Source organism: Amphibalanus amphitrite, unplaced genomic scaffold (genome assembly GCF_019059575.1).
Source record: "Amphibalanus amphitrite isolate SeventyFive unplaced genomic scaffold, NRLGWU_Aamphi_draft 001591F_arrow, whole genome shotgun sequence".
Lineage (NCBI taxonomy): Eukaryota > Metazoa > Arthropoda > Thecostraca > Balanomorpha > Balanidae > Amphibalanus > Amphibalanus amphitrite.
In genome coordinates this window covers 1-137,475 of record NW_024883084.1, presented here as the reverse complement: position 1 = coordinate 137,475, position 137,475 = coordinate 1, and the positions used below count along the sequence as shown (strand labels likewise).

The 137,475-nt window shown below is 49.9% G+C and overlaps 1 protein-coding gene across 1 annotated transcript; it reads left to right on the top strand.

Annotated features, from left to right (window-relative positions):
- The first annotated feature begins 31,126 nt into the window (after nucleotides 1-31,126).
- On the top strand, nucleotides 31,127-135,810 carry LOC122374035 (cAMP-specific 3',5'-cyclic phosphodiesterase 4D-like). Its single transcript, XM_043352540.1, has 3 exons — nucleotides 31,127-32,197; nucleotides 121,159-121,332; nucleotides 135,747-135,810. The coding sequence occupies exons 1-3, from the start codon at nucleotides 31,515-31,517 to the stop codon at nucleotides 135,808-135,810; spliced, it is 921 nt and encodes a 306-aa protein (XP_043208475.1). The 5' UTR covers nucleotides 31,127-31,514.
- Nucleotides 135,811-137,475: the final 1,665 nt, after the last annotated feature.

Here is a 137,475-nt window from a genome sequence, read left to right as displayed (position 1 = left end):
ATTTGGGGAGACTTCCGACCAGGCGGCGATTCGGCACGATGTTGCTGGTATCATCAGCCCTCAGAATGGCCCATTGCCCGTCATCGCAACAAAACAACCCTCCGCGGATAGCATGGCTGGTCTTTATAGCCAAGGGCCAGGTGCAACCGGCTAGTAATTAAAACGGCGGCGAGTAGCAACTGGCGGTCAAAGAGTCGCTCTCCGGATCGATATCTACTGCGGTGAGTGGTGATAATGGAGTCCGTATCTGACCTGCCCTTGACCTTGTGCGCTGAGGGGACATCACCTCGCTCGCTCGGGCTCATCTTCTTCCTTCCACACTTCTGGGAATCGATAGATCGTATGAACGATGATATGTCATGGTAGTTAATGCTGCATGTGGGGATGAAGAGGAGATAGATATGAAGCATTATGCAGGTAACGCGTGGTCGGACATAAATGTGAGAAGATTGATTGATGACATGCTAAAACAGATGAGATAAAGAAAAACAAATAAAAGAAATAAAGGAAAACATTGTCGTCAATTGTTTCCTTGCCATTGAATGCTTGCGAATCAAGCAATAATGAGCTTCAGCCCTGCGACAGGCCACATGCAGGCTGCAGCGATGAGCGAGCTCCTCCTCGAGCTGTTCTTTCGACAGCCGTGCGGTCTGTCAGCCAGTGGACCATGACGCCGTCAGTCAATGCGGTGAGGCTGTAAGCTATCAGCATCCGAAGCACTGAGCGCGGCTGACGGCCGGTCATGGTTCGCGGTCTTACGGCTGACTGTCACGGGTCAGTCACCGTGGTGCGGTATGCATGTAGTATGTATGTACCGTCCTACCGCCTCCATCAGCTGATCAGAATTCACCGTCAGGTGGCAGCACTGACCGGCTGAGCAGCGCCTCTGGCGGGAATCGGTATAACCTGTAGTTAGTACTCTGCCTGCTAGGTGTCGGGGTAGTCGGGATGGTGCACCGTCGTTTGCATCAGCCGTGTCGATTTTGCAACGCTGTTCACCAAAGACAAATGTGGGTCAGAATTCCTGCCAGGTGCTGAAGGGGTGCTGCATATGGCACGCATTACAATGTGCAACACATGGCAAAAAGAAAAGGATTTATGTGGCTTATTGAGGGCCGTGGCCAGTACCTATTTCATGGGACATTCATCCTCTCCATCATCGAATCAGCCTGTCCTTCCCGTCCAGCGCTGCTGTCATCTTTGGGCAGCCGGTCACCCTCCATGGAGTAAAGGACAGAGCCGAGAGGAATATACCCCTGCCGGCTCGCCGTCTGAACATATTAGTGGGTCAGTACATCAACCCAGCCAAACAACCCGCTCTCATCTATCGACCCTATCGACCCTATCCTTTTCGTCTCCTGAACTGAAAGGCTGGCATAAGACCGAAAATTCCGAACCCAACATATCAAAACAAACAACACTTCATAGGGTTGCAAGTGCTCAGCATGGTATATTGAATTAGGGTGCTCGGTGGGTGGCATTGCAATGCACCTGCACTATAATTCAAGCCGTGGAAAACGATGAGTTACTTGGTAAGGTCAGGTTTATGTGAATTTTGCTGGCCGTTAGTTTTCATAATGAGCTTCAACACTATTTCTAGGCCGCTGGCTAATCAGGAGCTGCCTGGCTTCATATGAGTCAGTCTTCCATGCCAGAACTGCTGAAATTTAAATTGTTCATTTTGCAGACGACAGTCACAGCGTGAAACTAACATCGCCAAGTCAGAGTTTCAACATCATCACCTCATAAATTGTACAAATGAGAGAAAATGAGCAGGCCTGAGATTCGGAAGTCGCAAGCTTATTTTGCTCTCTGTTTGCTCTCTCCATGTCGAAACATAATACAAAAAAATCTACCGATGCTTCTCCATAGGCCATGTTTATTTGTGAAATAATGTACCTACCTGAGCTTAACAATTTTAGCGAAGCCCGATCTACCTGTGTTACCATGTGGATGCAAATGAAGTTTTTAAATATTGCAGTCATATGCAACAAACCTGAACTACGTAGGGATTCGTACCTATTACGACCAAAGTCCCTTCCTGACTAAGGAAAGAGCCTGTTGTTTCTTTTATTTTCCTCCGCCCCGTCCTCTGCCATGGCCGCCGTCCAGCTCCAGCCCGGTCTTTGGCAGAGGACGGGACCGCGGGAGGGCAGAGTGTGGGAGGAAGCTGGCACCGAACCGTGACACGACACTTCGTCCTCTGCCACACTTCGAGTGCTCTCCCTGGTCCGGACGACTGTGTCACAGGCAATGAAGTAGCATTTCCCAATAAAGGCTGTGGCTGCTGTGAATGCTGACCTGAACCGGGATGTCTGGTTCCGGTCATCGTCATGTCATTGACTTCCAGGCATGTTGAACCCGGTCGCCGATTACTTATGGGGTGTTTATGGTGGCTCAGCTCTATGGCCGTTACATTCTGGTATTAGGCTGTTCAATTATCACCACCCAGTCTTCAGTGAATCTCGTTTATACAGTAGGTGCTGCCATGACAGATACACACCTTATTATTGGTTTATAGCTACAACCTTATGCTACGGTCAGCCTTGTGTATCTGTCGAACATGGGACATCCCTGTGTAGCTCTTTACCGCTCTTGTTGCTAAACGCTGGCATTAAGACTAATAGTTTGACAATTTCGGTCAGCTTCAAAACAAAAGTCGGCTCCATTCATTCACTCCTGTTTTCACAGTTTCCTGTAAAAACAATCACTAACACGATTTTACTCTTAGCTCGTTTGGCCGTATTTCCGTTTATCAGTTTTACTGCGCCCAGTCGAACAGATCAGATCGACTGCAGGGGTCACTGGGTTCTTCGTCATTGTCACGTGATCAACCTAGTCACATGATTGAGCCGGTCACGTGACCAATTCTCTGGCATCGGCTGCAGGTAGGCCTCGGCACTGCAGTCTGCAGTGACCCATTTTATCGTCCGCTGAACGTCTTTCACTGGACTGGAACGTAACATGCCGTAAAGTAATTCCTGAACTGTCATCAGCTGATGTGGAGCATCGCTGATTTCACGTCTGGTAATTCTCCTTCGTCAGTTGTCTGCTGCTTCTACGCTAACTTCAACAATCGCCAGTCTAGGAGCTTTAGATTATCAGCCTGTCAGCCAGCCTGTCTTCACCGGTCTGAAAGCTTTGGATAATCAGGCTGTCAGCGCTGCAGTGAGGCGGCGAAGCCGTGGGTCAAATACCATCACCCTCGCTGGCCGTGAGTCAGACAGAGTGACGTCACTGGGTGTCGGACTGTGACGTCACCGGTGACGGAGGGCCCTCGGGCGGCTGGTGTGAGCCAAGAATGCGGGCTCGGGCGCCCCAGGGTATCACCGCTGTGACTTGGCCCGGCCCGGGAGGGGGGTGGGGAGGGGCACTGTTGACGTTGGCTCGTGAAAGACGGCACTGAGACGACGGAATGTGTCGGTGAGATGTTTTTCTGGTCGGCGACATAGACCAGTAATTGCGTTCGATCATCGAGCGTTCCGGTTATCAGTAATGTTGATACCGGATGATTCAATCAGGCCGACACTTAAACGATAATGAACAGTGTTCATTTTTGAAGATAATGCTGTGCTCTACGAGAGTTGAGGAATAAGCATATCTACACAACTATGTTCACCAGGATAATAGTACAATGTGCCGTATTACGTACTAATGATATGCAGATAAATCCGTTGAATGACTCAAGGCGAGCACGTGTTCCTTTTCCCCATCTTTTCCCGCAATAGTCCACATTTGAATTGATTACGCAATGCCAGCATATCTAATTAAACGGAATCCATTATACAGGCAAACCTGGCGATCTTTGTTCTCACGCATTTTTATTAAAACGAACACTCCATTGAAGAGGGAAATTTAAGCTGTCTTATGAAGGAGTGGCACCAGCTGGATTCACCTAAAATATTTTATGCGCGGCGGCGACTGAAAATCCCTTTGATAAATGACGCCATCATAGCATTGGCGCTTGCTTCAATAATAAGTTAAGTGAATCTGTCAGGAATGAAATATGACTCTTGTTCTGTGGGCATTGGATTGCTGGGAGATCCCAAACTCAATTATCTATAACATATCTTGAAAATGAGTGCTGATAACTTGCACATTATACTATAGACGCATTGATTAATGGAATATTACACACATACATACATCGCGCATTCAGTATCATTGTACCCATTCCACTGAAACTGTCCGCCTTCATCGCATAAGCAGTGCACCCGCCACTCGCTAAAGGCAGCATGAATCCCACCGCTGCGATTCTATTGGATTCCTTTATTAACCCGCGCGGGGCTGGGGCCCCCCTCGCGAATTTTTGCAATATCTCAAAAACGGCGGCGCGTAGCGCCGCCAAACTTTCAGTACCTTTTCTTACATCAATTTGACACGTTCCCAAAAAATGTGAGCGAAATCATTCGGAAAGTTTTTGAAAAAATGACGTTTTAGTGACGTCATGTTCGCCATTTTCGCCTCAAAAACGGCAAAATTTCAAACGCCGCTAGCATCTTCATTTTTAAGGGAAATCAAGACGAAACAAAAAGGTTATACGTGATTCTTCTTTGTCTATCAAACTGCTATCTCGGTTTTTTGAAATTTTTGATTTTGGCCCAATTTTTTTTCTTAAAAAAAAACTGACTTTCTTGGGAAAATAATTATAAAATCCAAAATTTTGCGTGTACCGAAAAACCCGGAATGTATGTCAGAGGAGTGGTCCATGTGTACCTACATACCAATTTTTAGAAGAATCGGTTCAAAAATGTGGGAGTTATTCCAAATTTTATGACGTCACGACAAACAAATTTTTTGAAAAAAAAAATATTTTTTTGGAAGTTTTAGTCCTCATACGGAAACAAAAATAGCACCATTCGATTCGCCGTGGAAAACTGCATCAGATAGATACCTTTTTAGGCCTTAACAACCAACTTCAAAATTTGACCTCACTTGACCTGACCTTGACCTGACCTCGACCTGAAATTCATCCAGATGTGGTCCTCCATATCACCTATTGAGTGTGCCTATTGAATTATATGAATAAAATGACCCATAAAACATGTGTCGCACATGTCCTTTTCTATATTTTGTTTTTGGTGACCTGACCTGACCTGACCTGACCTTGACCTTGACCTTGACCTCTGAATGATATTGTATGCAACGAATATTGTCTTGGTAGTCTAAGAACACGTTTTGGGCAATCAGTCTCAGTCCATGACTCCATTCTTCGGCAACTACGGTGCAAGGCCGATACTGTAGAAACTTGCAATTTGTACCCTTGACCTGACCTTGACCTTGACCTCAAACTTTAAATTAATTACATGTTTTTAGTTGTTCGTGATGAGATCTTTCGATTGGCGCTTGAATTTTCCAAATCGGACCATTAGCTCGGAAGATAACAGGGGGGGTAAAATTTACCCCCCCCCCCCCCAGCCCCGTGCGTTCGGCTGGAGACCCCAGTCCCGCGCGGGTTAACCCGCGCCGTGCTGGTGGCCTGAACTTTCCGCCGAGTGCTGGGGGGGGGGGGGGGCGTTTTCACGCCCCCCCCGTCTAACTCGGCTCCTGGGCCACGTAGCGACACGCGGTAAGCGGCAATCGAAAGAGCGTCAAAAATAAAGACGAAAACACTTAGGTCATTTTTTGGGTCAGGTCAAAGGTCAGGTCACCAGAGGTCACCAAAGGTAAAATGTTGACTATTTCAACATTTTGGAAACTGCCAACGGCTATCTCGGGAACCGATAGAGCTACAGCGCCGCGGAAAAGCGCATTCGATAGCCCTTTTACAGACCTTTCTGATTAATGTTCTCAGATTTGACCTCAGGTCAACGGTTTAGCCTCCAGAGGGCAAAAACTCCAAAAATAGCCGTTTTTACGAAAAACGTTTTTTCGTCAATAACTTTTGACTCATAAGCGCCATGACATTACTTTTGCCAGCATCGTGTTCCTCTCGTCGAGACGCGTCGAATGAACTATTCGTTGACCTTGAAAGGTCATTTTGAAAATTTGACCTCAGGTCAAGGTCATGACCTGACCGAAAAGGGTCATGTTGCATATCAGTCGATCCGTATCGTCGAGCTGAACACATCTGACGTGTTTTCACCGCTCTAGCACGTCTCTATCAAAAGTTATAGCCAAAAAACTGCTGGCGACCGTTCATGACCTGAGATGACCTCAGGGGCACACAGAGGGGTCACAGGTGCATTTTTCCTATTCAGTGTGTCATGTTTACCTATGAACCGATGTTTGAGAGCGTTTTGAACGATATTCGTCCAAAAGAGGCGCATTTCAATTTTCTCCCATTGACTTATAGGTAATGGAGAGGTCGCAAAATTGACCTGACCTTAGGTCACAGATATCAAAAATCCGAGATATACATTTTATACATACTGTTACTCATATCAATCGCTGAAAGTTTCAAAGTGATCGTTCAGTCGGTGTAGCTATAGCGAGCCTTTGAACTTTTTCTGAGGTAAGGTCACTTGACGTGACCTGGTGACCTGACCTTGAACGGCCTAGGTCTGAAATTTTCACAACATGTGCGGAAATGATGTAGGAACACGTGTACCAAAAACGGCGGCGCTGCGCGCCGCCGTTTTTGAGATATTCGCGAAAAACCTGAGGGGGGGGGGCGTAAAAACGCCCCCCCCCCAGCACGGCGCGGGTTAACGGAGTACGGGCACTGTCCCATGCTGAGAGGATGCCGGCCCAGCTGTGGAGCCCTGGTTCCCAATCCTCGCAGATCCGCATTGAATGCATAAGCAATCAGCTTGTCGGGTGGCCTGACGGGCGAATCGCCTCAGGCTAATAGCCAGGCGGTCGGGCCGCGTGCATTTCCGGGAATTCTGAATCCTTGGGATCGTCTTTACTCAGTAACGTGTCTGTGGACCATCCTGTTCCGCAACTGAGCTGCCGGGACTGGATGCTCGAAACTGTTTCAATGAAAACAAAATAGCTCCGTCTGTCGTGTTCGTCAGCTGCGACATATCCGCCCTCTGTGATACATTGACACATGACACCGACTAACGGTGACACATTGACGCATGACACGGACTGGTGGTGACACCTGCTGCAGTGAACAGTTCAACAACAGGTGGGCGAAATGACACGGGGCGACGGTGGAGGATTCAGACAAGTGCCTTTTGTTACAAACGGAGCGGAGAGAGCCGTTTTTGGTACACCTTATCATACATCAATTCTACACATGTTGTGAAAATTTCAGACCAAGGTCATTCAAGGTCAGGTCACCAGGTCACTTGAAGTGACCTCACCTCATAAAAAGTTTCAATGTCTGTCATAGCTACTTCGAGTGACCGATCGCTTTGAAACTTTCAGCGATTGCTAAGAGCAATAGCATGTACAAAATGTATATCTCAGAATTTTGATATCGATGACCTAAGGTCAGGTCAATTTTGCGACCTCCCCATTATAAGTCAATGGGAGAAAATTGAAATGCGCCTCTTTTGGACGAAAGACATTATGAACACTCCCAAACAGCGAATTACAAGTGGTTTAGACACACTGAACATGAAAATGGTGTCCGTGACCCTTGTTTGTGCCCTGAGGTCATCTTAGGTCACGAATGGTATCTAACAGTTTTTCGCAAATAACTTTTGATAGAGGCATGCTAGAGCGATGAAAACGCCTTATATGTGTTCACCTCGACGATACGGATCGACTGATATGCAACATGACCCTTTCCGGTCAGGTCATGACCTTGACCTGAGGTCAAATTTTTAAGTTGACCTTTCAAGGTCAAGTTATAGTTCATTCGATGCGTCTTGACGAGAGGAACACGATGCCGGTAAAAGTAGGCTCGTACAAGGCTTGGGTCAAAAGTTATTGCAGAAAAACTGTTTCCGAAAAAATCGGCTATTTTTGCAGTTTTTGCCCCCTGCAGGCAAAACCGTTGACGTTAGGTCAAATCTGAGAGGATTATTCAGAAGGGGCGTTAATAGGGCTATCGAATGCGCTTTTCCGCGGCGCTGTGGCTCTATTGGTTCCCGAGTTATGCGTTGGCTTCTTGGAAATTTTCGACATTCGACCTGGAAATCGGCGAAATTTTGCCTTCAATGACCTCTGGTGACCTGACCTTCGACCTGACCAAAAAGTTGACCGAAGTGATTTTGTCATTATTTTTTACGCTCTTTCGAACGCCGCCTTCCGCGTATCGCTACGTGGCCCAGGAGCCGAGTTACAAGGGGGGGGGGGTGTTCAAACACCTCCCCCCCCCCAGCAGGGCGTGGAAATCCAGGACCTCCAGCCGGGCGCGGGTTAAAATCGCTGTGTTCATTAGATAAACTCTCCTTCAGGAAATACGGATATAAAATACATGTCCTCATTGGGTGAGTTCAGCCTTCAGCTGCCAGCGGTGGTCCGAGTTCAGACATATGAGCTCCCACTAGACCTGCTGCTGGTTCGGCGAAACCTATTCACCTAAATGCAGGACGGCATTCTAGTTTTACGACCTCGGGATGCTTAATCAAAGGAACTTGAATTCCTCGAATCTCAGGAAGAGTGCGTTTTTAGGATAACGGCCTTCTCTGAAAGAAGATAGGTAGTAGTTTTCGCTGGAACTGAGAATTCCACTCTGGCAACCCGGCAGAATAAGCGCAGAATATTTTGTTCAATTGCTATGCATTTGCTTCTTTACAATACAGTAACTATATACCCTTACATTTATTGGTTATGCTGAATAAAAATGAAGCCAAATCAATTCACATGCAATTTCCTAATAAAAGGTCAAGCCGCAAACACCGCCTTCATTTGTTACTTATCGAATCCAATCGCTTTGTGTCTTCCGGTACCCACTGGCATGCGATATTGCTCCATCAGTTTCAGTGGAATCGATGTCCTCGGGGTATTCAGCTCAGAAGGTACGTTCTGCGGCGGCGGGGCAGAGTCGAACATGCTGCTGTATCGTCTGCTTCCGGGTAAGAACTCTATGAGTCTCTGAAATATTCATTGACGCGGGCGAGGATCTATACGTTGGCCGATGGCAGCGGTAAATTACCGTCGTCAGCTGACCTTATGCATCAAAGTTTTGTGATATTGTCACATCCATGGCATTGTTTTCTTCTTCTTTCACATTGCTCAGCGGGGAAGAACTGTGCCGGTGCCTGGCAGTCCCCGCAGGCACCGTGCTGGGAGTTCTGTCCGTTTCCCTGAGAGCTTTATCATCTGATTTTTGTGCAGATTGAATTTCGACGGGCCAGCTATCTGCAGCTGTTATTCCGACAGCCTCTGGGGATGAAGTGAGGACAACTCTCCGCGATCAATAGCGTCTAGCCCGAGTCGCCGTGTCACCAAAGGATGGCTGGTGCTACCTGCACAGTTTTTTTTCTGACGTGTTCACTCGCGGGCGGAGCAGCTGTGAATTCCCACAGGAAGGGGAAGGCCGAAGGGTAGCTGGTGGTAGCTGCGGCACGCGCTGTGGGGCTCGGAGTTTCTTATGGGTCTGCTCAGCCCATGCCAGTGTCAGGTCCATGAGTTTGTAACGCTACCTCAGTGAGCTTTGGTTCAGTAGTCGGGTGAATATTGCCCATTTTACCCAACAACATTTCAACGGTAAACAACTGACTGGGATGAACCCTGGAACCTCATGCAACTTCTTTTTCTTCCTCTCTACAAGCCCGCCTTGTATCGGAACTTCGGTCGCTCTGTTCCCCCTCCATCTTCAGCGCCCGGCCCATATGCATGCGGAAATGCTCGCCTGTCCCCCGTACCGTTTGGCCTGCCGTCGTGTGCGCCGCTGCTAGCGCCGCCTGGCGGAGCGCTCGGTCGGGGCTCGCTGTCGGCCGCGCCGGCTCAGACAAGCGCCGAGGTTCGCTGCCGTCGCGCGCGCCGCACCCGCTCCCCGTGTACCGCGGGCCGATACGCACGTGCCGCGATAAAAATACGCCTCGAGAAGTGAGTCGTCGGTGCCGACGGACGGCCAGTGAGCGCCGAGTGAGCCGTTTGAGAGCCGAACCGGCGAGAGGTGTCGGGGAGCCCCAGAAGCGCAGAGGACGGGACTTATTGTGACGCAGCGCCGAGGCGGACGGTGCGCCAGTGAACCTGAGTTGTGGACGTGTTGTAGTGAGTGGAGAACAGCGGTTTCTTGTGTGAGTAATCTCCAGCCGCATGGAGTGGCCGCCGAAGCTGCGTTCCACCTCCAGCCCGTCGTTGCTGGATCAGGACAGCAGTCACCCGCTGGCGTCTCCGCGCGCGCGGCACACCATCCAGCGGCTGCGCGAGCACGCGCAGCGCGAGCAGCTGCGGGCGGCACGCATGCAGCAGCTGGCAGGAGCGCCGCCGCCGCTCAGCCGCCACGTGTCAGAGGAGGCCGCCAGCCATCTCGCTGAGCAGCACTTTAGCGGTGTGGTGCAGCACCACAGCGTGTCGAGCACCATGTCCAGCTCGAGCGCCTCCTCTCTGGAGCGCCAGCTGTCCTCGGGCGGCGGCTCGCAGCCCGCGCTGATGCCGCCGCCCGAGAACGGCTCCTCGGGGTCGGGCCGGCCGGCCGAGGGGCGCGGGAAGCTGTCGCTGCCGCTGCAGCGGGGCGTGGAGCTGGAGCAGCTGCAGCTGCAGCACCAGCTGGATCAGCACCACCAGCTGCCGTCGCGGCCGCTGCGCATCGTGTCGCCGCACATCTGGCAGGGTGACCGCGGCCCGGCCTGGCCCGACCGGCCCGCCTGGGACGCCATCCATAACCGGCACATGGTCACTGTACAGACCCGGCGCGGACGACAGATCCGTATGCCCAAGCTGACCATCCCGCTACTCAGCGTGTCGGACGTCTGGTCACCCTTCTCCGCGACATCACCGTAAGTGGGCAGCGCCGCGGGGAGAGCTGGACAGGCGCTGACTGGGGAGGGAGGGTGGCTTGGTGAAGAACTGAGGTGTAGAGGGATTTGACAAGTCCAATAATTCTGCCGTGGATATTTGTGGAGCAAAGGTGGTCATGGAGGAATGGGATGAAAGAAGTCACTTGCTTTTGTCGCGAGACTTGGCAAGGTGGAAGTGCTTTTGTTGCATCCAAAGGAGCTGGCACAGGGACCGTCCCCATTTTTCGATGGCTGTGCAAAGCTAGAGATGGCGAGTGCTGATGCAATCGCCCGTAATGCTGCTCTTGGCTTCCTGAAAGACCGTCCAACCATCCACAATAATTTAATAATTAGCCAGGATCATTTCCTGTAAGCAAGAAGTGTGGATAACGCTGGCGTATCTACCTGGCACGCACAGCACACATGACTCAAATGCACAGGCAGACTGAACTTTGGGAGATAGCAGTCGGTCACGCCAGTCTCTTTAGTCGGTAACCTATGCGGGTGGCATGATTCTGAGATATGGCTGCTCCTCTCCGACCCACAGCTGAGTGTGTTTGCTCTAGGAGAGCTGTGTTTAGAAGCCGATAGTGGTGACGATAAGCTTGTTGGTAGAGAGGGTGCTATAAACCGCTTTTCATCGCCTGGATTAGTGATGTGACAATCCCTCATTGTTTTGCTAGAACACGGAAAAGACGTTTTTATCACTGCCGCTTGTGTTTCAGGCGTTAATTTTTACTTACTGATTGTGTTTGTCATCTAAATCACCGATTTTCAGTCACATGACATGTTAGCCATTTTAAACAGGGTGTACAAACCACTTCTTAGGAAAACTGATTTTTTTGTTAGTCCTAAAACATGAGTGGTTTTGGACTTTATCAGTGTATCAGTGTAGTTTTTTTACGCACAGAATAACATATGATAAGATGACATTGAATGGTAGGACTTCGGATATCGTCGAAAAGTGACATCACAAGACACAAGCCTTAGGTGCCTTTGCACTTTTAGTTCTGGCATTGTGCTTACGCAAAATTATAACTACGTTTGTATAATTAGTGTGCCTATGACTATGAATTTAGCCATTGCATTTGGCTCATTGGAACCCTTGCATGCCGAATCGTCGATCTCCATGGATGAAATCTTTCTCACAGCGGTTGATAAGCATAAGGCGCATATTTACCCGCCATTCTTTTGATGGAGCGAGACATTCCGAACCGTAAAAGGAAAACGTTGATAGCGGCACTAAGACAAAAGTGCTCATCGTATGGACCTCACAGTCATATATCGAGTTTACGAGTCACTCTAGTATTCGTTGAGACCAGCGCGGCTATAAAGATTACCATAATACGTTGCTGAAGTACGCTTTTCAGCTATTTGGGTGAAGGGTTAAATGCAAGAGGCGTGCCAATCTGTCACAAATGAAATATGACGATGAGTCTTTCACGAAGCCTTTCATGCCATGGTACACCTTTCCTTGTCTTCTTCGGATGGTGAACAGATACACATCAGACCGTACCTTTTCTTCTCCCCCCGTCCAGCCTTAACTAAAATCGGACCAAATACATCTAACAAGACGGAAGAGAACGCTGGCGTGTCACCGGACACGCGCTCCTCCGGCAGGTCTGCCATCAGCTGCCGCTGAGGACGGGCATTGACTTTCCGACACACGACACAGTTTCGGATCAGCCTCCGGACCTCCGGTCCGGCACCCAGAACCCAAAACCTCTCACGCAGCCTCCAGAAGGTATGGAGTCTGCCCTCGTGACCCACCTCAGCGTGAGCCTCCCTTATCACTAACCTAGTCACATGATGCCGCCTGGGCAGGATCACCGGGTGCTTGGCACTCACGGAGATACAGTCAGACCGCTCTAGCCTACCGCCCACCAACAACAGACCATCACTCAGTATAGGGCGTAGCTTCGCCAGCGGACTGTTCCGCCTGACGCTGATTGGACCATCGTCACACGCACCACTCGGGTACTCTGGCAGATCTCGCTGGACTCGGCGCAAGATCGCCAGCTCGGCGCCGCGTAGGTCTGACACAGTCAGGGAAGACCGGACGGACACTTCCCGGCGCCGCAGCCCTCGCCGTCTCGCCAAGCACCATCTACGGAACTCACCGCTCCGAAGAACATCGATGAACCGACGGTACCAAGCCACCGCTCGCTTAAGTCTAAAATAGGAAGAAAAATGCTGAATCAGCACGTCACACGGCTGAGCCGAATCAGCTCCGACCGCTGTCAGGGCGACCGGCACAGACTTCACCTCACTCGCCGGCAGGGCGGACGGAACAGCAGGCTCCACCGGCCAGCAGTCGACGTCCCCCGCGAGAAACTCGGGCCCACTCAACCAGGGTCCAAAGTCGGTCGGTGCACAGCCCCGAGAACCCACATCCGCTGGGTTTGCGTCCGTCGGCACGTATGACCACTCGCTTACCTCAAGGGAAAAACACTCACGGTCATCAGACAGGTCACCAAAGTCACGCTCGTACATGGCTCGAAACTGACAGCCCTCCGAGCAGTGATCACGGACACTCTGGGTAACCCCATCATCAGAATCGGTCGCCCTCTCGACCCTCAGGAAGTTGACAGTCAGCCTGCCCCTCGAGACTGCTGTCCCAGGGACACGTCCGAACACATACCACCCCAACACGGTACGGATGGCACACAACCCCGCCTGGCCCTCAGGCGGAGCCCGGACCTCCCTGGCAAGAAGCAGTTCGGCACAGTTCGACCCAATCAGGATCCCCACAGGCGTGTCCACCTCTGTCAGCGCGACATCGGCGAGATGAGCGGCTGCCCTCAGCTCACTCCTCGGACACCTGTCCTCCTGCGTCACCGGCATAGACGGAACGGTCATCAGAGGCGGCAGAGCATGGAAAGCTCCCCCTCTCGCATCGGCCACCTGCACGCCCGACGCGAGGCACGTCTGAATCCGCCTCTTCCCGCTCCCCACCGTCTCGAGCACAACACTCGTCGCCTCGGTCTGGAGTCCCAACAAGGAAACAAGTCCGTCAGTTAGGAAAGATCCCGAGGAGCCCTGGTCCAAAAATCCGTTAGTGACGACCACTTTGCCGTCTGGACCACGGAGGCGCACAGCCACGACCGGCAGCGCCGTCCGATCGACACCTTGGAGTCCAAGGCTCGCACTGATCACGGCTCCGCTGTGGGAACCCGACCCCTCACCGCCGGGAGGTGGCGCCACAAATCCACCACGAGGGGGCGCCACACCATCTCCGCGCGGCGGCACCACCGCTGCCTCGGGCCGCCACTCCCGGCCGCCGGCACCACGCCGCGCCACTGGCGGCTGGGCGGAAACCGGAGGGGCAGCTGGAACACCACGAGCGTCACAGTCGGGGTCCCGGTGCATCACAGACGGGTGACGCCCACCGCAAGAGCGGCAAGTCAGCTGACTCCTGCAAGAGCGGGCACGGTGACCCTCCCTGAGGCACCCGAAACAAAGCCCCGCTCGTAACACCGCCCGACGCCTCTCAGGCCAGGGCCTCTCAAACATTCGCTGGCACCTGTCCAGCTCATGGCGACCGTCACAAAAAGGACACAGCCCTGACCCCGCGCCCGGTCGTGTGACCCGAGCTGCGCTCACCTTAAACCCGGGAGAGGACCTGGACACAGCCTCACGGCGCGCGGGTTCGGCACTACGAGGACCGAACAGAGGATTCCGCTTTACACGGACCTCAGCGGACAGAAACCCGACCAGGTTCGACAGGCGCACGGTCGAGCCCTCCTGAAGGAGTCTATCTGCCTCTCTCATCCACCGATCCTGGAGGTACAAGGGCAGCTTCGACATGACAAGGCGCAAGTTCGTTGGATGGTCAAATTCACTCAGTTCCACACTCTCCATCGCGTTCATGATCTCGGTCAGGAACAGAAGGAGCTGGTCCAGACTCTCAACATCGCCAGCGGCCACCTTAGGCCAGCCTCTCACCTGTTCGACATAGGAGTCGACCAGCCCCACACTGTTGCCGTAGCGAACCTCCAGGAGCCGCTTTGCCTCTGCAAAACCAGCCTCCCCCAGGTGGAGACACCCTCGCACGAGCTGGTTGGGCTTTCCCTTCGTATATTGATCGAGATAAAAAAGAAGCTCATCTGGGTCCTCAGTCTTTGTTTCTATACGGGCCTGGAACGATCTAGTAAATAAACGATAGTCTCTTATTTCGCCGCTGAACGGGCGGAGCTCTGCGGGGGGCAACAGGGACCGCTTGACCTGGGCACTGAGGGCCTCCCCCAGTGACGGCTTACCCACCGGCTGCTCGATCGGAACCTGCACCTGGGCCAACTCAGGCTCCACTAGGTGCCCTGCCTCTACCAACTCGCGTTCAAGTTTAAGTTGCTCCGACCTGGCCTGCAAAAGCGATTCACGTGCCCTCACCGCCATCCGCTCCTGCTCTACGGCCTGTTCCTCCTTGAGGATCTTAAGTTTCGCCAAAATAATCGATACATCTGTTGATGGCCCTCCAGTAGCTTCTCGGGGACTCACCTTATTATCTGCCGGGTTTGACTGGTCCATCTCCGTCTCGAGGGCTGACCACAACCTATCCACTAAATCCTGCTTCTTACCGGTTACCTCTAGCCCACGGGTCTCTAACTCCCGTTGCAGCTCTGTCAGCTTCAACCTTCCCAACTCCTCCTTAGTAGGCGCCATTTCAGGGTGAGGGAATAGGAATCTGCACAGCGGGGACACCACAGACCTTCCACCCTCACTTATCTACTATCTAGACACTTAAAAACACTTCCCAGCACTGAGAGGATACCGCATTCCTCAGCAATCACTTAATCTAAACACCTTAACCTAGACACTTCCCAGCAATATAAAAACACACCACATAACACAATTTAAAACCAGTGCAGGACCACCACAGGATCACCCTTACCAGTCAACTCAGTCCAGCAGAAGCAGCAGGTAGCAGCAAACCTCAGACAGCCAGATCCTCCAGCTCCCAGCTCCGGCCGAACCAGGATGCCGGCACCAGGCAGCGAGGAGAGGCAGTCGCTGCTACTCAAGCAGATGCAGAGCTGAAGGTGCAGCTCCGCGAAAGATGTCTCCGCCAGAGGGGCACTCACCCGCTGGGAGCACCCTCTCAGCCCGTCCAGGAGCAAACACCACTCAGCGCCTCTCGCCGGCGCCCACCACTCAGCGCCTCTCGCCGGCGCCCACCACTCAGCGCCTCTCGCCGGCGCACACCACTCAGCGCCTCTCGCCGGCGCACACCACTCAGCGCCTCTCGCCGGCGCACACCACTCAGCGCCTCTCGCCGGCGCACACCACTCAGCGCCTCTCGCCGGCGCACACCACTCAGCGCCTCTCGCCGGCGCACACCACTCAGCGCCTCTCGCCGGCGCACACCACTCGTGCCAGCCAGCCGCGCACCACTCCGCGCCAGCAAACAGCACACAACTCAGGCAGAATCCTGGAAGGCGCAGCACGCAGCCGGTGCTGCAGCTCCAGAGGCAGATGAAGGCGCGGAGACTAAGCAGCAACTGTAGCTCCAGACGCAGCCGAAGGCGCAGAGAGGGAAGCCGCTACTGGGCTTCACCAGCAGATGAAGGCGCAGAGAAGGAAGCCGTAACTGTAGACGCAGATGGCCCCCGGCCACTGCTCGCGCCACCATCGCCCGCATCTGCTCCCTGCCACCCCTCGGTCACCTGGCCACCTCAGAGACTTGGCCGTGGACAGATCTGTATTGGATCGCTCTGGATCCCGTCTTCGATCATTCGATTGTTACTGCAAACACATTCACACAATACGAGCTCGAGTCAAATACCAGTTGGCACGATGCAACGATGGGTCACAACACAACACGGGGTCCAAGAACTCTGTTTAACATTCTACAAGCAAGTAAAGAAATCAAGCAATACACAGCAGACGTTGAGGTATTGAAATTCAAGGCAAAGATAGACAACGAGCATTGTTAGTGATAACATACCGGCTTATCCCGTCTCTGGCGCGCTGCCAAACGACCACGGCGACCGAACTCACGAGGCCACCAGGGCAGCCTCCACAAAGCAAGCTCCACAGCTTGTCCTCCCCGAATCGGGGGCAACCGAGCCACTGTCCCGGAGAATCGAACATATCAGCTCATATAAATCGGTTTTCACATTAAAGTTATACAACAAACGAATATTCATCACATAAATTCAATTGAGAAGTTACAATATTAGATTCAGCAGTTACAAACCTCTAGAACCTCACTCACCGGTACCAAAATCCGGAGCACCCGCAACACATCCGCCTCCAATCATGGCGGGGAACAAAAAGACCGCCTTCCGCGCAGTCGGACTCGAGATCAGAACCGGTCACGTGACTGCCAGCGCGGCATTCGAAATTCCGGAAAACACAATATCCGCTTACAACCAGCACAATCGGTGCCCTACGAGATAGTACAAATATTCCAATGATATTTAAAAAGCAATTAATTAACAACGCCAGCTAATTAATGAAAACACGCGCACTATATCCCTACGCACAAGCGTTCAGCGGCCCGCCGCTCCAACGCGCACTTCGGCTCCTAGAGCCGCCGGTTTTATCGGGAAACGAGCACGAAGGATATGTGAAACGGGTCGGAAGAAGGACAAGCTGCAGGAAAGGATAGGATAGGACGGGCGCCATCTACAGGTTATAACCTATCTTTATAGAAATTACGACAGCAGAATGCGATAAGTCGTCGCTTGATGTTAATACTTCCCGAAAACATGGTGCGAGAATTTGCTGACTTTGCAACATGCCTACATTTTGAATGTCTTATTGGATCAGCCCTATTGATCTTTGCCATTCAGTCTACTGCTGGAAATTTGATGCCCATGCAGCTTTGAGCTTTGTGACAAAGCATACGTTTGTCACAAACATAGTTATTTGTTTCTACACCGTGCGTACTGCCCACAGACGTTCAGTGCGTCCGCCCTGCATTCAGTGTGTCGAGCTGTCCTGTTCTGTTCTGCACGACTCCTGCCATGGCAGCCCGGTGAGCACACGTCAGCTAATGAAATATCCGGAAGGTCCTTTCCGCCAATCAGCGCTGGGAAGCCGGCAATAACGCCCCTATGGCCGGTGACAATGGGCCTAATTCGACGGAATCAACCTGGCAGAGGACACATCCGCGTCTTTGTACTGTATGCTCGGTCGAAGCTCTGAGCGGCGGCGCTCTGAAAGCTCCGCCGCTCGGTCTGCACCTGATGTCTGGCGGCGGTAATAGAAACTGCTGGAAACGTGATCTACGGTCAACGGAAGTATGGCATGGACTGGTAGTGCTTTTGGTGTTGGTGGATGTGCTTTTGTTGCCAAGGTCTCTGAGTCTAGGTCACTTATTGTGCTTCATGACGATTCCGCTTTATGAACCGCATTAAACTTAATTCCGTTGTCTTGCAGTCATAATATCACCAAATTTTAACCTTGAGAAGAATTGTAATAAAACTGTTGGCCTTAGACCACTGAACACAGCGTAAGCTCACTTTCTGCATACAACTTACTACCGGCGCATTGTCGCCGAAAATTCTAGTGACGTCATGTGGCGTTTTGACGTCAGAGCGGCCTGCGTGACGCGGACAGATTCCACCTGTCATCGGTCCGCTAGCCGGCCGACACGACGACCTTTGGTGGCTCCACCCGCGGGACAGCCCTGTCCTCCGCACGGTGACATGCTGGCGGCCGGCTGCGGCTGGGAGCTGCCAGGCGAGGGTGTGACTGTGACGTCTCCCCTGCGGCGGACCGGCCAGCTCTTCCGACTCTGTCTGGCTGGCCTCCCCGCCTCTCTCTCTCTCTCTCTCTCTCTCTCTCTCTCTCTCTCTCTCTCTCTCTCTCTCTCTCTCTCTCTCTCTCTCTCTCTCTCTCTCTCTCTCTCTCTCTATCTATCTCTCTCTTTCTCTCCTTCCTCATCATATGTCTGCCTCGGAGGCAGGACCGACGATCGGCGGCGGCGGCTTTTGGGGCGAGGGGGAGGTGAAAGAGGCACGTCCTCGCGACCAGCCGTGACCTTCCACCCGACTGGATGGCGCCAGTTTGACCTTGAAGCGTGACCCGAGGCAGACGATCGGTGAGGTATGCGTGTCACCCACCTTTGAGAGGCCCGATGTGGCTTATTGAGAAACGGCGTAGATGTTTCTTCAAACGTCTAATCTTCGTATATATTTTATTCTTTCTAAAAATGAATAAAAATAGACATCACAGCGCATTATATGAGCGAATAACTAAGCTGTGTAAGACAGGATAAATAAATATAAATAGCATAAGCACTGAATACTGAGCAGAGATATTGGACGAGACACGATGAATATCACGTTTCGGGAAAACACTACATCGTGATTGCGGTAGAGCCGCGGCCTTGGTATAGACAGATTGGTTTATGTTTTATCATAAAAAACGGCAACTAAGGGATAAAATCTACACACATTGAGTCACACTCAATTTGACATAGAGATAGCACGCGTCAAAGTGACTTCCAAACGGCATACCACACTACTTTATTTATTTTTTATTTATTTCAAAAGATCGCCGACGGGATAACCCATTGAGTGACGAAGTCAATACTCAATCTACTGATCTTAGACAAAGCACACATGAGGCAACGGAGCCTTATTTCACGCTCAGCCGAGCATGTCATTGCGGTTCTCTTGCACTGCTCATCACCCGCGAGCCAAGCCACCGAGACAGCCACAGAGGCAGCGGTAGACGTAGTTTTCCTAATGGCTGTTCCAGTCGGCACCCGGCCAAGGTTCTTCACCCTCAGTTCAGATAGAGCGCTGGACAAATGTTTTGATGTGGTTTCTACGCCATTGAACGCGACTCCGCTATGGTGTGTGTGTAAGGGGCTGCTTCTGCGGTCAAATCCACGCCCGGACGTGTAATAGTCTGGTGATTGAGGCTAGATGTTTACGTTGTATAAATAAACAGTGATCAGCCAGGAGTGATTCAGTAGTGGCCATGAACGGGTGGTCTGGTATCCGCTACAGTGTAAGGTAGCGGAGTATGGTGCAGCGATGGTGTCTTGTAAATCGGGGGAGGTTTGGTCTCACGCTGTATTATTCGAAGGTCACTGAGATCATTTGTCACTACAGGGTGGGGCAAAAAGATTTACCTCTTGATTTTTGAAAATATTTCGGTCCAGAACGAAGATATTCAAATGATTTTTGGTACACGTATTCAGTAGCATGTACACATCTCAGCAACGGCGCTATGAACCAATTTGACCACCTTTGGTCTTCACCCCTGCCCCGAAACCTTTCCCTGCGGAGAGGCGCGAGCGCCGCACGGTGTCCTCGTCGAAATTCGACCATGCCGTCTCGAGGGCCAGCTTCAGAGCGGCGATGCTGCTGTGTGGTGTTGCACACATCTCCCTCTCCAGGATGGCTCAGGTGGTGAAGTCCATCGGGTTCGGGTCTGGACTTGATGGTGGCCACATGTCCTTGTCCCAGAATTCAGGCATGTGGGTCTTGCACCACTGTTGAGTGAAGGTGGCCGTCTGAGACGACGCAACGTCCTGGACGACGACGTATCCGTCTCGGAACGACTGAGTGATCCAAGGCAGAGCATGTTCCTCCAGCAGATGGACATAAACGTGTGAACTGACTTTCACACCCGCCTCGATGAAGATCAAGGGTCCTTTTGAGCCGTCGGATGCGACGGCAGCTCAAACCATGACACCTGCAGGGTTGTGGCGACCAAAACTGGCCTGGATAGCAGGATCAATGCTGGATGTACCATCTGCCAAGATATGTCACCTTGAGAGCTCATCTGGGGCTCAACCGTGGATTTTTAAAATCAGATCAGAGGAAGACCCTGCTACCGGCGCTTCTGATTTGCTCCAAAATATTTTGGGCCATGTGAAACCGCTTCTCCTTGGATGCCGCCGAAATTAGGTGTCAACGTTGCATCGTGTATGACTCAAGGCCCAAATCGTCGTTTATGATTCTCCTGATCGTTTTGGGCGAAAAATCGAGGTCCTTTGCCAGTTTGCGCATGTTTCGCCAAGGATTTCGAGACACCATCTTGTGCACGATATCAACCAGCTCTTTGGTGCGGACATGTCTTGTTCTGCCTGGGATGGTCTTCGTCGACACTGTACTTGTCCCTTTAAGGCAATTCATTAGATTGTTAACAGTTTTTATGGCAACACCGAGCTGTTTTGGAACGCTTCGGACGCTGTGGCCAGCCTGCATCGGCGCCGCAATTTGGGCTCTTTTTGTAATCTCCGTCATAACTCATCAACAACCATGACGAAATTAAAAACGATCATAACAATTATACACGAGTCAGTTGGGAAGCCGCATGCCAAATTTCACTAAAATCCGTCCAAAACTTTTTGAGTTATGGGCTGAAAACAAACAGGTAAATCTTTCTGCCCCACCCTGTAAATTGACTTCCGCAAAAGATTTCAATAAGATGAAAATGACAGAGAAGATGAGATGCGGTAATTCCAGAATCACATAAAAGTTAAATATTGATCATCCCAGCTTCCGCGAACTCGAAATTCCATCAACTTTCAAGCCCATTTAATTCCTCGGTCATTTCCAGTTCAGAAAAAGTCTGGAAATTGGTTTGGATCCGTGCCAAGCCTCACACACAGACGGTCGGACTACCAATTTAGTGACTATCTGGAGCCCTTGCTGGTCGCAATTTGGGGAGACTTCCGACCAGGCGGCGATTCGGCACGATGTTGCTGGTATCATCAGCCCTCAGAATGGCCCATTGCCCGTCATCGCAACATAAACAACCCTCCGCGGATAGCATGGCTGGTCTTTATAGCCAAGGGCCAGGTGCAACCGGCTAGTAATTAAAACGGCGGCGAGTAGCAACTGGCGGTCAAAGAGTCGCTCTCCGGATCGATATCTACTGCGGTGAGTGGTGATAATGGAGTCCGTATCTGACCTGCCCTTGACCTTGTGCGCTGAGGGGACATCACCTCGCTCGCTCGGGCTCATCTTCTTCCTTCCACACTTCTGGGAATCGATAGATCGTATGAACGATGATATGTCATGGTAGTTAATGCTGCATGTGGGGATGAAGAGGAGATAGATATGAAGCATTATGCAGGTAACGCGTGGTCGGACATAAATGTGAGAAGATTGATTGATGACATGCTAAAACAGATGAGATAAAGAAAAACAAATAAAAGAAATAAAGGAAAACATTGTCGTCAATTGTTTCCTTGCCATTGAATGCTTGCGAATCAAGCAATAATGAGCTTCAGCCCTGCGACAGGCCACATGCAGGCTGCAGCGATGAGCGAGCTCCTCCTCGAGCTGTTCTTTCGACAGCCGTGCGGTCTGTCAGCCAGTGGACCATGACGCCGTCAGTCAATGCGGTGAGGCTGTAAGCTATCAGCATCCGAAGCACTGAGCGCGGCTGACGGCCGGTCATGGTTCGCGGTCTTACGGCTGACTGTCACGGGTCAGTCACCGTGGTGCGGTATGCATGTAGTATGTATGTACCGTCCTACCGCCTCCATCAGCTGATCAGAATTCACCGTCAGGTGGCAGCACTGACCGGCTGAGCAGCGCCTCTGGCGGGAATCGGTATAACCTGTAGTTAGTACTCTGCCTGCTAGGTGTCGGGGTAGTCGGGATGGTGCACCGTCGTTTGCATCAGCCGTGTCGATTTTGCAACGCTGTTCACCAAAGACAAATGTGGGTCAGAATTCCTGCCAGGTGCTGAAGGGGTGCTGCATATGGCACGCATTACAATGTGCAACACATGGCAAAAAGAAAAGGATTTATGTGGCTTATTGAGGGCCGTGGCCAGTACCTATTTCATGGGACATTCATCCTCTCCATCATCGAATCAGCCTGTCCTTCCCGTCCAGCGCTGCTGTCATCTTTGGGCAGCCGGTCACCCTCCATGGAGTAAAGGACAGAGCCGAGAGGAATATACCCCTGCCGGCTCGCCGTCTGAACATATTAGTGGGTCAGTACATCAACCCAGCCAAACAACCCGCTCTCATCTATCGACCCTATCGACCCTATCCTTTTCGTCTCCTGAACTGAAAAGGCTGGCATAAGACCGAAAATTCCGAACCCAACATATCAAAACAAACAACACTTCATAGGGTTGCAAGTGCTCAGCATGGTATATTGAATTAGGGTGCTCGGTGGGTGGCATTGCAATGCACCTGCACTATAATTCAAGCCGTGGAAAACGATGAGTTACTTGGTAAGGTCAGGTTTATGTGAATTTTGCTGGCCGTTAGTTTTCATAATGAGCTTCAACACTATTTCTAGGCCGCTGGCTAATCAGGAGCTGCCTGGCTTCATATGAGTCAGTCTTCCATGCCAGAACTGCTGAAATTTAAATTGTTCATTTTGCAGACGACAGTCACAGCGTGAAACTAACATCGCCAAGTCAGAGTTTCAACATCATCACCTCATAAATTGTACAAATGAGAGAAAATGAGCAGGCCTGAGATTCGGAAGTCGCAAGCTTATTTTGCTCTCTGTTTGCTCTCTCCATGTCGAAACATAATACAAAAAAATCTACCGATGCTTCTCCATAGGCCATGTTTATTTGTGAAATAATGTACCTACCTGAGCTTAACAATTTTAGCGAAGCCCGATCTACCTGTGTTACCATGTGGATGCAAATGAAGTTTTTAAATATTGCAGTCATATGCAACAAACCTGAACTACGTAGGGATTCGTACCTATTACGACCAAAGTCCCTTCCTGACTAAGGAAAGAGCCTGTTGTTTCTTTTATTTTCCTCCGCCCCGTCCTCTGCCATGGCCGCCGTCCAGCTCCAGCCCGGTCTTTGGCAGAGGACGGGACCGCGGGAGGGCAGAGTGTGGGAGGAAGCTGGCACCGAACCGTGACACGACACTTCGTCCTCTGCCACACTTCGAGTGCTCTCCCTGGTCCGGACGACTGTGTCACAGGCAATGAAGTAGCATTTCCCAATAAAGGCTGTGGCTGCTGTGAATGCTGACCTGAACCGGGATGTCTGGTTCCGGTCATCGTCATGTCATTGACTTCCAGGCATGTTGAACCCGGTCGCCGATTACTTATGGGGTGTTTATGGTGGCTCAGCTCTATGGCCGTTACATTCTGGTATTAGGCTGTTCAATTATCACCACCCAGTCTTCAGTGAATCTCGTTTATACAGTAGGTGCTGCCATGACAGATACACACCTTATTATTGGTTTATAGCTACAACCTTATGCTACGGTCAGCCTTGTGTATCTGTCGAACATGGGACATCCCTGTGTAGCTCTTTACCGCTCTTGTTGCTAAACGCTGGCATTAAGACTAATAGTTTGACAATTTCGGTCAGCTTCAAAACAAAAGTCGGCTCCATTCATTCACTCCTGTTTTCACAGTTTCCTGTAAAAACAATCACTAACACGATTTTACTCTTAGCTCGTTTGGCCGTATTTCCGTTTATCAGTTTTACTGCGCCCAGTCGAACAGATCAGATCGACTGCAGGGGTCACTGGGTTCTTCGTCATTGTCACGTGATCAACCTAGTCACATGATTGAGCCGGTCACGTGACCAATTCTCTGGCATCGGCTGCAGGTAGGCCTCGGCACTGCAGTCTGCAGTGACCCATTTTATCGTCCGCTGAACGTCTTTCACTGGACTGGAACGTAACATGCCGTAAAGTAATTCCTGAACTGTCATCAGCTGATGTGGAGCATCGCTGATTTCACGTCTGGTAATTCTCCTTCGTCAGTTGTCTGCTGCTTCTACGCTAACTTCAACAATCGCCAGTCTAGGAGCTTTAGATTATCAGCCTGTCAGCCAGCCTGTCTTCACCGGTCTGAAAGCTTTGGATAATCAGGCTGTCAGCGCTGCAGTGAGGCGGCGAAGCCGTGGGTCAAATACCATCACCCTCGCTGGCCGTGAGTCAGACAGAGTGACGTCACTGGGTGTCGGACTGTGACGTCACCGGTGACGGAGGGCCCTCGGGCGGCTGGTGTGAGCCAAGAATGCGGGCTCGGGCGCCCCAGGGTATCACCGCTGTGACTTGGCCCGGCCCGGGAGGGGGGTGGGGAGGGGCACTGTTGACGTTGGCTCGTGAAAGACGGCACTGAGACGACGGAATGTGTCGGTGAGATGTTTTTCTGGTCGGCGACATAGACCAGTAATTGCGTTCGATCATCGAGCGTTCCGGTTATCAGTAATGTTGATACCGGATGATTCAATCAGGCCGACACTTAAACGATAATGAACAGTGTTCATTTTTGAAGATAATGCTGTGCTCTACGAGAGTTGAGGAATAAGCATATCTACACAACTATGTTCACCAGGATAATAGTACAATGTGCCGTATTACGTACTAATGATATGCAGATAAATCCGTTGAATGACTCAAGGCGAGCACGTGTTCCTTTTCCCCATCTTTTCCCGCAATAGTCCACATTTGAATTGATTACGCAATGCCAGCATATCTAATTAAACGGAATCCATTATACAGGCAAACCTGGCGATCTTTGTTCTCACGCATTTTTATTAAAACGAACACTCCATTGAAGAGGGAAATTTAAGCTGTCTTATGAAGGAGTGGCACCAGCTGGATTCACCTAAAATATTTTATGCGCGGCGGCGACTGAAAATCCCTTTGATAAATGACGCCATCATAGCATTGGCGCTTGCTTCAATAATAAGTTAAGTGAATCTGTCAGGAATGAAATATGACTCTTGTTCTGTGGGCATTGGATTGCTGGGAGATCCCAAACTCAATTATCTATAACATATCTTGAAAATGAGTGCTGATAACTTGCACATTATACTATAGACGCATTGATTAATGGAATATTACACACATACATACATCGCGCATTCAGTATCATTGTACCCATTCCACTGAAACTGTCCGCCTTCATCGCATAAGCAGTGCACCCGCCACTCGCTAAAGGCAGCATGAATCCCACCGCTGCGATTCTATTGGATTCCTTTATTAACCCGCGCGGGGCTGGGGCCCCCCTCGCGAATTTTTGCAATATCTCAAAAACGGCGGCGCGTAGCGCCGCCAAACTTTCAGTACCTTTTCTTACATCAATTTGACACGTTCCCAAAAAATGTGAGCGAAATCATTCGGAAAGTTTTTGAAAAAATGACGTTTTAGTGACGTCATGTTCGCCATTTTCGCCTCAAAAACGGCAAAATTTCAAACGCCGCTAGCATCTTCATTTTTAAGGGAAATCAAGACGAAACAAAAAGGTTATACGTGATTCTTCTTTGTCTATCAAACTGCTATCTCGGTTTTTTGAAATTTTTGATTTTGGCCCAATTTTTTTTCTTAAAAAAAAACTGACTTTCTTGGGAAAATAATTATAAAATCCAAAATTTTGCGTGTACCGAAAAACCCGGAATGTATGTCAGAGGAGTGGTCCATGTGTACCTACATACCAATTTTTAGAAGAATCGGTTCAAAAATGTGGGAGTTATTCCAAATTTTATGACGTCACGACAAACAAATTTTTTGAAAAAAAAATATTTTTTTGGAAGTTTTAGTCCTCATACGGAAACAAAAATAGCACCATTCGATTCGCCGTGGAAAACTGCATCAGATAGATACCTTTTTAGGCCTTAACAACCAACTTCAAAATTTGACCTCACTTGACCTGACCTTGACCTGACCTCGACCTGAAATTCATCCAGATGTGGTCCTCCATATCACCTATTGAGTGTGCCTATTGAATTATATGAATAAAATGACCCATAAAACATGTGTCGCACATGTCCTTTTCTATATTTTGTTTTTGGTGACCTGACCTGACCTGACCTGACCTTGACCTTGACCTTGACCTCTGAATGATATTGTATGCAACGAATATTGTCTTGGTAGTCTAAGAACACGTTTTGGGCAATCAGTCTCAGTCCATGACTCCATTCTTCGGCAACTACGGTGCAAGGCCGATACTGTAGAAACTTGCAATTTGTACCCTTGACCTGACCTTGACCTTGACCTCAAACTTTAAATTAATTACATGTTTTTAGTTGTTCGTGATGAGATCTTTCGATTGGCGCTTGAATTTTCCAAATCGGACCATTAGCTCGGAAGATAACAGGGGGGGTAAAATTTACCCCCCCCCCCCCAGCCCCGTGCGTTCGGCTGGAGACCCCAGTCCCGCGCGGGTTAACCCGCGCCGTGCTGGTGGCCTGAACTTTCCGCCGAGTGCTGGGGGGGGGGGGGGGCGTTTTCACGCCCCCCCCGTCTAACTCGGCTCCTGGGCCACGTAGCGACACGCGGTAAGCGGCAATCGAAAGAGCGTCAAAAATAAAGACGAAAACACTTAGGTCATTTTTTGGGTCAGGTCAAAGGTCAGGTCACCAGAGGTCACCAAAGGTAAAATGTTGACTATTTCAACATTTTGGAAACTGCCAACGGCTATCTCGGGAACCGATAGAGCTACAGCGCCGCGGAAAAGCGCATTCGATAGCCCTTTTACAGACCTTTCTGATTAATGTTCTCAGATTTGACCTCAGGTCAACGGTTTAGCCTCCAGAGGGCAAAAACTCCAAAAATAGCCGTTTTTACGAAAAACGTTTTTTCGTCAATAACTTTTGACTCATAAGCGCCATGACATTACTTTTGCCAGCATCGTGTTCCTCTCGTCGAGACGCGTCGAATGAACTATTCGTTGACCTTGAAAGGTCATTTTGAAAATTTGACCTCAGGTCAAGGTCATGACCTGACCGAAAAGGGTCATGTTGCATATCAGTCGATCCGTATCGTCGAGCTGAACACATCTGACGTGTTTTCACCGCTCTAGCACGTCTCTATCAAAAGTTATAGCCAAAAAACTGCTGGCGACCGTTCATGACCTGAGATGACCTCAGGGGCACACAGAGGGGTCACAGGTGCATTTTTCCTATTCAGTGTGTCATGTTTACCTATGAACCGATGTTTGAGAGCGTTTTGAACGATATTCGTCCAAAAGAGGCGCATTTCAATTTTCTCCCATTGACTTATAGGTAATGGAGAGGTCGCAAAATTGACCTGACCTTAGGTCACAGATATCAAAAATCCGAGATATACATTTTATACATACTGTTACTCATATCAATCGCTGAAAGTTTCAAAGTGATCGTTCAGTCGGTGTAGCTATAGCGAGCCTTTGAACTTTTTCTGAGGTAAGGTCACTTGACGTGACCTGGTGACCTGACCTTGAACGGCCTAGGTCTGAAATTTTCACAACATGTGCGGAAATGATGTAGGAACACGTGTACCAAAAACGGCGGCGCTGCGCGCCGCCGTTTTTGAGATATTTGCGAAAAACCTGAGGGGGGGGGCGTAAAAACGCCCCCCCCCCAGCACGGCGCGGGTTAACGGAGTACGGGCACTGTCCCATGCTGAGAGGATGCCGGCCCAGCTGTGGAGCCCTGGTTCCCAATCCTCGCAGATCCGCATTGAATGCATAAGCAATCAGCTTGTCGGGTGGCCTGACGGGCGAATCGCCTCAGGCTAATAGCCAGGCGGTCGGGCCGCGTGCATTTCCGGGAATTCTGAATCCTTGGGATCGTCTTTACTCAGTAACGTGTCTGTGGACCATCCTGTTCCGCAACTGAGCTGCCGGGACTGGATGCTCGAAACTGTTTCAATGAAAACAAAATAGCTCCGTCTGTCGTGTTCGTCAGCTGCGACATATCCGCCCTCTGTGATACATTGACACATGACACCGACTAACGGTGACACATTGACGCATGACACGGACTGGTGGTGACACCTGCTGCAGTGAACAGTTCAACAACAGGTGGGCGAAATGACACGGGGCGACGGTGGAGGATTCAGACAAGTGCCTTTTGTTACAAACGGAGCGGAGAGAGCCGTTTTTGGTACACCTTATCATACATCAATTCTACACATGTTGTGAAAATTTCAGACCAAGGTCATTCAAGGTCAGGTCACCAGGTCACTTGAAGTGACCTCACCTCATAAAAAGTTTCAATGTCTGTCATAGCTACTTCGAGTGACCGATCGCTTTGAAACTTTCAGCGATTGCTAAGAGCAATAGCATGTACAAAATGTATATCTCAGAATTTTGATATCGATGACCTAAGGTCAGGTCAATTTTGCGACCTCCCCATTATAAGTCAATGGGAGAAAATTGAAATGCGCCTCTTTTGGACGAAAGACATTATGAACACTCCCAAACAGCGAATTACAAGTGGTTTAGACACACTGAACATGAAAATGGTGTCCGTGACCCTTGTTTGTGCCCTGAGGTCATCTTAGGTCACGAATGGTATCTAACAGTTTTTCGCAAATAACTTTTGATAGAGGCATGCTAGAGCGATGAAAACGCCTTATATGTGTTCACCTCGACGATACGGATCGACTGATATGCAACATGACCCTTTCCGGTCAGGTCATGACCTTGACCTGAGGTCAAATTTTTAAGTTGACCTTTCAAGGTCAAGTTATAGTTCATTCGATGCGTCTTGACGAGAGGAACACGATGCCGGTAAAAGTAGGCTCGTACAAGGCTTGGGTCAAAAGTTATTGCAGAAAAACTGTTTCCGAAAAAATCGGCTATTTTTGCAGTTTTTGCCCCCTGCAGGCAAAACCGTTGACGTTAGGTCAAATCTGAGAGGATTATTCAGAAGGGGCGTTAATAGGGCTATCGAATGCGCTTTTCCGCGGCGCTGTAGCTCTATTGGTTCCCGAGTTATGCGTTGGCTTCTTGGAAATTTTCGACATTCGACCTGGAAATCGGCGAAATTTTGCCTTCAATGACCTCTGGTGACCTGACCTTCGACCTGACCAAAAAGTTGACCGAAGTGATTTTGTCATTATTTTTTACGCTCTTTCGAACGCCGCCTTCCGCGTATCGCTACGTGGCCCAGGAGCCGAGTTACAAGGGGGGGGGGTGTTCAAACACCTCCCCCCCCCCAGCAGGGCGTGGAAATCCAGGACCTCCAGCCGGGCGCGGGTTAAAATCGCTGTGTTCATTAGATAAACTCTCCTTCAGGAAATACGGATATAAAATACATGTCCTCATTGGGTGAGTTCAGCCTTCAGCTGCCAGCGGTGGTCCGAGTTCAGACATATGAGCTCCCACTAGACCTGCTGCTGGTTCGGCGAAACCTATTCACCTAAATGCAGGACGGCATTCTAGTTTTACGACCTCGGGATGCTTAATCAAAGGAACTTGAATTCCTCGAATCTCAGGAAGAGTGCGTTTTTAGGATAACGGCCTTCTCTGAAAGAAGATAGGTAGTAGTTTTCGCTGGAACTGAGAATTCCACTCTGGCAACCCGGCAGAATAAGCGCAGAATATTTTGTTCAATTGCTATGCATTTGCTTCTTTACAATACAGTAACTATATACCCTTACATTTATTGGTTATGCTGAATAAAAATGAAGCCAAATCAATTCACATGCAATTTCCTAATAAAAGGTCAAGCCGCAAACACCGCCTTCATTTGTTACTTATCGAATCCAATCGCTTTGTGTCTTCCGGTACCCACTGGCATGCGATATTGCTCCATCAGTTTCAGTGGAATCGATGTCCTCGGGGTATTCAGCTCAGAAGGTACGTTCTGCGGCGGCGGGGCAGAGTCGAACATGCTGCTGTATCGTCTGCTTCCGGGTAAGAACTCTATGAGTCTCTGAAATATTCATTGACGCGGGCGAGGATCTATACGTTGGCCGATGGCAGCGGTAAATTACCGTCGTCAGCTGACCTTATGCATCAAAGTTTTGTGATATTGTCACATCCATGGCATTGTTTTCTTCTTCTTTCACATTGCTCAGCGGGGAAGAACTGTGCCGGTGCCTGGCAGTCCCCGCAGGCACCGTGCTGGGAGTTCTGTCCGTTTCCCTGAGAGCTTTATCATCTGATTTTTGTGCAGATTGAATTTCGACGGGCCAGCTATCTGCAGCTGTTATTCCGACAGCCTCTGGGGATGAAGTGAGGACAACTCTCCGCGATCAATAGCGTCTAGCCCGAGTCGCCGTGTCACCAAAGGATGGCTGGTGCTACCTGCACAGTTTTTTTTCTGACGTGTTCACTCGCGGGCGGAGCAGCTGTGAATTCCCACAGGAAGGGGAAGGCCGAAGGGTAGCTGGTGGTAGCTGCGGCACGCGCTGTGGGGCTCGGAGTTTCTTATGGGTCTGCTCAGCCCATGCCAGTGTCAGGTCCATGAGTTTGTAACGCTACCTCAGTGAGCTTTGGTTCAGTAGTCGGGTGAATATTGCCCATTTTACCCAACAACATTTCAACGGTAAACAACTGACTGGGATGAACCCTGGAACCTCATGCAACTTCTTTTTCTTCCTCTCTACAAGCCCGCCTTGTATCGGAACTTCGGTCGCTCTGTTCCCCCTCCATCTTCAGCGCCCGGCCCATATGCATGCGGAAATGCTCGCCTGTCCCCCGTACCGTTTGGCCTGCCGTCGTGTGCGCCGCTGCTAGCGCCGCCTGGCGGAGCGCTCGGTCGGGGCTCGCTGTCGGCCGCGCCGGCTCAGACAAGCGCCGAGGTTCGCTGCCGTCGCGCGCGCCGCACCCGCTCCCCGTGTACCGCGGGCCGATACGCACGTGCCGCGATAAAAATACGCCTCGAGAAGTGAGTCGTCGGTGCCGACGGACGGCCAGTGAGCGCCGAGTGAGCCGTTTGAGAGCCGAACCGGCGAGAGGTGTCGGGGAGCCCCAGAAGCGCAGAGGACGGGACTTATTGTGACGCAGCGCCGAGGCGGACGGTGCGCCAGTGAACCTGAGTTGTGGACGTGTTGTAGTGAGTGGAGAACAGCGGTTTCTTGTGTGAGTAATCTCCAGCCGCATGGAGTGGCCGCCGAAGCTGCGTTCCACCTCCAGCCCGTCGTTGCTGGATCAGGACAGCAGTCACCCGCTGGCGTCTCCGCGCGCGCGGCACACCATCCAGCGGCTGCGCGAGCACGCGCAGCGCGAGCAGCTGCGGGCGGCACGCATGCAGCAGCTGGCAGGAGCGCCGCCGCCGCTCAGCCGCCACGTGTCAGAGGAGGCCGCCAGCCATCTCGCTGAGCAGCACTTTAGCGGTGTGGTGCAGCACCACAGCGTGTCGAGCACCATGTCCAGCTCGAGCGCCTCCTCTCTGGAGCGCCAGCTGTCCTCGGGCGGCGGCTCGCAGCCCGCGCTGATGCCGCCGCCCGAGAACGGCTCCTCGGGGTCGGGCCGGCCGGCCGAGGGGCGCGGGAAGCTGTCGCTGCCGCTGCAGCGGGGCGTGGAGCTGGAGCAGCTGCAGCTGCAGCACCAGCTGGATCAGCACCACCAGCTGCCGTCGCGGCCGCTGCGCATCGTGTCGCCGCACATCTGGCAGGGTGACCGCGGCCCGGCCTGGCCCGACCGGCCCGCCTGGGACGCCATCCATAACCGGCACATGGTCACTGTACAGACCCGGCGCGGACGACAGATCCGTATGCCCAAGCTGACCATCCCGCTACTCAGCGTGTCGGACGTCTGGTCACCCTTCTCCGCGACATCACCGTAAGTGGGCAGCGCCGCGGGGAGAGCTGGACAGGCGCTGACTGGGGAGGGAGGGTGGCTTGGTGAAGAACTGAGGTGTAGAGGGATTTGACAAGTCCAATAATTCTGCCGTGGATATTTGTGGAGCAAAGGTGGTCATGGAGGAATGGGATGAAAGAAGTCACTTGCTTTTGTCGCGAGACTTGGCAAGGTGGAAGTGCTTTTGTTGCATCCAAAGGAGCTGGCACAGGGACCGTCCCCATTTTTCGATGGCTGTGCAAAGCTAGAGATGGCGAGTGCTGATGCAATCGCCCGTAATGCTGCTCTTGGCTTCCTGAAAGACCGTCCAACCATCCACAATAATTTAATAATTAGCCAGGATCATTTCCTGTAAGCAAGAAGTGTGGATAACGCTGGCGTATCTACCTGGCACGCACAGCACACATGACTCAAATGCACAGGCAGACTGAACTTTGGGAGATAGCAGTCGGTCACGCCAGTCTCTTTAGTCGGTAACCTATGCGGGTGGCATGATTCTGAGATATGGCTGCTCCTCTCCGACCCACAGCTGAGTGTGTTTGCTCTAGGAGAGCTGTGTTTAGAAGCCGATAGTGGTGACGATAAGCTTGTTGGTAGAGAGGGTGCTATAAACCGCTTTTCATCGCCTGGATTAGTGATGTGACAATCCCTCATTGTTTTGCTAGAACACGGAAAAGACGTTTTTATCACTGCCGCTTGTGTTTCAGGCGTTAATTTTTACTTACTGATTGTGTTTGTCATCTAAATCACCGATTTTCAGTCACATGACATGTTAGCCATTTTAAACAGGGTGTACAAACCACTTCTTAGGAAAACTGATTTTTTTGTTAGTCCTAAAACATGAGTGGTTTTGGACTTTATCAGTGTATCAGTGTAGTTTTTTTACGCACAGAATAACATATGATAAGATGACATTGAATGGTAGGACTTCGGATATCGTCGAAAAGTGACATCACAAGACACAAGCCTTAGGTGCCTTTGCACTTTTAGTTCTGGCATTGTGCTTACGCAAAATTATAACTACGTTTGTATAATTAGTGTGCCTATGACTATGAATTTAGCCATTGCATTTGGCTCATTGGAACCCTTGCATGCCGAATCGTCGATCTCCATGGATGAAATCTTTCTCACAGCGGTTGATAAGCATAAGGCGCATATTTACCCGCCATTCTTTTGATGGAGCGAGACATTCCGAACCGTAAAAGGAAAACGTTGATAGCGGCACTAAGACAAAAGTGCTCATCGTATGGACCTCACAGTCATATATCGAGTTTACGAGTCACTCTAGTATTCGTTGAGACCAGCGCGGCTATAAAGATTACCATAATACGTTGCTGAAGTACGCTTTTCAGCTATTTGGGTGAAGGGTTAAATGCAAGAGGCGTGCCAATCTGTCACAAATGAAATATGACGATGAGTCTTTCACGAAGCCTTTCATGCCATGGTACACCTTTCCTTGTCTTCTTCGGATGGTGAATTTTATCCTTCGTTTTGCTTTGACAAGCTACAGGGTATGGCTTCTTTGGAGAAATTTTACGAATGATTACTCATTTCAAGGCACACATGGAAAAAAGCTCTACTTAGAGTTATATCGCCGCTGATCTCTGCAAAACCTGTATATAACTGTCATAGATAAAATTTCTTCAGAAATGATAACTCGCAAAGCCCAAAGGCGTGGTTGTGTCAACAATGCATACTTTCATCTCAAAACTGACGGCTTGGCATTTTATTATAGTGTTAAAAATTACTTTATGTCTATGATACTATGAAATGAGAGTGAAAGTAGACCAAAAATGCTATGCATTTATGATATTCTTGGTCGTATTTCACTCTCATTTCATTGTATCATGAGAATAAGGTCATTTTTATCACGAAAATATTCGTAATAATGCTCAAAATAGCCATAGCTCACCTTCAACGAATCGAACAAGGTTTGGCATTTATCAAATTACACCAATTATTACGTTCTGCAGTTGATTCTGTCGTCAAATTGATACCAGAGCGTGCTTAGGACAAATCACGCTCACAATTTTATCGTTGCTGCACTTCAGCTAGTTTCACCACACCACCCTCGTGGCACTCGACGAATGTCCTCATTATGCCGTATGCAACAACATTTCGAGTGTCGCAGATTGTCCTGATGATTGGCGCTCGAGTATAATGAGGCTTGCGTTGTATGGTAACTTTACCCGCCGGGCTTGCGAGGCCCCAACTTTACCTGCCTCAGGGGAGGACGTAGGTAGTCGGGACGTGGACGGGACGTGCTTTGGGCGTGATAGGGACGTGGTTTGGGGCCTGTTTGGGCCGTGGCAATGTGCTTAGTTCGTGAGGACGTGTCTAGCGGTCGTTCAATACTTCTTCCAAGTTTCATTCAACCGCTTTCACGGAGTGCACTCAAGTCGTGCTGGGCACTTGTTCATTGGTCAAGGGCGTGATCACTGATCAGAACTTGTTCAGAGCGGGGACATCCCATGTCTTTGAACCAGTTGGATCGGTGGTTGGAGCACAGAGCGTCGAACAATTGGGCGACTGACTGGCTAGTTACTACGAACGACGTGAAGTGGTCTGACCTATTGAGGCTGGCCGAATTACGCTGGGTGGTCTCGTCGGGTGGTTTGGTGAATTCGTTTGACCTCTCTGTCTGACATGGTTGGTGTCAGCTGCTGTTTGTATGTGTGGCTGTCTGTCTGGCTGATCAGCCGGCCGCTGAGTGCCTATGCTCGTTTCAATTGGCACTGGAGCGATCTCGCTCATTGGCGCAGTGATAGTCATCTCGTGCCCACGGGAGTCGGACCGTAATGCATTTTCCTGGCCTGATCACACCCGGCTATTCCGGTGGTATAATTTGGCGTGACCTTTGCCCGACGAGATGGTCCGCTGCCTCTCGACTGTGAAATGCGTTCCGCCTACGTCCATCCTCGGCGGTGGAGCGCGTAGACTTACTGTTCACCGCTCAACCGCAGTATGCACTATGCAGGCAGAACCACGAACGCGACACCGATTGTCATCTGCACTCCGGAGGCCGTCCCAGCCCCTGCTGCGCGTCACCCGTGGCGACAGAATACCTCTCAGGAGGACATCTGAGGCGCCCGGTCTGGCCGCCGCCCTCGGCTGGCCCCTCAGCTGCCAGGTGCCTCAGTCCGGGCGGTGACGGAGGGGTCCACAGCTCGGCCCGGCCCGGCTAGGCACCTGTTTGGGTTGGCAGAGAGCTGTCGTTATCCAGCTGGTCGTGTGTCCCTGACCCTCTCAGGAGGGAAGACGTCTCGCCGTCCTCCGCGGGAGGGACACGGAAGGTGAGACCATATTTGGAACGCCGATGATGAGGCATTTCTGGGTTATGCGGAATATGTGCGACGGCCAGTAGATGGAAGATATTCAAATGATTAGCCGATGTCTCGAAATAGCAGGGCTCGGATTCAATGTATAAATAATGTATCTATGCTCTGAATTGCGTAGTAACCGCGGTCCAGCACATGTCCTGCAAGCGTCATGTAAAATTCATGCTGTTCTCGTTCGCAACATCCGCGGACCGGACCGCTATCATCAGAGCCGGAGCCCTTACCCCGAGACCGTCCCGGCCCGGTCGCCGCGCTCAGGTGACTGGTGGGGGCTGTCTTTACAGACGCTCCCAGGTCGTTAGTCGTCCTGTTTACTGCCTGGCTCGGCGCGACTACAGAGCTCCACCCAGTCTGCGTCTCGTCGCTATGCTAAACGCCTTTGTCTGGGGTGCCGGTGACGAGCGAACAGGGACTGACAGCGGTAGAGGGAGCAGGCGAGTCGACTCCCGTTCAGCTACCAGTCATGCTATCGGCATCGACAGCGCATCGCTCTCGACACCATCGACGCCAATGCCATCGCTGGTGTCTTGTCACCGTCGCGATCGCTACCGCCGAACTTGGCACCGATTTTCTGGCTGCGGTCGAGTTGTTCTCTCTGGAACCTTCTTGTCACCTGGCTGAGGCGTGTCGCATTGGACCGCACTGGAGTGGGCGGTGCGTGGGGGCGACTCGGCAAGGTCACCTGTCAGGGGACAGCGAAAGAACTCCCGATGAGCTTACCGAGATGAAGGCAGCCGTCACTCGGGAGCGCCGCCCTTGATCGATGATAGCTTTGCGGTGCATCGGCCGACTGAAGAGGATTTAATTATCTCGAAACTAACACGTGATAAGAACTGTAGCAGTAACAGCTTTGGGTGCTTCTCAGTTTCATGACTGAGATTCGTTGAGTGCATCCAGGATGCTGTGTTTTGATTGCAGTGTTTATAGAGGAAGCTTCTGTTTATTGGTAGGTACTGATCGCGCTTGGTGTCCGGGGCATTTGTGAAGGATTACCCAGGAAGCCAGGGCTTCCGGGCCTCCGGTTGTGGTTTTCCGACCTACAAAGCCGGGTGCCTGCGTCACGTGTAAATCATTTTTGCACGAAGATGGTAGGGAAACCTAATGTCAGCCACGACAAAGATTCTTCGCGCCTTTTCTGAATCATGACGACTCTCATCTATGAATAGGGACAGACGTAATGTGAGCGGATTGTTGTAACACTGTACGCGGCGAATAACACTGCATCAGGCAGTGCGGGTGAGCACATATAGGGGTATCCGTGGAATTGTTATGTAAAATTATTGCGCTATTAAACGGGGAGACTGCAGTTCTATAGTGAATGACGTCATAGGGGTGTTGCGTAGGCCTTTCTACCGTCAGTGAAGAGGGCAATTGTGATATTCTCATTGCTGAGCCTGAATCATTCAGATATCTCTGGAGGTTCACTAGAAGTGCCTCGTGATCCGTATCTCTTACCCTCACAGGTATTTAGCGCTGTAATTTAAAATGCAGATGTAATCCATGCAGAGTACCAGCTCCCTGGTAAGATATCCCATTTGTAGAATCCAGACAGCTCATTGAGGTGTTGAGTGGTGCTGGTGAGTTCAGGCCACTGGCACATTTTTAATGTTGTCATCATGCAGGGGGCAATACTGATCTATTCCCGCCCGAGCTTATTCTTTCGGTATGCGTTGGCGCACGAGCATTGGCGCATGAAGGGCCAGGCCCTTGGTACCGCGTTCTTCATTGACCTCATTGACATAACCCGCGACTGAAACGCCGCTGCGGTGTGGGTGTCAAAGCGAAGGGCGCAGCCTCTTTTCGAGAGGACCCCCGAAGGCGCGGTAACGACCCAACGCGGCTGGTGGTCCTGTTTAGTCGCCCGTGAGGTCGTGACTCCGGAGGGTGCCGAGAGGTGTCCCGTCACCGGTCCATGTTTGGCGTCAGAGTGTGAGATCCGTGGGAGGTGGAGCACAGGACCAGAGGCGGATGGTAAACGTGAGTTACGACACGAGCTCTCTCTGAGATCAGGATGCATGGTGCCGTTGTCTCGCTTTGATTTCAAAGGTCGACTGAAAAGAAGATAGATTGTGAGGCGTTGAGTTCGATGTCGGTATTTGGGCTCAACCCAGCTGTAATGCAAGCTCAGTGGCGTCACACCATGGAGTTGGTGTCCATTGTATGGAACAAATGACAACGAAAGACGCCCAGGTGACTGGTATCTACATAGTTTTGCCGTTACTAATAGGAAATGTTTTGTTTATGGGTATTCAATTGAAATATATTCTATCGAGATACTGAGCACCCTAGATTTACATTTTACATCATGGATGCAGCAGACACACATCGTGTGTTCAGTTGCACAACATAGGATGTCGGTGATGAAGAAGGAAATCTGCAGTAGTCAGAATTAATTAAATGGAACTGCAAAATAGGACTGACCTCTCGTCCACAATTATTGGCATTCACTGTTATGTTGCACTCATTATGGTTCTCAGGGTATTATATAACGTCCGAATGCGGACACGTTCCTATCTTCCTTGTCTACAAACGTGACATACGTCTTTCCATGGACCTCGGTATACTGAGATCTATGGTGTTGCGTTGGCGTTGCTGTTCGAGTGACTGCACACGTCACACAGTCAGTGCCCGGGCCCAAACGTTTCACTGCACTCTACAACAGCTGAGCCGTGGGGCTTTGCACAGGCGAGCGCACGCGAAGAGGGAAAACGCGCCCCACGATATCGTGGTCACTGCCAAATCGGCCTGAAACCGTTGCACGCCGCCTTACCGGACATTCTTGGTGCACATTGTTCAGTCGCCGGCTGATCACTGGGCCAACTGGTCCTCCATGTGACTTCATTGTCTCCTATGTTTCTCCCTTGCGTCTTCTTGTGTCTTCCCTGTGCCTCTCTTGTGTCTATCTTTTTCTTTTATGATATCTTGTAATCTGCAGTTGACAGCGTCTATGTGAGGGTTGGGCCTGGGGAGCTATAGAGCATGGCTGAGATGACTTGGTGCATAAATATGTATAGAACATAGACATGCCTCCCTGGCTAGAGAATCTGTCTGACATGACTATAATGAAGTCAATGCGAGAACATTGGGCGCCTAGCTTCCCTGTGTTTCCTGCTAAATCATAATTACAAAATCATACTTGTTGGCAGGTATGATTTCTATGATTTCAGGTAACTGTCTAATGACTTCCATTGTTTAATAATGAGAGCACACTTTTGGTGTGTGTTGAACTGTCAGTAGCTTCAGGCTTTTAGTAATTAGGTACTAATCAAAGTGTGAGGGCCGATATCCAGTCGGAGTTTCGTAAATTACTCGGGATTGTTCTCTGCTTCTCGTGTTACTAAGCTGGCTAACCACCCGGCACGTATTACACTGCAATTACGCTTACGAGTACAAGACAGCTGGCAAACTTACGCTAAACTCAGGAGGAAATCGGATGATCCATCTTAATTTACTAGCTACCAGGCCACGTAAATCATGTTCGGGCGTCTTACAATGAACCTAGAGATTCGTGATGTTCTTGAAACAGCTGACAATCTGAGATTAGTTTATCTGGAGTGCCTTGGATTATGGTATTATGTACTCGTCCTTGAGAAGAGCCCTTGACTTCCACCGACTTGAGATCTACCGAGTCACTCCATACTACATACAATGGCCGAAGAATCTCGACGACCGATGCGTGTGGTGTGTTGGGAATGTGTGGGTCTGGCTGCATTGATTTCGGAGATTGATCTCATTGGTCCGCTGGCGTATTTCTTCTCTATTGATCTGGTGAGATGGCGATGGTGGGGCTCAGACGACTGGGGACGGTCTGGGAGTGGGCTAGGGGGGTCGGCCTTCAGAGGCATTGGGACCTGTCCATTGCACGTACAGGGTCTTTCATAATGAATGTTACTTTTGAAAGAGCAATTTCTCAGGACATATATGTTCCTCATGTAATGTGTACCATCACATGAAACAGAAACACATTAGCGTTTTTGCACACACAACTTCCATTTTAATGCTCCTCGGGAATTTTCCACTGTATCGCCCTTAATTAAGACACACGTTTCGGCCCTCTGACGAAGGTGTCGTACCACGCGCCTCACAACGTCTGGGTCCAGGCTTCCAGCAAACCTCTCCACTGTGGTTCGCAGTGGATGGCTGCAGGAGGGTTTTGTCTCAGATCTGCCAATGCGACTCCCCAAAACCAGTAGTCCAGCGGGGAGAGGTCAGGACTCCGTGGTGGCCATGGTCGCTCGGTGAGGCGGCTGATAACGCGCTCTTCGAAATTTTTGATCAGCCACTGGCGCAACAGCTGCCGTGGTGTGCACTGTGGCACCATCCTGCTGGAACCACAGGCCGTCTCTTTGAACCTTGTCCCTGACCTAAGGCAGAAGCATTCCTTGAGCAGCCTGAGGTAAGCCACCCCGTTCAGTGTTGACCCAGGGGAGAGCCAATGGAAGAAGACTTGTCCGTCGACCGTAATCCGTAATGCATTTTGTTGGTGTCGACATACCTATACTCTGCTTTTGCGTGAAGGAAAATTGGCGTTGTGACTTTTTTGGGACAAAACCCTAATCAATTTGCAACAATACGCATATAAAATTCACGCGGAATTGATAAATTAAGAGCTCCTAACTAAATGTTCAAAAGTAACATTCATTATGAAAGACCCTGTATGTCTGTGACGTAGCACAGCCTCCTTTTTGCTAAAACGAGGCTTTTGATTGACGTCAGTTTCAAAAATGGATTTCACGCTTATTAAATGCTACTTGTGATAGCGTCTCCAGATGACTAACTGTCCTGTTTGTAATTGTGCAGCAATTTGAGTTTCAGAAAACCCCATCTATTTAAACATCATGGATGACATGGTTCGTGGAATTTCCACCGTGCTTTATAGGTGAGCTGAGCAGTGAGCATTCAGTCTCCCCACTGGCTGTCAACGATGACGTCATTATTCATTAAGTCATTGCATATATCGTCTGCAAAGGTTTCCCTTTAACACCAGCAGCAGATTAGGCGTTGTCCTGACAAATCCATATGCGTGATGTAAACTGTCTGATCAAGATATCACCAAAAAAGAAAACTAAGTATCAACTATCCTGAAACCCTAAGTAAATTCCGTGTAATCTGTTTTGTCGACTGACGATTACCTTGAACCGGTCTTAAATTGGTCTGTACTGCAAGGTGCGGCCTTTTGTGTCCTGGTTCTGGCCCGATTTTTATTTGTTTGTAAAAACGTGGATGTGTTCATGCAGCGTGGGCTTATGTCATGGTATCAGGGAGGTGTCTAAATGTGCAAACCGCACGCCGCTGCAATGCGTTACAATGTTCACAAGTTACACCCTTTGCAACGCTGCCGTAGTTTCTGTCTTGGTCTAGGTTTATGGAAGCGGAAGCGATCTCGGCACGGCACGACCTACTCGCCCGGTGGCTGGGAAACAGCCAGTTTCTACCATTGCAGATGCGAGCGCGCCCCTCTCGGCCAGGCAGCAACCGTTTTCTTCCATTGCAGATGCGAGCGCGCCCCTCTCGGCCAGGCACAATCACTCAGGTGTGCCGGAGCTCTATTCCCTCGGGTGAGATCCGGCCCTGGATCGATACACTCTGCGCCGAGCTAAATGTCGCGGAAGCTGGCGCCGCAGAGCTGTCATGGCCAGCTCGCTGCAGCTGTCGTGATGATGACGAGCGTCATGTCAACTCCTCCAGGAGGACGTGCGCTGGGCGTTTGTCTCGCTGATATCGGCTCGTACTCACGTGTTTGTCAGTATCGTGAACGCTGTGATGAATTTGTAGCAGTGATCGGTAATCCTGTCGTTTCGATTATCTGCCAGCTCGATGAAGCTGACCCTGATCGTCACTTTGCTCACCTATTTGTCACTTTGCTCCGTCCTTTCGCCGCTTCCTTGTTCTTTTCATTTTTCAGTTAATCGTTTACTGCGAATCAAAGAGTCCACTTTTGTGCCAAAAGTAAGGTGCAGTGTTCTGTTCATTTTATTTCCGTGATTTATTTTTAAGTGGGCCAGTCAAAACGGCCTTGCGTTTTTTTTTCCTTACCGTATTCGTTATGCATTTTACCTCACATCCTTGTCACATGTGTTCTCTTTAAGGGAAGGGAATGCTGTGTCATCCACATTCCACAGCCGTCTCGTCGAGGGGAAGTGCCAACCCGCAGCTCTCTATCGAGGTCACTGACATGTTACATCTGGTACACATTGACTACCCGGCAGCTGTGGTGATGATGCATAAGAAAACCCCGGCGCCACCTCACCAAAAACGTACACGTGTCTAGGTGTGAATGGTGAGCTGTAGACGGGAAAAGGAATTAATCGTCATATTGATACTGATCTACATCACTGTAATAAGTTTAGCACCATGTCAAAAACCAGCTCCCTGTACCGGCTTATTCTAAACCATTTAGGGTGAATAAGCCGGTGCAGGGAGCTACTTTTCGACAGTGGTGCTAAACTTAAGCAACCATTTAGCCTGGTACAGGGAGCTGGTTTTTTGACCGGGGTGCTAAACTGTTTTATAGTGATGGTACTTACCACAAAATATCCTAAGAGAGATGGACTGCTGTCATAGGTGAGACAATAGGTGGCATCATATCCTGATCTTCATGTGTGTAGGTATATTGTTCGCTTTCTAAATGCATTGACAATCTTTTCAAGATTTGACATATTTGTTTTATCTTCTAAATATATCTATGATATTGTTCATATAAAATATAAATATCCACAACTTGTTGGAATCCATTGGTGTGCACTATCGTACTCTATTTCAGAAATTGCTGCTATGTGCAGTTTTATCCGCATTTCGTACTTGTCTAATACGACAGCTACATGTAGGGTGCGGCCGACCTTGTGACATAAATTACACATGAAACTCATAAGGAAAGTAACTGCTCTCGCATCGGTTATAACATTTCAGAACAGATGTTTTCCACATTTAGCTTTCCTTGAGATCGTGATTGTATCACTATCTGGCACCATTCTGACAATTCAACTGTGCGTATTTTGAGCAGCGCTTACTATGTAATCCAAGGTAGACGATTGCTTTCGTAGTACACATTCCTGATACAATGCGAAGTTAGACACCCAGCTATTGCTTTCTCCAAAACGCGGGTCACGTATTAATTCGCTAGGAAATCGTTGATAAGAGATGCTGTGGGTTTTATGGATCAGCTTGCGTCATCTCGATGATGTTTGTGTTCCTTGAAGTTTAGAGCAGCCCTCTCAGAATTATAGGCTTTCTGACAGCGCATGTGCTGGCTATTTCTATTGTGTTATGAGGTGATGTAGGAGACGTGAATTCAAATCCATGCTGATGGCGTCCTCACCGCACGTCTTATGCTGCTTCAAATTGACAGCCGTGGCATGCGGAATATTGCATCCAAGCGTAATGTAGCCATTGAATTACGTCACTACATATAAGACAGTCACACACTGTCGTGCTTACAATGGATAATGAATTATATTGTATGTGTTTTACTTCTAATTACTTTCGACATCATATCTGATGTCAGCGGAAAGGTATCATAACTATTAGGATAGTTATGTCTAACATTTGAGTGGATTAACATTTGTCTAACATTAACTGAGATTATGTGGATAGTTAGCAAGCTGATTTTGAATACTCATCTTCGCTTGGCACTCCGGTGACGCTGATGACTCATATGTCCTATCCAAAGCACCTCGTCGAAAGGTGCGCCTCACGACTTTCCACCCCAAACTTCTACATTCAGCCTGTGCGGCGCGACACCACACGACCACATGGGGAAGGTAAAGCAGCGTCAAGTCACACGCCCTCGCTTCCTGCTTTCCCGGCACTGATCTAAGGCTGCTACACGAAAAATGCTGCACCACGGTGTCCAACAGGTAAAATGATCAATGACACCGCTTCTTATCGGCCTCATCCTCACGCCAAAGTGGCGACAGAATACAACGCGGTGCATTGAATTCGGCCAGTATTGATGCCGATTATAGCAGTGTCGGCTATTAAAGTGACTTGTTGCTACATCACTCCATTGTTTTCAGTGGTATTTAACATGGGTAAAACCACAGCACATGCATCCGCATTGAGCGTGAAAATTATTCAATTCAGGAAGCGTCAGTTGACATTGAGCTACAGTGTTTGAATGCGTGTTCCACCATTCCATTTGTGTATTTGCAACTCCTCTAACACTCAATGCGAACTACATCTGGTTAGCGCTGCAGGCCTACTTCAGTTAATGAATTTCATTCGTCCTCCACTCCAGTATTCCCATTGAAGCCAACCAGTGGCAGCCCACAGCCGATCCATTAGAGCCGATGAGCACCGAACTAGCTCGAAATTTAACTGATTTGTGGGATGACATTTGCAAAAAAAGAGAAGAAAAAATGTGCCTTATAGGCTGTTTCCATGCACATAATTAGCTGATTGACTGACCTGATTAACTGACCTAGCGAGACATATCGTTCGTGTGCACAAATGCATATGCCTGCGCCATTTTGTTATGATATTGTCGATCGTAGCTCAATATGATTAAACTGACAAAAATAATATGCGTCAGAATTTTCCCGTAACAATTCCTCACCATGACATCAGTGCGTGCTTTTACACTCGTGAAGCAGCCTCTCTAGACTGAACCATTTATATGCCCTCTTTGGTTGTCATATTGGTCGAGGCCTTGATAAGTGAGCTGTCATAAAATGAAGCGCAGCCAGCCAAGAATAACACAGCGAGTTATATAGACCCTACATGTAGGAGCCGATTTCGGGGTGATCAGTTCGAAGCGTTCAGTTATGAGATTCCGTTCCTGTCACTGGTCAGCTCCGGCGAAAGAATTCCAACCTACAGTATAGGTATGACATATTTTCCTTTGGATAGTTTTCACTTATGCGCATTTGGGCTACCAAGGCTCTATGTGCAATATAATGTAAAGGGATCGCTCACCATCCAATAACATTTCAATCTGACATCAACACATCGACAAGCGTCCTAGGAAATGAATTTGATGACCTTGGGACTGTATATTTTGTCCACAGTTGCGTGATGCCTGAGATGCACATTGCCGCTACTTTACCTCGTTTGACAAGTCGAATTTTACCCATGCTTCACATGCTCAATGTCAGACTCATTGTCTGCCTGCGCTCGGGCAGACATACGACATTGGGTCTATGGCTTGAGCGCTGCTTAACGGTACTACTCGTCAATTCCTGTGAGAGAATCACGTGTTAAAAGCGTACCTACTGATCTATAAAGGTAAACGAGTTAAATATTTCAGCAAGACTTGTTTGCGTTTCCTACCGGAAAATCTCATAAGTCCCCTTTTAATGTGCTGACATGCAAGACTGATACCGATAGCCGCATTCACCCACACCCTCGCAACACTAAGCGATCACTCTGGCTGTAATTTGCATTCAATGGTGTCCCACTGTACTGTCAACAGCTCCGGCCCTGACGCCGTCCACGTCTCGCCGCTCCTCCGAAGGGACCGAGAAAATACTGACCTCCAGAGATCAAACCCAGTGACCGCCTCTTACCAGGGCCGGTCTGGATCTCGTGTTGTACGCGATTCAGAACATGAATCGTCCCAAATTACGACTTCACGCTTCGGTAGGGCAGCCAATTTGTGTGACGGGGAAGGCACGGGTAATCGGGACTCTTTCCGGCTGCTCGTTAGAGCCTGCAATTTAACTCATTCTCAGACCTGATGGCAGGGTCTCCATGTAACACGGCGGTAACTGGTTGAATCGCTCGTCACATTAGTTGGCATCACCGAATGATGAGCCATGGATGACTGACCATAAATGTGGCGTCGATTACAAATTTGTATGGCACATCTAGAACCCTTCATCATGTCATGACTTATTTATTTCTTATGCATTCTTTTTGGGGTCACTACCGCGAAGCAATAAATGATTTTCGCGTACCTCCTCCCTCATCTATCCGCCACAGATCACCGGCAATAAATATGTCATCACCTTCAGCAAAACCTCCCGCCTCACTTCCTCATCCAACGTACCCCACCACCCCTACCCCACCCCTCTCCCTGTCCTAACCCCAGCACCAATCCATCCGCACCCAGCCACCCGTGAACCTCACGGCCCACCCTGTCGGCGAGACCGTACCGAAACGGTGTGAGGTGCAGGCGGGCTCCACTCGCCGCCGGCACACGACTGACGTGTTTACGGTGAGGCGTTAGCTGTCGGGAACACGAAAAGGCTGGGCCGCCGACACGGGCTGCCGAAAGCCGAAACTCGCGGACGGGGGAAGGGAGGAGGTCACAACTTCCCGCGCTCCTCTGTCCGCCCTGACTCGGCCGCATGTGTCGGATTCAGACTCGGCGACATGCCAAACTGGGCGTCTGGTTTGGAAATCAAAATACATGTGTGCGAAGAAAACTTCGCTTAAGTTTGGATTAGGATGGAGAAACGTCTTGTCGGTCTTCAGCGATCGTCTGCCAAGTTTGGCGGCTGTTTTATGCTTCTTTGAGTCCTTGAGTGAGGTAGGAATTGACACGCGTTTTGGTCTCCTGAAGGAAGCGTTGCGGTTATGCAATCAGAGCTGCAGGGGTTTTACGAACATGCAAAAAGTATTAACGAAATGTTGATATCAAGTGGGAGGCATTTGCCTATTCTACTTGCGTTATAAGTTTTTTTTTTTTTTTTGCTAACTTCGAACAATATGATCTTGCAAACAACCCAACCAGCTTTCGGCAAAGATGTAAACAGAAAGGTGTTTAACATCATTCAGTGGCATATTATTCGCTGCCTGCAGATTGTTTTAGGCCGGGGGGATCCAGGGCGTCGCAAGTCCATCTACGACACGTCGCAAGTTACGACACATGTCCCGTCGCAAGTTGTGTCGTAGCGAAAAAGGAGGGATGTTGAGGAAAGAGGGGTTTGTCGGAGGATACGACAGAACGTAGCTGCGACAAGGTTTAAATACCCGCTTTACTCGAGAATTTAAAAGGCTACACGATCAGCTGATCCCGTAGTAAGCGTCAGTAAGGTCGAAACTCTATCAAGCATAAAGAAACATTCGCCCTTCTGGTTTGCGAGCTTATGAGACAGCCAGTTCAAGCATGTTCTCTGATTCTGAAGCTTCGTCTCAACTGGGTGACTTGTGGTTGCTAACGCTCACGTGAGTTGCGATGAATTTTGGGATCGATGACAGGAGATTCGTGGCGCTATAGGGCATCTACACCTTTTTAGGCGCAATTTCAAAAATTTAAAGACCAAATTCAAAAAGTTTACATTCAAAATGCACGTGAACGTTTTGAATTTGGTCTTTAACTTTTTGAAATTGCGCCTAAAATGCTGTAGAAGCGATGCTGTAGAAGAAATGAGTTAAGAGAGTATGAGGTCACAGAGAGTTAGTAGAGTTGGAGATTGAGGTCACAATTGGAAGTTACAGAGGTCATCTGGGACACTTCAGGTCACGGAGGTCAACTTGGGGTCATCACAGAGCTCAATTGGAGACCACGGAAGTAATCTGAGACACGTCAGGTCACAGAAGGCAACTTGGGGGCACGTCAGGTTACAGAGGTCAACTCGGGGTCATCACAGAGCTCAACTGGGGGTCATCTGGGACACGCCAGGTCACAGAGGTCAGCTTGAGGTCATCAAAGAGCTCAATTGGAGGTCACGGAGGTCATCTGGGACACGTCAAGTCACACCCAGCAAACATGCCCACATGGTTCCCATATGGGGCCCACATGGGCCCCCCACCTCTTCCATATGGGTCCCACATGGGAATGGCAGTGGGTGACACGTGGGACCCATATGGGCCAGCCCACGTAGGCCCCATATGGGACCCACGCGGCGCCCACATGGGACCCATATGGGTAGCCCATCTGTAGCCCATGTCCCACGTGGGCCCATCTGGCCCATGTTCACCCCATATGGGACCCACATGGGATGCCCATCTCCAGCCCACATGCGTTTTGGCCCATCTGGCCCATTTTTATCCCATATGGGGCCCATATGGGTAGCCCATCTGTAGCCCATGTCCCACGTGGGCCCATCTGGCCCATGTTCACCCCATATGGGACCCATGTGGGCATGTTTGCTGGGCAGAGGTCAACTTGGGGTCATCACAGAGCTCAATTGAAGGTCATGGCGGTTATCTGGGGCACATCAGGTCAGATAGGTCAGCTTGGAGTCGTCAGAGGGGTCACTTAGAGGTTACAGAGGTCATATGGGACACGTCAGGTCACAGAGGTCAACTTGAGGTCATCACAGAGCTCAATTGGAGGTCATCTGGGACACGTCAGGTTACAGAGGTCAACTTGGGGTCATCACAGAGCTCAATTGGAGGTCATCTGGGACACGTCAGGTCACAGAGGTCAACTTGGGGTCACCACAGAGCTCTATTGGAGATCACGCAGGTCATCTGTGACACGTCAGGCTACAGAGGTCAACTTGGGGTCATCACAGAGCTCAATTGGAGGTCATCTGGGACACATCAGGTCACAGAGGTCAGCTTGGAGTCATCAGAGAGCTCAATTGGAGGTCACGGAGGTCATCTGGGACACTTCAGGTAACAGAGGTCAACTTGGGGTCATCACAGAGCTCTATTGGAGGTCATTGGGGCCATCAAGGGACACGTTAGGTCACAGTGGTCAACTTGGGGTCATCACAGAGCTCTATTGGAGGTCACGGAGGTCATCTGGGACACGTCAGGTTACAGAGGTCAACTTGGGGTCATCACAAAGCTCAATTGGAGGTCATCTGGGACACGTCAGGTCACAGAGGTCAACTTGGGGTCATCACAGAGATCAATTCGAGGTCATGGGGGTCATCTGGGACACATCGTTTTTAGAATTTGGAGAATCTTTTGGGGGATGCCCCTCGCAACGTCCAAGAGCGCCTTTCTGGATTCGCCAGTAGTTGCTGGAATGGTATTAGGCTACTTCATAACCCTGAATACCCCAATAAATGTGAATATAACATATTATGCACCATGTTCAACACTCTCGCTGGCGCGGATTGAGGCCTCATAGACGAACCGTTGGTTCTTGCTTTATAACTCGCGTTAGCGGCAACGGATTGCAACGAAATTTTCAGGATCTCAAGTTTCAACAATTTTCCACGTACCATGCAAATTTCGTGACCATGACCCCAATGACCTGTGACCTGTGACCTCTCCCTCAAGGCCATATCAACTTGCGACACAACTTACGACTGCTATTTCAAATTCGTAAGTTGTGTCGTAAATCAGGCACTTTGCGATAGACTTTACTTCTTAAGTAACGCTACTCATCAATTGATCCCTCCAAAAACGACTTACTACACAACTTGCGACACGTCGCAGCTGCGACGAGGCTTACGACGCTCTGGATCCCCCCAGCCTTACAGTTGGGTAAATGACGTTATACGATTTAAAAGTATGCACTTAATTGCCCTAAGTAAGATACGTAACCCCCTATCCTCACGTTCCGTTCCTCATCTCATTTCCACCGATACTAGGGCCGGGGGGATCCAGGGCGTCGCAAGTCCATCTACGACACGTCGCAAGTTACGACACATGTCCCGTCGCAAGTTGTGTCGTAGCGAAAAAGGAGGGATGTTGAGGAAAGAGGGGTTTGTCGGAGGATACGACAGAACGTAGCTGCGACGAGGCTTAAATACCCGCTTTACTCGAGAATTTAAAAGGCTACACGATCAGCTGATCCCGTAGTAAACGTCAGTAAGGTTGAAAACTCTATCACGCATAAAGGAACATTCGCCTTTCTGGTTTGCGAGCTTATGAGACAGCAAGGTCAAGCATGTTCTCTGATTCTGAAGCTTTGTATTAACTGGGTGACTTGTGGTTGCTAACGCTCACGTGATTTGCCATAAAATTTGGGATCGATCACAGGAGATTCGTGGCTATAGGGCATCTAGAATCGATGCTTTAGAAGAAATGAGTTCCGAGAGTTTGAGGTCACAGAGAGGTAAGAAATTTGTAGATGGAGGTCACAATTGGAGGTTACAGAGGTCATCTGGGACACGTCAGGTCACAGAGGTCAACTTGGGGTCATCACAGAGCTCAATTAGAGACCACGGAGGTAATCTGAGACACGTCAGGTCACAAAGGGCAACTTGGGGGCACGTCAAGTCACAGAGGTCAACCTAGGGTCATCACAGAGCTCAATTGGAGGTCACGGAGGTCATCTGGGACACATCAAGTCACAGAGGTCAACTTGGGGTCATCACAGAGCTCAATTGAAGGTCATTGGGGCCATCTGAGACACGTCAGGTCACAGAGGTCAGCTTGGTGCCATCAGAGAGGTCACTTAGAGGTCACAGAGGTCATATGGGACACGTCAGGTCACAGAGGTCAACTAAAGGTCATCAGAGAGCTCAATTGGAGGTCATATGGGACACGTCAGGTCACAGAGGTCAGCTTGGAGTCACTAGAGAGCTCAATTGGAGGTCACGGAGGTCATCTGGGACACGTCAGGTAACAGAGGTCAACTTGGGGTCATCACAGAGCTCTATTGGAGGTCGTGAGGGTCATCTGGGACACGTCAGGTCACAGAGGTTAGCTTGGGGTCATCATAGAGGTCACTTAGAGGTTACAGAGGTCATATGGGACACGCCAGGTCACAGAGGTCAAGTTGGGGTCATCACAGAGCTCAAATGGAGGTCATCTGGGACACGTCAGGTCACAGAGGTCAGCTTGGAGTCATCAGAGAGCTCAATTGGAGGTCACGGAGGTCATCTGGGACACGTCAGGTCACAAAGGTCATGTTGGGGTCATCACATAGCTCTATTGGAGGTCATGGGGGTCATCTGGGACACGTCAGGTCACAGAGGTCAGCTTGGAGTCATCAGAGAGCTCAATAGGATGTCACGGAGGTCATCTGGGACAGGCCAGGTCAAAAAGGTCAACTTGGGGTCATCACAGAGCTCATTGGAGGTCATCGGGGTCAGCTGGGACACGTCGTTTTTGGAATTGGGAGAATATTTTGGGAGATGCCCCTTGCAACGTCCAAGACCGCCTTTCTGGATTCGCCAGTAGTTGCTGGAATGGTGTTAGGCTACTTCATATCCCCGAATACCCCAATAAATGTGAATATAACATACTATGCACCATTTTCAACACTCTCGCTGGCACCGATTGAGGCCTCATAGACGACCCGTCAGTTCAAGCTCTATAACTCGCGTTAGCGTCAACGGATTGCAACCAAATTTTCAGGATCTAAAGTTTAAACAATTTTACACCTACCATGTAAATTTCGTGACCATGACCCGAATGACCTGTGACCTGTGACCTCTTCCTCAAGGCAAGGTCAACTTGCGACACAACTTACGACTGCTATTTCAAATTCGTAAGTTGTGTCGCAAAGCAGGCTATTTGCGATAGACTTTACTACTTAAGTAACGCTACTCATCAATTGATCCCTTCAAAAACGACTTACTACACAACTTGCGACACGTCGCAGCTACGACGAGGCTTACGACGCTCTGGATCCCCCCAGCCTAGAACTTTCGTGTCAGATGTCACACTCAGCTGACTCAACCCGACACTATGATGACGTCACAGGTCTCACCGGGCGTCGCCCGTATGAGTGGTGACATTACGGGCCAGCTGACACCTGAGTCATAGGTCATGTCAAATTTCCAACTGGGTGTCATCGTGAGTGGTGGGACACTCGGGAGCTGTCACCATTCAGCCAGACGGCAGCTGTGAAAACTGAAATTGACATGAGGGACAGCAAAGAATGTTTTAATGATTTTGTGTGAATTGCTAGACATCATGATGCCCATATTAATTTGTGCTATGCCTTACTTTGTCTAGCTTACTCGCACAGTTTGTCTATTACATAATTTAGGGGGTGAAGGTTCTGCTTTCATCTTAACCCATTTACGCCCTTCGTTGCGTTTTCGCAACGCAAGCAAGCGTCGACGTGATCGAAGCTTGAGAAGTGTGTAAAAGAGACTAACCGATGAGACAAGTTTCAGCGTGTGTAGCATGGTTGTGCGCATGATACTACGCAGTTACAAGTCTGTGCGGCCGGTAAGTTACTGCCTAGAGCTCCCAGAGGGAAGTCGAAGGTTTTGTGAGTGATGATGTCACGAAAACCAAGATAAGTAGGCTAAGTGCTTAATAATATCGTAATGAAAATTGTGTAAACATATTCTGCAGAGTCCCTACAATAGCGTAGATATGCATTTTGTTAAGAAATAATGCTACAAAAAGGGTTTGTGACTATTTTCAAATATGACTACGGTCGCGTTGCGGGAACGCAACGAAGGGCACATCGGAAAGACAGCGGTGTTGCGAAAACGCAACGATGGGCACATTGGCAGGGTAGCGGAAGTATGAATATCAACAGTAGACTTCACTCGTGATACGCTGTGGGTTCTCTCTTTCTCTCCCCCATCTTCCTCCCTCTCCTCCTCGTTCCCCAACTCTCTCCCCCCTCTCTCTTGCTCTCTCTTTCTTTCTCTCTCTCTCTCTCTCTCTCTCTCTCTCTCTCTCTCTCTCTCTCTCTCTCTCTCTCTCTCTCTCTCTCTCTCTCTCTCTCTCTCTCTCTCTCTCTCTCTCTCTCTCTCTCTCTCTCTCTCTCTCATTTTGTAGCCATGAGGCTTTAGCGGCGGAACATCTTCAATTAAGGGGGGGGAGCACTGCTGACTTTTGGTCTCATTCTTTCCATTTCCATTTCCATGCAACGCCTATCGGGATAATGTTAAAATGGCAAAATCAAGGGGGGCACGGTGCCCCGGTGCCCTCTCCCCCCGCTCCGCCGCCTATGCCATGAGGGACGTATATAGGTATGTTTAGTGCAAGGTGCGTTCGCACGTAAAATGTTGCGACACATTTCATATTTGCTGGCTCAAACAGCCATAAACACTCCTTTCTTTTTCTCTCGCAGATTTTCGGCCTCGGGCTGTTCGTTCACTAAGCAATGTGTTCCCATGCATCTGAAAATCGCATGGTAGGAAAAGGACCCATGCATCAAACGGTCGGCGATGCTAACGGAGCTGAGAGATAATTAGGTCCTTTGGAAATTGGATCTTCTATGTACATTGTGCATAAATAATGAATAACGGGGATGTATTCTGGTATCAGGCGACAGATAGGCATCGCCATTCTCTGGATAGAATCTGCTGACTACCAGCATTTACGTTAGAAAAGATAACTGAGGGTCGGCAAATAGTGGGATAGTGGGTAAGTAATGATAGTGGGTAATGAGGGCGGACCCATGGGAAAATAATAATTTTTAGGATTCATAACTCGCATAGATTCATAAGCTGCTTGATGTGGAGTATACGCCTGTTTTCTTACTTTGATAGGCTTTTTATCTAATCAGACCATTTTTAGAGCTAGCAGGATTATTGGAATTAGGGGAGACATTTGTCTGACCGGACACGGTCAATCGTAGACTGGAGACTGAGCCCAGCCAGTGGGCAGCCGCCACCCATGACCCACCCCCTTCCCCCCTCCCAAGCACTCACTGCACCCGGCTACAGGCGCGCTCCTATGTGAGCTGCCCGATTGCGATATACGTTGCCGGTCCAGCCCGGAACAGGGGGATGAGGCGTGGAGGAGGATTCAACTATCCTGAAGATGGAAAGGACGGATTGACGTCGAATCACCATTCTGTCCTGGCATTGTCTCGAGAAAGAGGTTACACGTGAAGGTCGCTGAGAGTGGGGCCATGAACATTTTGGATTAGGTGTAAACATGATAAACTGGGAGTCGATTTGTTGTGATGCGCTACGCCTTACGCGGGTAATTTGTTAGAGCCGGATCAGTCCTTTTTTCTTTTTGCTGAGAGACGAGTGGGTACGACTAACCTGCAATGGAATTTAACTTTACTCCAAGGAGGGTGGTTAAAAAATGATTGCGGATATACGCGCATACGAGAGGCACTGGTTTACTCCCAATCCTCCGTTTAATTGTATTCAGTGTGCACTGTGCAGGGTCTGATAGGTGGAGGTAATGGATCTGTCTAGCTTCCAAAAAGAAAGCATCACCCTGGATACGTGTCGACCACAACTTTAAATGAACAGCAATGGACAACGTAAATGGTTGATAATGACCGTGTTGCCGTCTCCCCGTTCGCGAATCATGAAGTTATGCTTCCTCACTGAGGCTCTTAGGCGGGTTATAGAGCATGAAGGATGTGGGTTCCGCATTTTCAAGCAATAGTTGTCAACAGTTGATTGATGTTTTGTCAAAACATATTAGCATATACGGCAGTTCAGTGTACTTTATGTCCGTCTGATGTGCCCGTCGTTGCGTTTTCGCAACGCTGATGGCGCCCGGTGTGCCCTTCGTTGCGATTTCGCAACGCATGTTTTTTACGTTTTTCTCGAGAAACTTTTGCTGCAGGCAAAAATTATTTTCGATTCCATACAAGGCCCTGGTAGGAGCATAACATATTTTGATTTCGTCGATTTTCATGATGGTCAATATTCCTGGGCATAAATGGGTTAAAGCAAAGGTCTTTAATTTTGTAATACATAGAATTTGCGAACTGATTAAATGCGTCTGAAAAAAATGATCTCATGTTGCCGTTTAGCATTCCAACAAATTCCAAAGGTTTCTAGTTTACTGCAAATGATTTTATTGGAAGCTTTGCATTATAATTACCTATACAGTTTGCACGAAACCGTGCAAAATTTCTCATAATTCTCACCATGAGATCATGCACCTATGATTGCATTACCGGCGTGAATGGAGGACATATCTGCAAGCATTAAGGATTTCCATTTAGTCAGTAAATGATCCATCTCAATGTATGACGCCATTAGCATTATGCATGGTGGCTTGCGGTGAACGATTATGGAAAGTCGTTTTTATTGCTGACGCTATATGTAAATATAATGATTGATATGAAAATGTCGGCCCTCCTTAGGTTTGCCATCTATACCCCACCCATCCTCGTGCATATCATGCCCATCATTTTCAAACGCATCACAGCTGAGGCCTGAGTTGTGCGGCCTGTCACGTCCAGTACCGCATCACCGTGCTCATATCCATCACTGCCACCGTGCTCCTTCACAGTGTGCTCTAACACATCCATCTGCATGCCCAAAACCATTCGCTCACATATGCATGAGTTCTGACAAGCTTCCGTCAGCCTTCGCGTGATTTTCGTTATTATCACCACACTGATCGGCGTTTAGCTGTCAACAACTCCTGTGAATCCTTCCATTCATCATCGTTTAGATGGGACTCTTTGACGGCGTTTGAGTACATTCTGATTGATTGCCACGTCTATCCTTTGTCAGATAACCCGCGCCCCGCTGGGCTATTCAGCCATACGCGCCCTGCTGGGGGGGGGGGGGGCAGATTCTGCCCCCCCTGTCTAACTTCCGAACCGATGGTCGTAGAAAGACGGGGAAAACGGCAATCGAAAGCTCTCAACAAGGCGGATCTTAAGAGCCCAAATTTTTTTGCTTAAGTAGGTCAGAGGTCAGGTCAAGGTCAGGTCAAGGGTACAAAATGCAAGTTTCTACAGTATCGGCCTTGCACCGTAGTTGCCGAAGAATGGACTGAGACTGATTGCCCAAAACGTGTTCTTAGACTACCAAGACAATATTCGTTGCACACAATGTCATTCAAAGGTCAAGGTCAAGGTCAGGTCAGGTCAGGTCAGGTCACCAAAAACAAAATATAGAAAAGGGCATGTGCGACACATGTTTTATGGGTCATTTTACTCATGGAATTCAATAGGCACACTCAATAAGTGATATGGACCACCTCTGGATGAATTTCAGGTCGAGGTCAGGTCAAGGTCAGGTCAAGTGAGGTCAAATTTTGAAGTTGGTTGTTAAGGCCTAAAAAGTTGTCTATCCGATGCAGTTTTTCACGGCGAATCGAATGGTGCTATTTTTGTTTCCGTACGAGGTCTAGAACTTCCAAAAAATCATTTTTCAAAAAATTTGTGCGTCGTGACGTCATAAAATTTTGAATAACTCCCACATTTTTGAACCGATTCTTCTAAAAATTGGTATGTAGGTGCACATAGACCACTTCTTTGACATATATTCCGGTTTTTTTCGATTAACTCAAAATTTTGGATTTTATAAATATTTTCCCAAAAAAGTCAGTTTTTTGGAAAAATTTTGGCCAAAATCCAAAATTTTCAAAAAACCGAGATAGCCATTTGATAGACAAAGAAGAATCACGTATAACCTTTTTGTTACGTCTTGATTCCTTTAAAAATGAAGATGTTAGCGGCGTTTGAAATTTTGCCGTTTTTGAGGCGAAAATGGCGAACATGACGTCACTAAAACGTCAGTTTCTCAAAAATTTTCCGACGGTTTTCGCTCAAATTTTCAGGGAACGTGTCAAATTGATGTATGATAAGGTACTGAAAGTTTGACTTCGCTGGCGTAACGCGTTTAGAAGTTATTGGCGAAAAACGGGAGGGGGGGCAGATTCTGCCCCCCCCCAGCGGGGCGCGGGATAATGGACTGAGATTATTCAGTAGTCATACGGGATAGCAGGCTACCCCTGCCTCTCGAATAGCGAGGGCGGAGCGATGTGCTGGTAGCATCCACCAGACGTGTGTGTCGCCTCTGAGGTGGCCTGAGTGACCTACTATGTACTGACTAACTCCATCATCGTCCGAATTTATAGAAATGCTGCATTGAAGGAACGTTATTGTTTCTTTATGAAGACGGACGGTAGCTCCATAGCCATATCCGCATACTAAGGCGCGTAATTGGTGATAACTCTGCCCTTCAACTTCCAAACACTTAATCAGGTCAGTGTGCTTCTTCAATTCTAATAAAACAGTACCATACAAACATGCCTGATGTCAGGTGTTTCATGTACAAACAGCTTTGGTTTCCAAACAATTACCTTGAAATTTCACATACGACATTATAGGTAAGCCGCTAGGTAAAGGCAGCACCATTTTTTACAGCAACCTCCGGTTTGCCCAGAAGCATTTACGTCAGCTGTACTTTTACGAAGTCACCTTTTATCAGATGAAAGTAGCCACTTCTTTGTGTGGGCATCGGCCACCCACTGTTTATAAGTTTCCGACATGCTGCATGTGACAATATTACGTCACGCCTGGCTTGACGGATCCGCAGTGCGTCCTTGCGGAAAACTACTGCCCCGTGTTCGGAGCACCAAGTCACCAGTGTCCAGTTACGGACTAGAATGTAGCTCCTAATATTGAACTGGGCCGCTTAACATGCATTGCTCATTGCTGAGGCCACTGACCGCGGATATGAAGAGCTAAGTCAAAGCTCCGGCGGGCTCGCAGCTACTTGTTGATTGGGCGCACTGTAGTGAATTATTCATGAATTGTGAATGTTGATTCTTGATTCATACGACCCTGAATGAAAGTAGGAAACCGGCTTTTTGTGTAGGACATGCATATTACCTCGCAGTGTGACGTTTCCCGTATGTGACGTCAGTTCTGACGTCATTAGCCATAGAGCGTGTTCGACGTCATAAGTCTGGTATGCCGAACGCTGTATTGTCTCAATACGGGCATAAGGAGGTCCATCAGGCTCAGGCATGCTATAGAATCTCTCAGATAGCCGGGAATCATTCCAGTTTGTCAGCGCGACTGGCCATCGCCTTACTGGGTCAGCGGCTCGCCAGAGTAGGTTCTCGTAGGCTTTGAGTGAGGCCCTAATGGGTGGCCACTGCACGGGTGTTAACAAATCCAATGCATATATAGTTAACTTGTTATTCCATTCATCAGTGGCGAATCATCGACACGTGTATACGCCAGTGTATGAGCATCCACGGCACAAAATAAGGTCCCGGAAATGCTGTTACCGCATCCAAAGCTGTTATGAACAAGCGAGTAAAACAAAAACAGGTTCTCTAAATAGGCATGATTAATTGATCTACATACCGTTCTCACTAGTATGTACGTCAGATCTGCTAGTAATGCACTTGCAGTCTACACGAATACCTAATGTCAGAAAAGGCCAGTACTTTCCTTTAATTCTTAATTCCTTAAAGGGACTATCCCACCTTTAACATGGGGTTTGAGTTGAGATAGCCAAGTTTGCGGCGAGGTTCAGAAACCACTATCTGTCTAGGTTGCAACCCCCGCGGCCTCTTGGTGTTGAAGAAATTCGTTCCCTTCATTTGAAAATGGGCCTTGTGCAAGGCCCTATCTTCAACATGGAGCGACCGTTAGTGTGACGTCACCTCGTTTAGTCATTCTGATTCAAATGGGTTTGTTCGTTGAAAAATCGCTTAAAACTTGGTCTGAACTTTGTTGTGGTGCCTACAGAGTAAAAAGAATCAGCTTTATGACAGTAATGTGGCCTGGGGAAGGAGGTAATTTTGGGCTGTGACGTCACATATTTGAAAGTTTGTGTTTGGAATATGGGAAGCCTAAGATGTTTAATGAAAAATAAATGCCAGAACCGTGTTCCTGGTCATCCAATCTATAACGTCGGGCACAATTTAACTGGTTTTAACAACATTTTAGAAGGTGGGATAGTTCCTTTAATTCTTTAATTCCTTTAATTACACGTGAAAGCGCATGCAGTACAGCCGGCCATATGAGCCAAACTATTTTGCAGTCTCGTCGATAGCGTTTTGCGAGAACGAAACCGACCCCTTTATCTTATCTTTAGTAGGTATGTACATTGTAGGTATTTAATTATGTGACATCCAATGAAAACATTGCGGATTTGGGAAGATTATCACCGTTTACTGGTTCGGTTTTAGATTTGGGGCAGTTGGCGTCTCCAGTTTTCCTCCTGTAAGATTTACGAACTGCCATTGTAAGTGTAACAGGTCCAAAAGGTCATGTTTTGGGAACTCCGGATCGTTCGCTGCGTACTGGACGTGCTGCGTCAAAAGAGCAGTCGTAGTGAACTCATGGGAATATTATCGTGACGTTACAATGAGAGGAAACTGGCTAGCGAGCAGATGACACATTGCTTCGCGTGCTACATCACAATGAATTATGCACTATTGAAAGTGCAACGGTGCTGGAGAACCGCTCATGGCGACCTGCAGCGCCATCTGTAGGACAAACTGCATTGAAGGTGTCGTAGGTGGCGCTGCGGTTTCTCTCGACTTCTGATCAGGGGGCGCTGAGGTTGTAATCAGTGGACGTTTTGGCACGGCCGCCTGGGCCGACTCCCCGCTGCCGCCATCGCTCTCCATTAGCACGAGCCGATCCTAATCTGTCCTGTGACGTCAGGATGCCCGGCGGAGGAGGGGAGGGGTGCTGGCCGTGACCGCCGCCCCTCCTCCGGTCAGGAGACGCACCTGGCCGCTATCTGGGCGCCACCCCCCGCTGCGTACTGTCCTTAGACCGTGTCCGGAGCGGTTTGAGGTCGACGGCTCAGTTGGCGGCGCTCTCGGAGCGACCTGGGCCGGTGCCATCGCCGCCGCCACCACCGCCACCGCTGGGTTCCGGCTCAGGGCTCGTCAGTTGCCAGTGGTGCCAGATCAGGTGCAGCATGAAGGGCGAGGGACGCTCCGGCTCCGCCGTGCGCGGCATGCCCAAAGTGCACAGCCTGCCCAGTCTGGGCGCTCTCAACAGGCGAGGGAGACACCTGAAGGTCCTTCGGTAGGTGCTGAATGTCTGTGAATGTTTTGTAGATGTCCGGTTTTCATACTACCTCGTTACATAATGATTTCAATCGTTTTATCTCTTCACTTATTCACTGTCATGCTACTCACCTCATTTCCATTTAATTGAACTTGACTAAGTCCTCTGATCTATCTAAAACCGAGCAAACACCCGCTAACAGTGTCCGCAGTCAGTGTGACACAAAGCCCGTATGGACTACTATATCATGTTCCACACATTGTTACACGCTATCTGGGGTCATCACTTCATCAAACTGCGACAGTGTGCGAACGGATCGAGTGGCTTATCGCCCGCACTGTCCACACGCCGCGTGCAAATGACGAGGATGCCGCTATCGCCGACATAATCTTGCCCAATCCTTTCGACCGCTGCCAGATGCCCTTGCTCTGGATTGCCCAACGATCCCCCCGGCGCAGGAAAAGGCTTATCGTCCCAGCACACGCGTGCGGGCTGGGTGGTTTGGCTTGACATTGCAGAACGGGAGTGAACTTGGTGTGTCAGTCTGGTGTCACTTTAGTGTCAGGTCACATCAGTGTCATGGGGTGTCAGGGTGGTGTCGGACCGTCTGTGGGTCACTTTGGGAGCACTGTCGGTACTATACGGGACCACTGTCAGATGTTTGGGTTCAATGGCGCGGTGGGATTGTCTTACGGCTCGGTGTCTGGGTATTCTCCAGCTGCTGTCGGGTCACAGAGTCAGATCTGTGTCGGCATCTTGAGCCTGCCGCCGCCGGCCCGTGTCTCCAGCCCGACGCGGTGTCTCGCCCGTTGACAGACGCCGTCACGGTGCATACTCGGGAGTCTGGCCGTGCTGGGCGCGTCCCTGGCTGCTCCGTCGGTCAGTTGGCAGGAGCGCGGCCCGCCCGCATGTCTCTCTTCTCAACTCTGGGAGGAGCCGAGGGACTCCCACCGACCTGTCGCCACCTGCGGCAGACGCGGCTCCGCTTGCAGCTGGTCCGCACCCAGAGATGAACAGATAGCTCGGGCACGGCAGCCGTGCAGCCGTGTTTGGCGAGGATTACCAGTCGGGGACACGGCCGACGCCGCTCAGATGAGCCCGCAGGAGCTACCGCCGTGCCGGCCCGGCTATATTTTTATTTTGCTTTATTTGTGAGCGGTTCAGAGAGTGCAAGTTAATATGCTGTTCGCCGAGTAGTTATTTTGATGGAGCAGATGTAATCCCCGGTATTCACATTTGTTATTGGACGCTTGACAGTTGACAGGTTTTTAAGAGATGCTTAATGTTTCGTTTAATTGGCAGGCGATGTATCATTGGATTAAGTGGCGTTCCGACTTTTTATTTATTTATTCATTTTTTTGTTATTGATATATTTTTGGATATATTTCATATGCCTACCTTCTTCAGGGCTTGTATTTTTTGTAATAATACCTAGCCTAATCGTTATAATTTAAATGAGCTTACACTCTTAAAGCTACCTTCATTCACGCTTCAATGCCAAACTATTCCATTATTAGCTCTGAAGCGTACACAAGTTTTGCATTACACTTCAATGGCCACCTGTTTCCTCGGTTAGAGCCCGCCGGCTAAAAGCGTCTTCCATCATCCTTACTCGCCGATAATCCTCACCCCAGACTCAGCAGCCGATCGATTGTAAAACACGCCCCTCCCGTCGCCTCTGCACTTCCAATCGGACTCGTGACGTCATCACTGTCGGTCCGATGACGTCACGCGACGTCCGAGCTGTCGGGGGGAGAGAGACGCTGCCCCCCGGCCGGCCGGCCGTCAGCCCGTCCGTTCCATCCGTCCCGGGCCGGTCCCGGTGGTGTTGATTATTCCGCACAGCTCACGGGCCCTCGGCCCCTGTCCGACGTGCGGTTGTACGTAAAGATTACCGATGGCGTCGCGTGCGACGACCGTCGGAGGAAGCAGCGCCCTCCATTCTGCTGCGCTCTGCACTGCCGCAGGCGAATCCCGCCCCTTACCTTCCCCACCGGGGAGGGGGAGGGGAGGGGCCGGAAACGGCGCAACGGAGACGATAGAGGCAAAATGGCCGAATACTGAGCGGTCTGAGTGCGGTAGAGGTTCCCGTGGGCCGTGGCAGCATCGACTTTACGGTTTCTTTGGACTTCTTTCTCATACATTTATTGCTGATATTTCTTGATAACATTGCTCATTTATCAATAATGGTTATGCTTTCCGCATAGTTCTTTTTTCTCACTGGCATGCGCTATACTTAGATTTACATTTCCGTCTGATTCATCTATTCTCATCTCCATTTCTTGTCCGACTATGTCTCGTTTCGTTCGATTGGCGTTCTCAGCTTGTGGATTCTCCGCCCATCTCAATCAGTCTCGTCAGCGTTGTTAGTTGTTTTTTGACGTCAAACCGTCTGGCGTCTCTTAGCGTCTCCTCCTCTCCACCCTCGCTCGAAGTTGCTCGCTTCCTATTCTGTCGGAATCCTAAACGAGCGGTTTCCGTGGTATCGCACACGCATCCGCCTTCTCGTTTGCTTCTCAATGCACTTGTGCAGCGCTGCACAGTGCAAATGCAAAATGTGCAGTCTGATTCCGGTGCACAGCGCGGCCGGGCGTGAGCTACCACGCAGCGGCTCCCTTCTGCGTGACTCTGGGATGAGGTTCGGGGCAGAGAAAGACGTGACACGAGCGAGTTAGGTGTGGTTCATTCCGGCACGACCAGCGGAAGTCGTATATGTCGGGCGCCGCTGGAGCTAATTACGGAGTGTTTGTGGTACGGTCGGTGGAATTTAGGTCTCCCTGGGCATTCGGCCGGGATGATATGTGGACACGGCCGTGAAATATGACCCTTACTGGCCGGATTTACCACTCAGTGTCACCGACAGACATTACGAACCGCTCTTCGCCGGCCTATCTGACAGAGGGACGGTCCTCTGCTGACATACACCATTAGAGCGACCCGCCCCGACAGCGGCCGACGTTGGGACCGAGCTGACAGCGGCGGCCGACGTTAGGCCCGAGCTGACAGTCGAGGCCAGCCGCCATCCCGTCCCGAGTCGTGACATGCCCTGGCACTGTCAGCCCGTTTTAGATCGCCGGTCGCACCCAGACCAGTTGTTTGGACAGATTACAGTGTCCATGTCGGTAAAGAAGCCAAACAACTGAGACTGTCGCTTCGAGAAGAGGGCTGCTGTTCTCAGGGACCGCTGGACTGTGGCCCCGGGGAGCTGAACATGTGCACGACTTCAGAACGGCCTCGTAAAGGCCGAGTGTTTGCGTTAACTCGTCATGCCTTTGCCGTTCCGCCGGACACTGGCGTTCGCTGAGGATGAAAGTCATGCTGAGGTCGTTCTCGCTACGGCCATCTCGCTGATATCACGGCACTAATGACTGTATTTTGTTACTGCGAACCGGTGGCGGCATCTGGCCGCCGCGGCTGCACTCGGGGGCCTGTTCGTGTCCACCGAACACGGCGCTCACAGTGCCGACGATGTTATCCGTGAATCGGTGGCCAGGTTTTCCTGTCCTAGCTGTCCTAGTGGCGATGTTGTGGCCATGGCAGGCCGCCCTGATCCCGATAGCACCGATCTAAAGCCGATAAGCCACTCTTCGCTTAGGCTTGTTATTAGGAAAGTGAACGTTTCCAGTTTCTTCTGCGTTTTAGGTCGCCACTACAAAGACGACAAATCCGCGTTGCACTTTTGTCGTCGCCAAGTGTCAGGGTGAGACTAATTGTTGATTTTTGACACCTCTCTGGCGGGAAGGAGGGTGCGCCACAATCCGCTTCCTTGATGTCTCGTTTTATGAGAAGGCCATGTGAGATGTTTTCCCTATTTTGTTTGAGGTCGGTAGAGCCTTGTGTACTGTCGCTTCTCTTCATCACCGCACGGCAAAGAAATCTGAACTTTTAGTCATGTTAATGAAATACAGGTTGCAAATTTATTGTAATGGTGTAGCCAGATAAGCCAAACGATTCGGGAAGTGATACCTAAGCAGCTGTTTGCCTGTCCAATGTTTCTATTTTAGGTATTGGGCCATGGTCACGATGAATTTTATCGAGTGCACTTCAGATGTCCAACATAATGTCCTTGGTTTCACTGTTTCCTGGCAGATCACGTGGTGGTCTGAAAGATCAGACTGAACTGAACGCACTTGATCTAGGCTCTCCAGGAACTGAGAAAACGTATCGCAAAAAAACACCCCTACTTGTACTGGGAATCCTATGAACTAATAGCTTGTCAGATTAGGTCTCTTTTACCAAATGACTTCTTTCACACGCTCGTGTGTGATCATCTTTTATTTGGCCTCCATCTCCTATTCGACTCTTGGCGACACAAGGACCATGCCCTCCTCGCCTCCTCGAATCTAAAGATTTGGGAAACCCGCGCTTGATATAGCACATGCTTCAGGCATTTTTACTTTCATTACAATCCACAGAAGGCCGATGGTACATGCATTCCTGAAATTGGCGATCGCGTGGCTTCTGAAACCCGCACCTGTTGTATCCAGTGACATTTATCCGAGCACGAACCGAGAAAATCCCAGATGTTGAGTCTGCGTGTTCCCGTTTTCATCTGATGCTCGGAGACGCATTTCTCTGGGAGCTGACACACCTGTGCAGATCTGCAGTACCTCTGCAGACAAGGCCGGATCCGTCAGCACCGGCAGCCGACTCTGCAATCAGCAGCGGGCCATCGCGAGGCACGCCCCAGCATGCTAAGTACCCGCGCCTCGGCACACGTTGTTTTGATGGTGCAGGCGAAACGAAAAATGGCGTTGTTTTGATTTCGCTCCGCCTACGGCTCTGTTCATTGTGCGGACGTGGGAGCGTCCGCCGTGCTCGAATTTTAGCGCTGGAGCTGTCCTTACGTCAGCGTTTTCCTGGAATGCTACGAGGCTTTGGGGACATTTAATTAACTGTCTATAAAAGTGGGGCGATATCGCGCTGGTGACGCCATACTGTTGCAGTCGTTACCCGGTGCGATACTGCGCTGTTTGCGTGCGAGCGGTGCTCAGCACTATGGACGATTCTCGGCTGGCGTGACCGTGTTTTTTGGGTCATCCTGCGAGGGGGGCTGTAGGTAGGGGGATGGGGGTGGGGGTGGGGGCCGACACTGAGGGGTGCGGCGGTTGCGTGCAGTCGGACGGATTCGTCATGCCGCACCAAAGTGTGCCGACCACTGCAGGGCAGCCTCTTTGTCTGGTGCATTGTGATGGGTCGAGGTGAGACCGGACGCTTAGATGAGGTGCGGTCTGATCACGGGAAGGTTACAGAGGGGTTGCATTGGGGTCAAATGGAGGTCAAACCACCCGCCCATCATCACAAAAGTCACGGGTGGGTTAAAATACACTCTCGTTGCATTCCATTACAGATGGTTCAAGCTGCTTGAGAAGCAGCATCAGTTTGGCCCTCCTGCTGTTGGCACTGGCATGCATCTACCGCTGCGCCCGCCTGGGCTTATGTTGAGAACCGTTGGCGGCACCGAACGTTTCTAATGGCCTAAATCGATAGATGACGTAATCACAGGAAGCGATTAGGGCCCTCGTACGTCACAGACACGATCAGTAAACAGATACGGCCTCGCGATCAAAATAAGCCATACCAGAGTGGGAAATTGGTCCGATCTTGCAGGTTACGCATCAGGATGAAAATATTCAGCTGCCTGCTGAATTGGTATTATACTCGTACCTTCCCAGCCAACATGATTCCTTGCAGGTGTGTGTGCAGAGAGGATCAGTAGGCTGTGAAAAAATGGACTAGGTTCGTGTATCTCAGTTGTAATCTGACGGTGTAATCTGATGTATCTTAAACTGGCTGCTGGCGAACACGGTGGCTCCCCGACTTTTCACGTTTGCGCCAGTGAGCTGGGAAGTTTCTGGATGACAGGTTGCGGTGTCTGAACTCCGGTCCCGAGTCCTCAATTAGTGAGGGTAAAGGGTTCGTTCGAAGGCGCCCAGATGCTACGTGGTGTTGTGTCTGTGATCCAAGTAATGTTTTGTTATCTGGCTTGCATACATACAACTGCATGGCTCTTTTGATTCATTTCTTTCTCTTCCCTCTCTCTCTCTCGCTCTCTCTCTCTCTCTCTCTCTCTCGCTCTCTCTCTCTCTCTCTCTCTCTCTCTCTCTCTCTCTCTCTCTCTCTCTCTCTCTCTCTCTCTCTCTCTCTCTCTCTCTCTCTCTCTCTCTCTCTCTCGCTCTGGTTCTCTCCTTCTATCTCCCTTTTAACTTTCCTCTTCCTCTTTCTCTCAGTCTATTGACTCAAAGTGCTGCCTCAACTCCCCTCACACTCTGTATCTCCCGCCTCCATTCTCGTTCTTCTCTCTCCCTCCTCTATTCCCGCTCTTCTCTCACCGACATCACCTATCCTTCCACCCTCTCCATCCCGCCGCGGCCGGCCAACTTTGTCCCTGCTGGATTTCTGGTCGTGCTGTCCAATTTAGGCGCTGCAGGGATACTCGTGTCGACATTTACGACTGCCGTGCTTCACTGCAGGAGAGGCGGCGCCGATACCGGCGCTGGTCGGTCACGGGGAGAGCCGCGGACGAAAGTACTCGTAGCAGGGTTCAAGCCGTGGAAGGGGTATTGGGATGCTGATTTACGTTGTTTAAATTTGTGCAGTGGTACAAACGTTTACAAATAATGTTCAGAATGTTAGGCATGAGTAAGAAAATGGGATATTTCATATAGTGAGGAATTCATTCGGATGATAATATATGGCATCGGATGAGGGTAGATGATTTTAAGGTTGAGTTCCATGCGTCACACTGAAATAGCTGTAGGATGAAGTTGTCCGTTCGCTGTGCCAATGAGTGTGATCGAGTCCAGCATGCCGGCTCGGCGCCGCTCTGCCGATGGGCCAAGTTGGAACGGCCTCTGTCGGCCTCGATGGATCGGCGGCCGGTTCATCTGCGCCGCACGTGGCTGAGGGGGGGGGGCTGCCGGGCGCCCGTCGGCCCGTTTATAGCGAGCCGCTCGGCAGTCAGGCTGCTCTGCATTGCCGTTTTAGTGGGTCGGTCTGGTGCTGACAGGCGCCGCGGTCATCGTGCAGCGATGTCCCCGCTGCCGAGGACGGTCCAATGTCCGCCGCCGAGGGCCACCTCAGGCCGGGACGGTCTGTTCTAAAGAGCCGGGATCGACAGAACGGTTGAACTCGGAAACGTCTGCCGTTTCAGTGGCGCTGGTATTGTGACGAGTGTGTCGATACCTTGGCGTGATTGAATTGGTTCGGAAACGGACCACATTCTTACCTCCTATGAATAGCCCATGAGGAAGTTTTATTTCGTATAATTGGTCGAAACGACATCCGTGTCAGCAATCCGTGCACATGGTTTCAGCGCTGAGAATGCAATTTAACATTCTGCTAAGATGATCATGTCAACAGTAGGTACACAATATGGAACATTTCAAAATATGCCTAATACACTGCTTCACGGACATTTGCACTCATTTAACGAGTATGTTTATGAGTTCAAACAATCAAGACCATCTTCCGTCACCCAGTTGTGACATTCATCTACAAACTGATAGGATAACAATCTCCCAGAAACGACGCCATTTCACACCATGTACCACCCGTGACGAGCCGCTAAAAATTCCTCGGCCCGTTTGAATACTACAGAGCTCGCGCTGTGTTTATATGGCAGCTCCTCGCGACGTCGTGATGACGTCACTGCCCGGGGCCCCCGGGGTCGTGACAAAAGACAGGCTGACAGAGCGGGCGGCGGTACCGGGGCGGGCCGCCGCGCCGGGCGACAATTGGGGCGACCCGTGGGGTGCGAGCCGACTCCGCGACCCGCTGTTTCTTCGCAGTGCCAGCTTCACGGAAATGTTTTTTTGTTACGTAGGAGCTGGTGTCGATGCTTTGTTAGTCATGTTTAGCATTACATTCCAAGTAGCCGGATGTTATCCTTGCAATAATAGACTGGTCTAGATTACCAATGCAAGGAACAACAAATACAACAGAACATTGCTTAGACGTCACCGCGAGACATGCAATTTTTGCTTTCTTGTTCCACGTGTTTTACTCCCACCTTCATCGTTCTTCATATCCACGTTACGCCCTTAGGAAGAAGCCACGTTTGCATAGTTGATCAGTCACCCATTGCTGATATGATCGTGATTGATGGTCGTGTAGCCGGACAAATGTTTATAAACCAACGATTGCACGATGATTCGATGCCAATTCACGATATGGACGTTAAATATTGGCTTTCTGTTACGGTACATTCTATCGCCTGTGGTACGGTACGGATGGGGGAAAACATGGGGTATACGCACGAAACATCTAAACGCTCCTTTCACCTTGTTCACTGTTCCGTTGCGCTATGCTACATGTGTATGAAAACATTCATTATATATATGTTTGTTCAGTGTTCTTAAAACTTGCATCCTATCCTGGGTACGTATGTACACGATAAAAACAACATCCTTTGCACAATACATACGCTTAGACAGTCCTCAATGTGCTTCCAGAAAATCGCATTTCATGCCTCATGTGATCGCATTACAGAGCTTGGTAAGCCGGAACTGCGGACACCGGTCTTTAGCGATCGCTATTTGTCAGTGAACGCATTTAGCTAATAGGGCCGGAGTTGCGTCAGAACGGCTGTTATCCATTCAAATTGCTGTCAGTGATACCGAAATGATCCGGCCAAGAATGGCACATCTCTGAGGCTTATTGCGATGGAATGCGTCACAAGGCGGTGCACAAAATATGGCAAGACGTGAAATTTGAAATGTGAAATGTCATAACCTCCACACGATATGGGATAGCAGTTTCGGCTGTGACCTCTACGGAGGACTTTGGTCCCAACGCTGTTTGAAAATACATATTTCCTTTTGCAGGCTATGGCATATCTAGGCGTCACCCAGCATTACAATCATCTAAGCGGTCTGACCCAGGGCGGAAATTCCTTTTATATCTGCGCTTTCGACGACGCTGCTTAGCGCAATTACGCATGCATTGCCGGTATTTTCTCAGGAATGCGTGATTAGATTTCCTGCCAGCCGGCGGCGGGGGCCGGTGGCGCCGGTGGGGGGGGGGGGGGGGCGGGCAGACGGCAGTGGGTCCCGGCGGAACAGCGGTGATTTTTCTCACGGCCGGCCATCGATCTGCGGTCCGGCACCGGTGTGCTTTATTGATGGCCGACGGGCTGGCCCGCACCGCGGACCGCTGGCCCACTTGGACGGCTCGTGCCCACACCGACCCGCAGCTGCAAGGTCGGGGTCGGTGACGGCTGATGGGTAAATTAGAACAGTCAGAGATGTCTATCATATGCACCTACTTCAATTTAGCATTTGCAATTGCATCCAACCTACCGGAATATCGTTATATTCAGAAAAAAATACTTTGAAATCACCCTAGTGGATCGTCCCATTCATACTTTAAATAAGAATTAACAAACTAATCTCAGATGTAAAACAGTTGTGAATGCTGACTGATGCTGGCTAAGCTAGCAAGTGTTAAAAATAAATTGGTAATGATCTTGGTTGTTGGGGCGATTCAGTGCCATACGAGAATGCCTACGGTACGCTATGCTCCACAATGGCGTTAAATGTTGCTCACATTTGCGCATAGGACTGATGACGGACTCATTTCATTGCGACATCAGAAATTGCATCAGATTGTTTAACCACGCAGTTTTGGCCGGCGTGACGCACATTCAAACATAGCAGCAATCATTTATAATTGAATAGCCCGCTGCGGTGTTATTTTTGTACTTGGCATATTATCTTTTCATTTTGTGGTAGTGAGCATAGCGAAGCCTGCGTTCTTTCATTTCATTCATTTCACTGAGTTCCAATCAAAAAATATCCTGGCGATAAGCTTCTGAAGCGCTTCGATCCGTCCATATTCCGTGGACGCTGCTTCCGACTCAGGGATGATGAGGGACAGTTGCCAACTTTCCACCGCACGTGAGGAGCCGGCCAGCGTACGGCTCTCTGTCGCCGCGAGTTCGGCTAATCCACCGGTGACCTTCCGTTAACCTCAGAGAGGTCCAGCGGCACCGAGCGACACCGAGGGAGGGGCCACCGCAGCAGATCAGTGCCGCACTGCCGCCCCCGCCCCCGCCCCGACCCCACTCTGTTCCTCCCCTACCGTCGCACCGCCCGCGCCCGTCGGCACCGACCCACCATAGTTTGAATTGGCTCCGTCGCGAATGTCCGCAGCATGCCTGCGTCGGTCCCGTCGTCGAGTCCAACAATACAAACGCCGCATTGCGTCGGGTGGGGTGGGGACGGGTCGACTCGGTGACATGTCAGCTGTCTACGGCTGGTGCCTCACCGGTGGCACTGTATCGATAAAACGCTCCTCCCCTGGCAGCACCGGAAGGACAGGGCGAACAGCGATAGATCGGTGCGAGACATGGGGCTGTTAGGATGGTGGCAACATCGGACCTGGCGAAAATTGCAGCATGTTCAATGTTGAAACATCGGGGAGCCTGCTCTTTGGTCACAACATCCGGATTTTGTTTTGACGAAATTGCTCGTTTGATAGCTTTTGGAAATAGCTCTTTTCGCCTCCCTCAAAAGCTTTATTTTTGTAGATAATAGGTTGATTGCATACTTGCAAAATCGTGCTTTTAAATTTAATGTAAAGTTTCTTTTTGTTTACGTTTGAGTTGCTATTTTTAAGTGCTTGCCCATTCTGCTTGTGCGCAATGTTCAGAATTAATTTGCATTTAACTGAAAATTGAAAACAAAATCGGTCGCCATGTTTTTCCACGATCCCAATGTCCCTGCACATTTGGAAAAAAAAACATTATCGCCCATTAATCTCTGAAAAACTATGTTTATCCCTCTGGAGGCCTCGTGCTCCCTGGCTCTGTGTGCTCTCTGAGCAGTACTGTGTTCGGTGTGCTTCTTAACACGATCAGAGGGACTCATCGGATGCAGGCAGGCGCGACAACCTTCCCTGTCATCTTGGTGGTCTCTTTTCGATCCTGTATTCTATCCATCCTTTTCCATCCCGGGCCGCATATACCTCTCTGGAACTCACGTGCAACTTCAATGATCTGGGATGTGCTCCCTGGACGCTCCGCTGTCCGGTGTGCTGCCCTGCACGCGGTCGGTGCTCCCTGCCGTAGTCGGTGTTCCCAGCGCCGTGCTCGGCCCGCCGCCGACCGTCCAGCCGTATGCCGGTCTCGATCGATTCCCAGCCGCGATAACACAGGCGCCGAGTGTGCGCCGTTTAAGCCGCGCGCCGACCGCGCCAGAGACGCACGCGGCGTCGGCCTGCCCGGGCGCGACGCCGTCGACGCCGTCGACGGTGCCGACGCGGCAGCTGGGTCAGGCAGTGGAGGTGCGCGTGCCTCTAAAGGCGGCGTTGTGCGTGAGCCGGGGCTGGGCGGAGCGCAGCCGACGGCTCGGACCATTGAGCGAGGTTTGTGTAAATGTTTACTCGGTGGAAGCTATAAACTACAGGTCTCTCTAGTGATCGGAGCGCTGCCGCGGTGGCTTGTGCGCAGAGGTGAGAGGAGCTCGGTGAGAGGAGGTGAGCAGTGGTGCTGCTGCGCCAGTGGTGAGAAGGTGCAGGAAAGAGGAGGCCAGCAGTAGCACTAACTGGTGCCGAGTGGGGTTGCGGTGTGCGGCTCTCAGTCTGCCTCCCAGTCCGTGGTGTAAAAGTCGCAGCGAGTGGTGAATCTCGAGTGCCTTCAGTGCAGGGAGAATGTGACGACTGCTGTGAGAGGTTTGTGAGAAAACAACACCCCAGTGCTGCTGAGTGTTGGGCGAGCGGAGAGCCGAGTGTCAGGGAAGTGCAAGAGTGCCTTTGGAGTGCCCGCAGGGTGATTCGTGGTTGATATTTGCATCTATTTGCTGTGATAACGTGATAACACAGCTGTTGGTGTGAAAGAAAACCACTGGGCGGTGCGGTGACCATCTGTTGTCCACCCAGCCGGCCCTCGGCGGTGGAGGGTACCCTCTGGGTGGCGCTGCAGCGAGTGGACGACCGTCGCCGGGCCGGGCCGGGGACCGGACGGAGGCAGCCGGCGGGTGGCCGGGGCGGCACGGCGTGCACGACCGGCCGCCAGTCGTAGTCCCGCGGTGAGCCGGAGCGCAGTGACGCGCGAACCCGCCCGCAGGCTTCCCGAGCGCCGTCCGTACCGCCCGCGTGCCGTGATCATCACCCCTCCGGGTACATCAGACTCAACCTGACCAGTCAGGGACTCGAGGAGGTTTGAGGCAGCCAGTCGGCTGATCAGACAATCGGTGACTCTTGACGTGCCCGTGACCTCCCGTGACGCGGCGACACGGCCAGGTCTGTGGTGGAGGGACTCGTGACCGGCGACACGGCCAGCGCCAGCCTCGGCCGACGGGGGGCCTGCGCGAGCCCTCCGGGCGGCGCCATGAGGACCATTGAGGAGCGCGAGGACACTGCCAGCGAGGCCGACACGGCCGAGACACCGTTCCCGGCAGCGCAGCCCATCAACTACGCCCAGCTGCTGCTCGAGAAACGAAAACGGTTTCGGAAGACCCTCAGCCTGCCGCAGATCATCGGCAGACCGTGAGTGGGCGTGGCCTCGAGCAGACAGGGGCGGAGCTTCCAGGAGACAAGTTTGGGGTGGGCCTTGTCATGGAATGTGGGAAAGCCTTTGGGATAGAAATATGTGGATGATGTAGTGTCCATTTCTCCCTAACAACCATGTTTTCTTCCCAATGTCTGACATGAAGTCATAAAATGCCATAAAATGATGTTATGAAATACCGACCAAAGAAAAACTGAAAAACTGCAAATAAGGCAAAGAAAAACTGCTGTAAAAGCCCTTCATTTAAAAATGAAACATGCAGAAAAGGATTTACTCCGCCAAATCCATTAATGCTCACTTATTTTTTCTGTATTTTGAACAGTTCTGGAGACCAAACACAATAGTATAGGTTTTGGAGCCAAAAATGTGTTACGGAATCGTTACCAGTTCAAGGGAAGTCGAAGAGGGAGAAAAATCGATTACGAAATGTAAACTGTTTATTCCGATGTGCTATATTCTGAACGTAAATGACTGAGGAGAATGGAGAATTACTGTAAAGAGCGTGACGACCAAGTGTAGGAGGAAAGAAGATACGGAGAAAAGTAGATTGATGCCCGTGAAAACGTTTTTGTGTCTACGGCTGCATGCGAGAAATAGTCCACGATTTCTACTTAACGGTCGCGAGAAAAGCAGTCGCTTTCCTGTCGGATTGCATGTGGATGATTGAAAAAAAAACAACACAGTCATACAAAAACAGGGGCGAATCTTTACTGAGCTTGCATCCAGCTGTGCCCTGCTCACCGCAATTCGTGCTGAACTGATGCTGTTGTTGGTTTTCCTCCCATTTAACCAAGCCCTTAAAAACTTTGTTATTTTGGATGTTAAGGTACAGCTTGGCCTGCATTCTTTGCGTAGCAGATCAAGCTAAAATAAATCCTTGCACGCTTTTCATGTTATAGCATCGGAGACATTTGCCAAATCATAGCTGAAAACATTTCATTTATTTGTTTTTCTTCCACGAGTCTTGCAATTTGCGGACTATTGCGTCGTATATGTCAGTCCAGTGCCAAAACATTCGAGCTTGTCGGTGTTTACATGCTTCACGTCCGACGAAAATGCACAAGAGCGTGCAATGGCACACAGCCATGTGCTTTGTTGAAGGCTGGGGCGGCCGACGGGGTAGTCGTAAAGCTTCCGTGCAATGAGGAAAACTCGAAAATAATTCCTAGGGGTCTGGCTAGTTTTGGCAGACAACCTTGATGCGTTCCGACTTCAAGGAATGCGCTTACGTGACGGTAGGTTTCCATCACGCGAGAATATAGCTGCACCTGACCTCGAGAATGCACATATCAATGAGACTCCACTACAGTTGAAACATTGGGAAAGTTCTGGTCAGCGGTCCACTTCCTGCGTAATTTCAATAACAACCTCCGTGTCCCTACAAAGGAAACTTTCCTGGCCTTCTCGCTGTTCTTGGTAGAAACATAACACGGCATTGGGACGCCGAGCGCGGCACAGGCTGTTTGCAGCTCCGAGTGGGCCTTCCATAAAGCATGCGGCCCCTGATGAGTGGATCCGATGAACCCATGGGCTTCCTGCACCATGCCGACACAGCTCCAAGGCTGGAACGTGATTGCGCCCCATAGTTCAACAGCAGTTGGTGTACAAATGTTTGGAATTAATTATCAAACGCCTTCTAAATTAGGCCGTACCTGACCACTTCAGTTACGTAAAAGTAAAAGCAAATGAAATTCATACATATTCAGAATGATCAGCTCGAATAGAGCTTATCCTTGATCTTCGGATGTCCTTCCCAATAGTTCCCAATCACATGTCTTGATTGTCTAATCGTCGAACTTAACCGATCAGTTAATTAAGGTGGACACTATTGCGTGACAGATCCCCATTCGCGGCATCCTGTGAGTGTCCCTCCCGATGACGTTGCGCCTGAATCTATGAGGTTTGACAAACTGCACTTAGACCTCAGTGCGGAGCTGATAAACAGCCAGGGAATTCAGGGTGGATCTCAGTTCTAACATCGCCAGCGCGCATTGTCTAATGACCGCGCCGAATTCCTCAGTGGGTAAGCCGACACGCAATCCGTTCCTAAACGCTTGACACTATCCCAGGGCCGCCCAAAAGCTGCATGCATCGAGTTCCTCCGCATATTTGCATCAAATATGGAGAGTGATTTTCGGTGTCGGACGATAATGAGGATCCGCGCACGATCTGTGTGCGTGTAGGCGCACTGTCAATGTGCCCTAACTTCTGTGTGCGTGTAGGCGCACTCTCAATGCGTCCTACTCCTGCTGAAGAATGGAGCACTGGCGGTAGACACACACGCACACGCTCCGAACCATGCCGCCACCGTTTTTAAACAATGGTTGTCTTACGAAATGTTACGCTCTGTGAATGTACGTATACGTAATTATGCCTTGCTTTTTAGTGATCATTTTTGGGTGCGATGAAAGTGATACGTGCATACCTAAGGATGCCGGACCGTCGGGAGTGATATAACGGATAAGTAGAAATATCGCTGTAAAACGACATTTGCCACTTGATTAATAACTGTGATAATTTTTGAAGAATATCTAAAAAGTATACATACATGGCCACCCGATGTTCCTTCGATCACATGCACGACATTGTCATTCTCGTGCATTGACCCGGATATCTAGCCAATGCTGCAAACGTTTGCAGCATGCAACTATCAAAGCAAGTCGATCAGGGGAACGCCCCTTAATTTTTATACCGTTGTGGTGCTGTATAAACTGAGCTGGATCGTTTTCACAGAAGCCGATAGGACGTATTCAATGTTTATTTTTTAACAGGAATGTCCAGCAATTCAGTGTCACAATAATTACATTTGAAGGCGAAGCCACCTACGGCATTTGGTTAGCGTGTCGTATTAGAGCATTGAGTCTGCCATCCTGCGACTTATGCTCGTCAAACTTCAACTACGCAGGACTCATAACGCCGTCATCATTCCCTTGATATGCGCACTGAAAGTAATACCGGCAAATTGTGAGGAACTTTATGACCTTAGGCGATCATCGAGTTTGACGCGCTTGTTCTGATGAACTCGTATAAAGTTCGACGCTGGCTTTAATTGCTGTCAGTTGACCGCAATATTTTCCCATTACAAACAGTGCCGCGCTCAACTCCGCCACTATCACCTGCTGGCGGGTATATCATTACGGCGCCGGGCCTGCAGGGCTCATCAGGTCATGGATCGGGTCAGGGGCTGGCCGGTGATTTCACAGATTTCACTCGGATCGGGGCTGCTGGTACCAGCATACACGGCCACTAACTGGGCTGAACGCGATCCGCTTATCACTGCACTCGGCGAGATTATGGGTCGCTCTAGCCCCACACACACTGTATCGTCGCAGCAGTCGCGGAGTCGCGGACTAAGCCGATTTGCCCTGTGTGATCTGTTTCACTCCACGACCCCACCCTGTGCTAATAGCTTTGACTCTAAACAGCGCACTGACCCCTCTGCCGTGACCCCGCGTGACCCTAGAACGACCGGATTGTAAACCAAATCTGCCAAGGGTACGTTATGCAGCGTGCTGACACGGAGCCACTAACCGACTGCCGCCGGTCTTTGGACCGTGAGAAGTATGAACGATCGATGGTGATGTGGGACCAGGTCCGTGACTCTGCCGCTATCACTTCCTCCGTGTCACGTGACGTGACACGTGACCGCTGGCGACGACTTTGAATGAGCACGTGACCACTTAGATATGGGTATGTTCGGGTTCGTGTTCTATTGACTGTTTTAGCGACGCCGCTCATTAGTTGGGACCGTTGCCAAGCATGACATGGTTTTACGTGCAAAATATTTGTTTTTAAAATGATTGACCATAACGGACTGGCACTCGATCAGCGATAACAAACAAACGTACGAAAATAAGGGCTTAAAATCGCGCGGTATTAGTTTATATAGCCATGCTTTTTTAATCGGTTCTTCTTTTATGGGCCCATTCTAACGGACCTTCCGTTTGTACCTTTGCGTAATCTGAAAAAATGTGATTTCTGTGATAATTCCATCCTCGATCTGACATGTCTAAAGCCCAAAGGAATGGGCCAGCCGGTATCTTCTTCGCGAATACGTCACAGAGAAATCGAACAATCCTTGATGTGTCGCAAGGTGATCGGCAATCTCAAAGAATAATTGAGACCTATAACTTATCCGACATGACCCAATTTAGTGCAGGAGGGCTGTGGAAACGAGCTTCACTCTTGTAATTTAGACATCTCAGGGCATGTCATTTTAAATCCTTTTCTTTTACCGATCCGGTACTGCTCGCAGATTTCTGGTTTCATTCCTCGGGCTACCATAACGTCATATTTAATCTCTTAGCCGGTCTTTTAGAGCGTTTCATTCAACCATATCGTCTCAATTACGTTATGCTTCTTTGTTGCAAACACAAGTACTAACTTATTGTAAGATTGAGTCCAACGCTGTCAAAGGGCTTTATCTTCCTGAACGGTGATAACAACTTTGGCAGGGGATATTTCACCAGGTCTGTGCCCGTGTGCCCTGGCGTTTGTTGGTCGAGGTGTTGAGGGAGGGGAGCAACACATTCCCTCGGCGTGCAAACACCAAACATCACTCGTCAACAGACCGCCGACCCCACACAAACACGGCACAAACAAACACATGACGCGCCCGAGATTTACTTTCTAACAGTGCGCGAGACGAAATTGGGCTCGGTGGTATTTATGCTCCCGTAAGACCGATGCCAAAAACTTCAAGTTAAATAGTGGTTTGGCCGTTAGCCTACCTCTATCGACGCCATCATGGCGTTAACCCTGGTGCCCCGATGCGCTAGATTGCCGCGAGTTCTAGCGCAGTCGGGTCATGGCAGTGCCATTGCTGTGCACCTCAGTCGAACGCAGCGGCAGCGTTTCGTGCGTGATTTATTTTAACTCATTCACAAGGACGTTTCTGAACTCCCCAAGAAGCATCTGTGTCGTTTGTTTGTTCGTCTTGTCGGGGCTCCATCGGGCTGCAAGCAGCCGCTTCTCTTGTTGCCTCCTGTGTTGATCGGCCTTTACACGGAATGGCCACTGATGTGCAGCCCCCAGTCACCGGCTCGGAGAATCTGACCCCGTGAGTACCGACTGACCCACCCGTCCGGGTCCCCCGCGCGCCGCGCCGGCCGCACGTCGTCGGTCGTACCCTCCCGTCGTTACGGTCGTACCCTGCGGTCGTTACTGTCGTGCAGTGTCGTATTCCGCCGCAGTGGACGAGCTGCAGCCGGCCGCGGCTACGGTTTGCCGCTCGTACCGCCTTGTAGAGCTGATAGTGATCGTGGGGGCCGCGCCAGGTCCGGGTAGTGTGGGTTTGTATTTGGTGGTAACTTCCTCCGTATGTCATATCGTAAAGGCCGGCTGTCGTGTTTTAGGCTGGGTGTATTTTAGGCCAATTGATTACCAATGAGTGTGGCTGTCGTTGGACGTGCAGTTGCGTGTATGTATGGATTAAGTAGCGGTGCCATCCATCCATTGCAGCACCGAGTAGGGAAGGTCCGGTCCAGCTTCGCCAAGTGCGTGCTCTTCGTGGTACGTGAGGAGGCCTAATGAACTATTGAACTCCGCTTCCAAGCTGGCTTTGTTCTGCGGAAACTAAAGTTAAAGAGGATTCTAGCTTCCACGGCACGCACTGTGCGCAACTTACACGTCATCAGCATAATGCTCTCGGTCGCGGCATTGTGCAATGTGCATTGTGCAATGGGCTCCTATATAGATACTTGGTTCCTGTTTCCAAAACAGAAGTCCTCTATCGACTCAGTGTTGTAATTTAAAGTTATTTCTTCCCTATGCTTCATAGTTTTTCCTTCTCAGCTGTTCTGAAATAAGCTTGCTATTTATATTTATTCCTGTCCAGGGAGGATAAGTCCGCAGTGCGCTCGCTCTGTGGCGCAGTCTACACTGCGACACTCTCCACATTCCACAGTGTCGCAGTGCCCCTCATTCCGCGTCATTGCCGCGGCCGCCGTCCCTGTGGGACCACAACTCCGACCCAGTGGCGACCAGCCGCATAGATTGCCCCTCATCCGGCGGCTCCTCTCGTCCCACCGGGCGTCTCACCCGTCCCGTCATATCCCACTGGTTGCCCCCCTGTGTGGCGTTTGGTGTCCCATCTGTCGTCCCATTATGTCCCACCACCTCCGACCGCACCCCGTGTCATTCCGGTCGTCCCCCTGCGTCCCTTCTTCCGTCCTACCGTGTCCCACCTACCATCCTGGCCCTGCCGCGCCGTCCTACCGTGTCCCACCCCCGGGCCCACTGTGTTCGTCCCACCTACCGTCCCACCGTGTCCCACCTACCGTCCCACCGTGTCCCACCTACCATCCTGCCGTACCTACCTCACTTATACCGTCCTACCGTGTCCCACACACGGGCCCAATGTGTTCGTCCCACTTACCGTCCCACCGTGTCCTAGCTACCATCCCACTGTGTCCCACCTATCGTCCCACCGTGTCCCAGCTACCATCCCTTCATATTTCATCTGCCCTGTCCCGCCGGTTATTCGACTCTCGGTCGTCCGGCCTTGTCGCGCCGTACCCCTCACCCCGCGGCCACCCATCTCATTATCTAATGAGTACCGGTCCGACGTAGTCCGCTGAGCCCTGGGACGAGACCAAAGGACCTGCAGAGAAGCCCTCTGGCTGGTCAATCAATACACGAACAGCGTCAGACCATGGTGAAACGTGTCCGCTGCGTCGCTCCTGAACAGTTAAAATCCATTGTTCTGCGAACCTGGCCCGAAACACGTGGACCTACAAGTGTGTATTCTGGTGGGTTTGATGGGGTTTGCTGGTCACGGTGATATTTTTAGACGAAGGCAAGTGAGGTGCTGAGTGAAGCAGGAAGCAGTTATCCTTGTACTTAGCTTTGTGCAGCCAGTATATGGTCGAGGAATCAGGCGTGAGTGCATTTGTATGCCGGTGCCTTCACGCTAATACACCCATTCGAGTCGTTGATAATCGTCGCGAGGAATGCATTGTCGCCGGGTGTCATTCGTTTGGCTTTGTGTCCGCTTTCACGCCCCTAGACTTATGATGGATAGGACGGAATGCTGTTTGTTTATACAGAGTTTGTTACATCAGGTTACTCGGGGCTCTTCTGTACCGCGTTTATCATCGAGTGCTTGAGACTTGAAGCACACTAAACAAAGTCTAAAGGACAAAGACTGTTCCATTCGCAACGCTTATTTTCCCAAAATAGTGTAAACAATTTCATCATCCTGAAATGGTTTTGTATTTCACGACGTGGTACAGATGACACATAAACTTAAAGTCAATCTTATACGTTTTTCTCGCAAGTTTATCCTCTGCATTTTATTCTCTTCTGCCGTCTCCTATAATAATGCTAACCTTTTCTGCTGAAAATGGACCGCTCGCCCTCCTGTCAGTGTGCTTTGAGTCACCTCTGGCTGCCTGCGGTCCGCTTCAATAGGTGGCTGAAGGGTTTCCTCTGTATGCTGAGGGATTGGGCTGCCACTCGAATACGACAGCCCTGTGCGGCAGAATGACTGGCGGCCAGTCAGCCTGATTGTCGGCTGCCAATGTGGTCCACCGGGGGCACTAAAATGTGGGCGGCGTTGGCGGAAAACATAACGATACTGCATTCTGTCAATATTCCAATGGGTGTCGTTATCAACAGGAACGAAAATTGAGTTGGCTGCATGATGCATAATCGCGAGTGTGTCATTCAAAACTGGCACATAACACAAATCCAAAGTTTCTCAGTTATCCATGGATTTAATGAAAATTTGTGATGCTTTACTGATGGCAATTATGTTTATCTAAATGTTCAGTCTCGAGATGTTGTCATGCTTATGCAGCTTGGCATGTTACATGTCAAATCCTACCAAGAATTCATACTGAGGCTGGTAAGGGAACTTTCTCATTTCCATCAATTAAAGTCTCTTGTGACGATATTGCATTGTTGTTGCAGCGGCTCTGCTTTCTCGCTATCGTCATATTTCATGGTGCTTTGTTGTTGTTTTTTTTCTTCAGAGGTTTGTTTTGGGGAAGTTCCTATTTTGATTTGAGTCCAGACTCTTCACAATTTCATACGTGTAAATTTATTACCGGCTTTCTTTTGACGAATGACTCCCAGAGGTTGTCAATACGTGAAAGGTGCCTCAGACATGCATGAAGCATGCTTTATTCAAACCTGTATTCTCATCTCACCTCACCAGTAAGTTACTTTTTCGGCAAGTTACCACACGCAATGTATAGCTTAGACAATCGCTGCATGCACTATGTGGCGTCTCATTTAAAATAGATCACCATGCGCGCAGGAGCATATGTATATAACCTAGTGGACCACTGCTGAAATAGCTTATCGTCTCCTGTACACTAACGGGGACGTGCCCGTAGTCTATTTTGGACTGTGCATGTTCACAAAATGGCGATTGTCCAACATATGTCGCTGCGTAAAACATTACTTAACAGGCCATATGTCAACGCGGGTTTGGTGTGATACCAGGACAGCACGTCGCTGTCAAAAATAGCGACGTACGGCTATAATTAGCCTTAATGTGACACGGGATATGCCAGGGCAGGTAATTATTACGACAGACACTGCGTCTTTTCGGCTGATGTCCATTGTCCGGTGGAGTGCATGGACCATTTATTCATTGTTTTGGTGGGCTATATTTAGCATAGGAGTGGCTATTTTTATATCGGGATCTGGCAATCTTTGTTTATGCTCGTTGACAAGTTTACCTATAGTCACACTCACATGCATGTTCAATGCATTGTTAGTGGACCAATTAGCAAGAATTTCAATGGTCCTTATTGGTTGAGCTTCATACAGGAGTGGCTATTTTACTTTTTATGTTTGAATGTCAGATGTGACTTTATATCAAGAAAACTGTTTTCATTTACGTAACCAATTAAACTGTGGGTAAATGTTCATATAATCAAATCCATTCCCCGTTGAGTCACAGAACATGTTTCAAGCCTGATCGCGGTTAATTATTTGGGACAAGCACGGAGGAATAAGCCGCATCGAATTTCACATTTCTGAGTTTACGCTTGTTGAAGAGACCTGGCACCCTTAAATCTGGAAACATCGCCCTGAATCTGGCATTAGAAGTGTATCCTGCATGATTCGTCGTCAATAAACAGGTACACTGAGCGTTTCGAACCATCGATACTGGAATTTTATAGCCGATGTCGCATAGTGAGCCTCTGGCCCCTAGGGGTGGTATAACGAAAATGGTGTTGCTATACGTACGCGTCCAAACGATCTACTATTTTTGGAAGAGATTGAGAACTTCTTTTACATTCGAAATAAAATGCACCCTAAAAATAACATTCACCCAATAAAGCGCACCCTTATTTCGAGCTATCATCAGAGGCCTCTTGCACCAAAATCCTCTTGCACCAAAGCTTGGATTATTTTGCATCGCATACCCAGTCCAAGTCTCAAATGTAACAATTAGCGTGCAAAATTTAGCAAGCACATGTAGGATTATGTATTGGGCTATTGCAAACAAATTTACCACTGTTAGATTAGCTTATTCTGAAACCGGTTTTTCGATTTTACCTAGCTAGGTAGTTTGGTGCAAGAGGCCTCAGGTCTTGTCACTTCTTTTATTTCAAAAAGACGACTTCTTGAATGCAGCTGCAGTTGTGATAAGTGTTCTTTTTACGCCATACATTATACGCATCGATTCACTTTCAATTAATTGGGCACGCCTCATGTTACGCTTAAAGGTTATCCCAAATCAGGAAAATGAGATTACCTGTCGGGGTCTTTTTTTATAAATTTAATCCGAATGGCTGAATGGGTCTGGTAAAATTAAAATAATAATTATTGTTCGTTTAAGAATAGCCCACTGGCCACTGTTACATAACATAAATTGAAATTCAAATCAGCGTGCTAAAAGCGGTGTTGAAAGATGAACTTTAGGAACGTGAGTCCATATCGCCTCATATTTTACCGAACACCGTTACGTCAATAGCTGGTGATGCCGATACATTGCGCATGGATCAATAATGCATACGCGTATGAAGCATCATCCCTCACACTAATAACGCTGACACATTCACACCTCCTTCAAACTCATCCTCTCACACTGTGCTACTCTCCGCAAGCACGTCATATGCCGGATGCCGTCGACCTTCCTGATGACCCTGACTCCTGCTGACCTGAAGCGGCCTCCGACCGACTCCGACTCCGACTCCGACTCTGGCACCTCACTGAGACGCGTCGGCAAACATCGGCGTCGCCGCGCCGTCACTCAGCTTCGAATGGAGCCGACATTACCGGCAAAAGATGACTGGATTACAGTCTGTCGCGACGGCCAAGACGTTGATTTGCGCTGTGGGTTTCAGCGCCGGGCCTAGCACCGAACCTTGCGGGAATCCACGCGGCGGCCGGCGGGCGGGACATAAATTCCGGCTGGGCCCCGCTCGGTGTCACCGCCGCACACTGCACCTGAGACGACCCTCCGCATTCCGGCGCCACGCTCCGACCTCTGACGTCATCACGGTGACGTCATCAGGGGGCCATCTCGGCGCCATTCGGTGGGATGATGGCCAGGGGCTAAACGGTGCGGAGCGGCGAACGGGCAGCGTCGACAGCGGTGGGTCGGCGGTTAGGGCGTCAGCTGTGACAGACGACATGGTGGGGATTGGACGACGGTGCTCTGAGAGGCTCGAGCTGACCCGCCGTGGGCGGAGGTCAGGGGTGTCGGTAGGATTTTCCGCGCCTAAGATGATTAGGATATGAATTTATTGTTAGGAGTGTATGTTGCAGTGCTTAGTTGATCTTTTTCAACGCCTTGGGTATTTAGCATCCTAGTTTGAGGCTGCTTCAGGCTGCACCTCTGAAGTTATTTATTATATGAAAGAGAGAGAGAGAGAGAGAGAGAGAGAGAGAGAGAGAGAGAGAGAGAGAGAGAGAGAGAGAGAGAGAGAGAGAGAGAGGTGTATAAAATAAAAAGCCTCACGGAAAGGCAGGAAAAGAGGTATGAGAGAGATTGAGGACGAGATGGTGGTAGCCACAGTCGTTGCAAATTGCAATGGCCGCGCCCGGGGCGAATCCGTTTGGCGTGCTCCCGAGTGTCGGGGCCATCGTGTGCTGACTGCTGACCCTGTGACCCCAGAGTTACAGCCCCCGCACCGGGCCAAGGGAGGGGCAGTGACATGTCAAGGATCGGTCTCTGGCTCGGTTGGCTTCTGTCCCGTCTGACGGCAACGGTAGAAAAGAATGCAGACGTTTCAGAAATGGCTTAGTGCGACTGAGCTGTGTCAAGCCTGCAGATTATGCGGAGGAATTTATTGGCTCTTGTGAATAGCGGTAAATGGAGTTGGCACGCTCTCTGTGCGCATATTCATTAGTCAGTCGCTGAAAGTACTCTGTGGGTCCGATGTGCGTGCGTGAAGCTGGCACTGTCGTTTCGAAACTTGAAAGAGCTGTGGTTGGGCTTAGCACCGCCATTCGCACGTGGATTATGTAGACGTAATGTATGACTATAGATTGAATGTGCAAACTCAAAGATGCACGGCACATTTGCAAGACTATCGAATGGTCATGTGTGGGTTAACCTCACGCAATATCTCCAAACCAATTCAGATCTTTTTCCTGTATGGTTGCGAGCTTCTGAGGGCGAAACGAATTCTACAAATTTATATCTTGAGACACGACTTTTTTTTGCGATATTGGAAATTCGCCTTTTCCCTTTCGTGTTTCAGCGTTACGGACATATGATGCCGTTTGAGCTCACTCACTAAACCGCCATGGCAGGCTGCAGGGGTGCCGTGCTTCAAAGCCGTATAAAGGCGCACAGGCAGCCACCAGGTCGTCCGCGCTGGCCACTAAAGCCCACCGCCATACTCGAGGTCCGAGGACATCATACCGCGGCGCTAACCGCCTATGTAAATGTCGCTTTGTTCGCGGCACCCGCCACGGACGCCGGCGTAGTCGTAACGTCCGCTTCCAACGTACACCTTCATGCATGATTTTGCACACCTTGTCGATCTCGCAGGTCTATGTTGGTTTAGGCGTTGACCTAGTTTGCGTGCTGGGAACCCTGCGGTTTATTGATGATGTTGCCGTCTTTGGAAGGAAATTTATGAAGTGTGTTGAACATCGGTTCTCGTCTTATTTGATGCATTTAGGTGTACTGGATTTCATTATTACCTGCTTCCTTGCACATCCCTGCCAGATTTACTGTTTGCTGATTGTTAATGTCGCTCATGTCTGATACACAGCGGTACTATACCTGCGGCCTCGATATCTTCTGGACACATCACGACAACCATTGCCAGCGTCGCTATATCGGCGGTAATGCAGTCGTCGCTTGTCCCCTAACACATCTGACGTCAGTCGTCTCGTTATCGCGCTCTGCATTGATCTCGTCGACTATAAAAAGCCGGTGAAACCAGCGCTGGGGCGCATCTCAGCACAGTTCACCGTGCTTGCAAAAAAAAATCTTAACCAACGACTAGCTATCGGTGTGGAAAACTATCCCAGCGCAGAGCGTCGATCAGCGTGGATAACTCATTCATTGATAATTCCGCCCACACAGTGGAGGAGTGGCCACCACAACCTTGGTGTGCGCGCGCGCGTGTCCTGCCACGTGATGTGCCGTCGACAGCTCTGTGTCCGCCTCCTGCCGCTCCCCTCAGCGTAGCGTGCTGTCCTTTTGTCTGGATGAGGGCCCCGGACAGTGTGTGGTCGGTAGACATCGGGACAATGCGTCGCGAACGTCGCACTGGCGTCAGCGATTGTCACCAAGCGAGCGGCGGATGCCGGAGCTTTGACGCAGAGCAGCATGTGACTGCTGTTGACGGCTGCTGGGACGGCTGAGACGGCTTCTGGAAGCTGCTGACAGCTGCTGAGGGCTGCTGGAAACTGCTGGCAGTTGCTGAGAACTGCTCTTGGCTTGTGACGTCCATGGCTGGCTGGTTAGCCAGTTGGCTGGCTGGTTGGATGGCTGGTCGCTGCACTACAGGCTGAGCTGGTGTTTTTGGCTGCCGTTTCTGACTGTTGACATATGTCGTCCAGCATTAGTATCTGACATTGTCAGATGGTTCAGTGACATCACTGATTCTTGGACTCAGCTCGGAATGTTTCTGCATTCGCTGGGACGTCGGTGTGCCTGAATCGTTGGATCAAGTTCGATTTTCGAACGATATATTAGTTCAGCTGGTTGATGAAAGGTCAACACCGAGATCAGGCAAAGAAACGTCCGTATTTGACATGTTTCTGATTGAAGTGTCGAGGTGATCTTTGCTTTTTCCGCCGACCATTTTCATTTGGGCTTCTTTCGACAGAAACATTGCATCACCCACTACTGTCGAAGAGCGTTTAGCCGACGTTTCTCCAACTGGCCTTTGGCTGCCAAGTCAGTGATTCGATTTTATTCGACCGCACTGCGAGCTGCATCTGTGCTCCGGCTAATTTGCCTAGGAAGTAGGAAGCATCCAGAATATATGCATTATTCAGAGTAGCTGCTAGCGATGCCTCCCTCCTCAAGGCGTGCGGTAGTGAACCTTCAAATAGTCCTGCTTACGCTGCCGCGCATGCTGCATGTTAAGCTCCGCGCGCTGCCGTCGTGTTAAGCTGTTAAAAGTCACCATGATGTACAACCTTCTCTTTGTCTGATCACCAGTACCGGGGACTCGCTGGTGAGTTCCTGGATCCACGTATGTGGTGCTCATGTTCGAAACATTCCGAAATGTCAATTGGAAACAGTCGTGACCTCTTTAAATCACTAGCTGTTTCCATTATTCTGTCACGTGAACTGCTGCACTTCTCTCGCGCTCGCCTTGCAAACTGATTTTGGAAGGGCAGCGCAGCACTGGGTGACATCTTGTCACACGGAAGGGAGGCCTTCCTGACAGTGCCTGCCCCCTGTCTGGATTTGGCTACCATTGCCATCGAGACGGTGCGGCATCGCCGCATCGGCTAGGTAATGAGCTGCCCACCCCGGGCGCACCTGGCTCACTTAGTGTATGATCGCTGTGATCGCACCACCACATACAGTCGGCTGTATGAATGTTTCATCACGCGTAGATTGTGCCGGACTGGGGCTGACACAGGGACGTTGCTAATGACCGCGCACCAACCAGCTGCCCTGGGCAGTGGACTGATTAGAACCGAAACCTTTTTGTCCATCGCTGGCCTGTATAAATTGTGCATGTCATGCAGTGTGTGAAGGCGATGGACGTCCGGTATTCAGCCGGCTCACCACCGGGCGAGTTTCAAGTGAATAAGAGTGATAAATATAGGTGATGGTCAACTGAATATGCTCCTAATTTGCATCACCAAGCCGACCCTGGGCGGGGCTGAGTTTGCTCTATGGAGCTGTTGGCGGACAAATGAGTGCCCGGTCCCCGGTGCCGGTGCGTCACCTGTGATGAAGTGGTTCGGAGGCCCTCTGCAGTGTCGGTGTCATGTCCCACCCGGCGCGCCATTAGGTCACAGGCCGCCCAATTGATCGCCGAGAGTTTTGCGGTCGGACCTCCCTGACCGCGGACACACCCAGTTGGACTCCGCTGGATCTGACAGCCCCCGGCCGGGGCGGGCTGGCTGCGGTGTGGGCGGCCCGAATGGGATCGATTCTATAAACGGCGGGCAGGGGGCTCAAACTAACAGCCCGAGAAGTTACAAACCCCTAAGTCCCACACCCCCGAGACCCCTGCGTCCCAGGGATGTTCTGACGCACATGCAGATAACTCCGGTGCGTGAAGACTGGCATAAAAACTTTTGACTTGATTGACCAGCATCTCACGCTGACGATTGGTTCACTGAACCACTGCTCGCCCTTCTGTGGTTGTGCTGGCCGTACTGAGTCTGAGACCACGCTGGGGCTGCGTTAGCCGTGCTGACTATTCTGGGGCCGTGCTCTGACCGTACAGGGCTAGTGCTCTGACCGTGCCACGCTCCGCTGACAAGATCCCCCGGGGGAGGTCGGGTGCCGACCATCTCGTTAGCGCCGGTCACGGCCTACCGACCCATCCATTGTGGCACCGTCCATTCTGACCACCCCGCCCGCCTTTGTGCCTATCATCGTGTGCCCGCTGTTGGATCGCAGCCCGCTCTACCGGTAAAAGCGGCGGAGAATCGTCCCAGTCGAAGGTGGGGAGCTCCCGAGATCAGTCTGCCCTGGATGACTGGGTGGGTATTTCCCATCACCCCTCGCTGTTCGTCCGTCTTCTGTGCCCGATAGCGGTCCGTCAGATAACTGGCAACTCATTTTCGCGCCTGCCCTCTTCTCGCCACAGGGCACAGGCACTGCTCCAGAAGTTTGGCTATATAAAACTGGGCCGACTATCGTGGTCGCTGGCCCGGCCAGAGCTGGTCGTGAGGCACTAATTGGCGACCTTCCCGCCAGGCGGCAGCACTGCAGACACGGCGCAGTTCGCCTGTAAAAGCGGAACTGGGGTCGGCAATGCCACTGCAACGGTGTGACGCTGTTTGTCGCTAACAAGCAATTATTCGTGCCGACGATCGATGCTAATTTGCGTCAGGCTTGATGAAGGTAATGGGTCCTACATGTTAAGGCCGGGTGTCGTTATATGGCGAGCGGGTGTTTGTTATAGGATTATATCTTATGGGTTAAAGGGGCTTTAAGTTCAAAGGTCGTGTATTAAAGCAAACCGCAATTTATTAATCAAACTTATCCTTGAATCAATCAGATTGGGCAGAAGTTTTCCTGAATGATTTTGAATTTGATTTTAGAGTGTCCAGGTGATGTAGGAAATATATTTTACATGACTACGATCGACATCACTTTCGCAGGTCCAGTAAGGTCAAGGTCAGCCTGTAGGTGACCCCGCACTCATATACCTATACGGCCCATATTTGATGGAAAATTGTGAGAACGTGCAGAAGCTGTACGTTGTTCCGTGTACATGCTCATCACTTATTACTCAACCTTATACTGGTCGGAAGTATCTAATAAATAGGTATACACTGCACGTGCCCGTGACGTCATCAACACCCTGCGAAAATTTCAGCCTAATCGACCGCACCGTTTGACCTGCGCACGGCGTCGAAGCACCCCTCTGCACGGTGCACACACACACACACAGAAAGACAGAGTTTCATTTCACAAATAGTATAGTAGATGTCAAGCTGCATTCATTTTATGAATAAATGATGAACGTGCGATCAAGCTAGGTAAATGTCGCGTCCATTAGGTTTTTTATTGGCTTTGGCCATATAATGATTTTCCATTTACCAGCGTCAATAAAGTCTGAGATAAGACCGGTAGGCTAATGCAAAGTATCAGGGTGATTGGTGATTCATTTTCGGTTGAAGACTTTTGCCTTATTCCAACGCTTGGGAGGCTCGACTGCAGAGGGCGTGCCCGGCTGTGAAGCCACAGGTGGATGGTATCACGCTGACCTCTGGTGGGAAGGGACTCAACCAATGACGGATGAAGGTGGCGCTAGTAGCTGCCTGAATGGCCGGACCAAGTCCATTGGGAAACCATCCGTGCTACCGAAGGCCGTGGTCGTGCGCTACCTGACGGAAGACTCACGCCTCTAACACCACAATAACTTGTGCTAATAAGTATGTAGCGACATAAGCCTAGTTCATTTTTTAGCTTAGTTTTATATCGGTTGGTTGATAATAGGTACACTGGCGGATCCAGACTTGCGTTTTGGGGGGGGGGGGCAACTCATGCAGGAGCCAAACCTAGGGTACCCCCAAATCCTGTTTTCTCATCGGATTTAGGCCACTTATTTTTCGTCACAGCCCTGACACTATGATTTTTTTTTTACTAAAAATAAAAATATATAAATGGTAGCCCACCCGACCCATGCCTTTATATTACTTTGTAAACACTTACTATTGCTTTTGTCGACCAGTTAACCCGCTTCGAGTCAGTGCTTGGGTCCCTTTGCGGGCCGGGAGGTGGTAAAACGGGAGGTGGTCTAACTCGGCTCCTGGGCCAGGCACTGATTGAACTGTGCTTCATTATCGCTTGGGGGAGGGGGCAAACGGGCCACTTTAGGCCTCTGGGAAGGGGGCATGGCCCTAAATGCCCCCTCCCTGGATCCGCCAGTGTAAGAGAGCATTGGAGCTGCAGTTGAGTACCTCAGACGTCAGGGTACGTCCTCAGATGTATAGGACTCGCATGGAGACCTCTTATGCTATAGTGGACTGAAAGGACCCAAAGGAGCCTGTCTAGGGCTCCCGGAGATAGACGTGGGCCCTCAGGAGCCCGCCAGAGCCCCCAATGAGGGATAAGTGAGGGATACCAAGTGCCTGCAATTGCATATTGCATAAGCCATAACGCCATTACAAATCAATATAATATGTACCAGTGGCAGATCCAAGGGGGGCCACATGGGTCATGACCCCCCTTGGTGCCCGGGGGCACCACAGGCCTGTCAGGGGCACCACCGGCCTAGCAGGGGCACTACCAGCCCGCCAGGGGCACCACAGGCCTAACAAGGGCACCACGGGCCTGTGAGGGGCCCCACGGCCCACAGGCTAGGCTTGTCAGGGGCACCCCAGGTCTGTCAGGGACACCAGAGACCTGCCAGGGGCGCCGCCGGCCTTGCAGGGGCACCATGGGCCTGTCAGGGGCACCAGAGGCCTAGCAGGTGTACCACAGGCCTTACAGGGGCACCTTGGGCCTGTCAGGGGCACCACAGTCCTGTCAGGGCCCAGGGGCACCAGCGGCCTAGCAGGGGCACCACAGGCCTGCCAGGGGCACCACCGGTCTAGCAGGGGCACCACCGGCCTCGCAGGGGCACCATGGGCCTGTCAGGGGCCCCACCGACCTCGCAGGGGCACCACCGGCCTCGCAGGCATCACGGCATCACGCAGGGGCACCTTGGGCCTGTCGGGGGCATCACGGGCTTGTTGGGGGCACTTTAGGCTTGTCAGGGGCACCACAGTCCTGTCAGGTCCCAGGGGCATCAGCAGCCTAGCAGGGGCACCCTAGGCCCGCCAGAGGCACCACAGGCCTGCCAGGGTCCAGGGGCACCACAGACCTACCAAGGGCACCACGGGTCTGTCAGGGGCACCTCAGGCTCCCGTGCCCCCCCCCCCCCCCGGATCCGCCAGTGATGCCACACCACGCGAAACACCGCCAACTCCCAGCTACCGCGCCATAAACACGTGCCAACAAGTCTTTTTTGAAGGTCGACTCCACTCGCGCAACTTTTGACTGACCCTCACTGCTACCATATTGCTTCCATATTATGCTGTGGAAAGCTTTACTTCACCAAGTGGCTAAAAACCTCCATCAATGTATATTTTCTTAGCAATTTTTCTTACGTTTTGGGGGGGGGGGCCAAACAGGCCACTTTAGGCCTTTGGGGGGGGGCCATGGCCCCCGTGCCCCCCCCCCCCTGGATCCGCCAGTGAATAGGTATACCTAATGTGGTTGCGCTGGAAGGCTGTTAACTTTTGGTGAGCCATAAGCGGGACCGGAAAGGCGATCTCGAACGCCGCAGGGATACACCTTCAAAAAAGTTTCGCCAATTTCCAAAACGCCTCGGCTTCTGATTCCTTACCCACTACTTTGCAGTTTAAAACATTTTTTTATAAAAGCTGCTTCGTTTTCTCTTTATTAGGGAAAAATGCTACAAATGTTCATCTATTTCGCCGCGCTGCGAGGAGTTATTTGCCCCAACTGCCCCCTCGGATTAATCAATGTGTTGACTCACAAAACTCTAGGTACCGAAAGTACTAACAAGCATAACATGATTCTTACGCAAACTTGAACATGACGTAATGCATATAGCTCGTTGTCCATAATTTCATCCTGAAAAGTAGTTGTTACTCATGCTTATGAATCATTCACATGAACTCTATCAGCGTCGGGGAGGATATGCTTTGGAGACGCGCCATTGCTCTGCGAATCTGTGGTCGATTCTATCGGCGGACCCCCGCAGTGAGTGTCGCCAGTTCCGATACCTCTCCGATGGATGGTGACGCAGCCGTGACCTCGCCCTCCCGCAGCGCGTGTTCCCACCGTCCACTTCAGTGGCCCAATCCCCGGCCTCGACGGATGGCCGTCGTCATCCAATCTCGAGCACTCCGGATTACAGCTGATCCCCAAGTGTGACAGGACTTCAGCTTCTGGCACTATCGCACGCCGCACGCCAGAACGCGCCGCCACCACGCGAAGGTGCTCGGAACTCGGAGTAGCCACGCCCCTCTACGTGGCGTTTGTCTCCATCCGGTGCATGGACCCACGCTGATACCTCCCTGTGACGTCACAACTCACAGTAGCCCTCAGTGACGTCACTCGATGACCAGTGGCGAGACAGGCGGTATGTGAAGAGTCAACAGGTCAGAAGTCGGCAGGTGGCTGTTACTCACAGACCGAATAGCTACTCGAGAAGCTGTTTTATTGAGATAGCAGGGAGGAGTAGGTCAAAGGAAATTATTCATTTGGCGAAACTGCTGTTATTTCAGTTTTCCTTTATTGTTTTGTTCATCAAATGCCCAAACCTCGGTGCCAAGTGGCATGGTGACTACTGGCCTACATGTTTACTTTTCTGCGTTTATGAGTCTTGTGGAGCGAAGCCATCTGAATTTAGTTTTAATGACTTCGTTTGTGACTACTCCTCGTAATTGAGTTCGTCCGTCTTTCTGTTCTGCTTTCCGAGGCAGTAATCCTAGTACGAGTAGAGACGATTAAAGACTCGACAGCGCCTCTTAACTTCAGCAAAGTAAGTGCGAGGCCTAGCGGGAGATGAAGCGAGAGTTGATTTTTATACTTGAATGAGTTCGAGTCTGAGTTGAGCTTAAAATGCGTATGGTAAATGAATGCGCCGGAGATTAAATGGAAAAGATGAAAGGAAAGGACTTCAGAGTTAATATTAATAAAAAACGGGAATATTCTCTTAGGAAAGGTTATTTGCTAATGCCAGAGTTCCTAATGGACTTTATAATGGCTTTTGCTTCGTGCTATGTGAATCTGAGAAATGACGAACTTTGAAAAATGTCTTGCACTGAATGTTCCCGGTACGTGTAGGTATTGTAGATTGCGTGCATGTGTACAATGACATTCAGAAAAGGCGAAACATCTTGCACGCATCAGCACAGTCACTCAGCATTCGTAAAACAAAAGGTAGATACATATTCTTCATCTGTGTGGGGTAGGACGCTTCGGGCTATTCCTGTGACCCGGGTTTCTGGGAAGACAAAAGTTCGATGTAAATGTGCTTGAATATCAAATAGTTAGTCACCAGATATGAGAGGTGAGAAAAACACCGTCGTTCTCAAGTATGTAAAAGAACTTGTATAGAGTATAGACCCTCAAATAGGAATTTTATTTTTGTTTGCTATACGACAATGCGAAACATATGCAAGAGGTGTATAAAATGATGTCTCCGCGATTTTATGAACGAGCTATATGCGAAGCGACATTGAAGAAACATGGGAGAGGTTCAATATCTTTGCTGATGAGTCGTCAGCATCGTATTTGCTGGATGCATTTGCATTTCAATTTCTGTTTGAGCATGCGATGCATCCAAGAGTGTTTGAAGACTCATGCCTCGCGAAGGGCCATGAATACGGGAGTACCCCAAGCTGTTAGGTTGTCTGCAGGGAATCCAAAGTAATTTTCTCTGAGATTCCCAGCCACAAGCCACTGAATGCGCTCTCCTATTTCATCCCTATTTCCATACGTCTCTGGTTTTACCGTCACATATCTTAAATCCCAAACCAAACCACTGGAGTAATTGACACTGTTGCACCTTGGCGTCGGCTGAATATCTGACCTATTACTGCTCGGGGCCCGGGAATGGACAGGCTAATAGAGGCTGTCTGCGGTGTCAGTACATCACTGGGTTTATTAGGCCCGCTCCCAGACAGCTGAGTGGTTGAGACGGGTGCCCGCCTCAGCGCTGCCGGCCTCAAACGGAGCGCCAGCTCACCATGAAATGGTTCGTGGTCGTGCGGTTGGAGGTGTGGCGCTGTGGTGGTTGATACAAGTGCCTCTTATATAATCAGCAAAGTACTTGTTTGCGCTGAAAAGAGGATATTCTTATTGCAGGAGTTTAGAGTAGGTCGCGTGGCTATGGTGGCAGCTCATGTCGGATATATTCATGAGATTGTGTCCGCATTACGGGCATTACATAAGGATGTTTCCATCGAAAATTGATTATCATAACTGTCGCCTGTAAAATGGTGCAGCTGTCGGGCATACGCAAGCATCTACGAGTACATGTCTCCATACAATGTTAATTTACTAGTTTATACATACACTCAAAAGCGAAGACTGTGTACTGTAGTACTTACACTGCACTGTAGTCACTACAGGTGGTTAGTCATATAAATCCAACAATAGTACTGGCAACTTTTTGTCATGTACAGTGAAGCAATTCCACTAAGCCCACGCAAACCCAGTAAATCCCATTGCACCGCGGTCTGACAATGTGTGTTCTCTCTTGTTTTCAGGTAAGTATCCTGCGTTCTTCGGTCGCCGCAGTGTCCACGTCTCACTCCGCTGCTTGTCAGGTATCGTGCCGTTTGCGTTGGTCTTCGTGCTCCTGATTGATAGGTATTTTGTATGTGAGTTTATGAGTTTTTGATACGACGTCGTGCAGTACCAGTAGAAATTCTACGCATATTTGAGATTTCACGCACCCTTTTACACTACCAGGCGCATTTCTTCAGCCAAGCTAAACCACACATGAAACATCATATATACTATCAACGTAACTCAACTATCACTTTTAGATAAGTTAATCCAACAGCAGCCAGCATTCGTGTATGTAAAGCATGAACCCGCCAAGCCGAATTGGACTAATATATATTTAATTGCCCGGTCTGAGCACTATACCAGACATTATTCGGTCGCTTTCCCAAGGGTGTTTTAAAATAATGTCCGAACGAAGTGAGGACATCATTTTATCGAAAATAGCGTCCGAACGGAGTGAGGATGCTATTTTCGAAAATTGCACGAATGAAATGAGTGCAATTTTCGCATTGAATGTGCTAGCCTGCGAGCTTATTCAATGAAAACACCCTTGAAGAAAAGCGACCGTATCATGGCTGGTATAGTATTCGGACCGGGTAATTAAATTTATTATAGTACATTTTTGGCACCTAGCACCAACGCATCTCTGAGAAAGGGTTCGCTTTTTGGCTTCGACATCAAGGAGGGGCACGGGAGATGGGGGGGGGGGGGCAGCAAATGGGTAAAGCTTTGGGCGTATAATGAAAATTATTGCCAATGGACTTTAACACACGATGGGCGAATAACGAAATTAATCTATAACTTGGTTTCAGTATACCTATACAAATGGTAAATTGCCTACCATGTCGTATTTTGCTTGAAATTCATCCCTCATTTCTCATATATTTCCTGGTAAACATGCGAGACGCGTCTGTTACCTACTTTTATTAGACATTCATGCTACGAAGCGAGTGAGGAGTAGGCGTTGCGGAGACATGTTTTGTCTTCATTAGTGGGGAAATGTGATGTCGTTGCATTCCCTCCTCTTTCCTATGTTTTGAGTTTTGACATCCTGCGAAGGTATGATAACAAACGTCGATCTTACTACAAACACTGGCTCCTGACAGTGCTGTTCTTCCCGTTTTGTAAGGTTCATCTTCAATTGCTCTTTTCACTGGCTCTTGAGAACTAGGTGTACCTCGAAATCTGCCTTCTAAATTTCTGCGTAACCTGCTAAGCCATCTCTTTGAAATGCATACGAAAAGTCATTACATTAAGGCTGTGTTCTTTTCAAAATTCACCTGTCAACCTGTTTCGCAATTTATTTTATTCCAAGCTGCAAGCTTCTATGACCGGACTTTTATTGAAGTTTCAGTCATCGAATGCATTGTTTAACAGGGAACTTTTGAAGAGAAGAAAACTGCCGTATAATGAAATTAACCGCCGTGTTTTTATGCATGGGTATTGATAGGCATTTCCGAGTTTTGGCGTCGACTGAAATTAACCGTCTCTCGCGCTTCAGCCTTTCAGCAGGCCACCTTTATACAAAAATTTAACTGAACTTTTTTAACATGCGTCGGTGGCAAAAATGTACTATAATTACGGAGCGAGCGAAGCGAGCGGAGTCTCATACTGAACCAGTAAAACGCCTTTTGGGCGACCAACGGAGCGAGCGGGAGGATGGGCCTTGCACGTGCGAAATTGCGAGGGGGTACCTCCAACTAACTTGTGCACTGCACCCTACTAACCGGTCTTTAGCGATGTGCCAAATTTCAGCGCAATCGGCCTAGCCGGTCTCGAGATCTGGAAGCGGCACACTGCACGGCACACTGCCGGCCGGCCGGCCGGCCGCTCATACTCAGGATTTTCCCTTAATTCAGTATGAGACTCCGCTCGCTTCGCTCGCTCCGTAATTAAGGGAAAATCCTGAGTATGAGCGGCCGGCCGCCGTGGGGACGCTCTTCAAAAGCTAATATCTTAGGAACGGGACATCCGATTGACAAGCGGTCTTCTTTACTGAATGTCACTTGGACGTAAAAGTTCTGTGGTGTGATGGCCACCATGCGTTCTTGCCAACCACCGCACGTGGCGCGTGGTAAAGTTGGACATTTTTTAAGAACCCCCAAAATTGCAACCTCAATAACGGCACAACGGTTGGGCCGATTGAATTGAAACTCGGTACACAGTTAGGTCTCCATCAGATAATTCATCTGCATGTGTTAAGGTTGGGGTGCTGCTGCACGTGCGCACGTGCAGGGGTCGTTTCCAGATCTCGAGAACGGCTGGGCCGATTGCGCTCAAATTTGGTACACGGTTGGGGACCAGTTAGTAGGGTGCCGTGCAAAAGTCAGTTTGGACCCCGCTTGCACGTGCGCACGTGCAGTGTGCCGCTTCCAGATCTCGAGACCGGCTAGGCCGATTGCGCTGAAATTTGGCACATCGCTAAAGACCGGTTAGTAGGGTGCAGTACACAAGTTAGTTGGAGGTAACCCCTCGCAATTTCGCACGTGCAAGGCCCATCCTCTCGCTCGCTCCGTTGGTCGCCCAAAAGGCGTTTTACTGGTATTAGGTAATCAAATTATACCGAAGAAAAATGACGATAGCTATCAGTGCAAACGACTTAGCAGTCAACAGCCGACGAAGCATTAGTGTCTCACTTGCTGACTGTCGCGTTTACGAAGGACGACGAATGGTCTAGATGACAGCGGTATGATTTTACGGAAGTTATTTTAGTCAATGCTTCAGCGAAATGGCTCGAGACTTAAGCGCGCTGTAAATTAATAAACAAACTAATATGACTGTCTTCCGTTTAAAGGTGAACATTAACAGAGTATCACTCAACGATACAGAGCACTGTTATGGACGTTTCCGACGTTTTCATTGTAACCAGTCTCATTTACTGAATATACTCATCCTTCTCTTAAAAATATGCAATTTAAAACCTCCAATACCCGGCTGCCCTGCTCCCGCTACGCTCCATCACCAGGCAAAGCTTTTATTTGACAGTAAAGACTGGCCCAGGGCGGTGTCCGGGGGTCCGACGAGTGAGCGACTGTCCGAGTTTTAATTAAACTGAGGTCGGCTGGGTGTGGATGGGGAGACGCCGCCCTAAGAGCTGGGGTGATGACGGGTCAGGTGTCAGCGGAGACGCCGGAGGTGATCGGGTCGGTAGGTAAACGTAGTGTGGATGGGGAGAGTGCCGAGTCTGATCTGAAGATACGAGTGTATCTAGCACCAAGGGAAAGATGGGCAGTGCAGTTGTTTTGATTGATTTGTGTTTTTAGGTGGCACTCATACAGTGCCTCTTGTTTATTTGCCCGTTTTGAAATTGAGTCATCTTTCTCTTTTGCTTTCATCAGCATAATTACCAGCAATATTCAAGTTTATCTACGGCCTTTATTATTCCACTTCATCACCTGACTTACATTTGCGAGCCGATGTCTCGGTCAGTCAGTGCTCTAGTGCATTCCAGAGGGCCATGCACTTTTCTCCGTGTAATTTGCCGTGACATTGGTCTGCACGGGCGTAATTTGTTGTACGGCGGCCCGTGCTCTGTTTAGTGTGCAGTGCACAGTCTGTCTCGGTGATACCATCTGGCCGGACCGCGTCCCGGCGCGGGCAGGGGCCATTAGAGGGCATAAACTGGTCTTGATCCAATCGGCTACTTGACTGACCAGACTGACTGAGCCATGAGCACGGCCGTATATACCATTGTCTCCCAGATACCATCGCTGCTTCAGTTCGGTTCGGTTCATCGAGTACCGCCGGGTCGGTGCCTACTGCCATCGGCGAACGCCGCTGGGTATAGAGCGATGCACATTACACACAGCACAGTGCACCAAAGATGTATTACAAAGAGTATCCTACCTAACGACGACCGTAAAATCACATTAAGGTTCTTTAGTAGCAACAACAAAAGCATAGAATCGTGCCTAGAACTATTTGAATTGTAATGCAAATGAGACAATATGGTCTTGATGGGCGCTGAAGTCGACGGGTTTTCTGTTTTACCCCCAGTTCAATTGTTTGCTTCCTTTCTCCTAAATGTTTGTCAGATCGTGCATTTTAATGTGGTCTGCTTTTCACTGAACTACATAAGAGATGCAGCATGTGGTGAAAGATACATTCAAGGGGGAAACTTCGTTAAAGCAATCGAATAACAATGTCTCTCTCAACTTTGTCACTGTAAGGCAGGGAATGAAATTGAAAAAGTGCCGATTGGTCTCGTGTTTGTTTCGAAATGTCGGTTCCTTCGTGTTTTGCCTTCTTTTCAGCCCCCCCCCCCCTCTCTCTCCCTCTCTCTCTCTCTCCCCTCTCTCTCTCTCCTCTCTCTCCTCCCTCTCTCTCCCCCCCTCTCTCTCTCTCTCTCTCTCTCTCTCTCTCTCTCTCTCTCTCTCTCTCTCTCTCTCTCTCTCTCTCTCTCTCTCTCTCAATTTATCATCTTTTTTTGCATCTGTGTAACATTCTTGTTTTGTTTTGATTAAGGATATTTTTAAGAGAAGAGAAGAAACCGAAGGCGCAGGAACTTTCATTGAAGATTTATTTCATTGTCTCTTTCTCGAGTATTAATGTTAATAAAATACAAACATCAAATTCTCATTAGAACATGCACATTTGCAATTATGCACGGATTTCAGGAAATTGTCAGGACTAAATTATCTCTTTTATGGAGACGCACGGGATTGCTGCAGTTAGTTATCCTCAGCCCACAGCCAATTATCTTGACGTTGCAATTCATCCAGTTATATCTCTCTTTACCATATCATTATTTACTTTATTATCTACACAACTTGCTTCCAGTTTGAATTACTATCTCGCATACAACCCAGCACGATAACGGAGCGCACGAGTTTACGAAGTTTTAAAACTAATCGTGAGCCTAGAACCGCCAGTTTCCAGATTGAAAGCGATCTGGAAACCCATTATGCGACCCTTTGGGTGCGCGACACCGCCGTGCTTTTGATCTGTCTGGTGACGTCACTGGGTTGTGGTGACGTCACCGGCAGCTGGGGCGACGTCACCGGCGACCTTAGCGACCCCGTCTCCCGGGGCGATCAATATCCCAGGGGAGTTTTAGGGTCATCTGGTGCCCGCCTATCTCGCAGTTGCCCGTTCAACGAGACATCCTAACTCACGCAGTTGGTTCTATGGAAGTGCGAACGTCTCATTCTGAGGTTTTGGACCTCGCTGGCCGCCTGGTCGTCTCTGCGCCGTTGAGCTCTGTTCGTCCCTGTTTGGGCCCGCCGATGTGGACGCGGGGCGTGGGCCGACCACGGGCGGACGCGACGACAGGTGATTTGAGCGGTAATAGGACCGCGCGGCCGTGATTAGATTAGAGGCTTGCGCGCGGCGCCGGCGGTAGGTACCCCGGTGTCCCAGCCGCGGGGTGTCAGTGCGCCGCCGAGCCGCGTCACAGCGCCGTCACCTGCGTCAGAGCCGCCGTCGTCGCCGATATTTGGCCATCCAGGCGGTGCGTCGGGCTTCTGGACCGATCGTAATCAGTGGCAAGTTGGCCTACGTCGGCTATCGACCCCGCTGGTCGGGCGGCCGATACCAGTCGACGCACGAGCAGACCGCGCGGCCGCCGCGGCCGCCAGGTGCTCCCGGCCCAGCGTGCTTTAGAACCTCTTCAGACCCGCTGCGAGCCTGATTCAGGCTCTCTCCAGGGCTGATCCAGGCCCTCTCAGCATGGAGGGTCGTCTGGCGCCACTGCGGCACAAGCTCAGCTTCAAGAAGGACCGGGCGCCGTCTGCGGTGGAGCTGAAGCGGTTCCGGCGCTACAACACGGTCGTGTGGTACCGGAGCCCTCCGGTGGCGGAGAACCGCGACGTGAAGCGCGTCCACAGCCACCACCACCTGTGAGTACTCACGGCTGCGCGCCGGCCGCTGGCGCTCTCCGGGGAGGGGCTCCGTGCTGTCAGACAGTGTTCCGCTGTGATGACGAGCGCTGGGAGATCCACGTCAACCAGGAATCGTGTGCTTGTCGCTGGAGGGATAGATAATGAAGGAAATCCTCCCCGTAATGAGGGAAATCCCCTGTCTACCTCCGATAAGAAGAGACGTTGGAGGAAGGGAAGGCGATATTGGCAGAGAAGCGTCACGAGGATAACGCATGATGAGATTCGATCGTCCCTTGACGTTTTCTCTCATTAGCGTGCGTCTTATGCGGACGCTAAGTTATATTGTGCGCAATTTCTTTAGTGATAAAATGGCGAACTTTCTTACGCCATGTCATCGCATTGTGCTCACAACGGGCCAATTTTATAAACAATCGTTAGCTTGGTTTGCAGTGAGGCATAGATTTAAAGCAAAATTTTTCATTCATTCAACATCGAGATGAGGAAATTTCAAATGAAATTACAAATGATTCGAATGGATTTGTGTTTTCATTTAGAACACAACAATCGTGGCATCTTAAAAAATTGCATAGAAAAAAACTGAGTTATCCGAAACCTATTGCAAGTGCAATGGCATTCATAAATAACGTCACTCAATCACATTTCTGAAGTGTGAAAATATTTATGCATGCATTCAAGGGAACGGGCGTCAAGCCCTGCGGCACAGTCTACTATCCAGGCGGCTGCACTGCGGCACAGTCTAATATCCAGGCGGCTGCATTGCGGCACAGTCTAATATCCATGCGTTTGCGCTTCGGCACAGTCTGATGTTCAGGAGTTCTGCAGCTGCCCTGCCGTCATTGCGATGCAATCGTCTTGCCTTCTTACCTTGTTCATTTATTTGTTTACCAATATGTAAATCTGCTGATAACGATGATCACATGTAACGTACTAATACAGTCTCCTGACGATCTGCAAGTAACTAGCGAGCTTTTTATCCGGATGTGACGCTCGCTTGATGTTAGCTTTGGTTGCTCCGAGCAACGGTGCTCTTGTTGCGAGATAACGTTACATTTATATCTTTCAATCATCATCAGTGTGACCTGATCCAGTACTGACAGTGTGGGAGACTGCTGGGTGACTTCATGTATTTGGGCAACTTGGATGTGTAGCTTTTATCATGCAGTGAACGCTGCTTGCGCTGTCTATAGAAAACTGGTGGGAGCCCTCATTGTGCATTATCACAAAAAGCTTCCGAGTGTTTCCGCCCGTTTGAGTGTGCACTTACAAGCCGAGGAGTGTTCTGGGCAATGCAGAGTTTTATATGCCTGCTGTGATATTTTTATCAGATGCGGAGATTCGACGTTGCTGTATTATAGTAGGAGCTCGGTATTCTCTTGAATCTTGATGGGGTTTTATCGATAGCCAGTGACATGATGCGCTTTACAGCGTTATTTATAATATCACTAATGAAAGAAAATTAGAGCTCATTTTAGTAATTTAAAGCAATGTATGCAATTTTACGCCCCCTTCTTTGCTCATTAATATTCACAAAAAGTAATATGTGAATTCCAATGAGCCTTTTTCTAGCTGTAGCGCCAAAGAAACTATTGGTGCTTTGTCGTTCTCGAGCTTGAATAATCCACCTATGGCTAACGCCTTGATATTTCGCGCCTAGAATACATGAAGAAAATATTGACAAGCACTTAACTTGAATCATTCATATTTTAGTTAGTGTCATAACCAGCCATATTTCATGAACATGTGGACGTGCGCATTACATTTTGATGGAAACTCTCCGACGTCAAGTTTACTTTGATGATGAATCTAAAATTGAAAGCCTCTGAGGCAGTGCTGAACTATCGACCGTCGCGCGCCCTGATGACGTCATTGGTCCATTCCCTGATGAATTCATCCTACATTTGACCATCGTTGGTCATCCTCTCCCGGCCGCGCCCGCCGGCTCGTGACGCCCCAGCTGAGACGGAGGTAACCGAGCGACAAACGGCCGCGCTGCCTGCGCCGTGAGGTCGCTCGTGATTGCATTACATCCTGATGGTAGGCGGTAGTCGCCAGACTGACCACCGGGGTCCGTGTCCGTGTCTGTGGGTCCGGGCTCGTGTCCGTGCTCGTGTCCAAGTCTGTGTCCGTGTTCGTGACCGTCCCGTGGCCTCTTGTCCGTTCATTTTATCGGGTAATGCATGTTGCGCCATGACCGAGCTACGTGCAGTGGATTGAACAGCTGTTGGATCGTAACACAGTTAGCCATCCATCTCTGTCAGCTACCGATACGTGACTCGATCGGTGTTGAGATGATTGGCGAGAAAAGTAATGGCTTTAAGCGTTACTCTGAGTAACACTTGTACCCTATTCTTGCTTTTATTGAGCATCGACCTGGAATTGAATCATCAAGTTACTCAGGATATACCCAAACTAATACGTGGTGAGTTAGTCTGCTCTCTAGCTCTGCGCCGTCGGGGAGGCCCCGCCGCCGAGGCCGACTGCCACTGCGCTAACAAGGCACTCGGACGGGGCACTGTCGCTCGAGTGTCACCATTGGTTTTTGTGACGTCACTGGTTCGCGGCACTAATGACGCACACTCGGCGCCGGCCGGCCGGCAGGAGACGCGTCTGACTGGTGGCTCAGGTCGTTACAGGAGAGGCACACAGGGCTGATGGTCTGCGCGTCCGATGGCGTCGGCCAACAGCTGATGACTGTCCTCCGGTGGTTCGGAGGGAGTGGAAGGGGGAGGTCAGGCAGGCAGGGGGCGGGGCTGATGGAGCTCACAGGAGTCAGGACAGACGAGGGGGCTGATGGAGCCACTAAATAGACGAGGGGAGCGACTGCTGGAACTCACAGGACGGAGGAGGTGAAGGGGCTGATAGAGCTCACAGGACAAAGGAGGGGCGGGGCTGATGGAGCTCACAGGATAGACGAGGGGCTAATGAAGCCACCAGGATAGACTAGGAGTCGCAAGGGTTCAGACGTCGAGGCACCTCTCTGAAGGAAGCGGCGTTTGCTGTTTGCCGTCTATCATGCTTGGAGCATTGGACCACACCACTGTTTCACCGATAACCCATCTCCCTCTGGCTCTCCTCTGAACACCTGGTCGGAGTCGGATAAACGTTTCGATCAGCTGCGGCGATTGAACGTCTGGCAGAACGACCTCAGTCGCTTTGTGTCGGCTGCTCCCGCCGTTTGAGGTTGTAACTCGCCGCTGGAGGTAAACTCCCGGAGCCCGATTGGCGCCATAGAGAGCTGCAGACGTTACGTGTGTTGATCCGTCAAATCGCGGCTGGAAGTCCAGCTGTGTCGCCGTGCTGGGAGAGAGTTTAGGAGCGCCTAGTGAGAGTGGCGGAGGAGCGGTGGTGAGAACGCCGCGGGGTGGGATATACGCTGCAGACTGTCCGATAAGCAAACGATCTGTGCCGAAATTCCGGCGAGACTGGCGGGTGGCGCCGGGGTCGCAGAGGTAGCCTCTCAGTGATGGAGAGAGGTCGGAGAGTATTTGAGGCATGCGGCTTGGTAGGGTTTAGCCGAGATGAGTGGAGAAAGGAGGCGTACGGAACGGGATTCAGGGTATGAGATTTTGTCATAACACGCCCAAAGAATGCAAGAGTCCCGATAAATTCAGTTACGAAGATGTTTATTTTAGAATAAATATTTCGATCCCTGCCTGTCTCTAGCAGTTGGTGAGGTTGACAAACTAACACTTACACAGAAAATGTGACGCATATTGTCTTTGTCATGAAATAATCACAAAAACCGAGCGAAATGTGGTGTCGTAAAAAAGTCCGTATATCGGGCCGTGGCCGGGGATGTAAAAGACGGTCATAAATTGTTCCCGCTCTGGTAACTGTAAGTGTCGACAGGGCGACGACGCCGGGCTTTAGCGACCTTCCGTCTCACACGATGAAAAATGAACCTTTTTGACGATGTTTGATGATGGTTTAGATTTTTATTTATGACGGGCGTCAGAAGATGTGATGAAGTGTTTCCATAGTTGTGTTTTGTTTGCACATAATCCATATGAGATCAGAACAGATGGCATTGGGAAACCCTGGTCAGCTAAAATATTGATAAAACTGTCTGCGTTAGAGTCTCATGTAATACGTCATAAAGGAAATAAGCTGCAAGTGTTCGTGTATACAGGAAGTGCCTCTAAAATGTAAAATGAAGTAGTAACCCATTCATTTCCTCACTTGTCGAAAATCACCCTTTGTGTATCAGGACATGGTATCCCATCGGATTAAATCAGCATGGTATGGTTAAATATATCATTGCTGAAAGTTGTAGAATTCGGGATGCCATTACTTAGTACGTTTAACACCCTAGTGTCATTCAGTTATTTGTGTCGCATGAGAAACGTCCAACTTTCGCGCAACTTTCAATAGGAGGGACTTTCCGATGTAAGTAACTTGTGCTTGTAGGAATACTTGCCACTACGCTGCTCAGGGCTGACTTTAATGGTCTACATACAGTTTACACAGACCAGAGTGAAGTTGACATTTGTGTACAAATGCCAACGCTGGTTGAATGATAAAATGTAATCCAAATGGAATTGAAGTCTGCTCACTGATGACCAGTTTTAAGTTCAGTCCCCGTCTCAATGCTTATCTGTAGATCAAGATATGTACGAGTCAGGAATATTTCTATTTTGATCCCCGCGAGGTAGCGTATTACTGATTGAGCAAATTTATTTTCCATTAATGGTGTGATAAAATTTAATATCATCAACATTTTTCAGTAAGTGTAGGTTCAGTTAAAGTCACTAAAATATACCACTAAAGCCAATAATCTTTTCCTATATAGGTTTCGGTAAGCAGCTCATTTGAGTTCCATTAAGATAGACTCGAATGGTGCCAAGTACAACACCATCAGTAGGTGTCATTAAAATGATGTACTGCATCTTTGTGTGGCGTAATTGGTCTCTCTTTGTGATGCTGGAGCTCCCATTCAGACTGCCGGCTCGATCTCAATGGCTCATCATCCTTTCAACCCCTTTGACCCAGCCGGTCATTCGATATGACCTGTTTGGCCCTGCCAACTGAAAACTCTGACCATCATCCGTCTGGCTGCGGGACGATTGGTCGGTCAGACGGTCGGGTGGGCGGTCTATCTGTTCTTCCCGTTGGTTCGTTCGGTTCGTTCGTTCGTTCGTTCGTTCGTTCGTTCGTTCGTTCGTTCGTTCGTTCGTTCGTTCGTTCGTTCGTTCGTTCGTCCGTCCGTTCGTCCGTCCGTCCGTCCGTTCGTTCGTTCGTTCGTTCGTTCGTTCGTTCGTTCATTCGTTCATTCGTTCATTTGTTCGTTTGTTCGTCCGTCCGTCCGTCCGTCCGTCCATCCGTCTGTCCTTCCGTCCGTCCGACCATCCGTTCGACCAGTGTCCGTTCTTTCGATCGTTTGTCCAGCCACTCGTCCTTCCCATCGTCTCGCGGACTCTCGCCCGACTTTTTTTGTCCGTATACCTATCCTTCTAACACCCAGTCTTCCATCTGCCTATCTGCCTACTCGCGCACCCTATTCCGAACGTGCTGACACGGCTCGACCTACGGAGGAGCTCGTTGGGAGCGAGTCACTGCTGCGGGAGGCCCATTCCCCGCAGCACGAAGCCGTTCCGACCAGCCTCTCCGGGCTCTGTTCCGCTTTAAACGCGCTGTTTGGGCGTCCTGTTCGGGTGTTAGGGCGTGGTCAAACGGCTGGTGTCTCCGGCGACGCAGTCGGATGGCTGTCGAGCCGACTTATAGGGGCTTTTTGGGGATTACTCTGAAAAGAATGGAAAACGTAGTGCTGTAGAAGAAATGTCCTGAATTTCGATTGGTTTGCTTTGCAAAATTGTGCAAGACAAGAATGAGAAAGTTTGATTTCAGACGACAATTTGTGTATATCAATATCAGGTTCAGTCAGATAAAAGTCAAATCAGGTCAGGTAAAGATCATATCAAGGTTAAGTCCAGGTGTTGGGCTCACATACGTATCAGCTTCAAATAAGGCCTCTCTTCTCACTCACCCTCATCCCAAACCCTGTGATCCAGCTTCGCGGAGGTCGGGTCAGCCCAGTGCAGCTTCCCGGAGGTCGGGTCGCCTCGGCCGTGTCAGGTCATCGGTGACGTCTAGCTGACATGAGCCGCCGAGCGCGGTGTCGGCGCTGCCGCTATTGATCAGGGGTTCGCTGGCGGCGGCGGCGGCGTCTCGGTGCGCCGACGCTAAGCCGCCAGCAACAAGTCGTCGGCGACGGAGCCGTGCGCGCGGCGTACCGGCGGCGGCCCGCGGCGTCCACCGCCGCCTCGGCCGCGGCGCGGCCAGTCGCCGCCGCCGCCGGCCGCCGCTCGGCCGCCGCTCAGTCGAGTCCGGCCCGGTGCCGAGAGCGGAGTGCGAGTGTGTGAGTGGAGTGACGGCCGAGCGCTTTGCTGAGGAGTGTACCGAGTGGGGGTGACGAGAAGGGAGGAAGGTGTGGCCGCTATCGCGCTGCGTCCCCTCTGAGAGATCCAACGAAGGAGAAGATACTATCAAACCGTTTCCTAAGAATCCTTGATATATCCTGGGGTAAGCCTCTGGATAGTAAGCCGGTCCCAGTGTAATAAGACATGAAGCAGAGCGAGAGCTCCATATAAGATTTCGTTTCGAGAGGATGTGGTTTTTGGTCCACAAACCGAATCGCGTCACCCCTGCCGAGGTCGATCCTCGCTGAGCAGTGTCCCTGTGCGGGGTGGCGCCGGCCGGCCTGTATTCCGTACGCCGCTGCCTACCTGTTGATCGACCTCTGATAACTCCGGAACCTGCTTTCTAAATGCCGCCCGACCGGCGTGCGATGGACGGGTCCATACGATGGCCGCCGGGTCGAGGCCGAGCGCTCCGAGCGCCTCGGGAGGAGGGCTATCTGGAGTCCGAGCTCGTCGCTATCTTGGGAGCAAACTTTTGGAGTGGAGGCCTGTTGGCTGTGATACCCGCTTTTAAAGTGGGAAAACAGATGCTGCCACGATTCTGTTTTACCATAATTGGCTACTCTGAACGTTAGTTTTTCATCTGAAGGGTAACCTATAAAAGCAAGATCTTTGTTTTATACAAAGCTCATCTTTTGCTCGGTACAGGAGTATATGAATTATTCAAAACTAGTAAGCCAATGCTTATGTAGTTACTTATATGCCTAGTATGACTGATGTGCAGCAGTCATACCGCCTCCATCCATCTGAAGATGGCATGCGTCCTAAACTGGATAAAGTCACCATATGAATGGAGCATGAGATTACCACTAGATTCCTGGATCTTCGTGAACCCGATGACCCGCAAGATTAACATTATCCAATGCATATTTAATACCGTTGTCATTGGCAGGATTTGCGAGCGTTTATGCCCTGCAAAATGTATGTCTGACCGTGAAATCAATACGGTCTCGTGCTCTACCAGCGGTATAACGAGCTTTGTGCCGAATTACTGCCAACTACAGAGGCCATGATCAGAGCTTTCCCGGTCTTTATCAAATCTAGCGCTGGTACGGACTGCATCTAAGTAAAGGGTATCGCATAAATTGCGCTTAATTTCATTCCGCGGCCATTAGATGCAAAGTAATGCAGTTTTCTGCACTTGTTTACAAAACACGCATTTCGATATTTCATTTTGCCACCAACGTAAAAACATGATAAGCCTTTCATATGAGAAGGCTTCTTATACGTGCGCCCGGCCGTCAGACTTCATCGCATTATGCCAAATTGGATGTATCATTGGCCCGCTGGCCCCGCCCCGCGGGAGGCTGCTCCACCCTCCATTGTATCAGCCGGCAGCCATCTGATCCGAAAGTAGCCCCGGGCGGGGTCAAACACCTGATGCGTTTCGTCACTGCCGTGCACCTGTCGGTCCGGGGGGCATGTGTCCGGGGCTCTCGGCACGTATGTCGGGTCACGGTGCATATGTCGGCGCAGCGCGCATGCACCTGTCTGGTCGGAACGCGCCTGTCGAACGCCAAGAATTGGGGCATGAGAGCGAGGAGGCGGGTCGCGCCCCCGCACTGTTTACTTGTGTCAGTGGGGCTTCCACGGCGGGTGACGACCGTAAACAGTGGAGCGACTGGCAGGCTTCTGGAGCAGCCCCCCACCCCCCAACCCCTCGTTACCCCTGACTGGAGCAGGCACCCCGTCTGGACCGGTGCCAGGCTCGGTACATACCGCCCGGGTCACCGGATGGTTCCGTGGGGGAGGGCCAGAGGTCAGAGTCAGGGGGCAGGCCCGAAGCTGCAGTGTGGATGGTAATGTGTTGCCATGGATTGCCCTACGCAGAAAGGCGCTATAGGTACGAAATTTTTGTAAATTACTGAGAATGCTTGGGAGATGTTGCAGTAAAAAAAAATGAAATTTCGGGTTGGTTCAAAATGATCTCTGATTAATAGTTACAGAGGTAGGCATGCATCACACTGCACACTAAATGATTGCAGTGCTAAGATAGTGGCGGATAAGTACGGGTGGTATGCTGTTCCTTACCGTCCCGGCTGACCGATTAGGGCATGTAGGGTATATGCGGGGTGGTGTCCTCCAGCCACAGCGGTCAGACCCGCCCAAAATTAAATGCACCGAGCCGGACCCGAGGCCAATAAACAACACTTAGCCGTTCATTGTTCGGGACATGCGGCGAGATCGTGTGGGTTTCGCTCATGACCGGACTAACCAATGGGCCATCGTTCAGCGACGGCCTGTAGGAGGGCGATGGATAACCCACTTACGAGGCTAACTCTGAATTATGCCGGCACGCTGACCGTGTAAATATGCCTTACACCTGACCCCGTACGTCCATTCAAATCGCTTAATAAGAAGTTTGCATTATACTGAGGCGTGATTTGAGGCACCATATAATGTCTTAGTTACCTGCGGCCTTGGCATGGAGGATGAAAGGCGTGACCCCTGACCCTTTATCTTAATAACATTGGATGCATTTTTGCCATGCAATCCACAACTGATGATGTGGTGTAGGAAGTACTCTAACAACATTTGCTTTGTTTCCTGATACGATACCACTGGCCTGCTTGTGACGTAATCTTTACTTCGCAACAAAAGTTCTAGATGAGCACTTGTTGATTCTCTATGCATCGATTTTATGCTGCGAACAATGCAGATTGAGCTGTTTTTGTGCTTGATCCCTGCAACGCTTGCCGTTCAAAGGTGATGACCTTCTCTAAAAGCGAGATGCCCTCGCTGCTCAGCCTGCTACTATCGTGCTGGGCGCTCAAAGCGAGCCCTTTGTGCTGCACTCAGATTGATGGATAGCTAGGAAAACGGTAACATGTGCAGCTTTTCACGTGGATAATGCGGCCTTTTCTCACCGTAAACCCAGGCACAGAAAGATACTTAGTTCGAACTACAGTAGTTACGTGACACAAAGCGCGCATATCTTCCCTTTGACCTTTACTTTGGGTAATGAGCTTCCGCGGCATTATCATAGATACCACCGCGCGGCCATCCGGAGCCTCGTGCTGCTTTACGAAGCCTCAGTAATGCCCCAGCTCGCAATCTGTGAAATGGCTGCCACCCATTTCGGCGGTTTCAGCCAGCTGATGAGATGCATCGCCAAGTAATTCTACTCTGTACCACCGCTCCGGCGCAATTAGCCGTCTTGGCAAGACCACGCACTGGCACAGAGTGGTACTGTGCGCCCCCCCCCCCCCCTGCCGGCGCCATACAGCCCCCCCCCCCGACCTCCCACACTGCGCGCTGCGGCGAACAATGCGCTGTTTTTGTTATCGGTATCTGCGTGCCCTGCCACGGACGAGTAAGGCCGAGAGGGCTCTCTGGATCCGCCGGGACGAACGGAGAAGGCCAGTGGGACGTCTGCGATGGTTCTCCCGTGTTATCCTTGCCCCTGCTGCGTCGTCTCATCTTCACGCTACATATAAGTGGTCAAGGGTCATGTTCCAGGTCATTCCGTTCCGCGCTATCCTACTCGACTATGACATCTTTCATAGCAGTTGCCAGTTTGCTTCGTTGTCATCTCCCTCCTCCATCTTATTCTTGTTGCCAAATATTCAGTTGGCTTTTCTCTGTTTTACAAAAATTACTCTCTTCCGTAATATTCTGTACCATGCCGTTCGCTCCAGCACATCACTTTCCTCCCATTTTCCTGCCGTCCTAGTTTCGCCTCTTTTCTGTTTCCGTTGCTGTCCCATTTCTGTCTCATTTTCTGCTCTCTCCCAGTCCTGCCGTGGTCCGTCCCTCCCCGCCCAGCCTCGGCCTCACAATGCCAGCCCCCGGCCCTGATGACGGGGGCGGGGGCGGGGGAGGGGGCGGGTCGCCGCTGTGGGCCGATCCACCCGGGCTCTGATACGACGCCGTGTTTGAGGCGGCTAATAACTCGGCGCCGGCGAGTAGTTTACGACCTCTGTGACAGATACGAACCTCGACGGCCTTGGCTCGGTTACGTGAGAGCGCTCGGCGAGTGCTGAACGCTCACGCGCGCTCACCACGCAGAGTGCGCTGCGCCGAGCGGTGACCTTTACCAGGGGCGATGGGCGGTATCGACCCCTGGCTGGGGCGGCCGCGGGCGGACCGGGTCGTGCCCGCCCCGGGCGGCCCCTCCGTCCATTCGACGGACGTCGTACGTCGTACTGACTGTCTTGTGCGGACCACTGCGCTTCGCCGGTGCCAAGTACGCTGCTGCGCCGCCTCGCGGCTCGCGCGTCGTAGTATGCACTTCGCACACAGTTCGTCCCATCTCGCCATGTTTTCTCACCCGCTGTTTTACCCTGTTTGAGGATCAGCGTTTCTGGTCAGGTTTCGGCGCTGGTTTAGTCTGTGGCGGTGCCGTGGCTGAAGGCCCGTGGGGTACTGATAGGAGGTCTGGTGAATACCAATGATCTGAGACGCCGACAGCGGCGCCGGGTCCCGGTACACGGCGCGCTGGCAGGGACGAACGGTGGAGTGCTGCGAGACGAATTCCTCCGCGAGCGCATGACATAGTGATGCGAATATTAAAATGATACATTATTTCTAGATAAATCTTAGGAATTTAGCTAGGCGGCTCGTTTAATTATAGATAACCTTTCACAACAGACATCCGATTGTTAAGACATTCGATTTGGCTGGTATTGGTAATCCAGGCGCCATTCTTACTAATACACTGACGTCGAACAAAATATTTGTGACACGGAAGAACGAGACATTAAATTTTGTTACTACTCAGGATACATCTAAACCCACTCTTCCGACAATTATGTGTGACGGCTCCATCGTCAAGTCTAATATCAGACCATCTAAGTTCATCCTTTTCCACTAACACCTCATGACCTTATAATACAGACCCACCTTTGACCTCAACCCCCCGGTCCTCCCCCTCCGTCCGTCCATGATGGTCCCCGGAGATCCGTCCCTAGCGGCCCCATAGCGAGAGAGACTGTCAGGAACTGATACGGCCCTAATACGGTGACCGTCTTCTGCACTCGGCTTATCCGCACCAGGGGGAAATGATGGCTCACACCGACCTGGTGAAGCTCTTAGTGACTTGTCAGTTTGCACTCAGTTCTAGTTATTGATTAGGAGTGGTGCGATTATCACCGCACTTTTATCTTTTCCTCAAACATTCGGGGAGTGAATGGCGAAGTCGGGTGAAAATTGAAGTTCATTCGAATATTTTTTTTTCTAACCGGCTTCTAAACTTGCCCCTGGTCTGTTGTGGCTGATCAGGTCGCTCGAGGCACTGCGGGCGCCGCTCCCTGGCGGGCCCTGTTGACAATGGAGCCTGCACTGTTTACGCTTCCTTGTGTACGCAAGACCACCGGGGTGTGACTGGTCCCTCGGGGCCTCTCTCTCTCTCTCTCTCTCTCTCTCTCTCTCTCTCTCTCTCTCTCTCTCTCTCTCTCTCTCTCTCTCTCTCTCTCTCTCTCTCTCTCTCTCTCTCTCTCTCTCTCTTCCTCTCTCTCTAGTTCTCTCTCTCCCTCCAGCTCTCTCTCTCTCTCTCTCTCTCTCTCTCTCTCTCTCTCTCTCTCTCTCTCCCTCCAGCTCTCTCTCTCTTCCTCTTTCTGTCCAGCTGCTCTCTCAACCCTCTCATCCTTGTCCAAGTGTTCCAAACTTCGGTATTTCGACGTCGAACTGCGTCACTTGGAATAAGCCGAGCCCGACTGAACAGCCGGAGCGTAAAGGGTCGAGGAGCGTGGACATATCTGACATTTACAAGGTCGCTGGTTGGTATTTACCATTGCTAATGCTGAGGCAGTCATGCAGTGATATTTGGTGATTTGATGATATCTGTGTATTGTCTCGAAGTGACGACGATTCATCTGAGACATTACGTCAAAAAGGATGTATCAGCTGTTTCTCATTTATCCGATTTTGGAAACAGGAGATCGGTATCTTGATTTATAGATTGTTTTGATTCATGCCTATCAGCATGATTCCTATTCCGATAAGTAAAATGAACTGCTACTGTGGCCTAACTAAAATGCAAAACTTCCAAATCAGCACTGCCATTGTTTATAACGCCTCGGTCCGCTGTGATAAATCGTGAAAGGCATGATCGATATGGGCAGCCTAGAAACATGAAAATAGTCCATCATTGCTTTATTTTGGCCTACACATTTTCTCGGTTTATTGAAATGTGAGCTGGCCAGCTTTGTCGCGTACATCTCTGTATTGCGCAACATTGCCGGGTCGACACACACCAAGCCTGCAGACACCTTTCTTGTCGTCCGTCGCGATGTGTTCACGCCATCCTACCCGACCGCGACGTATGCGTCAGCATCATGTTTAATTCCAGACATGTGTCTACCTTCCAAATAAGACAACGCCGACAGGTTTGCAGTGGTTTGCCCGGTAAGGCCGGTGGCTGGTGCCATATGTCAGCTATGCGATACAGGAAGCCAGCTCAGTCTTGGCTCAGCTGTGTCGCTGGCATCCGGCTCGGCACACCTGGAGGTGGGATGACATCGGAGTCAGACATCAGAGATGTACTTCAACTCGTAGCAGGCTTATGCATACATTAACCGCGCGCATCCGCCAACTGTGGCATGGATTGTATGGCTTCTAGCAGGTAGTACTCGCTATAACAGAGCGTGAGTTCCGGTGTCGAACATCTGATGGCAGCCACGGTCCGTCGACTCTGTCGAATGTGTCGTCACACCTAGTACAGGTGTCATCACACCTATCACAGGTGTGACGATCAGAGGGTCACACGTGCGCGTACCGCGCCGAACCGACACGCCCTGCACCTGCGTCACGACTGGCGCTGCGTCACGTCGTCACGTCTTCCACCTGAGCGTCACGTTCGTCACGTGCCGAGGCGTCGCGAAAGAATCCGCCCGCTACATGTTACGTGCGTCAGCATCGACAGTCTAGACACTCGTACAGATCATATATGCATAGTTGTCAGCGCTACCACGGCGCGTTATGCATACTTCCTTATGTGCAGCGCCGCTGCTGTTCCAGCCCGCTCCAGCAAATCGATACCAAGACTTGGGCGAGGCGCTCCACCCATTCGCTATTACCGCTCCTTTACGATGCCGTTGGGTCCCCGCAAAGCTACTTTCTTGGCTAATTGTCGTGGGCATATTTGCCTCGGGAAGCAATATGAGTTTCTGGCAGTATTGCGGAGGATGTACTTGTATAGTGAATATCATCCATGGACCATGGTGTATACCTAATGTGAATTGCTAGTAGCATTGCTTAGCGGTCGCCAAACCGTTCACTTGTTTCCGTGGTGGTGGCTGGTGAAGCTTGAATTAATGTAAAGCTGCAAGGATCGATATATGGAGACAGGGGTCCTTCATTTTTAATGACTGCTTCTTTCATCTCTTTCTTATCTGAATTGGATGCACTTATATGTCAAAGCATGAGTGAATATGAGCTAGATGAAGACATACATTGATGACACTCGTCAAAACTATTGGGATCCTCCAATCCAGTTAGCCTTCCCCACTAAGCTGTGTTTTCCCTTAAACTTTTCTCACTATTCTCGGTTTAAAGTTTCAATATTGGGTTGTGGAGTGGGTAGCGGAGTTAGCTCCAAATCGTTTCGCTGATTTGACGATTTAGCAGACTGTCGCATTTGGTCTGATTCAATAGCCCACATAATAGTGCTGACGTGCAGGATTTTTTTAGGATTTTCCAATCCCGGTTTTCATTTGTGATTCAGTGTAAATCAGTTGATTTGTCTTTTTTTATTAAACTGTCTTTTTTGTTAAGCTGCAGGATGTGTCACTTATAAATCTACATCATATGGATATTTTCAATTACATAGAGTGTTCTGCCTACCGATTTATCATGCACGCTCGCCATAGTTGGGTGTAAACCTCGCTCTCAGCAAATCGCTGAAAGCTGCAGACCGCGTCTCTCCGCAGAGCTTATCATCGACCTTCGTCAGCTCGGCGGTCATTCGACATCCTTTCAGCTCGCTCCAATGTGCGACGCTGGAGCGGTGTAATCATTTCAGCCACGCGATGGTGGCCAAAGAGTCGCTCTCTGTTATCGGAGCGAACTGGAACCCGCCGGCCGTGCGGTCCGCTCGAGTTAGGGGTGGTTTCTGTGTGTTGGCCGCGAGCCTGGCTGGATTTCAATCAGCGCTTTCAATCAGCGGCGATAGTTACCACCAGAGGCCCAGAGAAAAAAGTTGCTCACTATCTACTGCTGTTCGTGTCGCTCCGAAAACTCAGTAGTAGGTGTGGGCGTATAGGGTAGCGAGAAAAAAAAACGATGAGCCAGACAAGTTCGAGATGCAATAATGTCTGAGATGCTCGTTGTATATCTTTTATCGTTAGTCTGTACGCTTCTCAAACATGAGTCCACTGAGACGCTGGTTAGGTATATTGCCCGGGAGCCGAGCAGATTATTGCATAAGCCACATATCTGTTACCAATATCCGATCGGAAATGCGACCACGTATCTAATATCATGTGCTCAGTGAGCCCAATAAAATTTCCTGGGCACACTTGGCCGGCCCTGCCGCTGCAGTGCGCCCCCGGGACCAGCCGGGCACTAAGAGCTCCAAGCTGACGCCCACCGGGCAACTATTCCGGCCGGGTTAGTGGAGCTCATAACTCTTTCACTGGGCGTGCCTCCCTCTCCCCTGCCCTTCCTCCCTGGGGCTGGTGACCTCCTGCCTCCCAGCCGGCTCGGCCCGACCGTAAATCTGCGTTTCCTGGCTTCCTCCTGGCGCGGAGAGCTGGCGCAGCTGTTGCGGCGAGCCTTCCTCCCAGGGGACGCAGCGCGATGAGTCTAACGCGCCCCCATTGCCGGTGGCACAGTGAGATATTGCGCAGCTGCCGCGCGGCGAGGGAAGCAGCGCTGACCTGGTCCCTGACGGGGCTGGAAGAGTGGGAGAGCAGAGAGAGCACCGGAAGAGGTGCAAGACCAGCCTGACCGAACCTCAGAAGAGCGCACCCGAGCGGAAGTTCAGCCGCGACGTTTGTCCCCGGCTGACTTTAGTTCGGCAGAGTGGAAGTCTGGGGCTGGACGTTTTCAGGAAACCTGAGAGCCGATTGAGATAGAATCTGGCGTTCTCAACCAATGGAGAGCTGCTAAAGTGTCCCCAAGCTCCAAAGGATTCCGATGCGATCGACTATCGCTAAAAGCTAGAACACTGTGTCGTGTGTTTAAGCCCAGCTTTTCCAGAGATCTACCAAGTGACCTCCCGTGATTGAAGAAGATCCCCACATCTCAAGACTGATGGGACAAACCTGCTGAACTGACTGCGAGCAATCCAGCGTGACCCGGGGTCTCACCCCGTGCACACGTGATCCGCGGCGGCGCCCACACCCCTGTCGGAGCGGCTGGACGCCGTGGGCCGAGCGCCGAGGTCGTCCAATGTGTCGTCGCGGCCGGGCGGCAGGCGGCGGGCCATGCTGTCGGTCATGGCGCTCCTCTGGCGGCTGGTGACCGGGGGTCGCACAGTCAGCGCCATGGAGCCGGCCGGCGAGCTGAGGCCGCCCGTCGGCCTGCGCACCTCGCGCCGACACACGGCTGAGGGTGTGGTCGGCGACCGACTCACCATCCGCAGACTGCAGAGGAGGGCCTGGAAACGACGCAGCGGCGACGCCGGCTATCCGTTCGGACACCGCAAGAGCAACAAGGAAGTCAGGTTAGGTCGGAGGACCAGGGGTGGGGAAGCGGCCGGGTGGTGAAATGTGTAGGAGTGGGAGATGGAGATGGTTTAGGCAAAAGTGAGCACAGAGGAAAAAAGAGGTCAGGGATTACGCGGTAAGAATGCCTAATGTTTCAAAGTGTGATAAAATTTGATAATCAGAATGAAATATGGTGTGCAGAAACAGAGCGACACGCCCACTATTTCAGAAGGATTAGTAGCAAGCAGCCAACACAACAAAATAAACAGGACTAGTTAGTTAGGCTGTTACGGCTAAGACTTTGAATGGTCTCAATTTGTGTCCCAAAGCCGCTTCAAATGTCCAAGAACTTTCTACATCATTGATGTGCAATAGTATTGGGCAGGCCTCCAGGAGTTGGCGGCAGCCACAAAGGCAGACGGCGGCGGGGGCGGGCCCACCCACGCATCTTCCGATCCGGTTTCTGGGGCCGTCGGGGGCGTTCGTGTTGGTTCCCTCGCTCCTGCCAAGGTGCCCGCCGCCGAGCAGAGTGGGACGGCGGGCCGGGACTGCTCCGAATGAATCGTGTGTGTCACCTGCCAGTCGGCTGTCGTGTTAGCGCGACCGACGGGCCGCAGAGGTCTCCGTCGGCCGCGCTCCGCCAATATGTCTGAGAAAAGTCTGCGAGACGTTCCCAACGTGTGCAGTGGTTGTCTGTCTGTCTGTTTGTCTATCTGTCTATCTGTCTGTCTGTCTGTCTGTCTGTATGTCTAAATATCTGTCTGTTTTTTCTGTCTGTCTGTCTGTCTTTGTGTTTGTCTCTTCTCTCTCTCTCTCTCTCTCTCTCTCTCTCTCTCTCTCTCTCTCTCTCTCTCTCTCTCTCTCTCTCTCTCTCTCTCTCTCTCTCTCTCTCTCTCTCTCTCTCTCTCTCTCTCTCTACCTCTCTCCCTCTCTCTCTCTCTCTCTCTCTCTCTCTCTCTCTCTCTCTCTCTCTCTCTCTCTCTCTCTCTCTCTCTCTCTCTCTCTCTCTCTCTCTCTCTCTCTCTCTCTCTCTCTCGGCCGTGTTTTATCAGTCTCATTTTCCATTTTCTCTGTCCTGTTGCATTTCTATTTCGCGTGAACACAATCGGTGACCGAAACCATTTCTTCTGATAAATGAATCCCTGTGGATTCTGTCACCTCCTGCTGAATGTCATTTATTCTGCTCTCTGTGGACTCTTTTTACACTTTGTAAGATTGCTGGACCACATTTCACCTCCAGGAACCCATTTCCGTAATGTTCACATGCCAGTCCTATAGCAATCCACTACACTAAGCTGGGTTTACGAACTGTCCGAGTATAAGCTTAGCCATTCGTTTGTGGGATTTGGTTGAAACCCATGCCACTTACGACTTGCTGGTGCAAAATGCAGGAATGTCATGGTTCGGTAAGTAAAATTGTTGAGTTAGGAATCACTAGCCATCAGGAATGTAGGTTGACACAGTGAATGAAACAGATGCACGACCAAGGAATTGTACTTACATCACGAGTGTGCCATTGTCGGCAGACATCACATGTAAGGACGGATTTAAGATGTTGTCTTTCTGGAACAGGTGTTATGTCTTAGTAGCTGGAAGCCATTATTCTAGATGTTATGGATTTCCAGAATATCCATGGTAAAAGGCTTACGATCTTTCAATTTGACCGCTAATGTATTGTGATGCAAACATTAAAGGCATTCTGGAGATGTGTTTCCACGAAGGTGCTTATTTGTGACCTTTCCAGACGAGTCGCATTTTTCCGAGAGCTGCTTCCGAGTAGCCCGCAGATGCTGCTTTGAGCACGTACCATACCATTCGAGTAAAGGCTGCTTTAGGACATACGTCACAGGACATCTCGATATCTCGTAGGACATCTCGTAACAAGCAATGCTATTGAACATCGTTTTGCAATTAAACTGGATGTTTTTCCTCGGGGATGCGCCAAGGGTGCGGTGTTACTGCTACGAAGCTTATGATAACATTTGCTCGGTCTATGCTCTCGAACGGCTGCTCTGATCTCCATCTGCACCAAACTTTTGGCCATAAACTTTAAGTAAAGTTGTCGGAACTCCAAGTAGAAATGTTTTGCTAGCATAATATTCACAGTATGGAGTAAGTCCTGAGGGGCGTCTACAAAGCTACTCACCTCAATTTCTGGTCTGTCATCGCCAGATTTCTTTGATTTTCAACAGTTTCTTGAGACTGAAATGAACAATCTGAATTTAATTTCAATTTTTGAAACATTTGCACATTTGAACAATTGATATGGTCGCAGTAATTTCTGGCTATAACTACCTTACACCAATGCTGAGAAATGTATATGCAATTCACGATTTCACTTGAGCTCATATACACACGAAAATACAACAAATCGGAAAACAGTTGTGACCACACGGCAAAGAGGAGAACTACAACAGTTAAATTGGTATTGCAATCCTACTTATTGTCACAGCAGGCGCGCGAAAATCTAGGTATTTTCTCCGAACGTTTACATAAACTACATCTATACCAACCCCATGGTGACCTCATGGTGTCATGGCGACAATTTCTATTGACGACGCTGTCGATCGGAGACTGTTGGGCTGCCAGCAGTGGTCGTGGCCCGCGGTGTAGTTGGCAGCGTGCGTCGCTCAGCGCGCCGGGCCCAGTCCGTACGGGCTGTTTCCTCGCCCCATTATCGTCCCCTGCTCCGCGGTCTCTGGAAGACGCTCCATCTCCCCCGGAGAATGGCGCAGTTCGGTCGTCGGTCGTCGGACACGAAGATGCCCTCGGTCATTCCTGCCTACAGACCGCCTCTGATCCCTTCCTGGAACCAGGCTCTCTGGAGCAGCCTCTCGAACACTCCGGCTACTTCATCCTTTGTCATGGTTCCTATTTTGATATGTCATTCTCTCCACCCCTTACCGCGGAGTGCGACGCTGTATTTTCTTCTGCATTACCCTGGGTGTCAAAACATCCTATCAGACCTCTGAGCTTCTGACTTGTCCCTCTCTGAGGTCCGGTTCTGCCTCGGCCCCTTCCCATTTTTCTGAACGTCTGTCCTACTCTCTGCCTGATCTCTCCTCTGTCCCTCGTCTGGCTTTATGCTCCGCCTCTCCGGACCTGTCTCTGCTCCCTGGACACCCCTTATCAGAGTTCTACCTTATCCTGACTCGGGTCTCTGGACCTCTGTCCCGCCCTCTCCCTGATCTCTGCCGATACCCTCCTTCCAGACCACTGTTCCACCTCTCCAGAATTCCGCCCGGTCTCCTCCCAGGCCTCTGCCTGTGCCCCGCCCCGTTCTCGTCCTCCCGCCCCGTGCCCCGGTCGGTGTTCAGACTATGGCTGCCCTGATGGCCGAGTCCGGGGCATTTCAGCAGCCGCAGCCACCGTGACTCTGGCGGCCAAAGAGCCGCATGACGCGCTCTAAAGCCGGCTCGTGATCCCCCATCACTCCTAAGCGCGCCCCGCTAACCCGATAATGGGCTGTTTTCGTAGGGCTCCAACTTTTATGAGTGCATGCAGTAAAGATGCAAAGATACGGTCTGAGCAGAGGTTGAAGTGCTTGGGTTTTAAATAGAATGCTATGGGGTGTTAAAAAGTAAAAAGCTTTCGTGAAGTGCTGAAAATATTACCGACATTAAGTTTAGATGAAATGTCCCAGATGCTTTTAAGAACACATTTTGTCAAAGCTATTCACTCACTTTTTTAATGTTTTTATCACTATTTTTTAGGGATGAATATATATAACTTAGTCGAAGGTGGACTGAAAGCTGCGACAATCTGTGTGGGCACCAGAGCCATTGATCGGTGTCACAGCACTGACGTAGATCCGGGATCTCAGCTGCTTTGTAACAGCCAATCAGTCGCCCAGCGCGGCTCACCGAACAATAACTACAATAGCATACAGGCGCGCGCACAAACACACATACACACAAACATGACGCGCACCAAACGACCACAATGCACACGAGCAAGCCGAGTTTCTCTAGGCATCGCCATCCGCTCAATATATTGTGCCATGTTTGTACGTCAGGCAAATATGTTTCCCAGCACGGCGGGAAGTCCTATCGTGGTTACTGAAACGATCGGTAAAGAGCACGTCTTATTGAGTAGCTCAGATGGGATAATTGGGACACGTCAATGGGACATTAGTGAGCAGCATGTAAGCACTGAAAGCTGTCCGTAGACGGTGCACAGAGTGACGTGGGTGATATTCGCGATCGAAGGGACCAGGTGAATGGAGATGGCCAAGATATGACATATGACGTATATCCTACTGCGACAAAACGCAACTTGATACCAGCACAAAAGCTGATAAAGTTTAAGTTCAATATTTTTTAACGTATATAACATGTCATCTGCACTATTTTCCATAGCTAAATTCTGATTGATGAAACCCAGCATCGTTTACCACAGACGTGGTACACCGATAATAATACGAGTAGATTCTTTGCTTGATTGTACCATCGCTGTCATATACGTCAGACCAGGGGCGCGGGAACTACTTTCCGACTGGGGGGGGGGGGGGGGGCACACCATAATAGAGATTAACCTAGGGTACCCCCAAATCTAGTTTTCTCACCGGTTTTAGGCCACTTATTTTTCACCCCTCGGCTTTTTCAACAAAAAAGAAAACATTTGGAAAAAAAGTGTGGTATTCCGTCTCAAAGCTGTGGGGGCACCGCCCCCACGGCCCCAGAGTTCGGGGGGCAAGCTGCCCCCACTGCCCCCCCGGCTCCCGCGCCGATGCGTCAGACCCAAATAGGATAAGTCATTACTTTTTACGTCATCAGTGACGTGGCTCCCGGCCAATCTGCCATAAAACATCGCATGCCTCGCTCAGTGCCTTCTGATCCCGTCATCCTCTGGTCTCAGCTCAGGAAATAGCCTTCGAGCAGGTAGATTGCCAAAGCTCAGAGGCTCGCGGCAGCTGCCTCAAGTGTTTCCGAGCCGATCCAACCTCTGATCACCGATTGTGCTGCGAGTAATATTAGCACCACGGCTGAGCCCGACTCGATATAGCTCTACTATATGTTTGACTTGATTGCTGTATTCGTACATCTGACAGACCCGGGTGCATAGCGGCAGTGAGCACAACACTCATCATAGCTGAATGATGCGCTACTGAATCTAATGCGATGTCGACTGCATTGTGAGTGATAATTGGCTGTACCACATCGAGTAGACACTGGCTACCAAAACAATGTCAGGTTTAATTGGAGTCGGTGTGTTCTATTATGAGAACAAATTGTGCACTGTTGTGCTCTTTTGCTTCTGTAATCTGTTACAGATAATGATTCTGCTTGCACTTGCACTGAAAGCTGACTTAAGATGTTAATGTGGTTGTGAAGTTCCGCTGACTCCTACATTGATCATAATAAACAATGAGACTGATGTAGAAGCCACATTTGAATATCGACTAGTTATCGGTATCGATTCAACGTCAAACTTCTAATGAGAAAAACTTCAATGCAAAGACACGCGATACTGAATCGACAGCAGAGTCCTCGTAAGCTTCTGCAAGTTGTGATCGTCTTGCAACACTGCATGATGAATGGCGAAAACAAAGAAGATGCCCTTTACTTTGCCCTTTTACGAATAATGTGATGCTGATTGCGCACAAGCGCATACAAAAATGAGATATGACACGACGTCGCGACACGACATTTTGAGTCGCTTTGTGCAGTGTACTCTGAAGGTCAAGGTCAAGGTGATTTGAATAGATAACCTTTTGTACGATGGAGCACTGCATTTCAAGAAGGAAAAAAAGATATTTGGCAGCCTGTCTTGCGTCACATATCCGATTATTTCATATTTATTATTCATATTACCTACCTATAAATAATTATCCTTACGAATATAATAGCCCTTTAATTCCAGAGAAGCAAGGAAGCTCCAAATAACCAGCTTTGAACAAACTCATCCTGCCATTCAGGCTGGGATAACAATGCCTTTCAAAGAATGTGTCACTGTTAGCCAAAGGACAGAGATTCTTCGAGTTGAACAAAATACTGAACCCCTTTTGCCTCTATCATTCGGATTGGTAGAGGTCACGCTGGTGTCTACATAGATAAATGACCGTCTTAGTTACCCGAGACTTTGGAGTTATGGCTTGACATTCATCATGTATCGAATTCAGGTCAAATGGCGGCCGTTTAGCCCAGTCAGCACCGAAGTCACGTCTATGGTGTCCCCAGTGTTATCTCCCATGATGTATTACTACACCGTTTGTACGGGTTGGCCCCTACTGATGCCGATCTCAGTCGCACTGGACCCTCGCTGTGCCTCAAAACATGACCCACGCTTGAGACCACGCTGGTGCAGAGCCCCACCGGCAATGCAATGGACTTGGTTGAAGATGCTTTCTGTTACAACATGTAGCTGTGCTTGCATCCCTCACTATCGTACCTCCTTCTCGTGTTTGACGGTCGCCTCCTTCCGTTGCAGTTTCGACGTTGAGAATGGCGGCGTACACGGACGTGGTGACGGCTCGTCACCGTCCACGGGCCTGGTCCTGCAGAGCCTGCCGCAACGACGCGAGTCGTTCATCTACAAATCCGACTCGGACTTTGAAATGTCGCCCAAGACCATGTCCAGGAACTCTAGCATCGCTAGCGATGGGTGAGTGTTACCTAAGATTTGGAGAGTGTATGTATGTTTGACGTTTGTGTTTGTGTGTTGTGGGGTGAGGATGAGTTGTTAGGAGTTTACATTCTGCATAGTAGGCGTTCGGCGTTGAGAGTAGTGAGTTGCATGATTTATTAGACGGAGTAAGATTACCAGTGAGGGAACTTGAAAAGTTAGTGGTTTGTGATGAATGTCCTTGGTTATGAATGAATGCTGCAGTAACAGCAAGCGTAACTAACAAACCGACGCTATGGACTTCGCCTCCAAGTAGCACATCTCACGATGGGTGCGATATTGCCACTACGAATTCATTTAGTAACTTGCGGAGGGCAATAGCGTCGAGGTTAATGAAAGTCCGAAACTCCAAACTCTGAGAAAGGAGCGGTCGTAACTGAACACTGGAGATGGAGTGCCCGGAACTCCAGACATGGCACTGAATACAGAGTGTCCGCTAAGTAGCTGGTGACATTTAATGCTAATCAGATCTCGGAGCCGCTCGGGTGCAATGGCGAGGCACGAAACACCGCTAACTTTGAGAGCTGGTAATTGAGACCTAGAAGAAGCAGCGCATTTGGACGGCTAAACACTATGACGAGTTTTTGTTCTGCTTATCTTTTATAACATTTGCTGTTTTATTAGTAAATGCATGGCTCATATATTAAACAGGCATGAGCCTCGGCATACTTTATCGCACCAAGCGCTCCACCAAACTGCACAGACTCCCCGCTCAATTGAAATGGCACACGTCTGTATAATTAAACCGCCTCCGTAGCTCGCGGTGGAAATCGCGCGATGTCAGGCCAACTGTCCCATAGGGGGCCACTGCGGACCGGCCGGCTAATCTTGTTCCATCCCGCCGTGATGGAATAATGAACTCAATCAGAGGATGTCACTTATCGTCAACGATGGTCTGACGTCCACCGCTCGGGCCGGACAGATTGTATTTCTGTCCCGTTTACCGACAGAATAACTGCGCCGGCTGCGTAGGGTTTTGAACCGCGACGTCTTTTAGCTGGCTACTGAGTTCGTACCGTTATTTGGGTATAAAGTGGGATTTAAGTGCGAGAAAGGCCTGTGCTTGTCATTAAATGATCGTGAATTACGTTTTGTGATGGTTTGCTCGTTTGGTTTCGGAATATAATAGTTTATGGTCCGTATAGTGCACAGTAAACTGGGCCAATATATCGCAGAATCACCCTGGCACAGCCCGCCTGGCACCACTGACAAATATGCCGGTATTTCTGGATCTCCTGGATCCCAGGCAAATCGGTAGGTGATAGATCAGCTATTGGAGCACAAATGCCTGTGTGCTGTTCTGTCAGTAATATCAGCCGCGGCTGAGAGAATCGAGGTCTAATGGACGTGACCTTTAGTGAGATATTAATGCATCCCACTGGCGGGAGGGGATCAGTCATAATTCGGCGGCTATTGCACTTTCCAATAAGGCTAATGGAGAACTTTGAAATAATTTAACGAACTTTCAACGAAAGACCTCGCTTGGGCGGTATGTTTCCTCAGGGAGGTGAAACCCGAACACTAAATTGGACGTATATTGGCATTGATTGCCTGTAGGTCTTAAATTGTACCGCATTTTCTGGCATCAGGATTGAGGGATATTGCCGTAGCTGGCCGAGTTATGAACGCCCGAGGCATTTGGAAGAAACATGGCGTATGTCTGAGAAAGCGTCAGCAAGCACCACTTAGAGGCCATATTGCGAGGGTAACAGCTGTGTTCAATGCAATCGCGTCTGCTAAACATGGAAATAGTTTATTTGTTTTACGGGCTCTACACCAAGCCGCATATGCAGACGGTGAAAATCAAGTCAACTCATTGATGCTTATGTTAATACTTGATGAAAGAAAGCGCGGTTTTAAGGCTCATGATTATATATATATAAATGCAATGCAAATGCAACTTGTGTAAAAAAGATGTTTTTATGGATAAACGTACGGCTAGTTAAGCATAAAAAGAACCGCTGCGACGCCATATCAACACCAAATCTAAATACTGTCATTGCTATATAGGTATGTAAACTATGAGTTCGGCTCAGACTGCTTACCGCCTCCGATCTCTCCACCCACGCTGCGCGGCTGTCCTTCCGCTCTACCGCGGTGGCTGATCTCATTAGGTCCGTCGGGGCTGTGTCTGTCGGCCCCAGCCGCCGAGCCGCCCCCTCTCGTTTGGCGCTGCCGTCAGAGCCAACCGTCCAAAGCTGCAGGCTGATTATTGCTGCACCCGACCGCCACATTTACCGCGGCCGCCGTGCACTGCGGAGATGAGGCCAATCAGTCAGAACCACCTGGCCGAAGGATTTTGGTGGTGTCGTTTGGTCGGGGCCGACAGCTAATTCAATAGGGACTTATTTGATCGCAGAGCTGCCACTCCTCGATTGCTTCAGCCTCGTATAATGCATTAAAAGGCGAACATTATTGTAGGAGTGATTACGTCTTGCTGATAGCTATCAGTCCTTTTGATAGGTCGCACCTCATGGTTTTCGGTGAGTTTGCTCTAGTGATGTCAATCGGTTACCAAAATTTCGGTATACCGATACCGAACCAATACCGATTCGGTATTCGGTATTTTATACCAAAAGCATTTGGTATTTTGTCGGTATTATTAAAGTCAACTACTGTCATGAAAAATTGAAAACATTTTTTATAAACCTTCTGAACTCAAATTTGATTTGCTAAATGACATTGGATGAAGAAAAAGGACAATCATGACACATTTCTCCCAAATGCATGTGATGTCACAAGAAATGGGCAAACACATTAACTGTAACATCAAACACATCAGTCTACCAATGTTAAATGGCAAGTTATCAGTGCTAGCAAATTCCAATACCATGAGGATAATCATCTTACAAAAAAAAACTAATGTGCAAGACATAAACATGTATCAATGTTTAACTCACTGTATACTGGAAAGCATACTTCAACTACCTTACTCAAAATTTCCCAAGCATTCATTAGTAACAAATTTGACTTTGTTTTGATGAGTCTGTGATTGATCTTGACCTTGTCTTGCTCTCCATTTCACTGCAATGCAGTTATTTCACCGGGAACAGAACCAAGCACACAGCATTGGCACAGGATTTTAGCGCAAACGGAAACGGACAACAGTAGCGGTATTTTTAAACATCGCAGCAACTATAAAAAATGGGCATGTCTCGGAGCGTTCAAGCCCTGGACCCACTTGTGAAAGTGGGACATGCGCATGCTCCGGGGCAGCATAGAGAGGAGGACCGAGAGCGTGTTACGCGTCGCTCCTCACGAAAGCCGTCCGCAGGGGTCGGTGCTGGTGGGTGTGTCGGCGGATCAGCCTCTGAATCGAGTGGCGGCCCCGCAACTGGCTCTTCTTCCGGTGCCTGGAGTGACTGAGGGATCCTGGTCGGGGTCAGTCCGGACGATGCAGTTATGCAGTTACATGCGATGCAGTTACATTATCCAAAAGCCAAAACCCTGTTTTTTATAGCACTAGCTTCACCATTATCATCTAATATTGAAGGCAGCATTTATCACTTTATCATCACCCCACAAATTCTCAACTTCTCTCAACTTCAAAAAGATCCTGTGGATAATTTATTTTCTTTAATTAGTGTTCTCTTTCCTGCTCTCCTCAAGAGATAGAAATCGCTAGCAATGTAATCAAAAGCATTCCTAAAATATAATTGGGTCTTGGCTTGATTCGCAACTAGCAGTTTAAAAACTGAACACAACTAAGAACTTGATGATGTCGCAGCTGCGCCAAAACCCGATGTACCTCAATAGCTAATTAAAAATAATTGAGCAAATTTGTTTTTCTGGTTCTTCATTTTTTATCAATAACAGCCTACAATCTTTCTTAAATTAATTTTAAGATGCCAAAATATAAACATCATATTAATAACGTAAGTGTTCTTAAAGGGACCCTCCCACCTTAACATTAGATTTGAGTTGAGATAGCCAAAATGGGGTTCCTGGCTCACAATTACCGGTTTCGGCACTCACAACATCGAGAAATGCCTTAAATCGGAAATATTGAATTTCAAAATTGCAGCATTTTGATTCAGAGGGGCTAATGCTTAGGAATACCCCTCTGAATGTGTGACGTCAGCGCAAATATCTAACGATTTTTTAATGTTTGACTAAAACGTTTTGTAGCACGCGGTGGTATATGATATTTGCGCGCAACATCTGCCGCAAACGCCGCACTTCTAAAATAAAGTCGCTAGAAACAGCGGAGATCCCAAAAAAGTAAACAAAAGTAAAAGTCTAATATCTTGAAAACCGGTGAATATTTTTCGGTGAAATTTGGTAGATATTCGTTTTCGCTCTTTCTGAACCGAGCGACATCACTTTCATGCCAATTCATAAACTTTTTCGAAGGTGGGAGGGTCCCTTTTAAGCAAAAAAGAAAAAAACTTTGTTAATTCCGTGCGTTTCGTGCCTAAATGCAAATGGCCGCCGCCTGCAAGGCTGCCATTGTGGAAGAGATGCCACGTGACACGTGTCAATGATTCTGTAAAATTATGAACATTTTACTTAGCTTTCATCACGATATCATTACAGTGGTGTCTGCTATCTATCAGTGTGCCTCGTAAGTAATTATTTATCAAGATTTGTTGTGTTAAACATTTGTTTATGATGAAAAATTGGCTGCGTCACTATCGTCACCATCGCTACTTGAGTTGAACTGTAGGTATCATGGATTTTGTTTACATTAATGGTATAGCCCAGCCCATTATTGTCATTTGGTTACCATTTTTGGATCATGATAGCACACGTAACCCTGTCTTGACTGGACTTGAATTGAGTGACTTGAATTGAAAGGACGTTTGATGGTTCAGGCATGGATGAGATTCAGGGTTCAAGTTCTTGTCCTATATCACCTCATGCAGATGACTTGAATCCACATCCCAGTTAAGTTACTGACCTGAATTTTTGTTCATAGTTACACAATAGTTATTTTTTTTGCAGTGCAAATAATTTAGAGATTTCCTGACTTGTTTTGGTTGCCTTATTTTAAAGTATTACCTTTCAATGCTTATCATTTGTTTTGAAAAAGTTTGAAGCATTTGTTTGATGATTCCCTGAATTCGGTACCTAGTCGGTATTTCACCCTATTTCTGCAAATCGGTTCGGTTTTGGTATGCTCTCAGTGGTTTTGGTCGGTATCGGTTTGGTATTGGTTTCCAAAATTTCTGAAATTGACATCACTAGTTTGCTCTCGTTATTTCACTTTCAAGCACATCTCGCATCCCTGGTCTTCATTAATTCTCCCGCCCTTCGCCCTAATTGTTTGTCTTTTCTTATATCACTCCTTTTCTTTCTTGTGTTCCATCTTTCTCCCTTCTTCGTTATCCACTCTCCTTCGTTCCTATTTTGCTCTGTTCATCTCTCTCACTCTCTCTCTCTCTCTGTCTCGCTCTCTCTCTCTCTCTTCCTCTCCCTCTCCCTCTCTCCCTCTCTCTCTCTCTCTCTCTCTCTCTCTCTCTCTTCCTGTTCCTTTCTCTCGTCGTTCCCCTCGCCCGTCTCGTTCACGACCCCGATCATCCGTATCGTGAGCCCTTGAGCCGGCGGCGATGGCGGCGGCAGCGGCTGCTTTGATGTATTGTGTCGCCCAGACGCTGCGGATGCGAGGAATATCACCGCCTCAGATGAAGGATAAGAGACGGTGTGAGAGGCGCGTTAGTAATGCGATTTCGTGCGGACAGTTGCGCCGGAAATGCTGTTCCGGTTAAATAACAAGTGTGTGTCAACAGAGTTTCCTCGGCGTAGTGGAGTTTCGTATGCGTTGCCGTGAATATTCAACGGAGTTGGGTTCTGAAGAGAAGCGAGGGAGAGGTGGAAAACAAAGCCGTTTCATTTTGGGGGATGTCTTTGTCAGCAGTGTTGTCAAGCAGCATGCACCACAATCACTTTTGTCGGCACGGTAGCGCCACCAACACAGCAGACAGCATCACTAGCACCATCGCTGTTGATTGCAGTCAATTAACCCAGCTGTCTCTTTAAGTTAACTTTAGAACATAAAGCTGCACATTTACCTATTGGCATCCAGTGCCAGTCATTCAGATCCTGACTGGGCTCTCCCCAAATAAAGGCTGAGTGTTGTTTCCGACGACTGCATTATTCAGTCAAACGGCGCATCATGTCTGTGAATGGCTGGTATGGCAAGACTCCTCATCTTGGGAAGGGACGCAGTATTGCAGGCTGCAGACTGTTTCGGCCCACGATAGCATTGCACCAGAGTGAAGTTCGGTGTCACGTAAGGAGCTGAGCTGGGCTAAGGTGGATTTGAGTGAAGCTACGGGAGAATGTCGGTTGAGGCTCTCAGTGCCTGCATAAGTCGGGACTATGGAGGGAATATGCAGGAAACTTGTAGCGGGAGGTTATTGTTGTGCTTGGCTGCATTTTAGCTGAATTTTGAATCTTGGTGGCAGCATTCTTGCTATGAATGTCAACACGTCATGAAAAGTGATAGATTGGGATCGTGATTCATGGGAGTCTTGCTAATCTGTCTCATGATATCAGCTTCTTTTTCTTTCCTCCATTTATTTTGAAATTAATTAATGATCTAATTAATCATTTTCGTTATCAAACACGTAGCACATGTGTTGAGAAATTATACGAATACGACACCGAGATTGATGGCGTGCCGCATATCTCCAAGCGACCGGCGGCAGCTGATGAATTGTTTCAAACGTCCGGCTGTCAACTGCAAACGGCTCAGCCATCGGACATGTCGTCACACTCGAACTCTGCTCCGGCAAACATGACCGTCTCGCCGAGCGGTATACCCGCAATTCTGATTCACTTCCCGGCCGCACCCAGTTTATAAACAGAGGCGAGCAAGCGGCCAGACGCCGACCAACCGATGACAAAACAGCACGGCATGTTTACCGTGACGTCACTGAACCAATCGGTGACCACTGACGTCATACGAGCAGAAGCCGGCCTCGGCTGGGTCATCGGAGTGAACCATATGTGTTTATGCCGCAAAACCGACGCTGCCGGTGATTTACGAGACGTGATAACCGTACCTGTCTGCAGGAAATAAAATCGATGGCGATTTCTGGATTTAATCGATGCGTCAGGCATAGTTAGCTGTGGCATTTCCTATCAAGGAGTGGTGTGAATTGCCTGCACTGTGACGTGTACAAATGATTTTCCTGGACCGCATGACTTGTGCTAAATTTGATATTTCAATTGATCATTGCTGGCTAGCTATCTGATGTTGGCTGAAAATCATTAGAATATGGCGGACTATTTAAGTCGCATGCAGCTGTATCTTAACTCTCTTTTATCGTATGAGAGCTAGCCGCTGTCGATTCATGATTTAGACATTTGACCGATGGGAGGCCTACTCTGTACGATAAATACAGGCTGAAGAATGTTTGTAGAATGATAGGATGCCGATCGAACTTCTTTTGCTTGTGAATCCCCATTCACGACATCCAACCCTTTGTCTTTTCAACCGTAATTGTCATTCTATCCACCTCCACCATTGGCACATCCTGTCCCGTTTTCCTCTCTTTCTCCTCCTCTGACGGAATCCGGGTAGATCTCTCCTTGATCGGTCGTGCATGTATGCAGCTCCCTGGATACTTGGATTAGACTAGCAGAGGCCGCAGGGCAGGCGGCTGAGGCAGCCGGGATGAATTAGAGCGTCCAAACTTGAGCCGAACTAAGTCTCAAGCTTGACGTGGGCTCTGACCTGGCTCTCCGGTCTGCTCCGGAAAGCTTGGCGGTTCTCACCGCCTCAGTTTCGCTGAAGGGTCGTTCGCTGCCACTCAATGGAGCCATCCGCCGAGCCGGCAGCGTTGGCAGACCATCACAGCCGGCAGCGGCTCTCTCGTTAGCGCGTGCAGGCATGTGCCGCCTATCTCTCCTCTCGCGCCGTGGCCGCCGGCCGCCATCAGCAGGCCGAGCATGGCTTCAATTATTTGCAGGAATGCCAAGTTTTATCGCCTCACGTCGAGCACGGAGCGTTTGGACGTGGAAAAGAAATCACCTCAATTATTTTTGACGGACCGAGAGCGCGCCGCCCCGCCGGTGGGTTCGTTCGACCGGTGCTGTCCGGGGAAGGCGGTCAGCCTGGACGCCCGGACGGTATTCTCGTATCGCAGCTAGCTGCAGGTGCGTGGCAAGCGACAGAGAAGTTGCCGTAATGCGGCCTCTGGGATTAGCGCCGTGTCGGTGTTGTGGTGCGCGTCCGGTGGGACCGGTTTCTTGATTACCGGCGAGGAGAGAGGGTGGGAGAGTGGGAGAACGGCGAGAGAAATGGAGGGAAGGAAGAAAGAAAAAGTACAAAAATAGGAGGGAGAGACCGGGCGAGAGAAGGAGAGAGAGAAAGAGGGAGAAAGGGGGAGAGAAAATTTTGAGCTTGATGGAAAAATGAACAAGTCCCGTTGTGCAGCGTAGTCGCTCAAGTATAATAGAAATGGGACTCTATTGAGACAATGGAAAGGTAATCAATTACTTCAGGGCTGAGGGAAATGCCTATCGCATTTCAAGGGAGATTACACCTGCTATTTGCAGGTTAGGCAGCATTATTTTCTTTCATCTCATACATATTTTCACAGCTGCAATTAGTTTGGGTTGGAACGGCATAGATGAGCTGGTTTCGGGTGACTATGAAAGAGAGCAAAAAGCTAATAGATGTAATATCCGTGACACGGTCTATCAGTAACCAGAGAAAATTGAAGATTTATACCGACAACTATATATATATAGATATATAGATGGCAATAACAGCATACCAAAAAATCATTCAAAGAAGTACGCTCAATATGGTAACACTTGTCACTTACTATGAGCAGCAAGATACTAACTATTCAGGCCCACGCAGATACCGGTGAGCCATTCGCCTGCGTTGGAAACACGGAATATATAGTCTACGACATATATAGTCTGTCGTAGACTATATATTCCGTGGTTGGAAGAAGGCACCAGTGCGTGAGCGATTCAAGCAACCATCCATCACTGAAACTGAAATAAATGTCAGGGAACTGCACCATTTTTCTAGACCGAACACCGAGCGGGCTCTGTAACCAACATTGTTTCCGGAGACAATTGATTGCCAACCAAACATTGCTCAGGCCTCGGGGAACAAAGTGGTGGTAGGTGTCTCTTCAGGTCGATAGATTGGGCTATTTATTTGTGTGACAGCTCGGCTGTGACGAAATTCCCCTAAAACATTTTCACGCTCGCTCAGAGAATAGACTCAGTCGTGATGTTTGCAATGCTTCAAGGGCTAACGTACAGGTCATATCAGCCGGGGATAGTTTGCCGTAGGATATAGTGGCAGAATGTTTTTGAGGTCCGGTGAAATAACTTAGATACTACATAGTTAGACGAATAAGGTGATGTTTGCCTCATTTTGTTCAGCATCTTGCAGACGGTGTTGTCTGTTCCTTCTCAGTGTGCACACTGAGTAGGAACTGCTATTTGGTATGCTATTTGCTAGACAACGAGCGCTAGATGACATGCTATTTGATGTTTGAGTACATACTAGATTTGTACTTTTTCAATGCTTTTAAACTTTTTGTCGGCTTACTTATTAGTGCTAATAATAGGTTATGCATAGCTCACATGCTATAAAAATGATTGCATGAAGTACTTTGATAAGCTTTACTGCAGCTAATCTCACCTAGAAAGACATCATGATCATTTAGATCAATAACATCTTGTCTAAATTAGCGTCGTCTGAACCCTGCGGCAAACGCACACGAATATTTTTTAGCAGAGTTCAATCATGTTCAATATTGCAGGATCCTCACAAGCCTATACCATTTCAACACTTTTCTCGCCCCCATCGGTCATAAACACGGCTGCCGTAAGCCGTTCCGTGATCAGCATGTTCACGCAATCCCCGGAATTCTGATGCTGCTCCGACGATACGCGCTAAAGCTGTTGTTCCGCCGCGTGACGGTGTTTTCCGGTAGACAGCTTGTTCACTCAGCCGTTGTCGTGACAAGATTACCCAGGCTTGCCACAGGAGTTTTTATTGGCCCCCTGATTAGAGTTGGATAGTGGCTGCTACACGTGTTTACAATCATCACTATTGCCTAAGTGTGGAGGCACGTACGACTATTGCATAGCTGCCGAGAGCTGAATTATTTCATGCTATCTACGGATCAAATGGGTAGGAGCTCATAGCCCATTTATCTATTTTACTCTCCACGATAGCTGTTGCGTTCATTAGTAGCTTATATAAAGGATTTATCACGTCCTCGTGTGACCCAGTTGGATGCGATGACCCATCCACGGTAACACCTCATGCCGCCCCCTTCTCGGTGCACTGACCGCGCCGGACCTGGAGGTGTCTATCTCAGCCTCCTCGTACCCGGAGTTGGGTGGTTGTATTCTACTCACGTCAGCCTCAGGTAACTGAGTCCGGCCGTTGGGCCTGCGCCAGCACAACAACTACGTCATTTGGTAGTGGTGAAAATGTGGCTTAATGTTAGGTACTCACACCCAGCTGTTCAATTAGCTGAACAAAGATAATAGGTACTCGTAAGAGTTGCATGTAATGCAATTTCAACATGTGTAGTTGTTTATTCTTTAATGAAACTTCGTCATTGTACATTATTAAATAGGATTTTATTGTTTGTAAATCATGACAACATTTGCAATAAATAAATTACTTTTTCCGTCCAACACCTTGAATATTCTATGTGATTGACAAGGACGGTGGATAGGGCCTGCTCTAAATAAGGCATTAGTGCGATGCATTCATAATGCAATCAGCCATGTTTGAAAGTGGACTCAGGACATAATGCAAAACTGTTCGATCTGAATGTTTACTGGAGGCCGAGCCCGACTCGGAGCTCGGCCCAGCCAGGTGGCGCTTGTGCTGCCATCTGCGGTGAAGCCTGCATAGAAACGTTGGCTAGATGGCGCTGTACGGGCTGTGTCGCCTTTCTAGGTGGCAGGCTGGTTCACTATTCAGAGCCATGCCACTGCAAGGCCATAGGTAATAGTGGTGTCAATTACGGAAAATCGGAATACCGATACCAAACCAAATACCAACCAAAACCGTGGGGAAATACCGAAACCAAACCAACTTGGGAAAATGAGGGAAATACCAACTTTTTACCCATTTCTTAGCCTCTTAAACATTAGTGAGGGTTAATGATACCAACAAAATACCAAACACATTACGATTAAAATACCAAATACCAAGTTGGTATCGGTTTGGTATCGGTATACCAAAAAGTTGGTATCCGATTGACATCTCTAATAGGTAAGGTAATAGGCATGTACTCGTATCTTGGAACGGTGACGACACGATATTTCACTTTGAGAATGGCATATTTCCTGACCATTGGGCTGCCTTTCCCTACGAAGTCTTGGTAAACCTTTATAATATTTCTGGCTGGTGGCATCCGTACGCTTTCGCTCAGTGATCATCAGCGATATGACTAAACAATTATCTGTCGATAATGTTCGTATCTCAATGAATATGTCCTATCACAGAACGTAGTCGCATCGATCCCAGAGCAATGGAAAACTACTCAAGCACAAAAGATGTCTCCTGTCGATCTTCGTGGGTATGATTGCTGTTACTCCAATCATAGGTATTGGCATTTGCCAGCGATATAAAATGTATCCCCAGATACTGATCTCCAGGGATAGTTGTGTGTGCCGTAGCCATGGTACCGCTCTGGCTATTGATACTGGTGGCGCAGCGCCAAGTCTTCTGCAGATTCCTCGGCTAGATATGATGTGATGTCCGGTTGTGTAACGCTGCGGGGTGGGGCCAACCTTTGGATCTACCCTGCGCGTTGTATTAGTTGGCCTTTGTAACGGTACTCTGAATCTGACGTGATCGATGTTTCCACGGACGGGAGGCCGTGTATTGTGCCAAGTGTAACAGATTCATTCACATTTATGCAGGTCAAGGGTCGACATGATTCGATTTTGTATCAGAAGCTCCCCGCCCATATCTGCTTGTGACACTACAAACGCCGCTCGAGTCCGCATTCTACGGCTGACTGCAGTGACTGTGATCTTATAAAACATCGCAGCTGCTCAAGCATTGTAGTGCACATTGAAAAGCCGGCTTTGTGAATCCGTCAATGGCAATTTCACTGTCCTCCTGACATGCATTGAACGGCCTGCGGAACAGCGATTCATCATCCATTCATGATCCAAAACACCTGTCATGTCTTGCAAGTAGCGTCCGCCGCCATGGAAGCAGGGTGTTCATTGTGACAGCAAGCAGTCAGGCACCAGTGTAGCAGAGCCCGAACTCAGTCAGTACCTAGCTGGTTAGTTGCATATGCTCGCCAGCTGGTATTGAACTGAGATATATATTCTCCCTCTCGGCTCGGTTTGGCACAAACTCGGTGGAAAGGTGTGGGATTTGGAGATATCTTTCTTCGTGGCCGGTGTAGCTCTAATCGTTACCAGCTGGCCGTCATTCGGTCTTAGTGGTGTCGGAGAATGCACACCTGAGCAGCGGGCAATTGCCGATTTAGGACGAAGGAACTCCTTCTGCTCAACCTACTACTTCCGTTAGGGATTTATACCAGCTGTGCGGAATGGGAAACTTACGACTGTCCTGACGCCATGCAATTTCGTGTTTATGTTACTATGGAAAGGTTATCATAAAGTGTCTTCAAAATCCATGAAGGGAAAAGAAGCCCCAATACCATGGATCCATTGGCATGCCGCTATATTTTTTGTTTGCCCTTCCTTTTTCAAACGCGTTTATACCTCTTCCTCTCCCGCGGCGGGCGGCACGGACCGTGCGGCACAGTCTAACTTCAGGCGTCCACTACTGCTGCCATCTAGCGGACGGAATAAAAGCCACGCCCGCTCGAGAGATGGTGCTCAAAGGGAACGTGCTCTCGCGGGATTCATTGGCGTAATACGTTGCCTTTTTCTGTTATACCTTTTCTGAGTAATTAACGCTTTTGCTGGCTATTACAGATAACTAAAAATTTGATGAAAAACGGATGCAAGCGCATAGTAGGTATTACACTACGACAGAGCGAAAGTACCGACTTAGGTGCCTGAATTTATGTGGTTACTTGTTACCGACTAACAAGGAGTGGGTCTGACGGCCAACGACGAGATTTTTTGTTTAGATTTGCGTTTCTTCACTGGCCATAGAGCCTCTGGTGAAATTGATAATTATTCAGTGATTGCAATATCTGGTGTGGTCTCTGTCTTTTGCATTTCATTTCATACTCGTATACAAGTAGATAGGAGAACGTAAATTAGGTAAAATAAAAACCAATTAACACACCAAATTGATGGCATTCCCATTAAATGTAGCTTCCATAACATTTCTTCTCTTTGATCAGTCGTTACACAGTTCGATGCGCCATTCATCCGTGCAACCATGCCAACTTGAAAAGCTACCCATCTTTTCAAACAGTGTTACAAGATCGTTTACGCTCTCCGGTCTGGCGGACATGAAACACGAGCCCGGTGGCCCGATCAATCGGCTCTGCAGTCGATCAGAGCGGCGCGACGCGGCGTCCGGACCGCCAGCTGACGTAACCGGTAGTCGGGGACCAATTAGTTGCATCCAGCCGCGATTACTTAGCCGTAAATCAGCCGCGCTGTCGCTGCCGAGACTGCGGGAGGATTGCATCGCTCGCGGATACGAATTTCGACCAGACACGCTAGGTGTCTGTATTTGTGTGTTGCGAGTCAGGGTCTGTAGAGTCAAGGGGAAGAAGAGGCTGCCTACCGGCCGCTGACCGGCGCGGCGGCTTGACACGCCAGTGCTGACGGAGACACAACTCTGTCTGGAGTCGGACTCAGCCCGCTCCCTGCGGTCACCGCTGTGACGTCACAGACAGATGCATGTCCCAGATGGCGGAAATAAGGTGAAGTTGCCGGCAGGCTACCGGCGGCGGCGCGGCCGGGTCGGCTGGGCCGCCCAGCGCCCCTGAAATCCGCAGCCGACCGATGACGTCAGCGAACAAGCCCCGCCCCGGGTGTGACGCAGGCCGCCCCGCGGCGACGGGACGTTCGGACCCAAAATCGTTAGCGCTCGCCGGAGCGAAGTAGCCGGCGGCGGCGGTACCCTGAGGCGACACAACAAAATCAGAGGCCGCCCAGCTACGACAAGCCTGCCGCCGCTGAACACTGCAGAGCAGCTGGGAATGAAATGAACTGTAAATATTTATGATTGAAGTTTTGTCGTTGTAGAATTAGGGCCCCCAATTAAGGCGATAATAATTTAAAACGGCAAACTTTCTCTTCCACCCTCAGTTGAGTTATACACAGTAAAATAAACCCAGATAAGTCAGTTAGCGTTAGCTAGCGTATGCAGACTATTGACCAATGGAAAACTCCCCAACTAATCCCCACTCCATCTACATATATAGGCCCGCACTGTTTCCTTCTGAGCGCCGGTGTGTGTGTCAGCCAGCGATCGGCTCAGACCCATGGACTTTGTTTGACAGATGCAGCGGAATCCACGGTCTCCGCGCAGAGCACGCGCAATCTCGGTACGTCACTCAGAAATGATCACACTCTGCATGACCCATTGGCCTTGTTATGTTTGGTTACTTAGAGTAGCAGCTAGTCACCAGATTATGACGGCATTAACTCGCGTGTAAGCCGTGTGCCCTGCATGTTCAGTAGTGGCATCCGCTGTACAGAAAGCCGGGTCTTGAGTCATTCCGAACAACCGCCTTTAGACTTAGCGGGATTAATCACTCATTAATCATCTGGGGCGCTCGGGTGCTTGGCTTTCTTGGTCTCAGTGAGTCACAGCGAGGTGGGACTCGTGGCTAACCGTACCAAAGGCGGAGAGAGTCGCTTCACCAACAGCACCGTTACCTGCGCCGTGCAGCGCGCTACAACTTATCTATATGCAGACGGGTGACCTGTATCACACCGCTCTGCGACTGACCTAGAACTGGGCGCGAAAACGGTGCACGGCCCCCCGCCGCAGCCGCCGCTGCAGGGAACGCCCTCTTGCGTCAGCACCTACCTGCGAGGTGCCGTCGCCGATGGAATGCGCAGACACCATTAAAGGCCATAACCGAAATGGCGACACGACTTGTAAAGTCGCCACCTGTGACTAGGGATGAACGGCAGAGACACGTGTTAGGAGTGCTGCTGGATGGCGCATGTCGCCTTCAAAGCGAGAAAGGCACAACGTCTTGTACCTTGGTAAAGGCACAAGTTGGTTAGCAGGCTGTAGAAACGCCTCCGTTTATGCAAGATTCACTTTCATTTTGTTTCTCTTTTTAGTGTGAGTACAACTTGACATGAACTGATAGTTCCTAATAATATTGTAGCAAAGAAAAGGTATTCCGCTTTAAACTTACGCTATCAAGCATTATGCTTGATTGCCCAATTAAATATTCAACCGTTGTCGAAGGGCTTATTTCCTTGCAGTGCCATGCAGACTTTGGGTAGTGCAGGTCAAAATCAACTCATGACGGCCTTTTTTGGATCCCAACTACGCACCATGTGCCGTAGCTACGTCATCAGGCCAGCCACGGAATGCAGCAGCGCTGCGGCCTTAGGTGGCAGCGGGTCAGGACCGGCGGAGGCGGCAGGACGGGCCGGCCGGCCGGGGACCGGCGCCGCGCCGTGCTGCGGTCCGGGTTATGCGCAGCAGCGGCGGCGGCTAGTTATGCCGGTGACCCTGCAGTGCGCGGCAGGTCCGGCCGCACCGCCGCCGCCTGCTGACTGCTGACGGCACCGCCGCGGTCAGACACGTCTCTGATCGTGACACTCCTCAGTCAGCTGACACGCGCCGACCACCGAGATGGAAACCGTCCTACACTGCGTCTCAAATCGGGTCGGTGGCTCAGATAGAATCGAATAGGTCCGGATCGGTCAGCTCCGCGCCGTGGCCACACTGAGGTGACCCAGGTGAAGATAGCGACGACTGTAAAAACGGCATCTGTGTCCAGGGCCGTGACTAATACTCCCTATTTTTGGTAACGAGATTCTGGCGTCAGTAGCGGATGTATGATAAATATGGGGGAAGTGAGTGCCGTAAAATGACACGTCTGCACATCTGCCCGTCCCGGCGCGCCTACGTGCCGTCCAGCTGAGGTCGTATAAATCTGCTGCTGTTCTGTGACGCGTCTGCTGTATGCTGCTGGTGATAATACTGGGTTTTATAGATCTCGGTGGGGATGGCGATACTTGGTCCCGTGGCCACACAGCCGT

Bases quoted from the DNA above. Each gene is read 5' to 3' on its own strand.
- LOC122374035 (XM_043352540.1), top strand. From the start codon at position 31,515: ATGGAGTGGCCGCCGAAGCTGCGTTCCACCTCCAGCCCGTCGTTGCTG. The intron at 32,198-121,158 runs GTAAGTGGGCAG...CTTCCGTTGCAG, and splicing joins CCCTTCTCCGCGACATCACC to TTTCGACGTTGAGAATGGCG. The intron at 121,333-135,746 runs GTGAGTGTTACC...TTTGTTTGACAG, and splicing joins TCTAGCATCGCTAGCGATGG to ATGCAGCGGAATCCACGGTC.